Source organism: Amblyraja radiata, unplaced genomic scaffold (genome assembly GCF_010909765.2).
Source record: "Amblyraja radiata isolate CabotCenter1 unplaced genomic scaffold, sAmbRad1.1.pri S135, whole genome shotgun sequence".
Classification (NCBI taxonomy): Eukaryota; Metazoa; Chordata; class Chondrichthyes; order Rajiformes; family Rajidae; genus Amblyraja; species Amblyraja radiata.
The window spans coordinates 103,705-247,883 of record NW_022630121.1 but is presented as its reverse complement, the minus strand read 5'-3'; the positions used below and the strand labels follow the sequence as shown (position 1 = coordinate 247,883).

The following is a 144,179-nucleotide window of genomic DNA, read 5'->3' as shown; positions in this document are numbered from 1 at the left end:
ACGGCCTCCACGGCCTTCTGTGTCATATTTAGACATATATATTCCGATTTCCATTTGAACCTTTAAACGATTCTTTATCCCTTGTAATGAATGTTGGCATCAAACCCATATCACAGTGAGTTGAGTAATGAGTGTAGATATCTTGGGAGATGGTCTGTGTGGAGAATGTTGCTGCATCTAATCCCCAGTCAGTGTTGGTTTCATGTAATGATTCCAGTCAGTGCATCCCAACCGTCCAATCCCGGAGATAGACAAATTATGCTGGAGTAACTCAGCGGGTCAGGCTGCATCTCTGGAGAGAAGGAATGGATGAGGTTTCAGGTCGAGACCCTTCTTCAGGCTGAGAATCAGGGGAGATGGAAAGGAGAGGTTTAGATGGTGACATAGAGAGATATAGAAGAAAGGAAAGAAAGAAATGCAAAAAATAGAGACGGAGAGCAGGAGAAATCACAGAGAGAGGATGGTGCAGAACTCTCATGGGAGAGAGTCATAGAGTCATATGGTAATACAGCACGGAAACAGGCCTTTCACCCCAACTTCACCCCACACTGCCCAACATGTCCCAGCTATACTAGTCCCACCTGCCCACACTTCCCCCCCATATCCCTCCAAACCTGCTCTATCCATGTAACCATCTAACTGTGTAGGAAGGAACAGCAGATGCTGTTTTAAACCGAAGATAGACACAAAAAGCTTAACTCAGCGGGACAGGCAGCATCTCTGGAGAGAAGGAAAGGGTGACATTTCGGGTCGAGACCCTTCTTCAGACTGGTTAGCGATAAGGCAAACAAGAGATATAGACGGTGATGTGGAGAGACAAAGACTAATGAATGAAAGATATGCAAAACGTAACAATGATAAAGGAAACAGGCCACTGTTAGCTGTTTGTCGGGTGAAAACGAGAAGCTAGAGCGACTTGGGTGGGGGAGGGATAGAGAGAGAGGGAATGCCAGGGGCTACCTGAAGTGAGAGAAATCAGTATCATACCACTAGGCTGTAAGCTGCCCAAGCGAAATATGAGATGCATTTAGCCTCACTCTGACAATGGTGGAGACCTAGGACAGGAAGGTCTGTTTATGAATGGTAAGGAGAATTAAAGTGTTCAGCAACCGGGAGATCAGGTAGGTTCAGGCTGGCTGAGCGAAGGTGTTCCGCGAAACGATCGCCCAGTCTGCGTTTGGTCTCGCCGATGTATAAGAGATTGTATTTGTATTGTATTGTATTCAAATTTATTGTCATTGTCTCAGTTAGAGACAACGAAATGAATTTCCCTTACAGGCAGTATCATAAAAATAACAATAAAAATAAATAAATAATAATAAATTATAAAACATATTAAAAATAAAATAGAATTTAAAAAAAAGCACAAACAGTGAAAGTCCACGACACAACATAACGCAGTGGCACCAAGGTGAGGAAGGCACCATAGTCCAGCCAGCCTCCACTCCGTTCTTCCCAGATGTTCACTCGTGGTCGAGGCCTTCCTAGCACCCGCAGTCGCCGCCCCGGGTGGCCCGATGTTCAGGCCCTCACGCCGGGCTGGTGGAACGCCGACGCCGAACCCCGACGGTGAACATCCTCCTCCTCAGCGGCCCGGACCTCCTGATCAGCCGCCTCCCGCAGCCCGAGTCCGCAGCCCCCGAGCCCGCAGCCCCCGAGCCCGCAGCCCCCGAGTCCGCAGCCCCCGAGCCCGCAGCCCCCGAGCCCGCAGAGACCGCAGCCCCAGAGCCCGCAGCCCCCGAGCCCGCAGCCCCCGAGTCCGCAGCCCCCGAGCCCGCAGCCCCCGAGCCCGCAGAGCCCGCAGCCCCCGAGTCCGCAGCTCCCGAGCCCGCAGCTCCCGAGCCCGCAGCCCCCGTGTCCGCAGCTCCCGAGCCCGCAGCCCCCGTGTCCGCAGCTCCCGAGTCCGCAGCCCCCGAGCCCGCAGCCCCCGAGCCCGCAGCCCCCGTGTCCGCAGCCCCCGTGTCCGCAGCCCCCGAGCCCGCAGCTCCCGTGTCCGCAGCCCCCGAGCCCGCAGCCCCCGTGTCCGCAGCTCCCGAGCCCGCAGCCCCCGAGCCCGCAGCTCCCGTGTCCGCAGCCCCCGAGCACGCAGCCCCCGAGCCCGCAGCCCCCGAGCCCGCAGCCCCCGTGTCCGCAGCCCCCGTGTCCGCAGCCCCCGAGCCCGCAGCTCCCGTGTCCGCAGCCCCCGAGTCCGCAGCTCCCGTGTCCGCAGCCCCCGAGTCCGCAGCTCCCGAGTCCGCAGCTCCCGAGCCCGCAGCCCCCGAGCCCGCAGCTCCCGTGTCCGCAGCTCCCGAGCCCGCAGCCCCCGAGCCCGCAGCTCCCGTGTCCGCAGCCCCCGTGTCCGCAGCTCCCGTGTCCGCAGCTCCCGAGCCCGCAGCCCCCGAGCCCGCAGCCCCCGTGTCCGCAGCCCCCGAGTCCGCAGCTCCCGTGTCCGCAGCCCCCGAGCCCGCAGCCCCCGAGCCCGCAGCTCCCGAGCACGCAGCCCCCGAGCCCGCAGCCGCCGAGCCGGGCAGAGTCGCAGGACCCCGCGCTGTCCATCAGCGCCGCCCGCGTTGGGAGCACCGCAAACCGCAGCTCCATGATGTCGGTGCCACAGGTCCAGCACTCCGGGCTCCGGGATCCTGGTGAGACCACACCTGGAGTATTGTGTGCAATTTTGGTCACTTAATTTGAGGAAGGATATTCTTGCTATTGAGGAAATGCAGCATAGGTTCACCAGGTTAATTCCCGGAATGGCCGGACTGACATATGATGAATAAAGTGATCGACTGGGCTTATATTCACAGTAACTTCGAAGGATGAGAGGGTATCTTTTGGAAACATATAAAATGCTTAAGGGATTGGTCAGGCTAGATGCAGGAAAAATGTTCCCGATGTTGGAGGAGTCCAGAACCAGGGGGTCACAGTTAAAGAACAAGGGGTAGGCCATTTAGGAATGAGATGAGGAAAAACTTTTTCACCCAGAGAGTTGTGAATCTGTGGCATTAACTGCCACGGAAGCAGTGGAGGCCAATTCACTGAATGTTTTCATGAGAGAGTTAGATATAGTTCTTAGGGCTAATGGAATCAAGGGATATGGAGAGAACGCAGGAACGGGGTACTGATTTTGGATGATCAGCCCTGATTACATTGAATGGCGGTGCCGGCATGAAGGGCCGAATGGTCTACTTCTGCAACTTTTTTCTATGTTTCTAAGTTTCTGTTCGGCTGCTGGTAACTAGTGGTGTTTCCAGGGGTCCAGTGTTGGGTCCGCTACTCTTCATGTTATATGCTAATGATCAGAATGATAGAATTGATGGGTTTGTGGCCAGGTTTCATGAAGATACCAAAATATGCAAAGGGACTTGTCGTGTTGAAGAAGCAGTGACTTCGCAGAAGGACTTGGACAGGTTGGGCAAAAAAGTGGTAAATGCAAGACAGCCAAGCAAAGTTTAGTGTATGGCCATGCACTTTGGTAGAAGAAATAAAGGCAATGACTATTTTCTAATTTTACTTCGGAGTCACGTGAGTGACTTCGTGAAGAACCCCGCCTACGGCGCATGCGTGTCATATCGCATACACGCATTGAACGTGTCGGACCTGGGGAGAACGTCCCCTTGAACGGGAGAGTTAACAAGCCGGTCGACGGCAGGTAAGTGATTCTGCATTTTCACCGTTTTTTAGGAATGGATAGAGGACGCAGAAAGGCTGTGAAGAAGCTGCAGGATGTCGGCGGTAAAGGTGCCGGGGACCCGCAGCAGCAGCCGACGGCACAGGCAGTTTGCGTTGAGCCAGCTGTGCCAGATTCAAACCCCGCGCCGGGAAAAACTAATTCTAGACCGGGCGGGAAGGCGAACCGCAAAACGAACCGCTGGGAAAGTGAGCCCGAAAAATCGCCGGTAAATACTTACTTCTATAGCAGTGATGATGACCAGCTGCAGGGCATAGAGCAGCCGGCAGCGATCGCATCTGCAGAGCTCGGAAAACAGTACGAGTGGCTGCAGCATGTGGGGCCGTCATCTATCTGTTTGGAGGAGTACCGGGACGGCGAAAAACGGCGTTTGCAGCGGCCGGGAGCAACCAGAGCCGGTAGGCATGGCGACGAGTTGCGATTTAAACCGCGTGCGACTAGTGCCCGAGGGCACGAAAGTCGGCAGGAGCGGTGGGCTAAAAAGAAACACCCGCGAGCGACTAGTGCGGGAGAGCACGAAAGTCGGCTGGAGCGGTTGTGGGAGGAACATCTCCATAGTGTCAGGCTCCAGAAATTGGATAAAAGCCGCACACATACAGGTGTAAGTCCCTCAGAGCATGGCCAGAAAAGGCTGCTGGACATATCATCCTCATCTGAAGAGGGTGTTCAAGGGCTGCCTGACTCGGACTCTGAACAAGAGTCAGAGCCACGTTCCCATATGGAGGATGAGGGAACACAGTTGCTGGACATGGTGCACACATATTTCCAGCAAGAAGAAACTGGAAAAGACCTAGAGGCCAGGATGGCGGCCAGCATTGATTATATGACGACCCATCACCTCAAAACTGATACCTTAGCTGAGGTATGGGCAAGACATTTACCTCCGAGAAATTGTGCGGCTCTGAATGTACCCAAGGTGAACCGAAGCATTTGGAGACACGTGGGGCAGGATATTCGGAGTCTGGATATAAAAATACAGAATGCTAGTAAAGGACTCTCGGCGGGTATAACAGCTTTGGCCCGTACGCTGGAAAATGTGGATATGTCCAATGACATGAAAGACGATTTAGCACTGTTTTGCAATGTTCAATTTGAACTGAACAACATCAGGAAAGGGGCTATTCAGCCAACGTTAGACCCAAAATTTGCAATCCTGTGCAAACAGAAAGCCATAAAACCTCAAAATTTGTTGTTTGGGGGTGACCTATCAAAACAGGTCAAAGATTTGGAGGAAGAGGCCAAAACGTTGGGCCTAATAAAAGCGACCAAAGGATATGTCGGAAAACGGTATCATCCTTATGGGACGACTAAAAAAGCAAGTACTAGTATGTATAGTACGAAAAATTGGAGAGAGGCCAGAGGAAACCAGCAACAGCGTCCTTTTTTTTTTAGGGGTTGGCCCGGGACGCCCACAATGGAAAATGCGGAAGCCTCCACTTCAACATTTACCCCACTTTCAACCTCAAGGCCCTCCGCAACCTCGGTTAAGACCAAGAAAGTAACACCACCGATAACCATGGAGGTAGGTGGGTCTGTGCCTCAAAAATTAATAAGGAGCACAGAACTTGGAGGGAGGTTGCAATTTCATTTGGAAGCATGGTGTAAGTTAACTGTGGATAGGTATATCCTTAGCAGTATTAAGGGATATCTTATAGAGTTTATACACATACAAGAACCTCCAGTACAACATACACCGGACAGAACTTATATGCTTACCAAATTAGACAGAGCTAAAGCAAAAATTGAAATACAAAGGTTGTTCACGAAAGGAGTAATGGAAAAAACCAAACATGAACAACAGGAATTTGTCTCAAATATATTCATTAGACATAAGAAAGATGGGGGTTGCCGGATAATTATTGATTTATCAACACTTAATAAGTTTGTACAATATGCTCATTTTAAAATGGATATCTTGATTGTGGGGAAAACTTATGAATTGGCTAGTAGAGCAGTGGTTGCCACAAGAAAATTGATGGAACAGCTGGGATTCATTATCCATCCAATTAAGTCAAGATTAACACCTGCAACTAATATTGATTACTTGGGGTTCACTATTAACACACTTGATATGTTAGTGACTTTACCTATAGGGAAAGCCACTGAGTTCCAAAAGGATTGCACAGAGCTTATTAATACCGTTAAACCATCCATTAGACGGGTAGCCAGGATTATTGGGAAAATTATAGCCACGTTTCCTGCCATTCAATTTGGACGATTGCATTACCAAAATTTACGGGGAGCTAACAATTAGAGCTATAAAAGAACTACAATGGTGGGAACAAAATGTTATATATAGCTCCAACCCAATAGTTATTCCAAACCCATCTGTGGTATTACAAACAGATGCCAGTGCACTGGGTTGGGGAGCAACGGATACCATCTCGAGCTCTGGAGGGAGATGGAATATACAGGAAACTAACCTACTTACCACAAAGGGTATAAATTACTTAGAAATGTTGAGTGCTTTTTATGGTTTAAAATCTTATTGCTCGGGAATGATTAACCAGCATGTTAGATTGCAGATAGACAATACCACGGTGGTGGCATATATAAATCATATGGGTGGAAATATATCAATATCCTGTGATGAATTGGCAAACCATATTTGGGAATGGTGTATCCAAAGGAATATTTGGTTATCGGCTACGTATCTACCAGGGATACTTAATTCAGTGGCAGACGCCAGGTCACGAAAATTTAATGAAAATACGGAATGGATGTTAGACAGAAAGATATTTGCTGATATCACAGCAAAGTACGGAAGGCCGGATATTGATCTTTTTGCATCCAGGTTAAATCATCAGTAACCTAGGTATATATCATGGGAACCAGATCCTGAGGCGGAAGCTACAGATGCATTCTCTTTGCACTGGGGGGAAATGGTTCATTTATGCATTTCCTCCTTTCTGCCTCATCAATCGGGTACTAAGGAAAATTCAGCTAGACTCGGCATCTGGGATTCTCATAGTACCTGATTGGCCTACCCAACCATGGTTCTCGGTGCTGCAGGATTTGGTGCTTACACCATATATTACTTTAAAACATAGTCCTCAGTTGCTGGTGCATCCGGTGACTGGGGACAGCCATCCTTGCCATAATTATCTAAATTTATTGGGTTGTAGACTCTGAAGGAACCATTTCGGCATATGGGTTTATCTGATAGAACTGTGGACATGATCACAGCAGCACAGAGAGTGCCTTGTCCAGTTATTTATGGGAAGGCACAGAAAGACAGGGTGTCGGCTCACATCCTCTAGTAATAAAACTGCTACGAGGCATCTTTAACACTAACCCACCAAGGGCTAGATATAGCCAAATCTGGGATGTAAGCGTAGTCCTAAAAAATGTTACGGAATTGGTCACCGGCTACGGCATTACCGCTAAACTATCTAACTATGAAAATGGTTATGCTTATGGCGCTGGTCACAGCGCAAAGGGTCCAGTCATTACAGAAGTTAAGATTGGATAACTTGACGGAGGCGACAGGAAGGCTGATTTTCATGATCCAGGGCCTTATTAAGCACAATAGACCAGGATCAGCGGGTCAGGTGATAGAGTTCATAGCCTATCCACAGGATGAACGTCTCTGTGTAGTAAAACACATCATGTTATATATGGACAGAATGAAGGCTATCAGAGGCAATGAAAAGGCTCTTTTAATTAGCCATAAGAAGCCATACCATAAAGTCTCGACTCAGACCATTTCACGGTGGCTGAGATATTGCTTAGTTCAGGCAGGAGTGGACACTAATGTATTCAAATCTCACTCCACCAGGGCTGCATCTACATCAGCAGCTAATCGCCTGGAGGTACCGATGGACAATATCCTCAGAACTGCAGGATGGTCATCAGAGAAAACGTTTCGCACATATTACAACAAACCAGTTAGGAAAGAAGAAACGTTTTCGGGGAAAAATTTTGAGTTCTATTTAATTTACACCTGAAGCTTATAAGGTTTATAAATTGATTTAATCAATATTATTTACAATTTTTGCTTAAAAATGTTGGTATCATTGTGTTTTTTTTTAAAATACCAGTAACAATTTCTCCCAAACTACCAAGGCAGTTGTGAAAATTGGACTCGTTCCACGGCATGAGGTCACAGAGCTTTGAAGTCTTCACGAAGTCACTCACGTGACTCCGAAGTAAAATAGTAAGATTAAACGAGAACTTACCAGTTTGAAGTTTGATCTTTATTTTATGAGGAGGAACGTTGAGGGACTACGTGCCCTCCGCTCCCACCCTTATATGGTCATATCTTAAACTGGTATCTCTTTAATAATCTTACTATCTTAGGTCATTATTTTCTATCTGTGACCTCACACCGCTGCTTTGAAGAATGACACGCATGCGCCGTAGGCGGGGTTCTTCACGTAGTCCCTCAACGTTCCTCCTCATAAAATAAAGATCAAACTTCAAACTGGTAAGTTCTCGTTTAATCTTACTAATATAGACTATTTCAAGAGGGCTAGAATACAAAACCAGGGATGTCATGCTGAGGTTCTATAAGGAGCTGGTCAGGCCAGTCAGGAGTATTGTGAGCAGTTTTCGACTCCATGTGTCCAATATGTTAGGATGTGCTGGTTCTGGAGAGGGTCCAGAGGAGGTTTACAAGAATAATCCCAGGAATGAGTGGGTTAACATATATTGAGCACTGGGCCCGTACTCGCTGGATGAGGGGTGACCTCATTGAAACTTACCGAATAGTGAAAGGCTAGGGTAGAGTTGATGTGGACAGGATGTTTTCACATAGGAGAGTCCGGCACCAGAGGTCATATTCTCAGTGCTAAAGGATGTTCCTTTAGGAAGGAGATGCAGTGGAATTTATTCAATCAGTGAGTGATGAATCTGTGGAATTCTTTGCCACAGAAGGCTGGAGGGCACCACGTCAATGGATATTTTTAAGGCAGAGATGGATAGCTTCTTGATTAGTATTGGGTGTCAAGGGTTATGGGGAAATGACATGAGAATGGGGGTTAGAAGGGTGAGATAGATCAGCCATGAGTGATTGGTGGAGTTGATCTGATGGGCCGAAAGGCCTAATTCTCCTGCTATCATCTATGACCTTATGATCTAATCGGAGGTTCAAATGGATTTGAAAGTAATGATACAAGATTCCCAAAAGGTTCATTTGCAGTTTGAGTCGATAGTAAGGAACGCAATAAAATGTCAGCATTCATGACGTAAGGCGGCAGAATTGCTTCCTTATAGCGCTTACAGCCAGACACCCAGGATCAATCCCAACTACGGGTGCTGTCTGTACAGAGTTTGTACATTCTCCCAGTGACCATGCGAATTTTCTCTGAGACCTTCGGTTTCCTCCCACATTCCAAAGGAACACAGGTTTGTAAGTTAATTAGCTTGGTATAAATGTAAACATATTGACCCTAGTGTGTGTAGAATAGTGTTAATGTGTGGGATCACTGGATGGTGCAGACTCGATGCACCAAAGGGTCTCTTTCTGTACTGTGTCTTTAAACTAAAACTAAACTAAACAAAAAGGAATAGAATATAAAAGCAAGGATGTAAATACGAACTCTTTATAAGGTGCTGGTCAGGCCACAATTTGAATATTGTGAGCAGATTTGAGACCCGTTATCTGAGGAAGGATGTGCTAGCTTTGGAGAAGGTCCAAATGTTTACGAGAATGATCCCTGGGGGGACTGGGTTAATGTATGAGCAGCTTTTGATGGCTCTGGGTCTGTACTCACAGGAGTTTAGGATGAATGGGGGTAGAGGGGGGCACTCATTGAAACCTTCCTAATAATGATAGGCCTGGATAGTGGCTGTGGAGAGGATGTTTCCAGTAATGGGAGAGTCTGGGACCAGAGGGCACAGCCAGAGAATAAAATATCTTAACAAAAGAATAGAGATGAGGAGGAATTTCTTCAGCCAGGGGATGTTGAATTTTAGGGCGGGGGGTGGTGGGGTGTGAGTGTGGGTGGGGTGTGTGTGGGGTGTGTGTGTCGGCAGGAGGGCTTGTGGGGGGGAGGGATGTATGGGCGAGGGGGGTTGTATTGGGGCAGAGGTGTGTGGATGGGGGGCCGGTGGTAGGGGGAGGGAGCTCGGAGAATAGATGGGGGAAGAGCCATGGGGAGAAGGGGGGTATCATGGGGGATGGGGGAGGAGCCAGCGAGGGGAACCTGAGGGGTAGTGGCTGGAATTGTCGGTGCAATAGGCGCTCACTGTGGGCGCTGCTCGCTGGTCATTCTCATCCGCCGGGATCAGAGTCTCCGCTTTCCGTTTGGTGACATCGGTGACATTTCCAGCTCAGGCCAGGGCTGGGCTAGGTCTGCGACTCTGGGCTGAGCTGGTCTGGGCTGGGTCTGCGACTCAGGGCTGGGTTGCGCTGGGTCTCCGACTCTAGGCTGGGACTCCCACGCTGGGTTGGGCTGGGCAGGGTCTCCGAAACTGGGCTGGGTCAGGTCTCTGACGCTGGACTGCTTGGGGCTTGGCTGCTTGGGGCTTGGCTGCTTGAGGCTGGGCTGCTTGGAGCTGGGTTGCTTGGGGCTGGGCTGCTTGGAGCTGGGTTGCTTGGGGCTGGGCTGCTTGGGGCTGGGCTGCTTGGAGCTGGGTTGCTTGGGGCTGGGCTGCTTGGAGCTTGGCTGCTTGGAGCTGGGTTGCTTGGGGCTGGGCTGCTTGAGGCTGGGCTGCTTGAGGCGGGGCTGCTTAGGGCTGGGCTGCTTGGAGCTGGGCTGCTTGGAGCTGGGCTGCTTGGAGCTGGACTGCTTGGGGCTGTGCTGCTTGCAACTGGGCTGCTTGGGGCTGGGTTGCTTGGGGCTGGGTTGCTTGGGGCTGGGCTGCTTGGGGCTGGGCTGCTTGGGGCTGAGCTGCTTGGAGCTGGGTTGCTTGGAGCTGGGCTGCTTGGGGCTGGGCTGCTTGAGGCTGGGCTGCTTGGAGCTGGATTGCTTGGGGCTGGGCTGCTTGAGGCTGGGCTGCTTGCGGCTGGGCTGCTTGGGGCTGGGCTGCTTGAGGCTGGGCTGCTTGGGGCTGGGTTGCTTGGGCCTGGGTTGCTTGGGGCTGGGCTGCTTGGGGCTGGGCTGCTTGGGGCTGGGCTGCTTGGGGCTGGGCTGCTTGAGGCTGGATTGCTTGAGGCTGGGCTGCTTGGGGCTGCGCTGCTTCGGGTCGCTTCGGGTTCCTCCGAAAATTGTGTCCAGTTGGAAACCTCCACAGACCATCCTCAGCTCCAGTAAAGAAGCGATGGCGCAGGAAAGGGTGGATCGCCCCTGGGAGTTACAGGGGAAGAGACTAATCTACGTGGCGCTGACTGGCAGAAGAAATCGATCTGCGCACTCGTGGTTTTTAAGATTTTTAAACCTCGTTAACTTTTATGACATTCTACGGATCAGAACGAAACTTGGTATGCTCACAGCACAGGAGAACGGTGAGTGAACTGGTGAAAAATCATAGAGGTAGACAGACAGACAGACAGACAGACAGACAGACAGACAGACAGACAGACAGACAGACAGACAGACAGACAGACAGACAGACAGACAGACAGACAGGCAGACAGACAGACAGACAGACAGACAGATAGATGAATATTAAGGGTTTGGACACACTGGAGGCATGAAACATGTTCCCGATGTTGGGGGAGTCCAGACCCAGGGGCCATAGTTTGAGAACAAGGGGTTGGCCATTTAGAACGGAAATGAGGAAAAACATTTTCATACAGAGAGTTGTGAACCTGTGGAATTCTCTGCCTCAGAAGGCAGTGGAGGCCAATTCTCTGGATGCTTTCAAGAGACAGTTAGATGGAGCTCTTAAAGATGGCAGAGTCAGGGGATATGGGTAGAAGGCAGGAATGGGGTACGGATAGTGGATGATCAGCCATGATCACAGTGAATGGCGGTGCTGGCTCTAAGGGCTGAATGGCCTCCTCCTGCACCTGTTGTCGATTGACTATTGACTATTGCAACATTCTGTGAACAGCATGTTTACTCTGGAACTGTAATCAACATGAAACTAAAGACACAGAACGGTGTTCCTCAAGATCTGGTTGTGTTTTAGTCCCACGATCCTGGTGTTTGGACACAAGGCAGCTAGAGGGGAGGGCCGATCGGGGTGGGAGGGGGATCTCCCTCTTGGTTTGCTCCTGGGGCTGGCCAAGATGCCCATTCGCGGGTGTCCCCGCCTCCCATCCCCCCCCAATTCTGGAGTATGGTGTACAATTTTGGTCGCCTAATTATAGGAAGGATGTCAACAAAATAGAGAGAGTACAGAGGAGATTTACTAGAATGTTGCCTGGGTTTCAGCAACTAAGTTACAGAGATAGGTTGAACAAGTTAGGGCTTTATTCTTTGGAGCGCAGAAGGTTAAGGGGGGACTTGATAGAGGTCTTTAAAATTAAGAGAGGGATAGACAGAGTTGACGTGGACAAGCTTTTCCCACTGAGGGTAGGGAAGATTCAAACAAGGGGACATGACTTGAGAAATAAGGGACAGAAGTTTAGGGGTAACATGAAGGGGAACTTCTTTACTCAGAGAGTGGTGGCTGTGTGGAATGAGCTTCCAGTGAAGGTGGTGGAGGCAGGTTCGTTATTATCATTTAAAAATAAATTGGATAGTTATATGGACGGGAAAGGAATGGAGGGTTATGGTCTGAGCGCAGGTAGATGGGACTGGGGAGAATACGTGTTTGGCACGGACTAGAAGGGTCGAGATGGCCTGTTCCCGTGCTGTAATTGTTATATGGTTATATGGTTATATGGGCAGTGGTCACAACTTTTTGTAGTCTTTTTCAGAGGAACAACTCCAGGACTGTTTGGAGTCTGTAGACTGGGCAATGTTCAAGGACTCGGCAATGGACTTGAACGAATACGCCACAGTCGTTACAGACTTTTTAAAGAAATGTGTGGAGGACTGCATCCCTACAAAAACCTTCCGAGTGTTTCCTAATCAGAAATCTTGGATGAACTTTGAGATCCGCACTCTTCTGAGGTCCAGACACCGGGCATTCATGTCCGATGATACAGTGGCCTACATGAAGTCCAGATACGACCTTGGTAAGGCCATCAAAAAGGCCAAAAGGGACCTGCTCCAAACTGGATGATGAGACAGATGTTCGGCAGCTGTGGCGGGGCCTGGATGCAATCACCTCCTACAAGGCGAAACCAGGAAGCAGCTCGAATGTCGGTGAAACATCACTCCCTGACGAGCTCAATGCGTTTTACGCACGCTTTGATAGGGAGAATACTGATGTGCCTTCCCGAGCCCCCATTCGCTATGATGGCATTTCAGTCTCAGTCACAGAGGCCGACATCAGGTAATCCTTCAGAGGGGTGAACCCCCGAAAAGCACCTGGTCCTGATGGTAACCCGGTCGTGTTCTAAAAACCTGTGCAGACCAACTGGCTGGAGTCTTTACGGACATTTTCAACCTCTCACTTCTGAGGTCTGAGGTCCCCACCTGCTTTAAAAGGGCATCAATTATTCCAGTGCCCAAGAAGAGTAAGGTGATGTGCCTCAATGACTATCGACCAGTGGCACTAACGCCGGTGGTGATGAAGTGCTTTGAGAGGTTGATCATGGAGAAAATCAACTCCTACCTCGACAAAAACCTGGACCCACTGCAATTCGCTTACCACCACAACAGATCAACGGTGGATGCGACCTCGCTGGCCCTCCACTCCACACTGGACCACTTGGACAATAAAAGCTCATATGTCAGCCTGTTATTCATCGATTACAGCTCGGCATTTAACACAATCATCCCCTCCAAGCTGGTTACCAAACTCGTAGAACTGGGTCTCTGCGCATCCCTCTACAATTGGATCCTCGACTTCCCCATTCACAGAACACAGTCTGTTCGTATTGGTGGAAATGTGTCAGCCTCGATAACAATCAGCACGGGAGCACCTCAAGGCTGCGTGCTCAGCCCCTTGCTGTACTCACTCTATACTCATGACTGCATAGCCAGTCACAGTGCGAACTCCATATTCAAGTTCGCTGACAACACCACTGTTGTGGGACGTATCACTGATGGGGATGAGTCGGAGTATAGAAGAGAGATCGAGCAACTGTCCACATGGCGCCAGCGCAATAACCTGGCCCTCAACACCAGCAAAACCAAGGAACTGATTGTGGACTTTGGAAGGAGTAGGATGGGGACCCACAGCCCCGTTTATATCAACAGGTCGATGGTTGAAAGGGCCAAGAGCTTCAAATTCCTGGGTGTACACATCTCTGAAGATCTTTCCTGGTCCGAGAACACTAATGCAATTATCAAGAAAGCTCATCAGCGCCTCTACTTCCTGAGAAGATTACGGAGAGTCGGTTTGTCAAGGAAGGCTCTCTCTAACTTCTACAGGTGCACAGTAGAGAGCATGCTGACCGGTTGCATCGTGGCTTGGTTCGGCAACTTGAGCGCCCTGGAGAGGAAAAGATTGCAAAAAGTAGTAAACACTGCCCAGTCCATCATCGGCTCTGACCTTCCTTCCATCGAGGGGATTTATCGCAGTCGCTGCCTCAAAAAGGCTGGCAGTATCATCAAAGACCCACACCATCCTGGCCACACCATCCTGGCCACACACCTATCTCCCTGCTACCTTCAGGTAGAAGGTACAAGAGCCTGAAGACTGCAACAACCAGGTTCAGGAATAGCTACTTCCCCACAGCCATTAGGCTATTAAACCTGGCTCGGACAAAACTCTGATTATTTATAACCCATTATCTGTTATTTGCACTTCATCAGTTTTTTTATTCATGTGTGTATATATTAATATTATGGTATATGGACACACTGATCTGTTTTGTAGTAAATGCCTACTATGTTCTGTGTGCTGAAGCAAAGCAGTATTCCAGTACATGATCAGATGAATGAAGTGGAAATGGTGTTTGCAATTTTATTGTTCCATGTGGTATTCACCAACATAGAAAGGAATGAGAAATACGTGCACTTCCTGTGCCAACCAGGTCACTGGTGGACACCACTCGACAACCGTTACACAAAATGATTTCGTGTATTCTGATGCCATTTTTGGAAACTTGTCATAAATGTGCTATCTTTTCTACATTTGTACATCAGTGCGTTGGTTTACGTCTCGGAGTGGAGCATCTTGCCCTGCTCTATAATCTTTGCTGTGGACACTCGGCTGGTGGAGCTGCCCCCTCTCCTCACTCCCCCCGCTCTCTCTGAAGGAACGGAGACCCTCCCCGGGAACAGAGCCCCGCTCTTTGATGGACATTCGGTCCCAGACTCCGCCTCCACCCCCAGCCCCGGGCTCTCCGTGGGATTCCCCTCATGTGTCACACGTCAAGCAGCCGTGGGATTCCCCACACGTCACGCGTCGGATAGTCCGCGGGATTCCCCACACGTCACGCCGTCTGGTGGTCCTGAACTCCGCCCAACGTCATGCCGTCAGATAGGACCCTCCCCCCCCATACGTCACGCCGTCAGGTAGACTTTCCCCGCCCCCACCACGTCACGCCGTCAGGTAGACTTTCCCCGCCCCCACCAGGTCACGCCGTCAGGTACACTCCCCGCCCCCACTACGTCACGCCGTCAGGTACACTCCCCGCCCCCACTACGTCACGCCGTCAGGTACACTCCCCGCCCCCCACTACGTCACGCCGTCAGGTAGACTTTCCCCGCCCCCACTACGTCACGCCGTCAGGTAGACTTTCCCCGCCCCCCACTACGTCACGCCGTCAGGTACACTCCCCGCCCCCACTACGTCACGCCGTCAGGTAGACTTTCCCCGCCCCCCACACGTCACGCCGTCAGGTACACTCCCCGCCTCCAACAACGTCACGCCGTCAGGTAGACTTTCCCCGCCCCCCACCACGTCACGCCGTCAGGTAGACACTCCGCCCCCCACTACGTCACGCCGTCAGGTAGACTTTCCCCGCCCCCCATACGTCACGCCGTCAGGTCCACTCCCCGCCCCCCACTACGTCACGCCGTCAGGTAGACTTTCCCCGCCCCCCACTACGTCACGCCGTCAGGTACACTCCCCGCCCCCCACTACGTCACGCCGTCAGGTCCACTCCCCGCCCCCACTACGTCACGCCGTCAGGCAGCGCGAGCTCTGTCCAGGAGGGTGACGGTTTAACGGTCGCCGATGGAGCGGGGAGAGAGAGAGAGACAATAGAGGCGGGTCCGGAGTGAGTGGATGGATCCGGGATCCGGGATCCGGGGCCTGGGATGCGATGGAGATGGAGATGGAGATGGAGATGGAGATGGAGATGGAGATGAGCGGGTGGATGTGAGGTGAGGGGGGTCTGGGGCAGGGGGTCTGGGGGGAGGGGAGGGAGGGGAGGGAGGGAGGGAGGGGGGTCTGGGGCTGGAGAGGAGGGGGGGGAGGGGAGGGGAGGGAGGAGGGAGGGGAGGGGGGTCTGGGGCTGGAGGGGAGGGAGGGAGGAGGGTCTGGGGCTGGAGGGGAGGCTGGGGCTGGAGGGGAGGGTCTGGGCTGGAGGGGAGGGGAGGGGAGGGAGGGGAGGGGAGGGGGGTCTGGGGCTGGAGGGGAGGGGAGGGGGGTCTGGGGCTGGAGGGGAGGGAGGGGGGTCTGGGGCTGGAGGGGAGGGAGGGGGGGGGTCTGGGAGGGGAGGGGGGTCTGGGGCTGGAGGGGAGGGGGAGGGGAGGGGAGGGAGGGGGGTCTGGGGCTGGAGGGGAGGGAGGGAGGGGGGTCTGGGGCTGGAGGGGAGGGGGGTCTGGGGCTGGAGGGGAGGGGGGTCTGGGGCTGGAGGGGAGGGAGGGGGGTCTGGGGCTGGAGGGGAGGGGGTCTGGGGCTGGAGGGGAGGGGGGTCTGGGGCTGGAGGGGAGGGGGGTCTGGGGCTGGAGGGGAGGGGGGGGAGGGGGCTGGAGGGGAGGGGGGTCTGGGGCTGGAGGGGAGGGGGGTCTGGGGCTGGAGGGGAGGGAGGGGGGTCTGGGGCTGGAGGGGAGGGAGGGGGGTCTGGGGCTGGAGGGGAGGGAGGGGGGTCTGGGGCTGGAGGGGGGGGGTCTGGGGCTGGAGGGGAGGGAGGGGGTCTGGGGCTGGAGGGGAGGGAGGGGGGTCTGGGGCTGGAGGGGAGGGAGGGGGGTCTGGGGCAGGGCAGCAGGGAGGGGGCAGAGGAGAGAGCAAGGAAGGGTTATGGGTGTCAAGGGAGGGGGCAGGCGGATGGGCACAGGATTGTGGGGATCACTCCACTGGTCACAGGCCTCCAATGAGGAAAACTGTGCTCCAAAACTACCCATTGACTCCTTCCTCCCTCCAAGCCAATCTTGAATCCAATTGAGTAGCTTGCCTTGGATTCCATGTGATCTAACCTTCCACACTATCCTACCATGGTCAATGGTCATCTGAAGTCCATAGAAACTGCCCTGCTCACTGACTATCTCTAATCAGACCTACAGTCATACTGCATGGAAAGTTTGAAGAAAGGCCTCGATCCAAAACGTTGCCTATTTCCTTCGCTCCATAGATGCTGCCTCAACCGCTGAGTTTCTCCAGCATATTTGTCTACTTCTGTTCTGCCCAACTAGCCTGTACAGACCAGATTTCCTATCTACGCTAGTTCCACCTGCCTGTATGTAGCCCATATCCCTGTAATCCTTTCCTATCCAAGTACCTGTCCAAATGTCTTTTAAATGTTCAAAGATTCAAAGGTCTGTTTATTGTCACATGTACCAATTAAGGTACAGTGAAACTCATATTACCCTACAGCAACACAGCAAAAATGCAACAAGACACACAGCTACATAAAAATTAACATGAACATCCACCTCAGCGGATTTCCAACTTTCCTCACTGTAGTGGAAGGCAATAAAGTTTAATTTTCTTCCTCTTTATTGTCCCTCGGTGGGGGCAGTCGAACCATCCTCATTCTGGGCGATTGAAGCTTAAACTACCTCCTCACGCAGCTTGTTCTATTTACCTACCCCCTGTGTGAAAATGTTGCCCTCAGATTTCTATTAAATCTTTTCCCTCTTACATTAAACCTAAGCATTTTGCTCTTGATTTCCCTTCTCAGGGTAAAAGTTCACAAGTTACACGAGTAGAATTAGGCCATTTGGCCCATTGAGACCACTCCGCCATTCAATCATGGCTGATCTCTGCCTCCTAATTCCATTTTCCTGCCTTCTCCCCATAACCCTTGACACCTGTTCTAATCAAGAATTTGTCTCTCTCTGCCTTAAAAATATCCATTGACAGCCTCTACAACCCTCTGTGGCAATGAGTTCCACAGATTAACTACCCTCTGACTAAAGAAGTTCCTCCTCACCTCGATTCTAAACAAGTGCCTTTTAATTCTGTAACTATAAACTCTGGGCCTAAACTCTCCGAATAGTGGAAACATCCTTTCCACATCCACTCTATGCCTTTCAGGATTCTGTAAGTTTCAATGAGGTCCCCCTCAACTTTCTAAACTCCGGCGAATAGAGACCCAGTGCTGTCAAATGCTCAGACTATATAGACGATAATATATACAACTTCATGTGATCACCCCTTAGCTTCCTGAGCTCAAAGGAATAAAGCCCTAAGGTACACAAAAATGCTGGAGAAACTCAGCGGGTGCAGCAGCATCTATGGAGCGAAGGAAATAGGCGACGTTTCGGGCCGAAACCCTTCCCTAGCCTGCTCGGCTCCCCCAAGAGCTCAGGCCCTCATGTCCTGGCAATATCCTCATCGATCTTCTTTGCAATCTTTCCAGCTTAACGATATCCTTCCTCTAACAGGCTGGCCAAAACTGAACACAATACTTCAAATTTGGCCTCACCAACATCTTGTACAACTGTTAACATAACATTCCAACTTTTATACTCAAATCTTTGACTGATGAAGGCTAATGTACCTAAAGGCTTCTTGACCACAAGACCTACCTGTGAGGCCACTTTAAGGGAACTGTGCATCTGCACTGTCAAGATCCCTCTGCTCTACAACACTCCCCATGACCTTGTCGTTCACTGTGAAGATGCTACCCTGGTTTGATTTTTTAAAATGCAATGCCTTGCACTTATCTGCATTAAATTCCATTAACCATTCCTCAACTGAATTACCCAGCCGATCAAGATCCTATTGTAAATTTTGATAACCATCTTTGCTATCTCCAATAGCACCCACTTTAGTGTAATCTGCAAACTTGCAAATCATGCCTTGTACATTTTAATCCAAATCATTGATGTAAACCACTAACAGATATGGGCCTAGCACCGATTCCTGAGGCACACCACTGGTCACAAGCCTCCAGTCTGAAAAGCTACTTTCCACCATCATCCTCAGCTTTCTTCCATAAAGACAATTCTCTATATAGTGGGCTAGCACTCTCTTCCAGAGCAGCCAACTATGCACAACCTCACCACATTCCTTGCTGAAGACTATCTGGACAATGTCAATTAAATTTTTGGTTACTTCTTCAAATAACTCAATTAGATTTGTACTTCACATCTCCCATATACAAAACCATGCTGACTATTCCTAATCAGTCAAGAGTCAAGAATTAGAGGAGTTAGGTTCCTGTTAAACCTTTCCCCACTCACTTTAAATCTGAGAGGCAATTTTTTTTTAGGTTTTACACCAAAGGCTAGTGGTTATATGGAACAAGCTGCCAGAGGAGGTAGTTGAAGCAGGTACTATCGTAACATTTACTAAACATTTGGACAGGTACATGGATAAGGATAGGTTTAGAAGGATATGGGCCAAATCCAGGCATGTAGGATTAGTGTTGATGGGGCATGTTGGTCGGCGTGGGCAAGTTGGACTGCAAGGCCTGTTCCCACACTGTGTGACTCTTATGACTCTAATCAGCCCATGTCTTATCTCAGAATCTTCTCTAGTAATTTGCCTACCTCAGATGTTAGGCCTACTGGTCTATAGTTCCCAGGTTTTTCCTTGCAGCCCTTCTTAAATAGAGGCACAACATTAGGCACCCTCCACTCTTGCGGCACCTCACCCACGCCAAATTATGATTCATGTATCTCAGCCGGGGATCCTGCAATTCTTCTCGAGCTACCTACGGTATCCTGGGATATATCTGATCAGGTTCAGGAGGTTTATGTACTTTCAATTACCTTGGGACATCCAGCACCTCTTCCACCATATAACGGACTGTCCTAATTGAGGATCTTGCCCATCTCCTGCATCTCACAGAGATAAACATTTTGGTTTCTGGAGGACCCTATTCTCTCTCTATTTGCCCTCTTTATCTTAATGTACATAAAATCTCTCTGGAATTTCCTTAATATTATTTCCCTATTTTTTGCCGTCCTGATATTCCCAAAACTTCCCAGATGCCTGCAAATTCCATGCCTCCTTTTTCCAGACCCGAGGCTCAATTTCTCTGATCATGCAGGCTTCCTTACTCCCACCTGCCTTGCCCTTTGCTCGAATTGGATCATGCATGCTCTGAGCTCATGCCATCACATTTTTAAAAGCACCCCACTTTCCGGATGTTCCTTTGCCTGCAAACAAACTACTCCAATCAACTTGAGCAAGTTCCTATCTTATACCATCAAAGTTACACTAGTCCCAATTTAGAATTTTAACTTGTGGGCCCACCCTCTCTTTATCCACAACTATTTTAAAACTAATAGAACTGTGGTCACTGTTCCAAAAACACTCATCCACGGACATTTCAGGCACTTCCCTGTCCCAATTTCCAAAGAGAAGATCTGGCTTTGCTCTGTCACATTGTGGCCTCTAAATATTGCCTGAGGAAACTTTCCTGAACTCATTTGACAAATTCCATCCCATCTCAGTCCTTGACACTCTGGCAGTCCCAGTCTATATTGGGAAAGTTAAAATCCCCGATGATGGTAAACCCATTAGTCAGCTGTCTGCAATCTCCTCGCTCATTTGTTCTTGTAATTCCCGTTGACTATTTAAAGGCCTATAGTACACTCCCAACAAGCTGATCATCTGTTATTATATTTCTCCGCTCCACCCCTATAACCTCACTGCAAGAGCCATCAGAAATGTCATCTGATTACTGCTGTGACATTCTCCTTAATCAATCGAGCAACACCCCCTCCTCTTTTACCCCCACCTCTATCTTGTACCTCTCGCACCTGTACCTACCCTGGATCAGAAAGCCGCTAGTTCTGTACCTCTCTTAGCCATGTTTTTGTAATGTTTAAAATGTCCCAGTCGCATGTACCTATCCAAGTCTCACCCATCAGGCCGTCACGCACGAAATAGATTCTATTCAATATAACAGTCCTAATGTCGCTACCTGCTGTGCTCCTGCCTATCCCGCTAGGGAGCTTTCTTTATCACCTTCCACCCCTAGTTCCAGCCTCTCACCTGCCTCAGATGGAAGCAGAGTTTACATAGCAGTTTGTGTGGAAGGGCTTGTTAAAAACTTGTTTCTGTGTACCAAATTCAAATCTGCCATCAAGACATTTCCAACGGTAACACTCTGCAGATTAATTTGCCAACATTGAATGGTGGTGGTTCAAAGGGCTGAATGGCCTACTCCTGCACCTATTGTCTATTGTCTATTCCCACAATCCTGGTTGTAACATGAAACACACAGACTGAAAACAAAGTATTTTCATAGCAGGTACAGGTGACATTTTGTGAAAGGCCACAGATGCAAATTAAGCCACAGATGAAAACAGGACAAAGGGGGAGTTAGTGGAGTGGGGGAAGAGGGAGACAAAGAGAGTTTTCAAGGCAGTTTGAATTATTGGACTGTAGGAAGGAACTGCAGATGCTGATTTAAACCGAAGTTATACACAAAAAGCTGGAGTAACTATGCGGGACAGGCAGCATCTCTGGAGAGAAGGAATGGGTGACGTTTCGGGTCGAGGCCCTTCTTCAGACGGATCGAGACCCGAAACATCACCTATTCCTTCTCTACAGAGATGCTGCTGTCCCAGTGAGTTACTCCAACTTTTTCAAAGGTTATTGCTGATCCTGGTCATAAAATACATAACCTGGTTTTAAATGCCCTCCATGGCCTTGCTCCCTCCTATCACTATCCTCCACCATTACCTTCAGTGGTTGGCTCTCTCAGCCACTCTAATTCTGACCTGTTATCCACAAGTTTATCAGCTTCACAATTAATGACTTTGTCTTCAGCTGCCCAGACCCCATGTGCCGATAGCCCATTACTGATCTGGAGCACAGAGACCAATGTCTAGCACAGCGATTGTCCTGTGGAAGTTTACTATCCAATGCTCTATGTACATTGCATATCCACTGGAGCGGTTCTTGTGTGTGTACAAGTATTCAGAGGCAGGTTGGGGAACTAAATGTGGGGACTGCAATAGAAGCTCAGTGTACTGGGATTAGATGAAGAGGGGTGGGAGGAGCTGGTGTCATTTTTAAGCATGGACTTGGTATGGTTGATGGATTGGACTATTCTGTGGTCGAATATAATCATACATTAAAATTACATAAGATGAGTTGCATGTCTGTGGTGTTGTATGGATGTGTCCAGTGAATGTTCTTCAACATGCTCTGCCCATTAAAGATCCAGTAGGCAGAGACCTCTGTCCAATGATGCTTCTCAGTATTGTTGTGTTTGTTTTAGGAAGCTCACTGACTGAGAACGATGGACTCTTCATGTCTGAGGCAGAGAAAACGGCTGGTGAAAAGTCACAGGAACATTCAGCAACGGATGGAAGCAAGGCTGAGGTGAGAGAGATTGCTCAGACTGAGAGTCATAGTCATACAGTGTGGAAACAGGCCTTTCAGCGCAACTTGCCCACGCTGACCAACATTCCCCATCTACACATCCTATCTGCCTGCATTTAGCCCTTATCCCTCTAACCCTATCCTATCCATGTACTTGTAGTGATGGTAGCTGTATCAATTACCTCATCTGGCAAACTCGTTCCATATACCTTCCACCCTTTGTGTTTAAAGAAATGTTGCCCCTCTGGTTCCTATTCAATCTTCTCCCCTCACCTTCAACCTATAGCCTCTGGTTTTGACTCCCCTACTCTGGGTAAAGGACTGTGCATTTAACCATATATAACCATATAACAATTACAGCACGGAAACAGGCCATCTCGGCCCTTCTAGTCCGTGCCGAACATTTACTCTCACCTAGTCCCATCTACCTGCACTCAGACCATAACCCTACATTCCTTTCCCGTCCATATACCTATCCAATTCATTTTTAAATGATAAAATCTAACCTGCATCCACCACTTCCACTGGAAGCTCATTCCACACAGCTACCACTCTGTGAGTAAAGAAGTTCCCCCTCATGTTACCCCTAAACTTTTGTCCCATAATTCTCAAATCATGTCCTCTTGTTTGAAGCTTCCCTACTCTCAGTGGAAAAAGCTTATCCATGTCGCATCTCCTCAAAGTTAGCTTTTCTCCAATCAAAAATCTCAACCCTTGGTCCAGTTCTGACCTTCTCCATAATTATATTGAAACTAATGGCATTGTGATCTATGGACCCGAAGTGCCCCCCAACACATACCTCCGTCACCTGACCTGTCTCATTTCCCAACAGGAGGTCCAGCGCTGCCCCTTCTCTAGTAGGTACCTCTATGTATTACTGCAAAAAACTATCCTGCACGCATTTTACAAACTCCAAACCATCCAGCCCTTTTACAGAATGTGTTTCCCAGTCTATGTGTGGAAAATTGAAATCTCCCACAATCACTACCTTGTGCTTACTACTAATATCTGCTATCTCCTTACATATTTGCTCTTCCAATTCTCGCTCCCCATTAGGCGGTCTATAATACACTCCTATAAGTGTTGCTACACCTTTTTCAGTTCCATCCAAATAGCCTCCCTAGACGAGCCCTCTAATCTATCCTGCCAAAGCACTGCTGTAATATCTTCCCTGTCAAGCAATGCAACACCTCCACCTCTTGCCCCTCCAATTCTATCACACCTGAAGCAACGAAATCCTGGAATATTTAGTTTCAAATCACAGCCATCCTGCAACCATGTTTCACTAATCGCCACAACATATTACTTCCAGGTGTCAATCCAGGCTCTAAGCTCATCCACTTTTCTTACAATGCCCATAGCATTAAACTATACACATTTAAGAAACCCACCACCTCTTATTCTCTGTTTATTATCTTTTTCTTCTTTCCCCCCTGCATGTTGGGTCTGAATGCTTCCCTTCTCTGCCTCCTGCCTCACACACTGTCTACTAGCTTTCTCTATTTGAGTCCCTCCCGCCAACCGTTCTAGTTTAAAGTCTCCCCAGTAGCCTTTGCCTATCTCCCCGCCAGGATATTGGTTCCCCTCGGGTTCAAGTGCAACCCATCCTTTTTGTACAGGTCACACCTTCCCCAAAAGAGGTCCCAATGATCCAGAAACTTGAATCCCTGCCCACTACACCAGTCCCTCAGCCACCTCCACCTCCACCTCGCTCCATTCCTATTCTCACTGTCACGTGGCACAGGCAGTAATCCTGAGATTGTTACTTTTACGGTCCTTCTCCTTAACTCTCTTCCTAACTTGAATCCCTGCCCCTTGCCCCTCCAAACCGTGACCCACTTGTCTGCCTCCCGTGGTCTTGGAGTAACCATCTCTCTATAAACTCCTCTCTGTGACCTCCTCACTCTCACTCTTTATACTATTCCTATCATGATATTAAGATCACCCCTCATCTTCCTACACTCCAAGGAATAAAGTCCTGGCCTGCTCAACCAATGAGTGATTTTCCTGTGTCCTTTTCTGCTGTTTCACCCCTGCAATGTTTACCATTGAATTAGAATCTTCCATCAATGATTGTCAAGATCACTCAGTGTCTTTTCACAGGAACACAGTAAAACAGGAACAAAAGTAGATTGCCTGCCCTGTGTCAATGCAATCATATCTGATCTGCCTCAGGCTTCAGTTGATAGAGTCAAAGAGTCAGCACAGATATCGCCCATTCAGTTCATATAGAAACATAGAAACATAGAAAATAGGTGCAGGAGTAGGCCATTCGGCCCTTCGAGCCTGCACCGCCATTCAATATGATCATGGCTGATCATCCAACTCAGTATCCTGTATTTGCCTTCTCTCCATACCCCCTGATCCCTTTAACCATAAGGGCCACATCTAACTCCCTCTTAAATATAGCCAATGAACTGGCTTCAACTACCTTCTGTGGCAGAGAATTCCACAGATTCACCACTCTCTGTGTGAAAAATGTTTTTCTCATCTCGGTCCTAAAAGATTTCCCCCTTACCCTTAAACTGTGACCCCTTGTTCTGGACTTCCCCAACATCGGGAACAATCTTCCTGCATCTAGCCTGTCCAACCCCTTAAGAATTTTGTAAGTTTCTATAAGATCCCCCCTCAATCTTCTAAATTCTAGCGAGTACAAGTGCTTGGCAGCGCTGATCATTAAGAATACATTGATATCGCTCCCATATATCAACATATGATCTGTCACGTTCTAGGCCTTGGTGATTCAAGTGCTCATCAAGATTCTTCAGAAATGTTGTGATAGCCTCTGCTGTCACCATCCTGTCAGGCATTGCATTCCATATTCCAACCATCCTCTGGGTGATAAACCCTGTTAAAGACCTGCTCCTTAACTTATCCCTGTGCCCTCTGCTTATTATGGTTAGAAACAAGGAACTGCAGATGCTGGTTTACATAATAAAGACAAAATACTGGAGCAACTCAGCGGGTCAGGCAGCATCTGTGGAGTACATGGAGAGGTGACATTTTGTGTCGGGAACCTTCTTCAGATTGATTGTGGTGGGGAGAGCAGGGAGTGGAAGAAAGGTGGAAGAGAGGTGGGGCAGGACAAAGCCTGGCAAGTAATAGGTGAATACAGGTGAGGGGGAGGGGGAGGGGGGGTGGGTGGGGGGGGGGGGGGGGGTTGTTAGGCAGACGGTCAGACAAAGGCCAAAGATGAAAAGATAGAAGATGACAGACAAAAGGGTTAAATAGTTGCAAATTGTGAAGCTAGAAGAAGGAATGTAGGTGGAAGGAGAGGGGGAGGAAACAAATAGGTGCGAGTCCAGGAGGGGCACTTGGGGGTGAGAGGGGCGGTCATCGTTATCTAAAATTAGAACATTCAATGTTCATACCGTTGGGTACCAAAGCTATATGACGTGCTGTTCCTCCTGTTGCGTTTGGCCTCACTCTGGCAAGGTGGGGTAGAATGAGAAAGGGTGAAGAAGGGAGAGAAAGACAGATGGACAGAGATCAACTCAGAGAGCTCATACATCACAAGACCATTTAGAATCAAACATCAAGCTCCCTGTTACACAAACCCTATACTAACCCATCCTCTCCACATTTGCATCAGCAGTTCCTATTCATCTTCATGTGGCTTTTAAAAATGAGATAGAGAGATTTCAGGGCCAACATGTGTAGGAAGGAACTGCCGATGCTGGTTTATACTGATGATAGACACAAAAAGCTGGAGTAACTCAGCGGGACAGGCAGCATCTCTGGAGAGAAGGAATAGGTGACGTTTCGGGTCGAGACCCTTCTTCAGACTGGTTAAGGATAAGGCAAACAAGAGATATAGACGGTGATGTGGAGAGACAAAGACTAATGAATGAAAGATATGCAAAAACGTAACAATGATAGAGGAAACAGGTCATTGTTAGCTGTTTGTAGGGTGAAAACAAGAAGCTAGTGCAACTTGGGTGGGGGAGGGATAGAGAGAGAGAGAGAGAGAGAGAGGGAATGATAGAGAGAGGGAGAGAGAGGCAACCTGATGTGAGATAAATCAATATTCATACCACTACCAATTCCTGCCCAAGCAAAATATGAGATGCTGTTCCTCCAATTTGTGTTTAGCCTCACTCTGACAATGGAGAAGGCCTAGGACAGGAAGGTCTATTTAGGAATGGTAAGGAGAATTAAAGTGTCCAGCAACCGGGAGATCAGGTAGGTTCAGGCTGGCTGAGCGAAGGTGTTCCGTGAAACGATCGCCCAATCTGCGTTTGGTCTCATCGACGTATAAGAGACCACATCTTGAGCAACGGATACGGTAGATGAGGTTGGATGAAGTGCAAGTGAACCTCTGTCTAACCTGAAAGGATTGTCGGGGTCCCTAGATAGAGTGGAGGGAGGAGGCATAGGGACAGGTGTTGCGGTTGCAGGGGAAGGTACCTGGGGAGGAGGTGGTTTGGGTGAGAAGGGATGAGTTAACCAGGTAGTTGCGGTGGGAACCGTCTCTGCGGAAGACAGAAAGGGGTAGAGTAGGAAAAACGTGGCTAGTGGTGCGATCCCGTTGGAGGTGGTGGAAATTTTGGAGGTTTATGTGTTGTAAGCGATGGCTGATGGGATGGGAGGTAAGGACTAGGGGGACTCTGTTGTGAATAGAGGGAGGTGGAGCAAGGGCAGAGCCATGGGCTACTGAGAAGACATGAGTGAGGGCCGCATCTATGATGGGAGAGGGGATCCCCTGTTCCCTAAAGGATGCGGACATCTCGGATGTCCTAGAATGGAACACCTCATCTTGGGCCCAGACGCGGCATAGGTGGAGGAATTGGGAGTAGGGATAGAATGTTTGCAGGAAGCAGGGTGGGAAGAAGTGGAGTCGAGATAGTTGTGTGAGTCAGTAGGTTTATAATAGACGTCAGTCAATAGTCTATTTGCTGTGATGGAGACTGAGATCAAGAAAGGGGAGGGAGGTGTCCAAGTAAATTTGAGTGCAGGATGAAAATTGGTGGTGAAGTTGATGAAGTCCATGAGTTCTGCATGGGTCAGGGCCAACATGTTCCTGTGAGAGTAAAGGAGAAGGCTGCCAGGGTTAGGAACCCCGACACAAGGAAATACTGAGGCACCGGGAAAGGAAACATTAGACGCATCTGCCACCTATAGACAGCTGGGATCAAACAAATCCCCATGAGGTATACTCAGTCGTTAAGGTAAATGAGAATATTATGTTTCTCTAAGTGTTTTAAGAGCAAAAGGTTATCGAGGGATAGTCACTCTACACCTCCATCCCCCACCAGGATGGTCTCAAAGCCCTCCGGTTCTTCCTCGACCGGAGGAGCAACCTATACCCGTCCACTGATACCCTCGTACCCCGTAACACAGCTCTCTCTCCCCATCCCCCCGCTCGCAACAAGAGCAGAGTCCCCCTGGTCCCTACCTTTCATCCCACTAGCCGGCACGTACAACAAATAGTCATCCGTCAGTTTCGCCCCCTCCAATGTGACCCCACCACTCGCCACATCTTCCCATCTTCCCCCCTGTCTGCCTTCCGCAAAGACCGCTACCTCCGTAACTCCCTTGTCAATTCTTCCCTTCCCTCCCGCACCACCCTTCCCCGGGCACTTTCCCTTGCAACTGCAAGAGATGCTGCACTTGTCGCTTTACCTCCCCCCTCGACTCCATTCAAGGACACAAGTTCCAGGTGCGACAGAGGTTCACATGCATCTCCTCCAACCTCATCTATTGCATCCGTTGCTCTAGATGTCAGCTGATCTATATCGGTGAGACCAAACGTAGACTTGGCGATCGTTTCGCTGAACACCTCTGCTCGGTCCGCTTTAACCAACCTGACCTCCCGGTGGCTCAGCACTTCAACTCCCCCTCCCATTCCGTATCCGAACTCTCTGTCCTGGGCCTCCTCCACGGCCAGAGTGAGCAACACCGTAAATTGGAGGAACCTCATATTCCGCTTGGGGAGTCTGCATCCTGGGGGCATGAACATTGAATTCTCACAATTTTGTTAGCCCTTGCTGTCTCCTCCCTTTCCTACCTCTCCCTCAGCCCTCGGGCTCCTCCTCCTCCTTTTTCCTTTCTTCTCCCCGCCACCCCCCACCCCCGATCAGTCTGAAGAAGGGTTTCGGCCCGAAACGTTGCCTATTTCCTTTGCTCCATAGATGCTGCTGCACCCGCTGAGTTTCTCCAGATTTTTTGTGTACCTTCGAGGGATAGAATGTCCCCTTTAGGGAACTCTTTGTAAGAGGTGACTGAGAGGACGAGAACAGGGAAGTAAATGTTATATTCATGGACTTTGCCAAGACTTTTACTCAATAACGTGTGGTAGATCAGTCAGGAAGGTGAGCTGGTCTAGTGGATATGAAAAGGATGTGATCAGATTCACAGGGATAGTGGAGGGTTATTTTTCAGAGAGGAATCTCGTGAACGATGATGTGCTGCTGGGAATGATGTTCCCTGCTAATATATTACAAATTTGGGTGAGAACTTAGATGGCAAGAGCTTGTGGAAGTGACTAAAACTGTTGGTGAGGTGAAGAATGAAGACGATTATCGAAGGTTACAACAAGATCTAGATCAATTGTGAAAGTGGGCAAAGGGATGGCAGATGAAATTTAACTCAGACAAGTGGAATGTATTGTCTTATGGGAAGTTAAACTTCCGAAAAGGCAATACTCCTGTGCCCTGTCATTGCTTGTGTTACTTATACTTCTAGGCCCTTTCATTTACAGTGTTTACACTCCTGTAACCTGTCATTTACAGAGTTACTTACACTCCTGGAACCTGTCATTTACATAGTGCTGTAGGTAGAGAGACCTAGAATTACAGAGCATGGAAACAGGCCCTTCAGCCTAACTAAATTGCCCATGCCGATCAAGTTGCCCCACCTACACTAATCCCATCTGCCCATGTTTGGCCCATAGCCCTCTAAATGTTTCCTATCCATGTAACTGTCCCAAGTGTCTTGTTATTCCCCGTCCGGAATGCCTTTGATGAAAATAATCCTTGCTACAACTCATTTAATTCTCAGCTTCAATCCCATAACCAAGACAAAAAGCCCATTCTGTAAGTACATTGAATAAAGGTCACTCATGAGATCAGCAAAATACGTACATAAATGTTTAAATGTAGTTGAATAACAAGATGCAGTTTTATCAAGCGCATCATAAAATGCTTGAAAGAGCAAGGTTTTTTTATACAAGATGCACCATTATACTTGACTTCTTTGCTGTTGCCACAGAGGGCAGGCAATTGCCATTGAGAAGAATGATTGGCAGATAGAAACATAGAAACATAGAAAATAGGTACAGAAGGAGGCCATTCGAGCCATCACCGCCATTCATTGTGATCATGGCTGATCGTCCCCCATCAATAACCTGTGTCTGCCTTCTCCCCATATCTCTTGATTCCTCTAGCTCCTAGAGCTCTATCTAACTCTCTCTTAAATCCATCCAGTGATTTGGCCTCCACTGCCCTCTGTGGCAGGGAATTCCACAAATTCACAATACCTCCTGGGTGAAAAAGTTTTTCCTCGCCTCAGTCTTAAATGACCTCCCCTTTATTCAGAGACTGTGGCCCCTGGTTCTGGACTTGCATAACATTGGGTACATTTTTCCTGCTCCTAGCTTGTCCAGTCCTTTAATAATTTTATGTTTCTAAAAGATCTCCACTCATCTTTCCAAACTCCAGTGAATACAAGCCTAATCTTTTCAATCTTTCCTCATATGACAGTCCCGCCATCCCAGGGATCAATCTCGTGAACCTCGGCTGCACTGCCTCAATCACAAGGATGTCCTTCCTTAAATTAGGAGACCAAAACGTACACAATACTCCAGATGTGGTCTCACCAGAGTCCTATACAACTGCAGAAGAACCTCTCTACTCCTATACTGAAATCCTCTTGTTATGAAGACCAGCATTCCATTAGGTTTCTTCACTGCCTGCTGTACCTGCACGCCAACTTTCAGTGACCGGTGTACAAGGACACCCAGGTCTCTCTGTACCTCCCTCCCCCTTACCTAACCTAACACCATTGAGATAATAATCTGCCCCCTTGTTTTTGCCACCAAAGTGGATAACCTCACATTTATCTATATTATACTGCATCTACCATGCATCTGCCCACTCACTCAACCTGCCTACTTCACCCTGCAACCTCCTAACATCCTCTTCACAGTTCACTTGCTAGTGTTGCTCCTAATTCCCTCTTCCAAATCATTAATATATATGGTAAACAGTTGCGGCCCCAACACCGAGCCTTGCGGCACTCCGCTTGCCACTGCCTGCCATTCTGAAAAAGACCCGTTCACTCCTACTCATTGCTTCCTGTCTGCCAACCAATTTTCTATCCGTCAACACCCTACCCCCAATACCATGTGCTCTAAGTGGATAACCTCACATTTATCTATATTATACTGCATCTACCATCCATCTGCCCACTCACTCAATCTGCCTACATCACCCTGCAACCTCCTAACATCCTCCTCATCTTCCTAAAATAATGTCCTTTTTATTCTGAGGCTATGACCTCTAGTCCTAGACTCTCCCACTCATGTAAGCCTCCATTCCTCATCCACTCATCCCAAGCCTTTCACTATTCTGCACGTTTCAATGAGGTCCCCTTCATTCTTCTAAACTCCAGTGAATACAGGCCCAGTGCCGGCAAACACATACAGTTTTGGTCATCCAGCAACAGGGAAGATGTTGTTAAGATGGAAAGGGTGCAAAAAAGATATACAAAGATGTTGCCAGGCTTGAGGGCCTAAGCAGTAGGGAGAGTTATGTTACTTGTGTAGGAAGGAGCTGCAAATGCTGGTTTAACCAAGAGTAGACACAAAAAGCAGGAGTAATGGGCATGTCCCACTCAGGCCATTTTTTAGGCGACTACAGGTGAGTAGGCTGTCGCCACATGGTCGCCGGGGTGTCGCCTGTATGGTCCCCTCAGTCACCCAAAGAGTCGTACCTTTTTTCTGGTCGCTGCTTGATTTTGAAATGTTCAAAACTTTTCGGCGACTGTCGGCACCTGTGGACCTGACGCCAACGATTGTAGCCTGACGTAGGTGCTGTGGCCAGGATGCCGTAAGTTGTTGCACAGTGACGTAGGTTGTCGCCGGTACTGACTGAGGTGAATTCCATTGGTGACTACCTATGTCAACCTAAGTCAACCGGATAGGTACCGGCAACTGAATTGTCTTAAGTTGTCTTCAGTTGTCGCTGACAGGGTCGTACCTTGTAATAGCTTGTCGTGGGTGGATGTAGGTTGTCGTAGGTGTGGTTGTAGGTGGCAATCCTAATGGGTCGCCAGTTGTCAGTAGCTTGCCGTAGCTTGACATCGACTAGGTTGTAGTTTGTTGTAGACATTGTCGTGACAATGACATAGGGGGGTCCAGTCACCATTTTTTTGGTGACCTGCTATGACTATGACAGTCGCCGGCAGTCGCCGAAATAACCGCTAAGTGGGACAGACTTGTAACTCAGCGGGACAGGCAGCATCTCTGGAGGAATGTAATGGGTGACGTTTCAGGCTGAAGCCCTTCTCCAATCTGAAGAAAGGTCTCGACCCAAAGCATCACCCGTTCCTTCTCTCCAGAGATGCTGCCAGTCCGGCTGGGTTACTCCAACATTTTGTGTCTGTTATGTTACATTTGTTTGTGAGTACGTTTGTAGTAGGGTTGGTGAGTAAATTTAGTGATGACACTAAAATTGGAGGAGTTACAGACAGTGAAGAAGACTGCAAGAAGATACAGTAGGATATAGAACTGCTACAGGAATGGGCAGAGAAATGGTAGATGGAGTTTAACCCAAGTGTGAGATGTTACACTTTGGGAGGTTGAATGTAAGGGAACACTACACAACTAATGACAAGACCATTAACAGCATTGATGTGCAGAGGGATTATTAAGTCCAAATTCATAGCTCACTGAAGGTGGCAGCACAGGTAGATAGCGTGGTTAAGAAGAAATATGTTATGCCTGTCTTCATTGCTTGGGGTATTCAGTATGAGTCAGCAAGTCATGATGCAGGTCTATCAGATTTAGGTTAGGCCGTGTTTGAGGTATTGCGTGCAGTTCTGCTCGTCCCATTACAGGAGGGATATGGAGGCTTTGGAGAAGGTGCATAGGAGGTTTACCAAAATGCTGCCTGGATTAGAGGTTTTCAACAACAAGGAGAGTTTGGATAAACTTGGATTATTTTCTCTGGAGCATCGGAGGTTGAGTGGAGTATTGATAGAATTATATCAAATTATGAGAAACCTGTATGGTCAGAAACATTTGTTTCTCAGTAAATGTCCAATACTAGAGGGGCTGGAATACATTACCAGAGGTGGTGGTGGAGGCAGATATGATTGTGGTGTTTAAGAGGCTTTTGGATTGGGACATGGAAATACAAGGAATAGAGTGATATGGATCAAGCACAGGCAGATGAGATCAGTTTAACTCGGCATCATGTTCACCACAAACATTGTGGGTGAAGGGCCCTTTCCTGTGCTGTACTGTTCTATCCATGTTCAATGGTAGGTTGGCCTTACTAGGATTTTATTCCTTGGAGCACAGGATGATTAGGGGGATGTTATAGAGATTGTGCATAAGACCATGAACTGATTGGGCAGATGCATAGGATCTTTTACCCATAGTAGAGGAATCAGGGGAAGAACCAGGGGCCGAAGGTTTAAAGTAAGAGGGGAAAAAAGTAATAGGAACCTGAGGGGTAACTTTTTCACACAGTGGAACACAGAACGAGCTGCCAGAGGAAGTAGTTGAGGCAAGTACTCTAACAACATTTAAAAGATATTTGGATGTACATGGATTGCAAAGAGATATGGGTCAAACACAGGCAGGTGAAACAAATGTAGACGGGGCATTTTAGTCAGCATTTGCATGTTGGAGTGAAGTGCCCGTTTCTATGCTGTAGGTTCTGTGACTGACTTTAAACATTACTAAAGTCTTATTTAGAATACTGTGCCACTTTCATTTTGTCATAAGGCAGATTTAATAATAATTGAATAATAATTCCAAGAAGGCTGTTTGAAATACCATGCTTGGGCCACAGGAGAGTTGAGTCTTTTAGTCTGGAAAAATGCTGAGATCAGTGAGTGTAAGAAAGAACTGCAGATGCTGGCTTAAATCGAAGGTAGACCCAAAATGCTGCAGTAACTCAGCGAGTCAGGCAGCATATCTGGAGAGAAGGAATGGGCGATGTTTCGGGTCAAGACCCTTCTTCAGACTGGGATCAGTGAGATGTGATTGAGATCTTCAACTAAATGAAATGCTTTAATAAATTGTATTCACATTGTGGACTTCTGGAGTGAGATGTTTTGAGAAGAACCAGTAGTTATCAGCATTACATACATGAGATCAAAGCTCTCATTTCGTGTCAGCTGCTGTAAAAATTATAGAATTGCTGCAAGCAATTCAAGGGATGAAATCCCAACTGTAGCTAAATTGCGGTGTACAAAAGACTCATTGTTGTAGAATATGTAAGCATAACATCACTGTGCAGTATATTTGATCATGTGCATATCATTCTGTGCATGTACATCGTCTGAGAGGAATCTAAAATAGGTCAGAGCACCTTATAGTTTCCTGCTCTTTATTCAACATATTTTTTCACTACAGACTGGCAACCCACATATACTCTGACATGACATTGACCATGAGAATGGAATGAACAGATGTGAAGCTGGCCAATGTACTCAAGTCATTGACTACATGGAGTGATTGTGATATTCTGGTAGTCAGATACACAAATTCAATTCATTGCAGCAACTTCAAGATGTAGGCTTGATGCAACGGAACCCAAGCGCAGTATAACAAACAGTGCTTGTGGATTATTGAGTATAATTATATATTCTTAAATCTGTAATTGTGCAAAATGTCATATTTCCAAAACTGCTGATGTTACTTAAACCAGGTGGGATGGTGTGTAGTTGGAGGATGCAATGAGCCTTCAGAGTAATATTATTGGTGATAAGTTGGGTGAGTGAGTGGGCAAGAACATGGCCGATGGAATGTAAAGTGGAAATATGTGAACTTGCACAGAACAGAAAAGCAGAGTATTTGTTAATGTTATGTTGGCCCTTGTCACATGAGGATTTGAGTACAGGAGTAAACATGTCTCATGATATTAAATAGGTCCTTGGTCAAACTACTTGAATTGTTCTTTTATAGTTTGGGTTTCCTTACTTAAATAATATATATTGTCCTTGAGGGAATGTAGAAAAGTTGTTAAAGATTTATATCAGGGGCGGTGGGTTTATCAAATAAATAGAGATTGAGAAGATTGGCCCTGTGTCTCTAGAGTTTGGAAAAATAGGTGGCGATTTCATTGAATGTTACAACATTCTCACAGTGGTTGGCAAGGAAGATGTCTCTCCTGGTGGAGGAATCCAGAACCAATTTATCAGAGTTAAGCCATTGAAAACAGAAATAAGGCCATTTGAGAATGTTTGAAATTATCTGTGTTTTAAAAAGTTCAAGTTCATGTTCACATTTATTGTCACATGCACTAATTAAGGTATAGTGATATTTGAGTTAACATACAGCAATACAAGTAAAAAGAACACAATACACAATAGAATTGAACATAAACATCCACCACAGTGGAGTCAGCATTCTTCACTGTGGTGGAAGGCAATAGAGTTCAGTCATCTTCCTCCTTTATTCACCCGTGGTCGGGGCCTTGAACCCTCCGCAGTCGCTGCTACAGATGTTCAGGCCCTCTCGTCGAGATGATCGAAACTCCGACGTCAGAACGGATCGGAACACGTGGGGAGACTGCAGATGCTGGTTTATACCAAAAAGGAACTGCAGATGCTGGTTTATACTAAAGATAGACACAAAATGCTGGAGTAATTCAGCCAGTCAGGCAGCATCTCTGGAGAAAATGGATAGGTGACGTTTCGGGTCAGGACTTTTCTTCAGACTAATTGTAGTGAGGTGAGCGGGGGTGGAGGGTGGACCAGGACAAATCTGGGCTGGCAACAGATGACCTCAGACAGGGTGCTTCCCTGATAGGCCAATTGTTGGCTAGTGATATTGTGATTGCAAAAGGATTATATTGTTGCAAGCTGTGGAAATAGTTACTGGACTATTAATGGAGAAAGGGAGCAAGGGTGGGGGGGTTGGAGAAAGGGGAGGGGAGACGGGAGTGTATGTGGAAGTTACCTAAAATTAAAGAATTCAACATTGATACCACTGGGTTGTAAGCTACCCGAGCTGTTCTACACAGCTGGGGCCTCACTCTGGCAATAGCAGAATGGCAGGTGTGCTCAAAAGTCAAAATGACTCATTCACAATCCTACATTTTATATTCTTCTGTTTTGAAGATGGCACTGAAAAGTAATGCAGCTGCACTGGAAACATAGAGTCATAGAGACACAGCGGGGAAACGGGCTCTTCGGGCAACTTGCCCACACTGACCAAAGTGCATCATCTACACTAGTCCCACCTGCCTGAGTTTGGCCCATATTCCTCCAAATCTGGCCTATCCATGTATCTGTCCAAATGTATCTTAGACGTTGGGATAGTCCCCGCCTCAACTACCTCCTCAGGCAGCTCGTTCCATACACACACCACCTTTTGTGTGAAGAAGTTACCTCTCAGGTTCATATTTAATCTTTCCCCCCTCATTTGAAACCTATTTCCTCTGGTTCTCGATTCCCCTACTCTGGGCAAAAAACTACGTGATCTACTCCTCTTATGATTTTGTACATCACTATTAGATCACCCCACGTCCTCCTACGCTCTAAGGAATAGATTCCTATCCCGCCCTATCTCTCCCTATAGCTCAGACACTCTAGCCCTGGCAATGTCATTGTAAATCTTCTCTGCACCATTGAGCTTGAGAACAGCTTTCCTATAATATGGTGCCCAGAAATGAACACAATACTCTAAACATGACCTCACCAACCTCTGATACAACTGCAACATGACAACCCCCCTCCCAACTTCTATACTCAGAACCCTTTAGATCTTATACAGAATAGATGGGAGGCAGAAAACTGCAAGGGTCAAGCAACATCATTTGTGATTATATCGTTGTTTTGAAAGATCTTTGCCAACATAGAGTTTGTGCCTTCCGGAACTGAGTATTACAGCAGAGGTGCATGTGCTGCTTAGCAGACAGCCAACGTTGAAAGGAATTATATAATTTACATGTTTTAACCTATTAACTTGCAGGTTAAATTGCCATGTAAGTGACATGAAGGGGCTTCCAGAACTGATGAAGATGTTAACCATATAACCATATAACAATTACAGCACGGAAACAGGCCATCTCGGCCCTTCTAGTCCGTGCCGAACACGTATTCTCCCCTAGTCCCATCTACCTGCGCTCAGACCATAACCCTCCATTCCTTTCCCGTCCATATAACTATCCAATTTATTTTTAAATGATAAAATCGAACCTGCCTCCACCACTTTCACTGGAAGCTCATTCCACACAGCTACCACTCTCTGAGTAAAGAAGTGCCCCCTCATGTTACCCCTAAACTTCTGTCCCTTAATTCTCAAGTCATGTCCTCTTGTTTGAATCTTCCCTACTCTCAGTGGGAAAAGCTTATCCACGTCAACTCTGTCTATCAAACTGGTTCAACTGGTTCCTGATCTGTGCACAAAGCAGAGCTGCCAACTCTCACGCATTGAGCGTGAGACTCGCGCATTTCGCCCAATTCTCACGCTCTCACGCTGATCACAGAATTTCTCACACTCTGTCGTGAGAAATTCTGTGATCAACGAGAATTTCAAAACTAATATTAAGGGACAGAAGTTTAGGGGTAACATGAGGGGGAACTTCTATACTTAGAGAGTGGTAGCGGTGTGGAATGAGCTTCCAGTGGAAGTGGTGGCGGCAGGTTCATTGGTGTCATTTAAAAATAAATTGGATAGGCATATGGATGAGAAGGGAATGGAGGGTTATGGTGTGAGTGCAAGCAGATGGGACTAAGGGAAAAAAGTTGTTCGGCAGGGACTTGTAGGGCCGAGATGGCCTGTTTCCGTGCTGTAATTGTTATATGGTTATATGGTTATAATATCAACTGCATGGGCAGCGGGTGTTGGAGAGCCTGGGCGGAGGGAGGGATGGAAGCAGAAGCAGCGGCGGGGGCAGATGCGGACGGTGAGCCGGGGCTGGCGAGTGTTTACCGGGCTGGCGAGTGTTTGCCGGGCTGGCGAGTCGCTCGCTGCAGCTCCGGCCATGTTGCTGCCTCAGTGCAAGAGTTGCTGGGCGTTGGAAGCATTGAGCTGCAGCCGTGAGTGTCTCTGTGCCGAATTCGCCCTGGTAACCGGCATGGATCAGGCTGCGGCTCGGAGCATCCTGGAGGACAACCAGTGGCTGCTGGAAGTAGGTACCAAGCACTGTGTAGAAGCGGTGGAAGATAGTGGACTTCAAATAGGGATGGTTGGAGAAAGCATCCTGCTTGCCAGCTAGATTTTCCCTTACTGTAACTGCAAGAAAAATGTTCCCGATGTTGGGGAGTTCAGAACCAGGGGTCACAGTTTAAGAATAATAGACAATAGACGATAGACAATAGGTGCAGGAGTAGGCCATTCGGCCCTTCGAGCCAGCACCGCCATTCAATGTGATCATGGCTGATCATCCCCAATCAGTACACCGTTCCTGCCTTCTCCCCATATCCCGTGACTCCGCTATTTTTAAGAGCCCTATCTAGCTCTCTCTTGAAAGCATCCAGAGAACCTGCCTCCACCGCCCTCTGAGGCAGAGAATTCCACAGACTCACCACTCTCTGTGAGTGTTTCTTCGTCTCCGTTCTAAATCCTTATTCTTAAACTGTGGCCCCTGGTTCTGGACTCCCACAACATCAGGAACATGTTTCCTGCCTCTAGTGTGCCCAAACCCTTAACAATCTTATATGTTTCAATGAGGTATCCTCTCATCCTTCTAAACTCCAAAGTGTACAAGCCCAGCTCACCATTCTCTCAGCATATGACAGTCCAGCCATCACAGGATTTAACCTTGTAAACCCACGCTGCACTCCCTCAATAGCAAGAATGTCCTTCCACAAATTAGGGGACCATAACTGCACACATGACACCAGGGGTGGTCTCACTAGGGCTCTGTACAACTGCAGAAAGACCTCTTTGCTCCTATATTCGATTCCTCGTGTTATAAAGGACAACATGCCATTCGCTTTCTTCATTGCCTGCTGTACCTGCAAGCTTACTTTCATAGACTGATGTACAAGGACCCCCAGATCACGTTGTACTTCCCCATTTCCCAATTTGACACCATTTAGATAGTAATCTGCCTTCCTGTTTTTGCTACCAAAGTGGGCAACCTCACATTTATCTGCATTAAACTTAATCTGCCATGCATCTGCCCACTCCCCCAACCTGTCCAAGTCATAGAAACATAGAAAATAGGTGCAGGAGTAGGCCATTCGGCCCTTCGAGCCTGCACCGCCATTCAATAAGATTATGGCTGATCATCCAACTCAGTATCCTGTACCTGCCTTCTCTCCATACCCCCTGATCCCTTTAGCCACAAGGGCCACATCTAACTGCCTCTTAAATACAGCCAATGGACTGGCCTCAACTACCTGTGGCAGAGAATTCCAGAGATTCACCACTCTCTGTGTGAAAAATGTTTTCCTCATCTCGGTCCTAAAAGATTTCCCTCTTATCCTTAAACTGTGACCCCTTGTTCTGGACTTCCCCAACATCGGGAACAATCTTCCTGTATCTAGCCTGTCCAACCCCTTAAGAATTTTGTAAGTTTCTATAAGAACCCCCCTCAATCTTCTAAATTCCAGCGAGTACAAGCCGAGTCTATCCAGTCTTTCTTCATATGAAAGTGCTGACATCCCAGGAATCAGCCTGGTCGCCCTGCATTCTCATAGCATCCTCCTCACAGTTGACACTGCCATCCAGCTTTGTGTCATCTGCAAATTTGCTAATGTTACTTTGAATCCCTTCATCCAAATCATTGGTGTATATTGTAAATAGCTGCGGTCCCAGCACTGAGCCTTGCGGTACCCCACTAGTCACTGCCTGCCATTCTGAAAGGGACCCGTTAATCCCTACTCTTTGTTTCCTGTCTGCCAACCACTTCTCTATCCATGTCAGCACTCTACCCCCAATACCATGTGCCCTAATTTTGCCCACTAATCTATTATCTGGGATCTTATCAAATGCTTTCTGAAAGTCCAGGTACACTACGTCCACTGGCTTTCCCTTGTCAATTTTCCTAGTTACATCTTCAAAAAATTCCAGAAGATTAGTCAAGCATGATTTCCCCTTCGTAAATCCATGCTGACTCGGACCGATCCTGTTACTGCTATCCAAATGTTCGGCTATCTCATCTTTTATAATTGACTCTAGCATCTTCCCCACCACCGATGTCAGGCTAACTGATCTATAATTCCCCGTTTTCTCTCTCCCGTCTTTCTTAAAAAGTGGGATAACATTAGCTACCCTCCAATCCACAGGAACTGATCCTGAGTCTATAGAACATTGGAAAATTATCACCAATGCATCCACGATTTCTAGAGCCACTTCCTTAAGTACCCTGGGATGCAGACCATCAGGCCCTGGGGATTTATTAGCCTTCAGTCCCATCAGTCTATCCAACACCATTTCCTGCCTAATGTGGATTTCCTTCAGTTCCTCCATCACCCCAGATCCTCTGGCCACTACTGTAGCGAGAAGTTGTTTGTATCCTCCTTAGTGAAGACAGATCCAAAGTACCTGTTCAACTCATCTGCCATTTCCTTGTTCCCCATAATAAATTCACCTTTTTCGGTCTTCAAGGGTCCAACTCTGGTCTTAATTAATATTTTCCTCTTCACATACCTAAAGAAGCTTTTACTATCCTGCTTTATATTCTTGGCTAGCTTACCTTCGTACCTCATCTTTTCTCTCCGTATTGTCTTTTTAGTTATCTTCTGTTGTTCTTTAAATATGACCCAATCCTCTTGCTTCCCGCACATCTTTGCTACGTTGTACTTCTTCGCTTTAATTTTTATACTGTCCCTGACATCCCTTGTCAGCCATGGTCGTCCCTTTCACCCCTTGGAATCTTTCTTCCTCCTAGGAATGAACTGATCCTGCACCTTCTGTAATATTCCTAGAAACACCTGCCATTTTTGTTCCACTGCTCGTCCCTGCTCGTGTATCTTTCCAGTCAACTTTGGCCAGCTCCTCCCTCATGGCCCCATAGTCCCCTTTATTCAACTGCAACACTGATACCTCTGATCTACTCTTCTCCCTCTCCAATTGTAGATTAAAACTCATTCCGGAGGTTTTATTTTTCTGATGCCATTTAAACTTCACTTGGATTTCAATCACTTCAATGAAAAGCATTGGAACAAAAATTTGCCCTCGGTACATATTAACTGCATAAATAATGTATGCGTGTTGGTAGGTGCAATCAAAACAAAGATCTTTTTTATCATTGCTGTGTTTTGAATACCACATAAAATATGGAGTACTCTCAAGATCACATTAAATAGAATATTATTGCTTAAATATATAGTTATTGGACTTTCCCAATTGCTTAAATATATAGTTATTGGACTCTCCCAATTGCTTAAATATATAGTTATCGGAAAAGTCCCAACTGAGAGGAAGACAGAAAATTAGTGAAAATATTGGGGGTGAAAATGACTTCAGGACAATTTGTTAGGAAAATGAAGGAAATGGTAACAGAATACTTATACAGCTGAGTGAGTATAATTTTATGGATGAGAAATTGTGTTCAACCAATTGATTACTTCTTTGACAAAGTAACTAGCATGTTGGATAACAAGGAATCCAATGGATACAGCTAATTTTGTTATACAACATTTGGTCCGTGAAGTGCCCTATAAAAGATTACCGCATTAGATAAGCATCTGTGGACTTGAACGTAACAGGTTAAGTCCAGGGGGTCAGATATGGGGCTTTATGGGTGGGCCAGATATATTGTCAGTGCAGAGGGGCTAGGAGCAAGGTCAGGTATGCATCCAGAGTCAAGGTCTGGAATAGTACTACGTGAGCAGTCAAAGCTGGGACAATGGGAGTGATCAGCACTGGGAACCTAAGCAGGTAAGCAGCTATGATCAGGGTAGAATAGGGGGCCAGGTGTAAGGCTGGACTCGGGGTCAGGAATGAGAAAAGGTATGCAACTGGAGTCAGGGTCAGGAGTAGTACCAGGTGTGCAGTGAGACCCAGGTTGGTCAACATGGGCAACATGGGCCAAGTGCTTCTCTCATTCCTGACCCTGAGTTCAGCATTACACCTGGCCCCCTATTTTTGTCTACCTTCGATTTCTCCAGCATCTGCAGTTCTTTCTTAAAGATTAATGACGTAAAGGTGGACTGGAAGAACATGGACCATAAAACTACAGGAACGGGCACTTTGACCCACGATGTTTGTGCCAAACACGATGCCAAGTTAAACTGATATCATTTGCCTGTAGATGATCCATATCTCTCTATTCATGCACTTCCATGTGCCTATCTAAAATGCCACTATCGTATCTGCCTCAATCGCAACCTCTGGCAATGCGTTCCAGGCCTCCACCATACTGTGTAAAAACGTCCAATATAGTTTCACCCTCCCACCTTATAGCTACGCTCTCTAGTGTTGGACATTTCCACTCTGGGAAAAAGACTCTGACTATCTATCCAATCTATGCCTCTCATAATTGTATATACGTCTACACATGGTGGAAATATTTATGTTCATAAGTCACAGGAGCAGAATAAGGCCATTTGACCCATCGAGGCAACTCCGCCATTCAATCATGGTTGAACTATTGTTCCACACAACTCCATTCTCCTACCTTCTCCCTGTAACTTTTGACACCCTTACTCATAAAGAATCTTGATTGTATTGCAACAACTTCTGAGTGAGCTTCTTAAAAATATAAAGATACATTCAATTAAGCTTGAACAAGACATTACAATAAGTTCAACTTTGTAAAGGATAAATGGGAACAGGTTGCATTAGGTCAAAGACTCTGTTTCCCCAATTTACGTTCTTGTTACTCATGAACGGCAACCTTTTGTCGATGATTTTTGGGCCAATGTGCACAATTTGCACAACGTTGACCTTGAGAATACAGCTACATCTTGAATATCAAGCATCTAAACAGAATTCCAAGGCCGATATTCATCCTCCAGGCAGTGGTCAGTGATTTTCCTGAACAACAATTCAATGCACAGGAGACTCAGGATTTGCCTGAGTCTGGTTCAGGCCACTCTGGAAGCAAAGGTGGAGACATGGCATTGGAAACACCAAAGATCACTGCACATGCTGCAAAAGTTCAGCTTGCGTGATGAGGTACTTGTGTTGAAGTAACCATACAGGTTAGAAATGAGAAATATCAGAGAGATTGTGGTGTGATCTGGTGAGAAATTCTGTGATCAGCAAAAATGTCAAAACTCGGATAAACTGCATGGTCCGCGGGTGTTGGAGAGCCGGGGCTGAGGGAGGGATGGAAGCAGCGGGCGGATACAGATGCGGGGAGCCAGGGCTGGTGAGTTTGTGGGGCTGACGAGTATTTACGCGGCTAGCGAGTCGCTCGCTGCAGCTTCTCCGGACAGTGCGAGTGTCCCGGGCCGTCGTAGGCGTCGGAAGCGCCGCTGCCGCGAGAGTCTCTGTGCCGAAGGGACAGACTCTCAAAGGGAGGTGGAGAGAGAGAGAGAGGGGAAGGAGACAGGGAGACGGGGGGGAGAGAGAGGGGGGTGAGAGAGGGGAGAGACAGGGGGAGTGAATGGAGAGAGAGAAGAGGGAGGGAAAAAGAGGTAGGGGAGAGAGGGGGGAGAGTGAGGTGGGAGAGGGGTGAGAGTGAAGAAAGAGGGAAGAGAGAGAGGGGGTGGAGAGGGAGGGGAGGGTCAGAGAGAATGGGAGAGAGAGGGGTGGTAAAAGAGAGAGGGGGAAAAGGGAGAGAGGGGGAAAGAGAGAAACGGGGAAAGAGAGATGGGGGGCAAAGAGAAAGAGGAGATAGACAGAGGAGAAAGAGAGAGGGGAGAGAGCAAGGGGAAGTGAGGTGGGAGGGAGATATGGGGGAGAGAGGGAGAGAGAGAGGTGAGAGGAGAGACAGAGAGAGGGGAGAGTGTGTGGAGAGGGAGAGGGAGAGGGGGAGATAGAGAGGGAGGGAGAAAGAGAGGAGGAGAGGGGGAGATAGAAAGGGAGGGAGAGAGAGAGAGAGGGAAGCGACGTGGAGAGAGAGAGAGAGGGGGAGGGAGAGAAGAGGGGAGAGAGACAAGAAAGAGATGGGGGGCTAGAGAGGGGAGAGAGAGTTAGGGGAAAGGGGAGAGAGAGTTAGGGGAAAGAGAGGGGAGAGGGGACGAGAGAGCGGGGGAGAGTGAGGTGGGACGGAGAGAGGGGGAAGAGAGGAGAGAGAGGGGGGAGAGAGAAGAGAGAGGGAAGGGGAGAGAGTGAGAGGGGGAGACAGGGGAGAGAGAGAGGTGCGAGGAGAGGGAGAGAGAGAGAGAGGGGAAAGAGAGATGGAGGGGAGAGAGAGAGGGGGGTTGAGAGGAGAGAGAGTGCATCCTGGAGGACAACCAGTGGCTGCTGGAAGTAAGTACCAAGCACTGGGTAGAAACGGTGGAAGATAGTGGACTTCAAATGGGGGTGGTTGGTGAAAGCATCCTGCTTGCCTGCTAGATTTTCACTTACTGTAACTGCAGGAAAAATGTTCCCGATGTTGGGGGCGTTCAGAACCATGGGTCACAGTTTAAGAATAAAGGGGGGGCCAGTTAGGACTGAGATGAAGACAAACTTTCTTCACACAGAGAGTTGTGAATCTGTGGAATTCTCTGCCACAGAAGGCAGTGCAGGCCAATTCACTGGATGTTTTCAAGAGAGAGTTACGTTTAGTTCTTGGGGCTAACGACATCAAGGGATATGGGGAAAAAACAGGAAAGAGGTACTGATTTTAGATGAATAGCCATGATCATATTGAATGGCAGTGCTGGCTCGAAGGGCCGATGGCCTATTCCTGCACCTATTTTCCATGTTTCTATGCTTGAGTATATGGCAATAAAACTCGATCACTTGATTTTGAAGCATTCATGCATGGTGGAGGTATAATATAGTCATAGACTGATACAGTGTGAAAACAGGCCCTTCGGCGCAACTTGCCCACAACCACCAACATGTCCCAGCTATGCTACCTGCTTTTGGTCCATATCCCTCCAAGCCTGTCCTAACCATGTATCAGTCTAACTTTTTCTTAAATGTTGGGATGGTCCCTGCCTCAACTACCTCCTCTGGCAACTTGTTCCATACACCCATCACCCTTTGTGTGGATAAAGATACCCCTTAAAAAGTTACCTCTTAAATATACTTCATACAAAAAACATTGAAATCATACTTCTACAGTGCACTAAAACATGATTTTAATACATCAAATTTCAAAAAGTTCCTACCCTTGGAGGGGGGACCCCCTTCTTCCACACCCTCTCCCCACTTGGTTGCTCCACTCCCTCACCGGGTTCCCCCAAGGCCAGTGATCAGTGATCGCACAGCCTCCCCCCTTTCAAAAACGCTCCAATACAATTTAAAGCATATATATTGTATTCAAGTGTAAGTTAAAAGACTCGCTGCAGTATGCACCGTATTGCACAATTCCAATGGGAGGGGGACACCCTCCTCCCACTCCCCCCCCCCGGTCGCTATTCGCTAAGCTCCCTCGGGCATGGTCTCTCGCAATTTCTCACTCCCAACTCTCACCCAATGTTAGCAGCCCTGTATTGAGTCGTGTAGACTAAAGTACGAATTCGGAGCAGGACTAGATTACTTAGCTCTTTGAACTGTTCTACTATTTAATAACACCATGGCTGATCTGATGCTAGTTTAGTTTAGTTTAGTTCAGTTTAGTTTAGAGATACAGCACGGAAACAGGCCCTTCGGCCCACGGAGTTCAGGCTGACTAACGATTCCCAGATACTAACACAATCCTACACACACTAGGGACAATTTACAATTTTGCCGAAGCCAATTTGCCTACAAACCTGTACGACTTTGGAGTGTGAGAGGAAACAGGAGCTTCTGGAGAAAACCCTCGTAGGTCACAGGGAGAAGGTACAAACACCGTACATACAGCAGTCGTAGTCAGGATTGAACCCTGGTCTCTGGCTCTGTAAGGTAGTAACTCTACCCCTGCGCCACTGTGCCGCCTGATTCTAACTATACCTCTGTATTCCAGGCTTCTCATGACAACCTTTCAGCACCTTGCTAATCAGAATCTATCCACAATAAAAAATATTCAAAACCTATGTTTCCACCGTCTTTTGAGGAAGAGAATTTCAAAGATTCATGACCATTGAACGAAGAAAAAGTAGACCACTGGTTCCAGATTCTCCCACAAGGGAATATGGCCCTTCATATCCAACGGTAGCAGTGACCAAACTGATAGTGCTGCTGCCTTACAGCACCAGAGACCCGGGTTTGATCCTGACCTCGGGTGCCTTTGTGGAGTTTGCTCGTTCTCTCTGTGACCGCATGGGTTTCCTGAGGGTCTTGGTTTCCTTTCACATCCCAAGGATGAGCAGGTTTGTAGGTAAATTGGCTGTTGTAAATTGTCCCTGGTATGTAGGACATGGATGAGAAAGTAGGATAACAGAATCAAGGGATATGGGGAGAAAGGAGGAACGGGGTTCTGATTTTGGATGATCAGACATGATCATATTGAATGGCGGTGCTGGCTCAAAGGGCCCAATGGCCTACTCCTGCACATATTTTCTTTGTTTCTAACATAGAACTAGTTTTAATGGGTGATCGTTGGACTGGATGGACCAAAGGGCTAGTTTCCATGCTGTATCTCTGAACAAAACACAGTTTAATCGAGTCTCATCTTCTAAACTTCAGCAAATACAACCTTGCTTGTTCAACCTTTATCAAAAGACAACTTGTCTGTTCCCGGTGTTAGTTGAGTAATCTGCAGAAATGACTTCAATACATAGAGCAGTACAGCAAAAGAACAAGCCATTTGGCCCACAATGTCTATGCTGCACATAATGCCAAGACCATCACTTATCTACCTGCACATACTCTTCGCTGCATATCTACTATGCCTTTCTACTATTTCTCATCATTTCCAGAAGACAATTCCTTTTATATTCTTCCTGCCCCAAATGGGCAGGTTTATATATCTTCCATTTGTCAGGTCTTTGCCCACTCACAACCTGCAGACTCATAGTATTAGTCCTAGAGCACGAAAACAGCCCTTTGGTCCAACTAGTCCATGCTCACCAAGTTTCTCCTACCAACCCAGTTCCACTTGCCCATACCTGGTCCATATCCCTGTAATCTTTTCCTATCCTCCCTGTACAGTACCTATCAACATGTCTTTAAATGTTATAGTACCTACCTTAACAATTTCCCCAGGCAGCTCATTCCATATGCCCACTACTTTTGTGTGAAATATTTGCCAATCAGATTCCTATTAAATCAGTCCCCTTACACCTTAATGTTGGTTCCCCTGTCGTGGGAAATAAATCTGTACATTTATCCTTTCTATTCCCCTCATGGTGTTATACATCTCTATAAGATCGCCCCTCAGTTTCCTACACTCTGAAGAATAAAACTTCCTAGCCCACCAAACCCTCTCTAGAGCTCAGGCCCTCAAGTCCTGGCAATATCATCACAAATCTTCTCTGTAATCTTTCCAGCTTAATGGTGTCCTTCCTATAGTAGGATGAGAAAAATGTGAAGACAATACTACATGTGTAGACTACTATCATCTTGTACAACTATATCATAATGTCCCAACATTTACACTCAATTCCCTGAATGATAAAGGCTAGATTGACAAAAGCCTTTTTCACTAGAGGACACAGGGGTAATTGCTTTATTCCTTACACTTGCCTTAAAGGGCCGGTCCCACCAGCATGCGACTGCATGCGGCGAGCGCGACCTAACGTGGTCGCTTGAACCGTACGACCACTTCGATCGCCGGAGCCGTATGGAGTTGTGCGGGGTTCTGAAAAACTGACACAGTCCAAACATTCGGCACGGCAACGGCCTGTCGGCCCGCAGCCACATTGAGACCGGGCGTACACAGCGTCTCAACGTCGTACGCAGCATCTTGATGGCGTACGCCTAGCGCGTGGTGTTGCGCGATAACTTCACCGCCCGGCGTGCCGTTGCGTGATCAGTCGGCCCGCCTCCTGCCCAGCTGATTGGTGACTATGATGTCAGGACCAGCCCCACACAACTCCAGATGGCTCCGCGGTTGGAAGTGGGACCGGCCCCGCGAGGCCGTACGCCTGAAGCCACCACGTTTGGTCGCGCTAGACGCATGCAATCGCATGCTGGTGGGACAGGCCCTTTACACTACAGGAGGATTTCACGGCAGTAGTCCACAATGACATCACTGATGGTTCATCTAGTTAGGCAATGTGGGTGGAACTGAGAAATATAAAAGGATGATCACCTTGTTGGGCATATGCTACAGACCCCCAAACAGTGAACTGGAATTAGAACAGCAAATATGCCATGAGATTGCAGGCAGCTGCAGGATTAACAAGGTTGTCGTAGTAGGGCATTTAAACTTTCCCAATATTGACTGGGCAAAACAGCGCAAAACGTTTAGACGGGGTGGAATTTGTCAAATGTGTTCGGGAAAGTTACCTCAGGCAATATGTAGAGGGCCCCACACGGGAGTGGGCAATGCTTGATCTAGTCATTGGAAAATGGAAGGGGCAAGAGGATGAAGTGTTTGTGAATGAGTCTTCAGCCAACCACTGTTTAATTGGGTTTAAGAGAGTAATGGATAAAGACAGGGCAAGCTCGCGAGTTAAAATTCTAAATTGTAGCGTGGCATGGTATGAGACAGGAACTCACTCGGTTTATTGGAATATAGTTGTTTGGAGGAAAAGCGTAGGGTGCTTTTAAACGTGTGCTGACAAGAGTCCAGAATCTGCATGTTCCTGTTGGATAGAAGGGCAAGGCAAGTGGGTGCAAGGAAACTTTGGACAACGAGAGAAATTGAGGCTCAGGTCAAGAATAAGAAGGACGCATGGGACAGGTATAGGCAGCTGGGATCAAGTGCATCCATGGAGGAGATTTGGGAACTGAGGAGCACGCTAAAGAGGGAAATCATGAGGACAAAGGGACAAAACAGGAGCAGGAGATAGACCTGGCAGATACTATTAATGATAATTCAAAGATATTTGGTACATTAAAGGAACAAGGGTAACCAGAGACAGAAAAGTAGACAAATCTCCTGGTTCTGACCAGATATATCCAAGGACACTGTGGGAAGCCAGGGAAGAAATTCCAGGTGACCTGGCTGAGATTTATGAGTCAGCGTTACCTGTGACATGCGGTGAGGTCAGTGGCTGGGGAGGCACTGGCTTCTTCCTCATCTTAACTTAGTTGTGTGTGTGTGTTAGTTGTCTGTGTGTGATGTGTGTGTGTTAGTTGTCTGTGCGTGATGTGTCTGGGAGGAAAGGAGAGAAGGGAGGCAGGAGAGAAGGGAGGGAGGGAAGTAGAGAAAGAAGGGAGGGGGGAAGGAGAGAAAGAGGTAGACTAGGAGCGACGGGAAAAGAGAGTGTAAGGTGGGAGGGAAGGAGAGGAGGGAGGGAGGGAAGAAGGGGAAGGAGGGAAGGGAAGAAGAGAACGGAGGGAGAGAAGGGAGGGAGAGGGCCGGCGACGGGAGTGGATGCCGGGGTCCCGAGCCGAGAGTAGATTACTCCAGCGTGGGGCCCAATTGGGAGCTCTCAGCGGCCCAGAGCCTCCGAATTGGCCGCTACAAATCAACGAATCAACCTACCAGTCAGCGTCACCCGCGGTGGAACCCAGTGCTGCGCCGCAGCTGCTGAAGCTAGCTAACGTGGAGGGAGAGCGAGGCAGCATCAATTACATGAGCCTACGTAATTGACACTCGCTCTCCCTCCACTGGGCTCAAGACATGCCCCCTCAGTGAGGCAGACGTGATAGCTGCCTCCCCTGGTGCTTTTTCATTGCAGTTTTATGAAGAGACCAGCAAGCCTAAATTTAATATATTTATATGTGAAATAATTTACCTGGACTATGGAAGGTGAGGACATGTAATGAAGGGGTTTACACACATTACATTGGTGACATACAGAGAGATAGTAACAGGCACACACTTATTGCCCGTGCTCCATACAGTTTCTGAGGGGTTGGGCAATCAGAGGGGAGGCTCAGCTCGTTGCTGCCTCACCTCTCATCTCTCCCTGTATTTGCAGCGGAGCTACGCACATTTGGAGATTTTGACTATAAAAAATGATTAGATTCATATCGAAATGACATTTATAACAGATCAGTGGAAAAATCTGTTTTATTATTATTTTCCTTTACTTTTCTTAACAGCTATTTTCATTGGGAGTATGACAGGTGAGGCTCTGCCTCCCCTGACCGCACGTCCCTGAGCGTTACATTCAGGTGAGGTGCCGGAAGACTGGATGATGGCAAATGTTATGCATCAATTTTGAGGGCTGCAAGTAAAATTCTGGGAACTACAGGCCATTGAGTCTATCACCTGTGGTCAGAAAGCTACTCGAGAGTATTCTGAGGCATAAGATATACATGTAGTTAGATGGACAAGGGGTGGTTAAGGATGGTCAGCATGGTTTTGTAGGTGGGTGATTGTATCTCATGATTCTGATTGACATTTTGACAATATTACCGAAAAGGTTGATGAGGGCAGAGCTGGAGACATTGGCTGTATGGATTTCATCAAGGTATATGATAAGGTTCCTCAGGGTAGGCTGCTCTGGCGGATTAGATGGGTGGCGACATACGATGGAAGCCTCGCCAACAATCTGTCTCGTCCTTTTGCTTCTTTTGTTGTTTTTAGTCTGTTAAATGTATGTTTTAGTGTATCTTTAGTTTTGTATTATGTGGGAGAGAGGGAGGGGGCGGGGCAACTTATTTTTAATCTCATTCCTCGATGGAGATGCAACTTTTTCTGTATCGTATCTCTGTCTGCGAGGTACCATAACATCGCGGGGTTGGCGGCCTCTTCCTGGGTGTAGATTGACTTTGGAAGCTCCAACCGCAGGAGCCTGCTGAATTAACATCGTGGAGCTCGCGGTCCCTTTGTCAGGGACCGACTTCGGGAGCTCCAACCGCAGGAGATTCAACTGCCCCGATCACGAGAGCTCCGATCGCCCCTACGCGGGAGCTTCGATCGCTGGCTGCAGATGGTTCGACTGCACCGTCCGCAGGAGAAAAGGTAGAAAGAAGATAATACATTATTGCCTTCCATCACAGTTCACTGTGGTGGATGTTTATGTTAATTTTTATGTAGTTGTGTGTCTTACTGTTTTTTTGGTATGACTGTAGCAAATCAAATTCCTTGTATGTTTTTACATACTTGGCTAATAAATTAATTACAATAACAATTACAATTACAATTAGATCGTATGGGATGCAAGTTGAGATAGCCACTTAGTGCTAGAGTAACTCAGCGGGTCAGCAGCATTCCCGGATAACATGGATAGATGATGTTTCATGTCGAGACCTTTCTTCAGACTGATTGAGGTTGTGGAGAAGAGAGGGGGGAAGGGTGAGAGGTAGGACAAGAGAGTGCAGGTAATAGATTGACACAGCAGTTGGGTGGAACAAAGGCCAAAGATATGAAGGGAAGGTGTGAGACAAGTTTGAAGAATTGTGGTAATACAAAAGAACTGCAGATGCTGGTTTATACCCAAGATAGACACAAGATGCTGGAGTAACTCTGTGGGTCAGGCATCTCTGGGCTAGGACCTGAAGCTTAACGTCACCAATACTTTTTGGGGTGGTAGGCCATGTGAGAGATTAGCTAAAATTGGAGACTTCAGACTTCATATTGTTGGATTGTAAGCTACCCAAGCAGAATATGAGATGCTGTTCTTCCAGTTTGCATGTGGCCAAATTGAATTCTCCAATTTTAGGTAAACTCTGGGTGTCAGATAGGAAAGAAGAGGAATGAAATGTAAAGCCAAATGGAGGGATATGGATGGGAATAGGGGAACGAGGGAATAAAAGGAAATATGGAACAGGATGGAAGAGGACGTAGTTGGAGGGTGTGGAAGGAACAGTGACTGGGGTTGTGGGAGATGGTGGGAAAGATGGGTGCAGGTGAGGGGCATGGGAAACTGCAGGGGGTTGGGGTAGAATATTGAATATTCATACCATTGGGTTGTGAGCTATTCAATCAGAATTAGAGGTGGCCGTTCTTTCAGTTTTCATGTGACCTCAGTCTGACAATGGAGGAGGCCAAGGACAGAAATGTCAGTGTGGGAATGGGAAGGGAAGTTCAAGTGGTTGGTAACTGGGAGATCCAACAGGCCTTGGCAGACAGGGTGCAAGTGGTTGACAAAACGGTCACCTAGTCTACGCTTGATCTCGTTGATGTAAAGGAGGCCAAATTAGGAGCACCAATGGACAAGATAGCAGGAGGTGTGTGTGAAGCTTTGTCTAAGCTGGAAGGGCTGATGGGTACCATGGATTCCAAGCCTAGGTTGCTAATCCATGATTCCTCAACCTTCTCCTTAACAGTTATGATGCATTGGAATGACTTGCTCAATCATTTCAGAGACTTGAAGAGTCAATCACATTGGTGGGTCTGCAACCATGTAGAGGCTAGATCTAGTAAGCATGAATGGTTTCCTCCCTTTCTTTCAAGTTCAGGCAGTTGATTAATTGATCCCAACTACGGGTACTGTTCTTTACGGAGTTTGTACGTTCTCCCCGCGACGGCGTGGGTTTTCTCCGAGACCTTTGATTTCCTCCCACACACCAAAGACATACAGGTTTCTAGTTTAATTGGCTGGGTATCAATGTAAACATTGTCCCTAGTGTGTGTAGGATAGTGTTAATGTGCGGGGATCGCTGGTGGGTGCGGGCTCGGTGGGCCAAAGGGCTTGTTTCCGTACTGTGTCTCCAAACTAAACTAACCTAAATCTGGAAAAAACCTATGTGGTCACAGGGAGAACGTGCAAACTCTGCACAGACAGCACCCGGACCCAGGTTTCTGGCGCTGTGAGGCAGCAGCTCTACTGCTGTGCCACCGTGTCACCCTAAAAATGTTGTACCATTATTTAAGAAGAGCAGCAAGGCAGGACAGGTACCTACAGGCTGGCAAGTCTGGCATCAGTGGTGGATAGATGGTTGGAAGGGATTCTTATGGACAAGTATTGGGATAGATACAGACTGATTAGAGATAGTCAGCATGGCTGGGCCATTTTACTTTGGAGCACAAGTGGCTGAGTGGTGACAATATTGAAAGCAACAAGGTCATGAAGGGCACAGATAAAGTCAATGCTCATTGCAGGGCTCGAAATTAGCGGTTGCCCGGGTGCCAATGACCACCCAAAGTGCCGCTGGACAACCTAAAAACCGATTCATTTTGGCACTGCAGATACTGGTTTATACCGAAGATAGACACAAAAAATTGGAGTAACTCATGCGGTCAGGCAGCATCTGGAGAAAAGGAACGTGAAGTTTCGTGTCGGCGGCGGCTGTGTGGAGCAAAGATACTAGGTGCGGGGTGACGAAGGGTCAGAGCGAATGACGGGCACCGCACAGCAGCGGCCACGAGAGTGGCTCCACCTCCTCCTCCTCCCGCACCCCGCCCGCCATGATAGCGGCCTCTGCTTGCAAATACGCTAAAGGCGATAACCGCTTTCCAAACAAACCCTCTTGCACGCCAAGGCCGGGAGGGAGGGAGAGGGATGCCTCCTTCCGCCATCTGAAGCAGCTGCACCGCTCAGCCCCGCATCAAGGACGACAGATGGCACAATGGGCTAAGTGTTCGGCTGGCAACCGGTAGGTAGCCGGTTCGAATCCCGCTTGGAGTGCATACTGTCGTTGTGTCCTTGGGCAAGACACTTCACCCACCTTTGCCTGTGTGTGAATGTGTGTGAGTGATTGGTGGTGGTCGGAGGGGCCGTAGGCGCAGAATGGCAGCCACGCTTCCGTCAGTCTGCCCCAGGGCAGCTGTGGCTACAGAAGTAGCTTACCACCACCGAGTGTGACTGAGGAGTGAATGAATAATGCGATGTAAAGCGCCTTGAGTATTAGAAAGGCGCTATATAAATCCCATCCATCATTATTATCTTGCCGTTGGCTGGCGGAGGCGGTGGCGAGGCGATTCCTTTGACGGCGGCATTTGGCGGTGGACAGGGACGACCAAGGCAGCGGGCCGATGTTGTCCGAGGAGTGCTGAACTTCCTTCCTCCCCACCTCGCCCCTCCCCTCTCGCTCTCTCTCTCTCTCTCTCTCTTGTACGCCCCCCTTATCCTGAGATCCCTCCTCTCCATCCCGCACTGATCCCCATTCCCGCCTCTATTCAGTCCTCACTGACATCCCCTGTGCTCTCCTCCCCATCAATCCCCCCCCTCCCCCCCCAATCAATTCATCCTGCGCTGATCACCCTATCCACCTCGCATTGATTCTCCTGCCACTCCCCATCCATCCTACACTGGTCCCCCAATACATCCAGTGCTCACCCCCTTCCCATTCATCCTGCACTTCTCCTCCATTCATGTTGTACTGATCCCCTCATTCATTCTGTACTGATCCCCTCATTCATCCTATACTGATCCCCTCATTCATCCTGTACTGATGCTCCCATTCATCCTGTACTGATGCCCCCATTCGTCCTATACTGATCCCCTCATTCATCCTGTACTGATGCCCCCATTCATCCTGTACTGATCCCCTCATTCATCCTATACTGATCCCCTCATTCATCCTATACTGATCCCCTCATTCATCCTGTACTGATGCTCCCATTCATCCTATACTGATCCCCTCATTCATCCTGTACTGATGCCCCCATTCATCCTGTACTGATGCCCTCATTCATCCTGTACTGATGCCCCCATTCATCCTATACTGATGTCACAATTCATCCTGTACTAAACCCCTCGTTCATCCTATACTGATCCCCTCATTCATCCTGTACTGATCCCCATTCATCTTTTACTGATCCCCCATTCATCTTTTACTGATCCCCTCATTCATCCTGTACTAAACCCCTCGTTCATCCTATACTGATCCCCTCATTCATCCTGTACTGATCCCCATTCATCTTTTACTGATCCCCCATTCATCTTTTACTGATCCCCTCATTCATCCTGTAGTGATCACCCATTCATCCTGCACAGACCCTCCGATCTACACTGTACTGACCCCCCCATTCATCCTGTACTGATCTCCCCCATTCATCCTGCTCTGATCCCACCCCCCCATCCATCCTGTACTGATCCCCACATTCAAGAAGAATAGGGGGAACAGTCTGAAGAAGGGTCTCGACCTGAAACGTTGCCTATTTCCTTCGCTCCATAGATGCTGCCTCACCCGCTGAGTTTCTCCAGCACTTTTGTCTACCCCCATTCATCCTGTACTGACCCACCCATTCTGTACTGAACCCCCATTCATCGTGTACTGATCCCCCCCCATTCAACACCACTGACATCCCCCATGCTACCCCCTCACAATTTTACATACTACTCCAACCAACATGTACTAATTCACCTGCCTCAATCCATCCATTCCGCACCGATTTCATTATCAACCCCCCCCCCCACCCCAGGCCATCTATCCACCCCGCACTGATTCACACACACACACACCCCCTCTCTGATCCTATTGTGCTGGAAATGTCTTCAGAGCGAACATTGACTATGTTTGATAACGGAATGCAATCAAATGTGTTTTAATTCCCAATGTTATTATTTGTTTTAGTCCATAAAGATGGATTAATTAAATTGTGAACACGTGAAACATTAAAACCACAGTTGGTCAGGAGATATTTCAGTTGAAATTTTAATGTTAATTCTGAAGTGGGAATGATGGAAACAGCATTTATCAATATTTTTTTTTAAATCTGATGTGTCTAAACTGGGTTTCTTCAATGCTGTTAACAACACGTACATCTAATCTGAATGTCCGGTAAGGTGACGTTTTGACACCTTTAAACATATTACCAAAAGAACATTTGCTGCAGTTATGTCCTTTGGCCATCTCTTGTCAGTTCGTGTAATGTTTAACCTGTCAGATGGGTATAGTCGGTTTTAACAGCAATTATCATTGCCTTTAGAAATTTCCTTGCAACCTGTATATTTTATTATGGATAAATTATGTGGGAAGCAAGAGTGTTTCTGTACCAATAGCAATAACGATCCATGCTATGGCCATGTTACGGTAATTTTCTGTCCTTCACAGAGAACATGCTTGCATCAATCTGTAGTGTGCATGGTAAAGCATATATGTTACCATGGTCCAGGATTTATTGACACAGGTTGATCATACGCTGAATAATCCAACCACATTTTTGTTTAGAAGTGGAAAGAAATAATAAAAATTGCATTAATTGCAATATGTAAAAAGAGTTGAGATACTGTATTATAATTTTGCTGCATGTCTTTGTGGTATATATCATGTCTTGATTGGTGAATATGTTTAGTTTGTGACTTTATTTGAATCAGAAATAAAATGTGGATGCTTCATTGAGCATAATTCCGACTGGTAACTACGCACTTCGTCCGAGCACATTATCGCATGCGTCATGCAAACCGTCTTAAATAACCACCTAAACTGTCATTTGGCAACTTAAAAAGCTACCTAGGTTGCCCGGTTGGTAACAGGGAAAAAAAGTAAAGTGAGAGCCCTGTCATTGTCTTTATCACCTTGGTGGAGGATTCTCAAACAAGAGGGCACAGGCTGAATGCGAGAGGGGAGAGATTTAAGAGGGCCCTCAGGAGCAAAATTTCCAGTCAGGTGGTGGTTGTATCTGGAGTCAGCTGCCAAAGGAAGTTAGAGAAGTGGGTGCAGTTATGACTTTGAAAAGACATTTGGACAGATATATGGTTTGGAAGGGTTTAGAGGGCTATCGGTCAAATGCAGGCTAATGGGACGAGGCTAGTTTGTCCATCCCAAATTGGTCAGGATGAACAAGGAGAGCCAAAGGGCCCATGCTGTAAAGCTTTGTGCCTCTATGACTGTGCAAAGTATATACGATTCGCTGAAAGTAAGCTGAACTCACTTTTGTTCTTCTGAGGGTGATGGAAGTTTGCCCAGAATTGGATTGAAGACATGATTTAGTGCTTGTCTGAAAATAGTGTGGACTGGACAATGGTGTCATCTATCCCTCATTATCAGAATGGAGTGCTTTCTTAAGGTCTCAGATCTTGTGACAGAAGCTGGTGAAGAGGGCGAAGCATGTGGTAATCATTCTTGTGATCAGTTTAGCTAGAGGGAGAGGGCCACTGACATAACCTGCTCACTCCAAATATCTCATTTCATGCGCAGGCTTCAGTCCAGCTTGAAGAGAGAAGAGGCTTCACCATCAGGAGCAACGGAAGGCTTGCTGTATTAGTCCGTGTAATGTAGACAAAGAACCAGAGAAAGAAAAAAATTTGGCTAAAGTTTGAAAGTGCAGACACTGAGGAAGTTCAGTTGGAAATGATCAGAATGCTATCAAGCTGCTTGTCAGTCGTGAGCTGTGTGTGTACATTCCTGGCTGTGTCAGTGTACAGCTCCAACCATAATGGGACAGACAGCTCAGTCAAACGGCAGCATCGGATTCAGCATGGACCCTGCAGCTACATGTTTCTCCTTCCCGAGATCGAGAACTGCCAACCATCCCCTGACCACCACATCTCCAATTCACCGCAGCGGGATTCACCCGTTAAATCCAACTGCTCCTCAAAACGGCTGCAGCAGCTGGAAGGCATCCTGGACAACAATAAACAGTGGCTGCAGAAGGTAGGAATCTCCAGCAGTATTGTGACCCTTGTGTCCCTTGTTAATCAGGCTTGTCCTGTCACCAGGCTCATTCACAGAAACTGTGACAATGTAAATATTTTATACTCTGATGTTGAGTCATTTTCAAGATATTGTGTGTCTATGTCGGCAGATACATTTTATGTAGATGGAACAGAGCCACAAATGAATGCAATGAAACACTGCTGCAGGGATTGAACAAATCTTGTGACACAAACATAAAACAAAATCCATTCACTTAACAAAGTTGCAGTGCACAGATTTGGTGCAAAATATCGTCAAAGTTGCTGCTTGCCCCGTTACAAAAATGCTCAAGAAAATGTGTGTATAAGAGGGCAAAAATAATCTTGAGCTTGCATAGAATAAAGCTTGACTGTTCAAAGCCTGCCCTCCGGTTTGCCAAACTCTGCTGGTTCTGAAGTCGATTCAGTGTAAGAACTTTCCTAATTAATTATTCTGTTTCAAAAAGAATTTTCAATAAGAAAATAAATGATGACTGGGGTAGTATGTCAAAAGTTATGTAAATGATGCTGGAGAAATGTCTATGAACCTAGGATATATAAATGCCTAACTAAATTGTATCTGTGTTTCCCTTCAGTAATACAATCCTATTGTTCATGTTATGCATATTTTTAATTCCGTTTGGACAAGCTGCATGTGTGTGGCTGTGATCATTAATGCACCTGTGATTCTTGACGTGGGATATTGTTTAAACAAGGGGATTCACAATTACAACCTTAGAATCACACAGCTTTCACGACATAATTATCAAAGGAAATGGGGCTGGTTGTGTAAAATCAGCTCATTGTTCAGTTGGAATAAAATTATATTCTCAAGTTCGAGTAAAATATGATGCCAGTTGCAGGATAGAAGTGCATCCCAAACATCCACAATGACATTTCACACTTGCTTTTCACTGATCAGCTTTGAGGGACTGGAAGCAAGTTAATTTTCACTCAAATGAATGACTGGTTTCTTGACACTAGTCAATTAGTACAACAGGGCTATTCCTTCTGGAAACTTAACACCTACAGGTCTTCATACAATAGTTTATATCTAATAGCTAGTAAATGAATGATGTTGGTTGTGCTTCGTTTCATCATAGTTGTGAGAGATACAATAAAAATCCCTTCAGATCAAAGTGTCCCCATATTATTAATTCATTTGAAGATGCTGTAGGTCACCTTGAAAGTAGCTTTTGTTAGCTTACCAACTAACTTCTGTTCGCTCAAAGATATTATTGTCCTTGTGATTCATATAAGAATAAAAAAGTCCAGAATGATTTGTTTCACTGAAAAAAATCAAATCCTATTAAATGTCTTTTCTTTGTTCATCATCTAACTGCATCTATAAAAAGTGAGAAAAACAAGTGGCATCAATAGGTACTAAAGTGGCTTTTTAACGGAGCGACTTGACGCAAGAGTGAACCAGAGTTTAACATCGTGGGAACCTCGTGCGATAACAGTACGGCATTCGTGGACCACCGTGGACCACCGTGGCGCTAACGGCAGGTAACCGTGTATCTTGGTCACTCGGGAGAAAATTCAAGAAAGTTTGAATTTCTCCAAGAGTGACTTGTACACTTGTGGTTGAGCATTGCAACAATGTATGAACAAGTGGCCAGTGCGATATCCGTGCGATATCCGTAATAACTCTTGCGGGTACCGTGGGAACTCCTGCGAACGGTGAGTAACTGAGCAGTTTGATTGTCAGTGCTTGTTTTACCTCATTGTTAAATAAATATATTTTTTACTATCAGATTGATGTCTGCAATTCTTCATTAACACATCACTACAAGATGAATGTTTCTAATGTTATAATCCCTCTCATGCTGAAACACAAAATAGTTGAAGGGAGGTGAAATAATCACATTTTCATTCTTTTTCATTTTTGAGTGTTCAGGTACCTCACTTGCTGAGCTATTTTACTCCAGCAGTTTGTGTCTCTTTTTGTCTAAAGCAGTTTCTAAGACTAGGAACTCCGCGGGCCAGGCAGCATCTACGGAGGGAAATGGACAGGCGACCCTTTCTTCAGGCTGCCTTATCTCTCTCCCCCCCCACCCCCTCCCCCCTACTCCCACCCACACACACAAATGCTGGAGAAACTCAGCGGGTGCAGCAGCATCTATGGAACGAAGGAAATAGGCAACGTTGCCTACTACCCTCTGTGTAAAGAAGCTGCTCCTCAGCTTTCTATTAAATCTTGCCCTCTCACCTTAAACCCGTGTTCTCTACTTTTTGATGCCCCGACCCTGAGTAAAAGTCTGTGCATTTCCCCTCGGTTATACACCTCCATTAGATCACCCTTCAGCCTCCTGCACTCCAAGTAACATAATCCTCGCCTGCCCAACCTCAGCGGGAGAAACTCAGCGGGTGCAGCAGCATCTATGGAACGAAGGAAATAGGCAACGTTGCCTACTTCCTTCGCTCCATAGATGCTGCTGCACCCGCTGAGTTTCTCCAGCATTATTGTGTACCTTCGATTTTCCAGCATCTGCAGTTCCTTCTTAAACACAAATGCACCGAGTTCCTCCAGCATTTCGTGTTTTGTTCAGTATTCCAGCATCCTCTGTCTCCCGCGTCTCCAATAAAACAAAACTACTGTCAAAAGGGTGAAGAATAGGGGCAGAGATAGATACATTCCTGATTAGTGCGGCTGTCAGGAGGTTATGGGGAGAAGGCAAGAGAATGTGGTTTAGAGGGAGAGATGGATCTGCCGCGATTGAATGGCGGAGTGGACTTAATGGACCGAATGGCCTAATTTTGCTCCTATAACTAACAAAGATAGTAATTGTTAGGGAAATGTAGTTATTAAAGACGAGGGGGAGCAGAAATGGGCAGTCTGGGATGGCTCGCGAGATACTTGCATAGAGGCACAAAAGTTAAAGAAAGGGCAGATAAACAGAGAGGGGGGGACTTCCCTCAGTGCCCATCTGTTACCATTAATTGGACAGTTCGGTCTGTGAAACGCAACACGCCAACCCCGGCGTGTCCTTTGAACCCAACTTCAGTCCTTTGAAGATAGACACCAGTTGCTTGGAGCAACTCAGCTGGACAGGCAGCAACTCTGGAGAGAAGGAACTGGTGGCGTTTCGGGTCGAGAGCCTTCTTCAGACTGAGGTCAATCCCCTGCATGGATAACAGGAGTCCCAGCCAACACGACGATCGCCCGCTGCAGTCTCGGAGCTTCCACTGCGAAAACGGTGCCTACATTTGAGCACTTATGTAACTGAACCATCCTAACACCAACCACAGACCATTCCTGAACTACTACCTACCTCATTCGAGACCCTCGGACTATCTTAGATCGTATACTCACTGGCGTTATCGAGTTACAGTGTGGAAACCGGCCCTTCGGCTCAACTTGCCCATACCGGCCAAAATGTCCCATCGAAACTAGTCCCATCTGCCTGCGTCTGGTCCATATTCCTCCCAACCTGTCTTATCCATGTACCTGTCTAAATGTTTCTTAAATGTATGGATAGACCCAGCCTCAACTACCTCCTCTGGCAGCTTGTTCCATACACCCACCACCCATTGTGCGAAAATGTTACCCCTCACTCAGATTCCTATTAGATCTTCCCCCCTCACCTTGAACCTATGCCCTCTGGTCCTCGAATCTCCTCTGTGGGCAAAGGGCATATATTACCCTGGACTCTGTCTATTTCCCTGCCTGTTCGTCTCATGGTTTTGTACACCTCTCAGCCTCTGTCCCCAGTGTGGAGTTAAGGGCTTGTTTATGGGCGCCCTGGGCTGAGAACTCTGGAGGATGGGTTTTAGACTTTATCGGGAATCGAGATAGACCCCGTAATGCAGGAGCAAAGAATCGCAGACGCTAATCTGCATTGGAAAGACACAATATGCGGGAGTAACTCAGCGCTGAAGAAGAGTCCCGACCCGAAACATCATCTATCCATGTTGGCTAGCGATGCTGGCTGACCCGCTGAGTTGCTCCAGCGCTTTGTGTCTTTCCACTAGACCTGTAATAAGTCTCGGCTGGGTGTTTACTGGGATCTCTGGTGTTTAATAGACGTCCTGATGTTGTTTTTGATCGGGTTTACTACTGACAGTATTTAATCAGATCCATATTAAATCATTTCCCCTTCACCTTAAACCTATGTAATCTGGTCTTCGGTTCGCCTACTCTGGGCAAGAGATTGTGCATCTACCCGATCGATTCCTCGCCTGATTTTAAACATTATCTTGCACACAGCGTTGTTCCCTTCACCTTGTATACACCATTTATGGCTCGATTGTTACTATTTATTGTCTGTCTACTGACTGGTTAAACGTTTGAAAGTTTCACCTCTCAGTAGATAATAAAATAAGACAACCATCACGGTCAATGTGAGACAAAGTCTTTATTCCTATTTGACAAAATAAAAAGACGACTTCTTGCACATATTGAGAGAAGGTGCATCCCACCAAACAACATTTGTCTAAAAAAAACAGATTATTCTTCAGTTCATTAAAGAGCTCGGGTGAAATTCTGACAAAGTTTGTGAATGCACTTTTATCCTCTTCGCACAGCACATTAAGCAGCTGATCATATTGTCCAAATTGAGGTCTCCGTTGAAAGATGGGCTTCACCCAGTGAGACTTCCTCTTAATTCTCTTTTTAATTAATCTCACCCTTCTGCCTTCACGCAAGCGTTCTCGATGCACATAGTTAGTATAGGCATGTCTCCAAATGAGCCAATTCAACCAAGGGAGGAATATAGTGTGTGAAAAAACCCAATATAGTGTGTGAAAACAAAGTAACATCATTTGTGCCACGTGATTAACAACACTACAGTTCACGATGTTCATTCAAGATTAACGGGAAAGCTCGGGAGACGGACAAGTCACTCGCACAAATAACAGAAATGCCGAGTACCGTGGGAACTCTTTATCTACCCCCCGTTATATCGTGCGAAACTCGTGCTGGACCACGACCACTTCACTCTGGTGACATCTTGCGTCAACTCGCCCCGTGAAAAAGCCCCTTAACTCTATTTGGGGAAATGCACATGAATGTGAGGCATGAATTCTAACAAAATACTTTTCGGGTGGCACGGTGGTGCAGCGGTAGAGTTGTTGCCTTCCAGCGCCAGGGTTCGATCCTGACTACGGGTGCTTATCTGTATAGAGTTTGTATATTCTCCCCATAACCTGCGTGGGTTTTCTCCGGTTGCTCTGGTTTCCTCCACACTTGAAGATGTACAGATGTACAGGATTATAGGTTAATTGGCTTCAGTAAAATTGTAAATAGTCGCTATTGTGTGTAAGATAGTGCTGGTGGGCAGTGATAGCTGGTCAGCATGGACTCATAGAGCCTGTTAACACGCTGAATCTCTGAACTGAACTGATCAAGTTTTCCAACAATCAGTAATTCACTATTACTGCCCTGCAATCCAGGGTAAACCTATGGAATATTAACAGTTATGATGTTGAACAGTTATGAATTTACAGTGAGAGTGTGGGGCAATTCTAGTGAAACAATGTGAGAGCTTGATCAATAACTCTAAAAAAAACTTCCACATATGAAAAATAAAACCAAATGAAACAACATTTTATTGCAACAAGTTCACAGCAGAACTGCCACTGATTGTAAAGGAAAATACAAGTTAATGTTCTGAGCGGTAATCTTCATCTAAACTCTGATAAAATCTGATGGGAAATCTAGCTTTAAGTATTAACAAGCTTTTTCTCATCAGACATCCCCTGCTCAGCAATGTTCCTCTGCTTTTCCTGTTTTTATTCTGAATGAAAGCCAAATAGCAGCCTTGCAGAAAGTTGAGACTTTGAAGCCTGAACATTAAATATCAGGTGATTTATAAGTTGGAATATGATCAACGGAGTGCCAAATGATTGACATGTTAATATGCTATCATGATAATAGTTGTCACTAGTTGTCACGTTGGATCCCAGTCACACGGGAGGCGTGGTCCCCCAACGCAACCAATTCCCCAATGCAATATTCCACCACTCACCCGTTCCACCAAAGCGAACCGCTCCATCAACGCAATATTCCACCACTCGCCCATAGCCCGTAACTGCGCAGGTGCGGCTCATATCCCCTCATCCCTGAGCACTCCCTTCCCCTCCACTTCATGTGTGAGAGGGGAGGGGAGGGAAGAGGGGTGTGTGGCAGGGGGAGGAGGGAGCGGAGGAGGGGTGTGTGTGGACGGGGAGGTGTAGTGGGGGGGAAGAGGGTAGTGTGGGGGAGAGGGATGGGGCGGGGGTGTGTGGCGGGGAGGTGTGTGGGTTCGGGGTGAGGTGTGTACGTGGGCGGGAGGGGGGAGGAGGGATGCGGGGGGGGTGGGGTTGTGAGGGGCAGTGTGTGTGTGTGGGGGGGAGTGTGTGTGTGGGAGGGGTGTGTGTGTGGGAGTGGGGTGTGTGCGGGATTGGGGGTTGTGTGTGGGCGGGGAGGGGTGGCGGGGGTTGTGGAGGGAGCGGTGAGCGGGCGGAGGGGTTGTTGGGGGGGGGGGTGTGGGGGAGGGGGTGTTGTGGGGCATTAGACAATAAACAATAGGCAATAGGTTCAGGAATAGGCCATTCAGCCCCTCAAGCCAGCACCGCCATTCAATATGATCATGGCTGATCATCCCCAATCAGTACCCCATTCCTGCCTTCTCCCCATATCCCCTGACTCCGCTATCTTTAAGAGCCCTATCTAGCTCTTTCTTGAAAGTATCCAGAGAAGCATCCTCCACCACCCTCTGAGGCAGAGAATTCCAGACTCACAACTCTCTGTGAGAAAAAGTGTTTCCTCGTCTCCGTTCTAAATGGTTTACCCCTTATTCTTAAACAGTGGCCCCTGGTTCTGGACTCCCCCAACATCGGGAATATGTTTCCTGCCTCTAGCTCTTAATAATCTTATATGTTTCAATAAGATCCCCTCTCATCCTTCTAAACGCCAGAGTGTACAAGCCCAGCCGCCCCATTGTCTTAGCATATGACAGTCCTGCCATCCCGGGAATTAACCTTGTAAACCCATGCTGCACATCCTCAATAGCAAGAATGTCCTTCCTCAAAATAGGGCACCAAAACTGCAGACAATACTCCAGGTGTGGTCTCACTAGGGCCCTGTACAACTGCAGAAGGACCTCTTTGCTCCTGTACTCAACTCCTCTTGTTATAAAGGCCAACATGCCATTCGCTTTCTGCACTGCGTGCTGTACCTGCATGCTTACTTTCATTGACTGATGAACAAGGACCCCCAGATCCCGTTGTACTTCCGCTTTTCCCAACTTGACACAATTTAGATAGTAAAAGCAAACTCACCGAATGACCGCTCTGCCGAAATGTCACCTACCCGAAAGGCAGCGTCGCCTACACGCCAACGAACCGAATGCCGCTCAACAGAAAAGTCAAATAATGGACATTACGTTGCCGGGGGGCGGGACATGGGGTGGAGGGGTGGTGTGGGGGGAGGGGTGGTGTGAGGGGGTTGGTGTGGGGTGGAGGGGGTGGTGTGGGGGGAAGGGTGGTGTGAGGGGGTTGGTGGGGGGGGGAGGGGGAGGAATGGGTGAGTGGTAAAGGGGGTGTGAGTGTGTAGGGGAGGGGGGTGAGGAGGAATGGAGGGGGAGGGGGGAATGGGGGAGGGGGGAAGGGGCGTGTGTGAGGAGGAGGAGGGGGGGAAGGGGAGGAATGGAGGGGGAGGGGGGAATGGGGGAGGGGGGAAGGGGCGTGTGTGAGGAGGAGGAGGGGGGGAAGGGGAGGTTAGAGAGGGGGAGGGGGTAATGGGGGAGGGGGTAATGGGGGAGGGGGGAAAGGGGGAGGGGGAAATGGGGAAAGGGAAGGAGGGGTGCGGAAGGGGAGGGGGTGTGGGAGGGGGAAGGTGAAAGGTACAACACAGACTGGAAGTGGTCAATATGAGAGTTTTAGTAATAGTACTAGATACAAGATAGATAAATATGCTTGCATTTCAGCAGAGCGGGTGTTTTGATAGTCTCATAAGTGCAGGAGATGCCCTCATTAATAAATTAAATGTTTGATGGATACAATAGAACTGCAATCAATGATTTTTGATAGTTCATAATATTTAGTTTAAAAGGATTAAGTTGATCATTTCAGTTCAGTTCTGTGTGCTGTAAGGAAAACATTTACTTTGGATGTTCATCGCTGTTCACTGTTGTGATGATTATTTCAGTTCAAATGTCCTCCTTTTTGTAAAATTGATCACATGTTATAAATCAAGGCCAGAAATATGTATTTGGCATTTAATGTGGTCAATAAATACTCTATTTGAGAAAAACCACACATTGGTCTATTTTAGATATAGGTTAGTCTATATATGGTATACAGGTCCTCGTCAAATTTAGACAATCCTTTTTGAAAGGCTGTTATATCTTCTCCATGTGAGAAAATATAATAGAACATTTGATAAATGTGCAAGAAACTTCAAATTCCACTGAAATACATAGTTCTGTATAAATGTTGAACTTTTGATGGGCATTTAGGTGGTGTATGCCATGTCCATTAAGGACAAGAGATGGATGAAGCCCTAGCCCTTGTGATATTTTCTGGAGGAACTCAGCGGGTTGAGCACCAAAGGGAGAGCATAATGGACAGTAGGCATTTCTGGTCAGGCTTGTGATATCCGGAGATTGTTCACTAAGATCCCTTCTGAACATTCCTGCCCTTAATATAAACCATATATTCACTTTGTGTCCACAAATCTATCATTCAGTATTAGTACGTTTAATGACAGAACAGCAGCCACCTGGGATGGAAAATTCCAAATTTTCCTCCCCTTCAGTGAAATGTTCTCTCCTAAATAGCTGATACCACATCCTGAAACTGTGGGCTGAATTTTTGAATGTCTAGCCAGTGGAAACAATCTCTTAGCAGCTCCTTTTGATGAATACATTGAAAGTTTTACTTTCTTTGAATACCTCACTTCAGTCATAATTTGTCCCACCTTATCATGCAATCTGTCCTGCTTTCTGGTTTACTGTTGATAACTACAAATGGTCAAGTATTAATTAAAAGTAGGTAAATACAGTTGGAGCCTCAGCTATTATCTATGTGAGTGACAAATCTTGGGCAGCTGAACAGCCTTCTCCTCTTAATATATTCAATACAATACAATTAGTACGTTCTCCCCATGATCGCATGGGTTTTTCCCAGGTGCTCTGGTTTCCTCCCACACTCCAAAGACATACAGGTTTGTAGGTTAATTGACAATAGACAATATGTGCAGGACTAGGCCATTTGGCCCTTCGAGCCAGCACCGCCATTCAATGGGATCATGGCTGATCATCCACAATCAGTACCACGTTCCTGCCTTTTCCCCATATCCCCTGACTCCGTTATCTTTAAGAGCCCTATCTAGCTCTCTCTTGAAAGTATCCAGAGAACCGGCCTCCACCGCCCCCTGAGGCAGAGAATTCCACAGACTTACAACTCCCTGTGAGAAAAAGTGTTTCCTCATCTCTGTTCTAAATGGCTTAACCCTTATTCTTAAACTGTGGCCCCTGATTCTGGACTCCTCCAACATCGGGAACATGTTTCCCGCCTCTAGCGTGTCCAAACCCTTAACAATCGTATACGTTTCAATAAGATCTCCTCTCATCCTTCTAAACTCCAGTGTTCAAGCCCAGCGGCTCCATTCTCTCTTGACTTCAGTAAAATTGCAAATTGTCCCTAGTGTGTAGGATAGTGATAGTGTATAGGGATCGCTAATCGGCACGGACTTGGTGGGCCGAAGGGCCTGTTTCCGCACTGTATCTCTGAACTAAAAACTGATCTAACCCATTGTGAACCTAATTCACTGTGGGTTTGCTAACTAGTTGCTGACTTTAAAAGAAAGAAGATGCACAGTTAATGAGAAACTCATAAACTGGGATGATGTTTGAAATGATGGGAGTGCACGTTACCCTTCAGTCTTTAGTATTGATGCCCAGGGGATAACAAAGGTTCAAAGCTCATCTCTCTATTATGCTGAGGTCAATGTTTGTCTTCATTGTTGGGTTGCTAAGTACACAGTTTCAGGTTAGCAATTTGGCCAACAATTGCCGTGTTATTTCCCTTCTGAGTGGCTTTTGGTTTGTATCAATGAGTTTCAGAGATGACTAGAAAACATTCCTTTGAAAGTCAATGAGGATCGTCCCAGCCATTCACTACCTATTATTGTGTAACCTTGTTTGCAACTGGCTCTCTGGAAATATTCTCAGAGTGTTCCCTTGGGTGTAACTCATGCAAGCTCCAGCTGGACAAACAATGATGGAGGGAGAGCAAGACTTCCCAGGCTGATAGTTCTGGTCGTATATGGAGAGGTTGAGCAGGCTGGGACTCTATTCCTTGCAGCACGAGAGGGTGAGAGGTGATCTTATGGAGGTGTATAAAATCATGAGTGAAATAGATTGGGTAGATGCACAGAGTCTCTTGCCCAGAGTAGGGAAATCGAGAACCAGAGGACATACATTAAAGGTGAATGGGGACAAATTTAATTGGAATCTTTGGGGTAAATTTTTCACACAGTGTGGTGAGTGTATGGAATTAGCTGCCAGATGAGATAATTCTGGCAATGCTTGAGAAATATTTGGCAGGTACATGGACAGGACAGCTTTAGACCAAGTGCCAAGTGGGACTCGTTGGGTCCCGTCCCCTAGACGCGTGGGTGCGGGGGGGGGGCGACCTGCGGCGTCACACACACAGTAACCCCCCCCCACACACACTAACCACCCCCCCCACACACACACATTAAACACCCCCCTTGATATTATATTATTATTAATTGGCTCCTTTTACCCCATCCCCGTTCTATCCACTGACGCACAGCGCCCAACTCGCAGGCGCATCCAGAGGGGGAGGAGGGAAGAGAGAGAGAGGGCAGAGAGAGAGGGGGCAGAGAGAGAGGGGCAGAGGCAGAGAGTGAGGGATAGAGAGAGAGAGGCGCAGAGACAGAGAGAGGAGGAGGGGGGGAGAGTGGGGGGGAGGGGGTGAGAGGTGGGGGGAGAGCAAGGGGAGAGAGAAGGAGTGGGGGGAGAGAGGGGGTGAGACAAGGGGGTGGAGAGGAGGGGGTGGAGAGGAGGAGGGGGGAGAGAGGATGGGTGGAGGGTGTGAGGGGGGAGGGGGAGAGGAGGGGGGGAGAGGAGGGGGGGAGCGAGGTGCGGAAGAGGGGAGGAGGATGGGTGGAGAGGAGGATGAGCGTGAGGGGGAGAGGAGGAGGGTGGGCAAGAGGGGGAGGGGGGAGAGGAGGAGAGGGGAGAGTAGGAGGCGGAAGAAGGAGGGCGAGGGGGAGGAGGAGGGGGAGGAGAGGAGGGCGGGAGAGGAGGAGGGGAGAGAGGAGTAGGAGGGGGAGAGGAAGAGGAGGGGGAGATGAAGAGTAGGGGGGAGGAGGAGGGGGGAGATGGGGAACAGAGGAGGAGGAAGAGGAGGGGGGAGAGGAGGAGGAAGGGGAGAGGAGGAGAGAGGGAGAGGAGGAGAGAGGGAGTGGAGGAGGGGGGTGAGGAGGAGGGGGGAGAGGAGGAGGAGGGGGAGAGGAGGAGAGAGGGAGAGGAGGAGGGGGGAAGAGGAGGAGGGAGGAGAGGAGGAGGTGGGAGAGGAGGAGGTGGGGGAGAGGAGGAGGGAGGAGAGGAGGAGGTGGGAGAGGAGGAGGCGGGGGAGAGGAGGAGAGAGGGAGAGGAGGAGGGGGGAGAGGAGGAGGTGGGAGAGGAAGAGGCGGGGGAGAGGGGGGAGGAGAGGAGGAGGGGGGAGAGGAGGAGGCGGGGGAGCGGAGGAGGTGGGAGAGGAGGAGGCGGGGGAGAGGAGGTGGTGGGAGAGGAGGAGGTGGGAGAGGAGGAGGCGGGGGAGAGGAGGAGGTGGGAGAGGAGGAGGAGGGGAGAGGGGGGAGGAGAAGAGGAGGTGGGAGAGGAGGAGGCCGGGGAGAAGAGGAGGTGGGAGAGGAGGAGGCGGGGGAGAGGAGGAGGTGGGAGAGGAGGAGAGAGGGAGAGGGGGAGGAGAGGAGGAGGTGGGAGAGGAGGAGGGGGGAGAGGAGGAGAGAGGGAGAGGGGGAGGAGTGGAGGAGGGAGGAGAGGAGGAGGTGGGAGAGGAGGAGGCGTGGGAGAGGAGGAGAGGAATAGGAGAACGGGGTGGGTGGCCCTGGGCTGGGCTGGGCTGTGGGCGGTCGTGGACTCGTGGGAGGCAGTGGGCGGTCATGGACCCGAGCACCATGAGCGGGGGGGGGGGGGGGCGGCACGGTCCCTGCGAGCGGACGGCACTCGCAGTGCGTCAACACAGCGTGCAGCCATTGTGATGTCATCACGTCATCAGCCAAAGCCAGCCGGTTTTATTTTCTAAGTTATTTCAGATTTTTGAAAGTTTTGATTGATAACTCGAGAAATAATGCATGAATTTTGCAGATGAGGCAATTTCGGAGCCGACGGGATAAATTTCTAGAGGAATATGTAAAAATGTTACCGTCAGGGCGTTGTTTTTTTGAGAAGATGTGATCACACACACACACACACACACACACACACACACACACACACACACACACACACACACACACACACACACACACACACACACACACACACACACACCACACACACACACACACACACAGACACACACACACACACACACACACACACACACACACACACACACACACACACACAGCCACACACACACACACACACACACACACACACCACACACACACACACACACACAGACACACACACACACACACACACAGACACACACACACACACACACACACACAGAGACACACACACACACACACACACACACACACACAGACACACACACACACACACACACACACAGCACACACACACACACACACACCCACACACCAACACCCACACACAAACACACAAACACACCACCCACCCAAAAACCCCACACACACACTCACACACACACACACACCCCACACAAAATACAACCACCACACACACACACATACACACACACACACACACACACACACACACCACACACAGACACACACACACACACACACACACACACAGCCACACACACACCCACACACACACACACAGCCCACCACAGCACACACACCACACAGCACACACACACACACACACACACACACCACACACACACACACACACACAGCACAAACACACACACACACACACACACACACACACACACACACACACACACACACACAGACACACACACACACACAGCACACACACACACACAGACACACACACACACAGCACACACACACACACACACACACACACACACACACACACACACACACAGCACACACACACACAGCACACACACACACAGCACACACACACACAGCCACACACACACACACACACACACACACACACACACACACACACACACACACACACACACACACTCAGAGTTTTAATAGTCACTAGACAAGTGGCACCCGTTGGGTCCCGTCCCCTGAGGGGGGGGGGCGGCCTGCGGCGTCACTCACACACTAACCACCTCCTCCCTATCCACTCACGCATAGCTCCCCAACTCACAGGCACGTCTAGAGAGGGAGAGGGAGGGAGTGTAGAGAGAGGGCAGAGAGAGAGGGGGCAGTGACAGTGGCAGACACAGAGATGCGGAGAGAAAGGGGCACACAGAGAGAGCGGGAGGGGAGAGGGGAGGAGGAGAGAGGGGGGGTGGGAAAGATAGCCTCAAAGCATCTGTCGAGCGAGGAACAGTGTTAATATTAATAATTAAGAACAATAAATTATTTATTTCTGACAAATCGGAACGGTTATACATGCGATGGTTCATATAGTCATAGTCACACAGCTTGGAAACAGGATCTTCAGCACAACTTGCCCACACCGACCACCATGTCCCATCTACGCTCCTCCCACCTGCCTGCATTTGGTCCATATTGGACCTCTCAACGTTTCCTATCTATGTACATGTTTCTTAAATGTTGCAATAGTCCCTTCATCAACTACTTCCTCTGGCAGCTCATTCCATACACCTACCACCCTTTGTGTGAAAAGTTACCCCTCAGGTTCCTATTAGATCTTTCCCCCTTCACCTTAAACCTATGCCCTTTGGTTCTCGATTCCTCTACTCTTGGCAAGAGACTCATTGTGTCTACCCAATCCATTCCTCTCCTGATTTTTTACACCTCTATAAGATCAATTTTTATCTGATCAGATATTTGATTCTGATTCATGTGATCAGATAAATGTCCAGAAGTTCAGAAGTCCTGTGCAAAGGTTTGTGAAGTCCTGAGCTATTGTAAGCCCTTGATGTAAATATTCTAACTGGGCTTTGAATTTGTGATGAAGCTCCAACTGCCTGTAATTGATCAACAGTTAAACAGCACTAGACAGGAATAGGCTCCTCGGCTCACAACGTCACTGATTATGATGTCAAATTAAACTAATCTCTCCTGCCTGCACGTGATCCACATCCCTCCATTCCCAGAATATCCATGTGACTGTCCAAAAGTCTCTTAAATGCCACTATCGTATCTGCCTCCACCACCACCCATGACACTATATTTCAGGTACCCACCACTCTCTGTGTTAGAAACTTGTCCCGCACATTTCCTTAAGCCATGCCCACAATTCTTTTAACATTTTCATCCGAGAAAATATGTTCTAACAGTCTACCCTCTGTGCTCTGTGTTCTGCGAGCGTGGTCTGTGCTCTGTGGTCTGGAGAGGATGTTTCCATTAGTGGAAGAGTCTGGAACTAGAATGTTCAGAATAAAATGATGTATCTTTAGGAAGCAGATGAGGAGGAATTTCTTTAGTCAGAGGGTGGTGAATCTGTGGAATTCATTGCCACAGAAGGCTGTGGAGGCCGTCAATGGATATTTTTAAGGAGATTGATATATTCTTGATTAGTGCGGGTGTCAGGGGTTATGGGGAGAAGGCAGGGGAATGGGGTTAGGAGGGAGAGATAGATCAGCCATGTTTGAGTGGTGGAGTAGACATGATGGGCCAAATGGCCTAATTCTGCTCCTATCACTTCTGAAGAAAGGACTTTGTTCTGATGGATAATTTGTGTTGCTTTTAGGTTCTGAACCAAACATTACGCCTTGAAATACAGCTGCTAGAGAACTCGCTGTCAATCAACAAACTGGAGAAACAGATCATGGTGCAGAACCTGGAAATTACTAATCTCCAAGAAAAGAACAGGTATGTTTAAATGCGGGTGGTGTTATTGAAACAGCTAAAGACTTGCACTGTCACGCAACTGTTGAAATATGCAACAAAAGACACAAGGACTTATTCTTGGAGCTTGTTTTCATTCTGTGACTTCAAATGCCACAGCAGTAAAAACTAAGGCATTCTGGCAGCATGACTGCCACCCAAAAGGTTGTTTAAAAATTGATTTCTCTCATCAAATTATTCAGAGCTAGAATACTTAAATGATCATGACTGAGATGTATAAATTGCATGGTGCAGGTATCGGGACACTCGGATTGAAGCCTGGTAATGAAGTTGAAGTATAGATCAGTCATAAGCTGAATGAAAGATTGTCCACAACAGCATTGCTTTCTAAAGCACAACATCCCTAGGCAGTTCCAATAGACATTGATATCATCTAGGACCAAGCAGAAGCCTTTGGATTGGGTCTTTGAAAATGTAAGCACTCATTCTCCTGTCCTATTAGCAAAATATTATTTTGGATAATCTTAAATAAAGGATAACAGTTTTTAAACTCATTTGAATCAAGAATAACATTTGGAGAACAAACCAAACAATGCCAGAAATACTGAGTTCAAATGTCCAGTTTCCCCGGTTTGTCCTTAATAAAATCATAGCTGTCACTCCAGACCTCCGTGACCAACCATATTACATTCAAAATCTCCCTGCTTCATCACAGTGATAGTGCAATGGTTAAGTTCTCAAATTAGTCACCCAGAAGCTGGACTAAACATTTGTAGGTGTATGTTGAAACCTCATCATGGCAGTTGGAGAATTTATATTCATAAAAGCAAAACCGATTTAAAAAAAGGTAAATTGCTATCAGTAATGATGGCCATGAAACTGATGACCATGATCAATCCAATAGTATTGTTCATCTGGTTAATATCTCCTTCAGATGAAGGAATCGCTGTTCTTACCTGTTCCGGCCTATCAGTGAATCTGTTCCTGCAACTATCTGAGTTTTTTAATCTTCCATTTGAAATGCCTGGGCAAATGTACACATTGCTGTACATTATACCAACCACAGTGGTTCAACACAGTGGTATCCACTTTCTAACGGCGATTACTACATGGGCAGTGACCCGTACAACAAAATGCATTCAAAGGTATTCCTCTGGAGATTATCTTTCTCCCATATACGCTATATACTAATTTAGTTTAGTTTAGTTTAGTGATACAGTGCGGAAACAGGCCCTCGTGCCCGCCGAGTCCACACCAACCAGCGATCCCCGTACACTAGAACTATCTGACATTCTAGGGACAATTTGCTATTTTTACCGAAGACAAATTACCAAAACCGGAGCACCCGGAGAAAACCCACGTAGTCTCAGGGAAAACGTACAAACTCCATACAGACAGCACCCATAGTCAGTTTTGAACCCAGGTCTCTGGCCCTGTAAGGCAGCAACTCTACCGTGCTGCCCCAATTTATTTTGTAACATAAATGCATTAAAAACCTTTTTTAAACCGCATGGTCCCACTATTGCTTATATCTTCATCCTGTGATACTAAACTTGATATGGAGCTACTTTCGTTGCAATGTCACCATGGCTTTTTCAGAAATTGATCACTTGTATATTACCTGACAATCTAAAACATCTGAAGTTGGGTCTAGACCCGAAATGTCACCTATTCATGTTCTCCAGAGATGTTGCCTGACCCGTTGAGTTACTCCAGCACTCTGTGAAATGTAACCTATTCATGTTCTCCAGAGATGCTGCCTGACCCGTTGAGTTACTCCAGCACTCTGTGAAATGTCACCTATTCATGTTCTCCAGAGATGTTGCCTGACCCGTTGAGTTACTCCAGCACTCTGTGAAATGTAACCTATTCATGTTCTCCAGAGATGCTGCCTGATCCGTTGAGTTACTCTAGCACTTTGTGTGGTTTTGAAAAAGAGTAACAGTTTTTTATGATAAGAATGCAATGTGATCAAAGAACAATTTCTGGTTGTTGAAGTCTTATAGACAATAGGTGCAGGAGTAGGCCATTCAGCCCTTCGAGCCAGCACCGCCATTCACTGATCATGGCTGATCATCCACAATCAGTACCCAGTTCCTGCCTTCTCTCCATATCGCTTGACTCTGCTATCTTTAAGAACTCGAAAACATCCAGAGAATTGGCCTCTACTGTTTTCTGAGGCAGAGATCTTCCACAGATTCACAACTCTCTGGGTGAAAAAGTGTTTCCTCATCTCCTTTTCAAATGGCTTACCACTTATTCTTAAACTGTGGCCCCTGGTTCTGTACTCCACCAACATCGGGAATATGTTTCCTGCATCTAGCGCGTCCAATCCCTTAATCATTTTATATGTTTTAATTAGATCCCCACTCATGCTTTTAATTTCCAGTGTACACAAGCCCAGTCGCTCCATTCTTTCAACATATGACATTCATAGAAACATAGAAACATAGAAAATAGGTGCAGGAGGAGGCCATTCGGCCCTTCGAGCCAGCACCGCCATTCATTGTGATCATGGCTGATCGTCACCTATCAATAACCCGTGCGTGCCTTCTCCCCATATCCCTTGACTCCACTAGCCCCAAGAGCTCTATCTAACTCTCTCTTAAATCCATCCAGTGACTTGGCCTCCACTGCCCTATGTGGCAGGGAATTCCATAAATTCACAACTCTGGGTGAAAAAGTTTTTTCTCACCTCAGTCTTAAATGACCTCCCCTTTATTCTAAGACAGTGGCCCCTGGTTCTGGACTCGCCCCACATAGGGAACATTTTTCATGCATCTAGCTTTTCCAGTCCTTTTATAATTTTATATGTTTCTATAAGATCCCCCTCATCCTTCTAAACTCCAGTGAATAAAAGCCTAGTCTTTTCAATCTTTCCTCATATGACAGTCCCGCCATCCCAGGGATCAATCTCGTGAACCTACGCTGCACTGCCTCAATCAAAAGGATGTCCTTCCTCAAATTAGGAGACCAAAACTGTGCACAATACTCCAGATGTGTTCTCACAAGAGCCATATATAACTGCAGAAGAACCTCTTTACTCCTATACAGAAATCCTCTTGTTATGAAGGCCAACATTCCATTAGCTTTCTTCACTGCCTGCTGTACCTGTAAGCCAACTTTCAGTGACCGGTGTACAAGGACGCCCAGGTCTCGCTGCATCTCCCCCTTACCTAACCTAACCCCATTGAGATAATAATCTGCCCCCTTGTTTTTGCCGCCAAAGTGGATAACCTCACATTTATCTATATTATACAGCATCTGCCACGCATCTGCCCACTCACTCAACCTGTCCAGGTCACCCTGTAACCTCCTAACATCCTCTTCACAGTTCACACCGCCACCCAGTTTTGTGTCATCTGCAAACTTGCTAGTGTTGCTCCTAATTCCCTCTTCCAAATCATTAATATATATGGTAAACAGTTGCGGCCCCAACACCGAGCTTTGCGGCACTCCATTCGCCACGGCTTGCCATTCTGACAAGAACCCGTTCACTCCTACTCTTTGCTTCCGGTCTGCCAACCAATTTTCTATCCATGTCAACACCCTACCCCCAATACCATGTGCTCTAATTTTAGTCACCAGTCTCCGTGCGGGACCTTAGCAAAGGCTTTCTGAAAGTCTAGATACACTACATCCACTGGCACCCCTTCATCCATTTTACTTGTCACATCCTCAAAAAATTCCAGTAGATTAGTCAAGCATGATTTCCCTTTCATAAATCCATGTTGACTTGGACTAATCCTTTTACTGCTATCCAAATGCCCCATTATTACCTCCTTAATAATTGACTCCAGCATCTTTCCCACCACCGAAGTCAGGCTAACTGGTCTGTAATTCCCCGTTTTCTCTCTCGCTCCTTTCTTGAAAAGTGGGATAACATTAGCTATCCTCCAATCCACAGGAACTGATCCTGAATCTATTGAACATTGGAAAATGATCACCAATGCGTCCACTATTTCTAGAGCCATCTCCCTGAGGACCCTGGGATGCAGACCATCAGGCCCAGGGGATTTATCATCCTTCAGTCCCATTAGCCTACCCAATACTATTTCTCGCCTAATGAAAATTTCTTTCAGTTCCTCTACCCCCTTAGATCCTCTGTCCTCCAGTACATCTGGGAGATTGTTTGTGTCTTCCTTAGTGAAGTCAGATCCGAAGTACCTATTCAACTCTTCTGCCATTTCCTTGTTGCCCATAATAATATCACCCGTGTCAGCCTTCAAGGGACCCACATTTACCTTTGCTACTCTTTATCCCTTAACATATCTAAAGAAGCTTTTACTGTCCTTCTTTATAGTCCAGCCATCCTGGGAATTAACCTCGTGACCCTACGTTGCACTCTCTCAATAGCAAGAATGTACTTCCTCAAATTTGGAGACCAAAACTGCACACAATACTCCAGGTGTGGTCTCACTAGGGCCATGTACAACTGCAGAAGTACCTCTTTGCTCCTATACTCAACTCCTCTTGTTATGAAGGCCATCATGCCATTAGCTTTCTTCACTGCCTGATGTACCTGCATGCTTACTTTCAGTGATTGATGAACAAAGACCCTCAAATCCCATTGTACTTCCCAGTTTCCTAACTTGACACCATTCAGGTACTAATCTGCCTTCCTGTTTTTGCCACCAACGTGGATAACCTTACAATTATCCACATTAAACTGCATCTGCCATGCATCTGCCCACTCACCCAATCTGTCCAAGTCACCCTGCATCCTCCTCACAGTTCACACTGCCGCCCAGCTTTGTGTCATCTGCAAATTTACTAATGTTACTTGTAATCCCTTCATCGAAATCATTAATGTATATTGTAAATAGCTGCGGTCCCAGCACCGAGCCTTGCGGTACCCCACTAATCACTGCCTGCCATTCTGAAAGGGATTCGTTAATCCCTACTCTTTGTTTCCTGTCTGCCAACCAATTTTCTATCCATGTCAGCACCCTAGCCCCAATCCCATGTGTTATAATTTTGCCCACTAATCTCCTATGTGGGACCTTATCAAACGGTTTCTGAAAGTTACAGGTACACTACATCCACTGGCTCTCCCTTTTACATTTTCCTAGTTACATACTCAAAAAATTCCAGAAGATTAGTCAAGCATGATTTCCCCTTCGTAAATCGATGCTGACTCCGACCGATCCTGTTACTGCTATCCAAATGTGCCTCTATTTCATCTATACATGACTAAAACTCTGATCATGTTATCTTCCGGTTTGGCGGTCTTTCTATTTGCGCAAAAATGATAGCACTGCGATTTTTCGCCAGTTCTCTCACCGTTCTCCTGCGCAGCGATTGCACCCAGTTTTGTTCCAATCGGTTGAATATTGCAAATGTTAGTGAGGTTTAAATTTTTTTTTTAAACGCACGTGCGCAGATCGATCTCTAATCCTGCCAGTCGGCTCCACGCGGATTAGTCACTTCCCCTGTCACTCCCCGGGACAGTCCGCATCTTCCTGCGCCGTCGCGTCTTTATCGGAGCTGAGGGTGGACAGCGGAGGTATCTAACCGGACTTTCGGAGGGACCCGAAGCAGCCCAGCCCCGCCCCGCCCCTAGCAGCAGCCCAGCCCCAAGCAGCAGCCCCGCCCCAAGCAGCTGCCCAGCCCCAAGTGGCAGCCCTGCCACAAGCAGCAGCTGCCCTGCCCAAATCAGCACCGCCCCAAGCAGCCCTGCCCCAAGTACCAGCCCCGACCCAAGCAGCTGCCCAGCCCCAAGTGGCAGCCCTGTCACAAGCAGCAGACCCGCCCCAAGCAGCAGCCCCGCCCCAAGTGGCAGCCCAGCGTTGGGGACTCATTGTTGCCAAACGGAAAGTGGAGACGCTCTTCCTGACAGAGGAGAACGACCAGCGACCAGCGCCCGCTGTGAGTCCCCATAACACCTCCAATTCCAGCTAATATCCCTCTGGTTCCCCTCGTTGGCTCCTCCCCCGTGATGCTCCCCTCCCCCATGGCTCTTCCCCCGTCTTTCCTCCGAGCTCACTGCCCCCTCCCCCACAAGCCCCCTCCCCCACAATCCCCCCGCGCTCACCATCACCCCCCACCCCCACAACCAAAACCGCCTCCCACAACCTCCCCACGCAACCCCTCCATCTCTACACCCCCCCGCCCGTACCACCCCCCCCCACACCCACAATCCCCTGACCTCACACACCCCCCCCCCCACCACCACAAACCCCCCACCCCCACAATCCCCCGACCCAAACCCACCCACACAACCCTCCCTGGCCCCCACAACCCACCCCCAATGCAATCCCCAAACCCCCACAACCCCCTCGCCCCCTCAACCCCACCCCGCCCCCACAATCGTCTGTCCCCACAATCGTCCGTCCCCACACACCCCCCCGCCCCACACACCCCCCCGCCCCACACACCCCCCCGCCCCACACACACCCCCGCCCCACACACCCCCCCGCCCCACACACACCCCCGCCCCACACACCTCCCCGCCTAACACACACCCCCGCCCCACACATCTCACCTGTTTCTGTCTTCAAGGGACCCACATTTGTCTTAACTATTTTTTTCCTCATCACATACATAAAGAAGCTTTCACTATCCTCCTTTATATTCTTGGCTAGCATACCTTCGTACCTTATCTTTTCCCCCCGTATAACTCCCCTTTTTGGTTATCTTCTGTTGCTCTTTAAATGTTGCCCAATCCTCTGGCTTCCCGCTCATCTTTGCTATACTATATTTCTCTTTTATTTTTATACTGTCCTTGACTTCCTTTACCAGCCATTATTGCCTCTTACCTCTTAGAATCTTTCTTCCTATTTGGAATAAATAATTTGATTTACCAGTCTCCCTTTAAACTATTTATTAGCTTCAAAGAAATCCCATCCCATGCTTGCTGGGGAAAGTGACACAAACATGGGATTTAACTTTGAACATTGTAGGAGGCCCAGAATTACTTAGATAAGTTATCAGTATGAAGGTAGACACAAAATGATGGAGTAACTCAGCGGGACAGGCAGCATGTCTGGTGAGTAGGAATGGCGACGTTTTGGGCCGAGACTCTTCTTCAGACTTCAGTGTGAAGAAGGGTCTCGACCCGAAACATCACCCATTCCTTCTCTCCAGAGATGCTGCCTGTCCTGCTGAGTTACTCCAGCATTTTGTGTCTACCTTCGATTTAAACCAGCATCTGCAGTTCTTACCTACACATTATCAGTATGAAGGTTTTTTTTAATTTCTCATTTCTCCATGTTGTTTTCTTGCATTCAGCGTTCTGGAGCAGAAAGTCCTGGAAATGGAAGGCAAACATGAATCTGAGCTGGAATCAATGAAGATGGAGAAGCTGGAGATGCTGGAGCTGCTGCTGAAGCAGAGCACCATTACTGGTGAGCTGGAGAAGCACCCGAGCACCGTCATGGGGAATAGTGATCACGCCACGTCAGACGACCGTATAACATTATTGTAATATTAGAGTTATCTGGGCCGCAAGAGTTGTTTGAAACAAACTGGTAAATGCACAGTGCTGCAGCGAGTTTGTTTCCATTCCATAAACATCAGTGGGCTGATGGGCATTCTTTGCATAGATTAAAGCATGAATAATATTCAGCCTCTTCCCCAGATGATTACCAAGGCTATTCATACACTGCAGATGCTGACACCGGCTCATATCTGATGTTGACTTGACAGGGCCATTGTCTCCTGGTGCTCCTAGCCATTCTGTAGTTGCACCCAGACTTTATAGATTTTAGAGATACTGCGCAGAGTCCACCAGGTACATGTCGACCAGCGATCCCCGCACACTAACATTATTCTACACACTAGGGACAACTTACAATTTTACCAAAGCCAATTAATCTGCAAACCTGTACATCTTTGGAGTGTGGGAGGAAACTGGAGCACCTGGAGAAAACCCATGTGGTCACAGGGAGAACGTACAAACTCCGTACAGATAGCACCCATAGTCAGGATCGAACCCGGCTCTCTGGTGCTGTAAGGCAGCAATTCTACCACTGCGCTATTGTGCTGCCCTAAGCTGAAGAAAAACAAAGTAAAATAATAGGGTGAACAGAAACAATTCATTCACCGGCTTGAACACAACAGGACTCTCCACTTGTGTTGTACATGGAGTTTGGAGTAAACTATTTTACAAATCATTTTGGCACGTCCAGCCCATGGCCAATGCATACCTGTCAATTATGGAGAGCTGATTAGACTCCTGAAGATCATGTCTGTTGCAAGCAGTCAAGCAAATCTTCAGGTATCCTAGCCGCTAGAGATATCATCACTGGATATAACCTTTACTGGAACATTGGCCAAGAATATGAATATGAAGTAATAATATTTTATTATTTAATTTTATTTAAAGGGCGGTACAGATGATTTAATTGTAAATTTATATTTTATTGCACAATGGATAAAGTCCAGCTATATGTGGGAAGGAACTTTAGATGCTTGTTTAAACTAAAGATAGACAAAAGCAGGAGTAAGGCAGCATCTGCGGGGAAAAGGAACGGGTGACTTTTTGGGTCGAGACCCTTAAAGAGTCAGGGGAAAGGGAAACAAGAGATATAGACAGTGATATATAGAACACATGAATGAAAGTTATGCAAAAAAGTGAAGATGATCAAGGAAAGGTGGAGCCTTTGTTGGCTGTGGGCAAGGTAACAAGGAGTTATACGGACAATGAAACTCAACAGGATGATAGTGGAACTATGTGACTAGGGTGGGGGAGGGATGGAGAGTGAGGGGATGCAAGGGATAGTTGATACTAAAGCAAGTGGGACCCATTAGGTCCCGTTCCCTCAATGCACGGTTGCGAGGGGAGGGGACGGGGAGGGGACGGCCTGTGGCGTCACACACACACTAACCAACATCTCACACACACAAACACACACACACACACACACACACACACACACACACACACACACACACACACACACACACACACACACACACACACACACACACACACACACACACACACACACACAAACCACCACCCACACACACTCATTAAACACCACAATTGATATATTAATATTATTCATTCACTCCTTTTACCCCATGCCCCACCCTATCCACTCACGCATAGCCCCCAACTCGCAGGGGCGGCTAGAGAGGTAGGGGGATAGAGAGAGAGGGACACAGAGGCACAGAAAGGGACACAGAGGCACAGAGAATGACACAGAAGGACACAGAGGCACAGAGAGGGACGCAGAGGCAGAGTGGGGGGAGACAGAGGCAACCCAGAGAGGGACACAGAGGCACGGAGAGGGACACAGAGGCACACAGAGAGATGGACACAGAGGCAGAGAGAGGGACACAGAGGCACACGGAGAGGGACACAGAGGCACACAGAGAGGGAGACAGAGGCAGAGAGAGGGACACAGAGGCACGGAGAGGGACACAGAGGCAGAGAGATGGACACAGAGGCACACGGAGAAGGACACAGAGGCACACAGAGAGGGAGACAGAGGCAGAGAGAGGGACACAGAGGCAGAGAGATGGACACAGAGGCAGAGAGATGGACACAGAGGCACACGGAGAGGGACACAGAGGCAGAGAGATGGACAGAGAGGCAGAGAGATGGACACAGAGGCACGGAGAGGGACACAGAGGCACGGAGAGGGACACAGAGGCACGGAGAGGGACACAGAGGCACACGGAGAGGGACACAGAGGCACACAGAGAGGGACACAGAGGCACACGGAGAGGGACACAGAGGCACACAGAGAGGGACACAGAGGCAGAGAGAGGGACACAGAGAGGGAGCTTGCTGCCTTTTGGAGCTGGGGTTTCCGGGTGTCCGCTGTCTTATGGATCTGGGGTTTCCGATTTGCGGCGTCTTTTGAACGGGCGGACGGTCAATCGTGGCTTCCATGAGGGAAAGATCACCCAGCTGCGTGACAGACGATTGGGCGGGGGAGATGGAGAGGTCGTCCCCCGTGACAGCCAGGTGGGATCAAGATCACCAGCGAGGAAAAGGCGTCACGATTCCCCGTGCCCCTGCGATCAATGGAGGAATCGCAGGCCTCCATAGACGGCCTCTCCCAGAGGGAGTAATGGCTGCCAGGACCACTTTCCCACCGTGCTGCCCTGTGCCCGCGCGACGATAACGCCTGCTGCCCTCGCCATGTTTTAGAACCCGAGCCGAAGCACGAGCATACTTCTTGTTTAGCGTTTGGGCTGTGGGCGGGGCAGGGCACTGCGGGAGCCGAGGCGTCAATGTACTTAGTGTTGAGCTGCTGGGCTGTCGGCAGGGCTGGGCGCTGCGCTGTGCTGTGGACGGCCGGGCGAGTGCTAGTCGACAGCACAGCGAGTCGGGAGGCGACAAAATGACTGTGAATCGAGGGGGGGGGGGCGTCATCAGCTCGCTTCAGCAGTTAGATTTGAAAAATATGTCAGATTGGTGAACAATTGTAGTAAAAAACTCAGGAAATAATGAATCAAATTTACAGATGAGGGGATTTTTGAAATCATGAGGCAAATCTCTACCGGAATATGTAAAGATTTCACCGTTATCGCATCGGGTTTTCGAGAAGATGTGACACACACACAAAATGACACACACACACATACCCACACACAGAGTTTTATATTATAGATGATTAGAGAAATCAGTATTCATACCGTTGGTTTGTGAGCTGCCCAAGTGAAATATGAGATGCTGTTCCTCCATTTAGAAAGTCACTCTGACAATGGATGAGGCCCAGGACAGAAAGGCCAGTGTTGAAATGGAAAAGAGAGTTAAAGTGTTTGGCAATTGGGAGATCACATAGGCCAGGGCACACTGAGCAAGCTATGCCGTTTTTGTCATGTCATATATACAGATGCAGGTGGATAGCAATATGGTTTTGATTCCTGAATAGATTCCCAGCCTAACAGGTGTTTTAAATCAATGTTTTCATCACTTAAAATTCGTTTTCCTGGGAAACTGGTGCTTCATAACTAACCAATAAACAACAGACAATAGACAATCGGTGCAGGAGTAGGCCATTCGGCCCTTCAAGCCAGCTCCGCCATTCAATGTGATCATGGCTGATCATCCACAATCAATACTCCATTCCTGCCTGCTCCCCGTATCCCCTGACTCTGCTATCTTTAAGAGCCCTATCTTGGTCTCTCTTGAAAACATCCAGAGATCTGGCCTTTGAGGCAGAGAATTCCACAGACTCACAACTCTCTGTGATTAAAGTGTTTCCTCATCTTCGTTCTAAATGGCTTACTCCTTATTCTTAAACTGTGGTCCCTGGTTCTAGACTCCCGCAACATTGGGAACATGTTTCCTGCCTCTAGCATGTCCAAACCCTTGATCTATATTACTAAAAGTCTGATCTTGGCCACTTCCTGTTGTTCTGTATATTGATTTTAGAAAAAAAGCTGCCACTTACGGCTGTGATTTTTGGCCATCTTACTCAGAGCCCCCCTCCGTTGTGCAGGATAAGAGGAGTTTTCCCATCGATGAAAAATAAAAGAGTTATTAGTGTTTATAAAATGTTGAGATTCTCTCTCCTGAAGGCCACGCCCCTTCTGGAGGGACTATAAAACCCGGAAGTGTTGAGTGCCTCAGTCAGTATCTGCAAGATGGGGGAGCGAGAGGGTCATGTCTCTCAATCTGAACTGTGAATAACACTGAACACATGTCTACTAAACTGTGAGTGTGGTTTTACTGACCTTGAGTCCCCTTAATGTGGTTTGAAAATGAAAATGTGGTTGGTTTGAAGTGAAGCTTTTAAGTGATTCTTAAAGGGTTGACGTTGGATATGCAATGGAAGGCATTTAAAGACTGCATGGATGAACTACAACAATTGTTCATCCCAGTTTGGCAAAATAATAAATCAGGGAAGGTAGTGCATCCGTGGATAACAAGGGAAATCAGGGATAGTATCAAAACAAAAGATGAAGCATACAAATTAGCCAGAAAAAGCAGCCTACCAGAGGACTGGGATAAATTCAGAGTCCAGCAGAGGAGGACAAAGGGCTTAATTAGGAAAGGGAAAATAGATTATGAAAGAAAACTGGCAGGGAACATAAAAACTGACTGCAAAAGTTTTTATAGATATGTGAAGAGAAAAAGATTAGTTAAAACAAATGTAGGTCCCTTGCAGTCAGAAACAGGCGAATTGATCATGGGGAAGAAGACCAACTGAATAACTACTTTGGTTCTGTTTGGTTCTGTCTTCACTGAGGAAGACATAAATAATCTGCCGGAAATAGCAGGGGGTCAAATGAGATGGAGGAACTGAGTGAAATCCAGGTTTGTCGGGAAGTGGTGTTAGGTGAATTGAACAGATTAAAGGCCGATATATCCCCAGGGCCAGATAGGCTGCATCCCAGAGTACTTAAGGAAGTAGCCCCAGAAAGAGTGGATGCATTAGTGATAATTTTTCAAAACTCTTTAGATTCTGGAGTAGTTCCTGAGGATTGGAGGGTAGCTAATGTAACCCCACTTTTTAAAAAGGGAGGGAGAGAGAAAACGCAGAATTACAGACCAGTTAGTCTAACATCGGTAGTGGGGAAAATGCTAGAGTCAGTTATTAAAGATGGGATAGCAGCATATTTGGAAAGTGGTGAAATCATTGGACAAAGTCAGCATGGATTTATGAAAGGTAAATTATGTCTGACGAATCTTATAGAATTTTTCGAGGATGTAACTAGTAGAGTGGATAAGGGAGAACCAGTGGATGTGTAATATCTGGACTTTCAGAAGGCTTTTGACAAGGTCCCACAAGAGATTAGTATGCAAACTTAAAGCACACGGTATTGGGGATTCGGTATTGATGTGGATAGAGAATTGGCTGGCAGACAGGAAGCAAAGAGTAGGAGTAAACGGGTCCTTTTCAGAATGGCAGGCAGTGAGTAGTGGGGTACCGCAAGGCTCAGTGCTGGGACCCCAGCTATTTACAATATATATTAATGATTTGGACGAGGGAATTGAATGCAACATCTCCAAGTTTGCGGATGACACGAAGCTGGGGGGCAGTGTTAGCTGTGAGGAGGATGCTAGGAGGCTGCAAGATGACTTGGATAGGTTGGGTGAGTGGGCAAATGCATGGCAGATGCAGTATAATGTGGATAAGAACAAGAAAGTAGACTATTTGGTGGCAAGAACAGGAAAGTAAACTATTATCTGAATGGTGGCCGATTAGGAAAAGGGGAGATGCAACGAGACCTGGGTGTCATGGTACACCAGTCATTGAAAGTAGGCATGCAGGTGCAGCAGGCAGTGAAGAAAGCAAATGCTATGTTAGCATTCATAGTAAAAGGATTTCTGTATAGGAGCAGGGAGGTTCTACTGCAGTTGTACAGGGCCTTGGTGAGACCACACCTGGAGTATTGTTTACAGTTTTGGTCTCCTAATCTGAGGAAAGACATTCTTGCCATAGAGGGTGTGCAGAGAAGGTTCACCAGACTGTTTACTGGGATGGCAGGACTTTCATATGAAGAAAGACTGGATAGACTCGGCTTGTACTTGCTAGAATTTTGCACTGTACAACTGTTGCTTGCAAGATGACAATAAAGGTTGATTGATTGATTGATTGATTGATTGATTGATTGAATTTAGAGGGGGATCTTACAGAAACGTACACAATTCTTAAGGCGTTGGACAGGCTAGATGCGGGAAGATTGTTCCAGATGTTGGGGAAGTCCAGAACAAGGGGTCTCACAGTTTAAGGATAAGGGGGAAGTCTTTTATGACTGAGATGAGAAAAACATTTTTCACACAGAGAGTGGTGAATCTGTGGAATTCTCTGCCAGAATGTAGTTGAGGCCAGTTAATTGGCTATATTTAAGAGGGAGTTAGATGTGGCCCTTGTGGCTAAAGGGATCAGGGGTTATGGAGGCACTGGCAGGTACAGGATACTGAGTTGGATGATCTGCCATGATCATATTGAATGGTGGTGCAGGCTCGAAGGGCCGAATTGCCTACTCCTGCACCTATTTACTATGTTTCTATGTTTCCATGTTTCCATGAAGCACTGCAAATGGCTGTTGGTGGTGGCTGGTTCGAAGTGAAGCACTGCAAATGGCTGTTGGTGGTGGAAACTTGACAACTTCCTGTTTGCACTCTATATTGATTTTAGATAAAACGCTACCACTTACGGCGGTGATTTTTGGCCATCTTACTCAGTCCACCTCCGCTGATCAGGGGCAGAGGATTTTTCACATGAATTAAAAATAATTGTGTTTAAAACATTTTGAGAATCTCTCCTGTCAATCGCGCCATGAAGACCATGCCCCTTCCGGTGGGAGGGGGGAGGGATTATAAAACTCGGAAGTGTGGGTGTGGCTCAGTCTCTGCAAGATGGGGGAGGGAGAGGTCACGACTGTCTGAGCTGTGAATCAACTGAACACACTGAATGTCTACTGAACTGTGAGTGTGATGTTTTGTGTGGTTTTATGGTGATGTTATGGTGGTTTCACCCTGCTTAAATGGTATGAAAATGCAATTGAATGTGGTGGCCTTGCACCCTGCATGAAATGGTATGAAACTGCATTTGAATTTGGTGGCCTTGCACCCTGCTTGAGGTGGTATGAAACTGCACTTGGATTTGGTGGCCTTGCACCCTGCTTGAAGTGGTATGAAACTGCACTTGAATTTGGTGGCCTTACACCCTGCTTGAAGTGGTCGGAAACTGTACTTGAATTCGGTGGCCTTGCACCCTGCTTCAAGTGGTAGGAAACTGCACCTGAATTTGGTGGCCTTGCACCTACTTGAAGTGGTATGAAACTGCACTTGAATTTGGTGGCCTTGCACACTGCTTGTAAGAGAATATCAAGGAATAGCCGTGAGTCAACTGGCAGCCCACCAGCCGTGACTAAGCTGCCAGCGCATCAGGCTTGAGTGACTGAGCTGCCACCCCAAGAATCCATTTGGCCCACAATGTCCATACTAGCCCTCTGGAAACCTGTCCCTTCAGCCCACAACACCCATACTAGCTCTCCAGAATAGTCTAGTAATCTTAGTCTAGTAATCTGGGACTTAGTCTAGTAATCTTATATGTTTCAATAAAATCCCTTCTCATCCTTCTAAATTCCAGAGTATACAAGCCCAGCCGCTCCATTCTCTCAGCATATGACAGTCCCGCCATCCCGGGAATTAACCTTGTGAACCTACGCTGCACTCCCTCAATAGCAAGAATGCCCTTCCTCAAATTTGGAGACCAAAACTGCACACAATACTCCAGTTGTGGTCTCACTAGGGCCCTGTAGAACTGCAGAAGGTCTTCTTTGCTCCTATACTCAACTCCTCTTGTTATGAAGGCCAACATGCCATTCGCATTCTGCTGTACCTGCATGCTTACTTTCATTGACCGATAAACAAGGTCCCCCAGATCCCGTTGTTCTACTCCTTCTTCTTGTAGGATTCCGGCAGTGTAGACGCTGCTAAGCGTATTACTGCCCTCCACAGGTCAAAGTTTGAACTAAATTCTTACATACAGTCCTGTAACTTGCAGGAATTGAAGAACAGCCCTGGATATCAGTTGATGTTTCTCACTGTGTCCAAACAGAGATAAAACAGAAAAAGCCTCAACTCCAAGTCCTGTCAGTCTAACAAACAATACTTTTCTTTCTACCCTGTACTTTTAACATTCTAGGAAAACATGCTTAACTGTCTCATTACTCCCACATTCACACAAGCCAGAAACATGTTTCCCTACAATGCACAAATAGTAATTTAACCCACAGTGTCCCAACCTCAATCTACACAGTTTAACTGAGTCCCTACGGGACAGAGATGTACAGAAACATATTTTCCTAACTTCAGATTGTATAGAAAAGTAGTGTCTACCCCTGACTTCCATTTCCCATCCTCTCTGCCATTCTTTTGTTAAGCCCGCTTTAATTATTTCTCTCAGTTCCACTCTCCCCAATGATACATGGATATCTATTTCTCTTCTTAAACTCTCCTTTGCTATGAGGTCCACCTGCTCATTCCCCCTCACCCCAGCATGCCCGGGAACCCAGCAAAAAGTGATGTTACACGCAAACCCAATTCTAGAAAACACACTCAAGATTTCATTTAGAATGTCAGGACGAGCTTTAGATTTCCCTACTCTTAAAGTTTCAAGAGCAGCTGCAGAATCAGAACAGATAATGACTTCTCTAAAACTGGCTTCCTCAATTCACCATAGAGCCCATTGAATTGCCATTAATTCAGTCGTGAGAACAGAGCTTCCATCAGAAATGCGCCGGCCAATCTTCAACCCAAGCTGCTCCACATACACTCCAAACCCAGCTCTCCCACTAACTGGATCTTTAGATCCATCTGTAAAAACAATCAATGTGCTCTCACTGATTGAATTAAGATATTCCACTATTCTTGGAGTCACCTCGCGCTTATCTTTTTCCTGAAGAAAAGCAAGCTCAATAAACAGTTCAGGAAGAACCCAATAGGGCACAGGTAGCCTTATTGTATGCTCTATAATACCCCCTTGTTCCAAACCCAGCTTCCTAGCCCACTGATTTATAATGACAAAAAATGTGTTATATTTGTTACCATCATCAACCTCTTGCAACAAACACCTTGCTGGGAAGGTATCATTACACCCACAAAGTTTAGCCCAGTAATGTAACCCTAGCTTAATGCGCCTTAACCATAAGGGCATTTCTCCCATTTCAACAATCAGGGCAGGGACTGGGGAAGTCCTGAAGGCTCCACAGCAAAGCCTCAAAGCCTTTGCCTGCAACACATCTAGCCTAGCCAGAACAGTTTTAGACGCAGACCCATACACAAAACACCCATAGTCAAGAGAAGATCTGATCATGGCCTGATAAATTAGCAGCATTGTCTCCCTGTTGGCCCCCCACTCACACCCAACCAGACTTCTCATAACATTCAGAACTTTTTCACACTTCAACACAATTTTACCTACATGCACAGCCCAAGTCATACGCTCTTCAAACCAAACACCCAAAAACTTAAAAACCTTTACCTTCTCCAATAGAGACCCATACATATACAGCCCTAACTTAGGTAACTTTCTTTTAAAACCAAATACCATATATTTAGTCTTAGAGGCAGAGATTTTAAAGCCCCATGTGTTCCCCCATTCCTCTACAGACACTAACACTCTTTGAATCTGTTTTAAAACAAACTCTACATTACGACCTCTTTTCCAGATGGCCCCGTCATCTGCAAACAAAGACAGACCAAATCCTCTCTATAATTTACAAAATATGTCGTTTATCATGATATTAAATAAAACTGGATTGATAACACTTCCCTGCGGGGTTCCATTCTCTATTTCTACAGTCTCTGAGCTGACACTACCAACCATTACTTGTATTGTTCTATTCAATAAAAAATCCTTAATCCAGTTGAACATTCGTCCCCTGACTCCCAAGTCAAAAATTTTAATCATTAATCCCTCCTTCCACAAAGAATCATATGCCTTCTCAATATCACTACTGTTTCCTTGCTTCTAAATGCCCTTTTAATATCCTGATCCAAAACTGATACAGACTCCATTGTAGACCTTCCATTCCTAAAGCCATTCTGTACATCAACAAATAGTCCTCTGGTTTCTAAAAAATAAACTAGTCTGTTGGTTACCATCCTCTCCATAATTTTACAGAGCACTGCTGTGAGCGCTATAGGGCGATATGAACTAGGGTCAGATGCCTCTTTGCCTGGTTTTAAAATAAGGACCACGACTGCATGTTTCCATTCCTTTGGTAAATAACCCTCTGCCCACACAGTATTAAACAAAGCTAAGATTTCATCAAGTACAGTATCATCCAGATGTTTAAATAACTCATACGACAACCTATCTCTCCCCGGGGTGGTATTTGCCCCAGACATAATTGCATCCTTCAACTCTTTTATGGTAAAAAACAGATTAAAGGTATTATCATTTACTAAACTCCTCTCCAGCTTCCACTGATTAACTGCCATCAGCTCAGTTCTCTTTCTACACCTCTCCACTCACATGCTCTCTGATCTATGCACTGCTTGAAAACTGTCAACACACATGTCTGCTTTTTCCTTATTGGAGACTGCTACCACCTCACCCTTCTGCAACACTGGTAACAGACTTCTTTTATATACTCCTGACATTCTACGCACAGCTGATCACAAATGCCTTTCTAGAGTTTCCGGGCCTAGCGTACCACAAAACTTCCTCCAACTATTCCTCTTTGCATCCTTTACAACTCGTCTTGCTACTGCCCTTAGCCGCTTGTACTCCATTGCATTGACCAAAATTGGATACTTTCTTAATTTTCGATAGGCTATATTCCTATTCCTTACAGCTTCATCACATTCTTTATTGCACCAAGGAACAGACATACGGGACCTAGGTTCCTGCTTCACAGGAATAGTACAACAAGCTGCCTCATGAATCATGAGACTAATGGAAGTATTCCAACTATCTACAGAACCCTCACTATTAACCTCTCCAACTAAACTTTGAGCCTTCTCTTGGAATTTATCCCATTTGGCCTGAGAAAAGTTATATCTAGGGACTTTCTTTACCACTTCTCTCCTCAAATCCCTACCAAACCTACATAAAATTGGATAATGATCACTGCCCAATGTATATCTAGCCATTACATCCCATTCACCAATTCTTGCTAAATTTGATGAAGCAATTGATAAATCTATGTGGCTGCAGGTGTTTCTCACAATATTATACCTAAACGGCCTTCCATCATTTAACAATACCAACTCATACTTGTCTAGAAATTCTTCAACAATAACACCATTTTTATCCCTGTGATCACTACCCCATAAAGGATTATGCGCATTAAAGTCTCCAATCCATATAACAGGACACCTTACCTTCTCCATTATCTCATCAACATCTGACAATATCAAGGGTTGACAGGGGTTATAATAATTTATCACAGTGATAGAATTCTGGCTGCTCCAAACCTCCACAGCCAAAACCTCAAGATTAGAATTAATGTCAACTTTCCTATACTGCAACCCAGTCTTAACAAAAGTTGCACAACCCCCACCTGATCCATCAGACCTATCTAATCGCACACATTCATAACCTGGGATTACAAAATCTAGACAGGGCTTTAACCATGTCTCTTGGATACATATTAATTCTGGTGCTTCTTTAAATTCATCAACAAATCTCTTTAACTCTTGACTATTTCCAATCAGACTCCGGGCGTTCCATTGAAGTATATAAAACATTATGGTGTTAATGAGGATCACCATCATCCACCTCACTGACATACTCCATACTGCTAGCTCTCGACAACTGTGACCTCTCCATACACTGACTCTCCGTCATGTATTGATGCAACTTTTCTGGCAACTGCTTTACACTGAGGAACCTTTCAGCTGCCCCCACCACTAACCTGATGATATCTGACCGGTTAGCTGCTTTCTTAGCTCCTACCAGCACATCAGAAACAAAAGACAGAAATGACTCCTTATTAAAAATCAACATGTCAGATGGAAAAGCCGACGGCAAGTTTGGCACAGTGATCTGGCTTCCTAGCACCACTCTAGTCCCAGCGCTCACATCTCCGCGTTCTCTAGCCATCCTTTGAGCTGCCTCTGCATATGACACATTGTTCTGATCCTTCACTTCCTGCACTCGCTTCGCCTGAACAAAGCGCTCACAACCATGAAACCCTGCTGCATGATCCCCATCACAGTTAGGGCACTTAGGAGCCTCTGAAAAAGCTACTTTTCTTAACAACTAAACAGGTTCGCTTCTTAATAAACAGACACCACACAAACTGTTTGGTAGACCAGTTCAAAACTTTACTTAACATCGGCCGATGGAAGGGAGCGAGAATTCCAGCTAAGTGACCGATACAGACACTCGACTGTCCTCGGTCCACTTCTCTGAACAACAGAATTACATTGCATTAAATAGTTTTTTTTGTCCCCTTAGCACATTCCACAGACATTAGTCATGGTCAGAGGTACAGCAAAAGGTTTCCACAGAATGCATCACATCAAAGGCATTTTGTTTACATGGTACAAGATATACTAAAAGCATTGGCCATTTGGTTTAGGTCATTTTATCTTCAAAGAGATCACCCTAGCTCTTTCGCTGCTTCCTCTGTCACTTGGTCCCTCATAAACATAGGACACTTGGTTTACGGCCTCTTATCTTTCTACTTCCCTGGTTCCTCTCTCGAGTCACTTGGTCCCTCATAAACATTGGCCATTTGGTTTACGACATCTTATCTCAAAGAGATCTCTCTAGCTTCTCCTCTCTGCTTGTCATTTGGGAGACAATGTTATAGGATTTATTATCTCACACACCGCAACCTGAGGCAAGCCTAATTTGAGACTAAATATAAGCTGTAAGCTAGCCCAGAAGCCAATTTAATATCTTCTTATATTTTTAACTAAAATTCGGCTTCATCACCTCTGCCTTGCAATTTTGTATTGCAAGAATCTCCACCGCACTTTGCGCACTTTCTTTTACCCCGACAAGACCCAGCAACATGTCCAAACCTCTGACAGTTATAGCAGCACAACGGTGGTTTAATGTACTCCCTCACTTGATACGCCATACTCCCAAGAAACACTCTCTGTGGCAGTACTCCATCTTTGAACGTAAGCAGGACCGGCGGGTCCCTGACTCCATTCCTACTCTTAAATCTCACAACATCAATTACCTGGGCCCCCTTAACGTCTTCTAAGATCTCCTTCTCAGACAAGCCATCATACATCCCATACACCACTCCCTTTATTCCCTGCTGTCTTCCTCTAGGGACCAAACTCTCCACCTTGACCACCAATTTCCCCACACCCCTAGCATCATTAAACTGTTTTCTGTCTTTGTAACAAACTCTTAACATCCCATTATACAGAATCTTGGCCTGAAAGTCCCTGCCTATCTGGCTCTCCAAAGCGGTGGTAATTTTTAATGGATTCACTGCTCTAAATCCTGCATCTCCTTGATTTGTTCCTTTAACTTTAAACAGCACGACGAATTCTTCAATAATTCTAGTTCTCCTAACTTTACTTCCTTCGTCTCCTGACATTTCGGGTCTTTCGCTCGATGCCTCTCTCTTAGAGCCCCCCTTTACCTTACCTACAATCTGCCACCCATCACCCTCAGCCCCACCACTCCCTGAAGCCATGGGCCTCTAGAATTCCGCCACGCTCTCGAGAGCCCCTCCGCTTCGTGCCCCTTGCGATATTCTTCCTCCTCCCTCTGACTTCCCCCCTCCCTTTGATTCGCCTCCCTTTCCCTCTCCCTCACTCACACTTTCTCTCCTCATAAAAAGTTTTCCACTGCACCTCGGTGCACATGATACTAATACACCTAAATTATTTCTCTTTCCCTCTCAGTCTCTCTCTTTCTCCCTCAGTCTCTCTCTTTCTCCCTCAGTCTCTCTCTCTTTCTCTCTCAGTCTCTCTCTTTCTCTCTCACCGTCTCTCCCTCTCTCTCTCTCCCCCTCCGTGTCCGTCTCCGTCTCTGTCCGCCTGTCTCTCTCACACAGTGTCTCCCTCCTTCCTACTCCCACACCCGACTGTCACTTGAAAGCTGCCCCCAGGTTAAATAAATATGAAGCCCACTTTTCACAGCCTCCCTCCCGGCAACCTCCAAGATCTACTCCGCCTTCCGGCCTTCCAGCCTCAGATCCCATTGTTCTTCCCGTTTTACCAACTTGACACCATTTAAATAATAATCTTCCTTCCTATTTTTGCTACCAAAGTGGATAACCTCACATTTATCCACATTAAACTGCATCTGCCATGCATCTGCCCACTCACCCAACCTGCCCAAGTCACCCTGCATTCTCATAGCATCCTCCTCACAGTTCACTCTGCCACCCAGCTGTGTTATCCGCAAATTTGCTAATGTTCCTTGTAATCCCTTCATTTAAATAATTAATATATAGTAGATAGCTGTGGTCCCAGCACCGAGCCTTGCGGTACCTCACTAGTCACTGCCTGCCATTCTGAAAGGGACCCATTAATCCTTACTCTTTGTTTCCTGTCTGCCAACCAATTTTCTATCCATGTCAGCACTCAACCACCAATACAATTTAGTGCCCTAATTTTGCCCACTAATCTCCTATGTGGGACCTTATCAAATGCTTTCTGAAAGTCCAGGTACACTACATCCACTGGCTCTCCCTTGTCCATTTTCCTAGTTACATCCTCAAAAAATTCCAGAAGATTAGTCAAGCATGATTTCCCCTTTGTAAATCCATGCTGACTCGGACCGATCCTGTTACTGCTATCCAAATGTGCCGCTATTTCATCTTTTATGATTGACTCCAGCATCTTCCCCACCATCGATGTCCGGCTAACTGGTCTATAATTCCATTTTGTCTCTCCTGCCTTTGTTAAAAAGTGGGATAACATTAGCTACCCTCCAATCCACAGGAACTGATCCTGAATATGTAGATCATTGGAAATTAATCACCAATGCATCCACGATTTCTTGAGCCACTTTTTGAAGTACCCTGGGATGCAGACTATCAGGCCCTGGGGATTTATCAGCCTTCAGTCGCATCAGTCTACCCAACACCATTTCCTGCCTAATGTGAATTTCCTTCAGTTCCTCCGTCACCCCAGATCCTCTGGCTAGTACATCAGGAAGATTGTTTGTGTCCTCCTTAGTTAAAATGGATCCAAAGTACCTGTTCAACTCGTCTGCCATTTCCTTGTTTCCCGTAATAAATTCACACTTTTCAGTCTTCAATGGTCTAACTTTGGTCTTAACTAATTTTTTCCTCTTCACATACCTAAAGAAGCTTTTACTATCCTCCTTTATATTCTTGGCTAGCTTCCCTTCGTACCTCATCTTTTCTCCCTGTATTTTATTTTTAGTTATCTTCTGTTGCTCTTTAAATATTACCCAATCCTCTGACTTCCCGCTCATCTTTGCTATGTTGTACTTCTCTTATATTTTTATACTGTCCCTGACTTCCCTTGTCAGCCACAGTCGCCCTTTTAGAATCTTTCTTCCTCTTTGGAATGAACTGATCCTGCACCTTCTGTATTATTGCCAGAAATACCTGCCATTGTTGTTCCTCTGCCATCCCTGCTTGGGTATCTTTCCAGTCAACTTTGGCCAGCTCCTCCCTCATGGCCCCATAGTCCCCTTTGTTCAATTGTAACACCGACACCCCCGATTTACCCTTCTCCTCTCAAATTGTAGATTAAAAGTTATTATATTATGGTCACTAGCTCCTAATGGCTCCTTAACCTCAAGTTCCCTTATCAAATCCTGTCATTACACAACACTAAATCCAGAATTGCCTTCTCCCTGGTAGGCTCCAGTACAAGCTGCTCAAAGAATCTATCATTGAGGCACTCCACAAACTCTATTTTTTGGGGTCCAGTACCAACCTGATTTTCCCAGTCTACCTGCATGTTGAAATCTCCCATACCAACCGTAGCATTATCTTTACAACATGCCAATTTTAACTCTTGATTCAACTTGCACCCTATATCCAGGCAACTGTTTTGGGGGCCTGTAGATGTCCCGTTAGGGTCTTTTTACCCTTACAATTCCTTAGTTCTATCCATACTGACTCCACATCTCTTGTGTCAATGTCACCCCTTGCAAGGGACTGGATTTCATTCCTCACCAACAGAGCAACCCCACCCCCTCTGCCCACCTGTCTTTCTTTTCGATAGGAGGTATACTCTTGAATATTCAGTTCCCAGCCCTGGCCCTCTTGCAGCCATGTCTCTGTAATTCCCACAACATCATACTTGCCAATTTCTAACTGAGCCTCCACCTTGTCCACTTTATTTCTTATACTTTGCGCTTTCATATACAACACTTTGACTTGGCATTCACCTCCCCTCTCACTATGGTCACTATTGGCCCTGACCTTACTCTCTCATCCCTTCTCAAACTTTCCTTCCCATTAATTCGGGAGTCTTTTGTAACTTTTCCTGTACTCGCTTCCCCTTTAACTCCATCTATACTCCCAATTTGTCAACCCCTCGCCCCCACAATTGAGTTTAAATCCACACATAGAAACATAGAAAATAGGTGCAGGAGTAGGCCATTCGGCCCTTCGAGCCTGCACCACCATTCAATATGATCATGGCTGATCATCCAACTCAGTATCCTGTACCTGCCTTCTCTCCATACCCCCTGATCCCTTCAGCCACAAGGGCCACATCTAACTCCCTCTTAAATATAGCCAATGAACTGTGGCCTCAACTACCTTCTGTGGCAGAGAATTCCAGAGATTCACCACTCTCTGTGTGAAAAATGTTTTCCTCATCTCGGTCGTAAAAGATTTCCCCCTTATCCTTAAACTGTGACCCCTTATTCTGGACTTCCCCAACATCGGGAACAATCTTCCTGCATCTAGCCTGTCCAACCCCTTAAGAATTTTGTACGTTTCTATAAGATCCCCCCTCAATCTTCTAAATTCTAGCGAGTACAAGCCGAGTCTATCCAGTCTTTCTTCATATGAAAGTCCTGACATCCCAGGAATCAGTCTGGTTAACCTTCTCTGTACTCCGTCTATGGCACATGTAGCACTAACAAACCTGCCTGCCAGAATGTCGGGCCCCCTGCAGTTAAGGTGTAACCTGTCCCTTTTGTACAGATCACCCCTACCCCAGAAGAGACCCCAATGGTCTATAAAGCTGAATCCTTGCTCCCTGCACCAGCCCCCCAGCCACACATTCAGATCCCCATCTCCCTGTTCCTGCCCTCACTAGCACGAGGTACTGGAGGCAATCCAGAGATAGTCACCCTAGGAGTCCTGCTTTTCAGTCTTCTTCCTAACCCTCTCAACTCACGTTGCAGAACTTCCTTCCTCTTCTGCCCGATGTCGTTTGTGATTACGTGCACAACTACTGCTGGCCATTCACCCTCCCTCTCGAGGATGTTCTGAATTCAGTTTGTGATATCTTGAACCCTGGCACCAGGCAGGCAACAGACCATCCTCGAGTCTCACCTGCCGCCACAGAATCTCCAGTCCGCACCCCGGCCAATGGTGTCACCCACCACTATAGCTCTGCCCGACATCGGTCTCGCCAGTCGTGTCTCATCCCTAGGATTGGAGCCATCAACCTGTCCGCCGCTTGGACTGGAAGAGTCGTCTCCCCCGACAGCTCCAAAGAGGGCGTACCTGTTTTCATTAGGCATAGCCACCTGGGTCTCCTGCCCTCCACGGTTACTCCCCTTTCTCACAGTCACCCGCGATGATCCATCCAGGCTTTTGCCTGGTCCAGTTACTCATCATTGGTGATTTGCTAGCAACTACTTTCCTGAAGGTCCTTCCTTGTGTCGTGACTGACTAACACAGTTCTGTCAATTTATTAAACGCATGCTCTCTGCACAGTGGTGACAGTCCATTATGCAGTGTGAAGGACTATCAAGTTTCAAATAACCAGTCTTTCTAAACGTGCCTGGCCCTTGAGCCCCGGGCTGACCCTCACTGGGTTCACGGAAGAAGAGTAAAAAAAATGTCACTAGGTGAAGGTGAAGAGGAAATATTTAATAGGAATCTGAGGGGCAACTTTTTTACACAAAGGGTGGTGGGTGAATGGAATGATCTGCCAGAGGACGTAGTTGAGGGAGCGACTATCCCAATGTTGAAGAAACAGTTAGACAAGTACATGGATAGGACAGGTTTGGAGGTATATGGGCTAAACGCAGGCAAATGGGACTAGTGTAGCCGGGAAGAGTTGGCCGGTGTGGGCAAGTTGGGCCAAAGGGCTTGTTTCCACCCTGCATCACTCTATGACTCTAAAAATATTCCACCCAATCAAGCAAAATGATTGACATCGCAGAGGCCTGTGACTGAAGAAGGAAGTCGACCCGAAACATCACCTATTCATTCTCTCCAGAGATGCTGCCTGACCCGCTGAGTTACTCCAGCATTTTGTGTCTATCTTCAGCTGCTGACAACAGTGTCATTGCAACATTATATCGTGGGAAATGACAAAGTGGGTTGACAATTACAAATCTTTATCTAATCTAATTTAATCTAATCAAATATTAGATTAATATTAAATTATGAAATCTAACTTAATCTATATAGCGAATAAAGAAGAGCTGTGTTTGTAAATGTTGTAGTTTTGGAGCAGTGGTAGAGTTGCTGCCTTACAGCACCAGAGACCAGGGTTCAATCCTAACTACGGGTGCTGTCTGTACGGAGTTTGCACGTTCTCCCTGTGACCGCATTGGTTTACTCCGGAAACTTCATTTTCCTCTCACACTCCGAAGACGTGCAGGCTTGTAGGTGAATTGGCTTCTGTAAATTGTCCCTCGTTTAGGGACAATAGTCCCCAGTTCCAAATTTAACAATACTTTGCTGGTTGTTTATTTTGGAGAAATCTGCAACATACAGAAAGATTCCGTGCATTACATGGAAACTGGCTTTTTTCCGTCAACTTGTGAGAAGGGTCAGCAAAGCCTGAGATAGAGATAAGCACATTGAAAGCAGTTTGTATATCTTAAAGGTAATATTCATATTAATGCAGTGCTTGAATTATCAATCCAAAAAGCACTGAATGTGGTAATTCCAACCCATATAGGGGATTTCATGAACAGTAATACAAAGAATATAAATTTGGTGAATATGGTTTTAAACAGTCTGCCCCCTCTCCTGCCTCTCAATGTGATCGGCAGTGCAAAATTAAACATAGTGTCAGCTGCAGACTGCTGAGATCAGCCTTGAGACACGTTGCTGGTGATGTCCCCCTGGGTTCTGGGGCAGGGCTTAGTATTGACGCCCTGCATCATATATTTGCAAAAACTCTTGCCGATCACTTGCGAGGATCACCAGCGCCAGCCAAGGGGACACAAGACACAATTACCTTGTCAAACATATTTTAGTTCAGTTTAGTTTAGAGATACAGAGTGGAAACAGGCCCTTCTACCCAACGAGTTTGCGCCAATCAGCGATCCCCGCACACCAACACTATCCTATGCACTCTTGGAACAATTTCATAATTATACGAAGCCTATTTGCCGACAAACCAGCACGTCTTTGGAATGTGGGAGGAAACTGGAGATCCTGGAGAAAATCCACACAGGTCGTGGGGAGAACGTGTAATCTCCGTACAGACAGCACCCGTAGTCAGGATCGAACCTGGGTCTCCGGCGCAGGAAGGTAGCAACTCTGCCGCTGCGCCACCGTGCCGCACAAATTTGTATTTGTTGCTGGTTATTTGGATAAGTAAGATCTAATTTCATATGTTCAGTTGCTACCCAGTAGGGATGTGAGACTATTTTCACTGATTCAGTTATGAAATTATTATCCTGTTGTTTCACATGAAAAAATACGGGAATTGGCACAATGGGCCAGTCAATGCTTGCATCTATCGAGTCTGTAATACATTTCTTTATTACCCGATTGTAGAGAGGTAAAATTACCACTGTAAATAGGCCCCATTAGCTCACCCTGGTCAATACAATTGGGGCAGTCCCACAGCGGTATAGTTGATTCCACACATCGCCAGAGATCCAAGTTCAATCCTGACTATGGGGGCGGTCTGTGCAGAATTTATACATTCTTCCTGTGACCGTGTGGGTTTTCTATGGATGCTGTGGTTTCCTCCCTCACTCCAAAGACCTGGAGGTTTATACGTTAATTGGCTTTGGTAAAGATTGTAAAATTGGTCCTAATGTGCAGAATAGTGCTAAGGTACAGGGTGATGGGTGATGAGCGCTGACTCAGTGGGCTGAAGGGCCTGTTCCCGCACTGTATCTCTAAAGTCTACAGTGTAATTGGAGAAAGTGATTCCTTTAACCTTAAGATACAATAAATAACGTTAACATTATGCCAGTGATGATATTGTGTCAACCATCACATATAAGCCTCATTTTGAGCAATGTGCTTACAGTAATAGATTTACTTTTCTTGCTGTTTGCAATAAATGTTTTCCTTGTTCATTACGTAGAAATTCATCAAATTCAAAAAGAAGAACCAGTAGTTTTTAAAGATTGTGCTGAAGTGTTCAAATCAGGAATATCCAGAAGTGGCATCCACACACTCCATATCCCAAATGTCACGGAATCGATGGAGGTAAGAGGAAAGCCCACGGCATTTACTTTTAATTTCACAATGGCTTTTCTTCAGCTCTTCACTTCTGCTCAGGAAACCCCCCCCACTTTATGGGCCACAGATCAAGGTGTATGTGTGAAGTAATTTAGTCTAGTCTAGTCTAGATTAGTTTACTTTTGTTTTGTTTAGTCTAGTTGTTAGTTTATTTTAATTAAGTTTAGACTATAGTGTGGCGGCTCCCAAGGGTCGTGCCACCTTAGTGTCGAACCCCTCGGCACAGGAGTGGTTCAGTCCGGAGGCGGCCCTTAGCCGGAGGCTTTAAAGGCTGGGGTTTGGGTGCCATCTTTCTCTCGTTTGGTCTTCCCTACAACCGGGAGGATCAGAATAAAAAGTGTCTCTCTCTAAACACGACTCCGTGCTTTATTCCAAGACACACGCTACATTGGTGACCCCGACGCTCCATTGGCGTCATGATGGAGAACAGAGAAAGCCCTACCTCCTCACAGGCCGGCCTGGCCCTGTCTCTGGACGCGGTCTCCGTTAAACTGCCCAAGTTCTGGACCACCCGGCCGCTCATCTGGTTCCAGCAGGCGGAGGCCCAGTTCAACCTGCGGGGCATCACGGTCGATGCCACCCGTTTCTACTACCTGGTGGGAGCCCTCGACCAGGATGCGGCTGAAGAGGTCACGGACTTCCTCGCAGACCCCCCGGACAATAATAAATACCTCGGCCTGAAAGAGCTCCTGCTCCAGATTTACGGACTGAGTAGGATGGAGCGGGCAGGTAGGCTCCTGCATATGGCGGGCCTAGGCGACCGGCGGCCATCTTCCCTCCTAAAGGAGATGGTGGCTCTACTAGACGGGCACAGGCCGTGCCTGATGTTCGAGTATACATACTTGCATCTGCTGCCGGCCTACATTCGTCTGCAGCTCACCGACGTCTCGTTTGCCGACCTTCGGGCCCTCGGGAGGCGCGCCGACGCCCTGTGGATGGCGCGCCCTGATGACGTCAGCGCGCTGGGCGTCAGCAGAGACGGGGTCGCGCTGAGGTCGACGCGCCCTGATGACGTCAACGCGCTCGCCGTCAGCAGGTACGCCGATGATGTCACCCCAGCAGCTCCCGAATTCCCCCGGTGGGGCGGGGGAGCTGTGGAAGGAGTGACAGCTCCAGCCCGACGGCCCGTACGATCGCCCCCAGCGGCAGTGAGGGGTACTGCACCTGCAGCCCAGCGCCAGCAAGCGGCAGGCACCACCAGCAGGAGCAGGCAAGCTCCAAGTGACTCCAACAGGAGACGTTGGTGCTACTACCATCAACGCTGGGGTGCTGCAGCACAACAATGCCACCAGCCATGCACATTCCCGGGAAACGCCTGGGCCGGCTGCCAATAGTCCCCGCGGCGGCCGGCCAAATTCATCGCCTTTTTGCCTGGGATCGGCGCTCCGGGACCCGCTTCCTCGTGGATACAGGAGCGGAGCTCAGCGTCCTGCCCCCTTCGCTGGCCGACATTCGTTCCGGTAAGCAGGGGCCCGTCCTCACCGCGGCGAACGGCAGCCCCATCCGCACATATGGACTGCGGATGGTTCCCATCGTGCTCGGCTCCTGCCATTTCTCATGGAGCTTCACCATTGCCGACATCTCCCAACCATTGCTCGGGGCCGATTTCCTCCGGGCGCATTCCCTCATGGTGGACGTCGGACGTCAGCGTTTGATCAACGCCACTACGATGGAGCCGATCACGTTGCGTGTGGATCAACCGGTGGGACGGCCACTAGCGTCCGTGGACTCCCGATTTGCACGTATCTTGGCTGCGTTCCCTGACATTCTCACTCCGCAGTTTCAATCAGCAACCCCCAGCCACGGAGTGTTGCATTATATCCCGACTACCGGCCCACCACTCCATGCACGAGCACGGCGACTGCCACCAGATAAACTGCGTCTGGCACGGCGGGAATTCCGCACGATGGAGGCCTTGGGGAACGTCCGCCCTTCAAGCAGCCCTTGGGCGTCCCCACTCCACATGGTCCCCAAGTCAAGCGGGGGCTGGCGACCATGTGGGGATTACCGACGGTTGAACGCGGCAACAACAGCGGATCGATACCCCGTACCCCACATCCAGGACTTCACGGCCCATTTGGCTGGGGCCACGATTTTTTCCAAAGTGGATTTGGTACGGGGTTATAATCAGATCCCAGTTCACCCGGATGACGTGCCGAAGACGGCGATCATCACGCCATTCGGGCTTTACGAGTTTACTCGGATGCCGTTCGGCCTCAAAAACGCAGCACAGGCCTTTCAGCGCCTCATGGACGGGGTTTGTCGCGGCCTCGATTTCGTGTTCGTGTACCTGGACGACATCCTGGTGGCCAGCCGCTCGCAACAGGAACACTGTACTCACCTTCGGCAGCTCTGTCAGCGGCTCAGCGAGCATGGTTTGGCCATCAACCTGGACAAGTGCCGTTTTGGGGTGAATGAAATTGACTTCCTCGGCCACCGCGTGACTGCGCAAGGCGCGGTTCCCCTGCCTGACAGGGTCGACGCCATCCGCCGGTTTCCCCGCCCACGCACGGTGCGTGGCCTGCAGGAATTTGTCGGCATGGTGGCGTTTTATCATCGTTTCGTGCCATCCGCGGCCCACATCATGCGGCCCCTGTATCAACTTCTGGCGGGTGGGCAGCACAAGAGCGTTGAGTGGACCCACGAGGCGGAGGCAGCTTTTGACGGCGCGAAGGAGGCCCTTGCTCGGGCCGTACTGCTGGTACACCCGCGGGGAGATGCCCTGACTGCTCTCACGGTGGACGCCTCGGAGTCGGCGGTTGGTGCTGTGCTGGAGCAGCTGACGGGCGGAGGTTGGCGGCCCCTGGCCTTCTTCAGTCGGCACCTCAACCGTGCGCAGACCAAGTACAGCGCGTTCGATCGTGAGCTCCTGGCTCTGTACCTGGCTGTGCGCCATTTTCGTTACTTCCTGGAGGGCCGCCCGTTCACCGCCTACACCGACCATAAGCCGCTCACTTTCGCCCTGCAGAAAGTTTCCGATCCCTGGTCCGCACGACAGCAGCGGCAATTGGCCTATATATCGGAGTACACGACATCTATCTGCTACATCAAGGGGAAAGACAACCGGGTGGCCGACGCATTGTCCCGGCCCGCTATCAACGCCGTGTTCGAGGTGGCGCCCGGAATGGACTATTCTGCTCTGGCGGCGGCACAGCTCACGGACGATGAGGTGCCCGCCTACCGGACTGCCATCTCCGGCCTCCGCCTTGAGGATGTCCCTCTCGGTCCTGGGGGAGTGACAATCCTGTGCGATGTGTCGTCCGGTCAGCCGCGCCCCATCGTCCCTGCCACCTGGCGCCGGAGGGTGTTCGAGGTGATCCACGGACTGGCTCACCCATCAATCCGGGCGACAACGGCACTAGTGGCCGCTCGTTTCATGTGGCACGGTCTGCGCAAGCAGGTTGGCCATTGGGCTCGCACCTGCATTCCGTGCCAGACGGCAAAAATCCAGCGCCATGTCCGTGCGCCGCTCCAGGAGTTTGGTCTACCTCACCGGCGGTTCGACCATCTCCACATAGACATTGTAGGGCCTCTCCCGCCGTCCCGGGGCATCACCCACCTGCTTACAATGGTGGACCGCTTCACGCGGTGGCCGGAGGCCATTCCGTTGACCGATACTTCAACGGCTACGTGTGCTCGTGCGTTGTCCGCGCACTGGATTGCTCGCTTCGGGGTGCCGGCGCACATCTCCTCAGACCGGGGGCCACAGTTCACCTCCGAGCTGTGGTCAGCCATGGCTCACTTGCTGGGGGTGCGGCTACACCACACCACGGCTTACCACCCGCAAGCTAACGGTCTGGTGGAGAGATTCCACCGGCAGCTGAAGGCAGCACTGAAGGCACGACTCTCCGGCCCGGACTGGATGGACGAGTTGCCGTGGGTCATGCTGGGCATCCGGACTGCTCCCAAAGAGGACTTGGGCTCATCATCGGCGGAGCTCGTTTACGGGTCGCCACTCACGGTGCCCGGGGAGTTCGTGCCGTCGGCGCCGGGGCAGCAGGGAACGCCCTCATCCACCCTACAGCGCCTTCGCGAGCAAGTTGGCAGGCTCGCACCCGTCCCGACGTCCCGCCATGGGACATTTCGCCCACACGTGCCATCAGCCCTTAGGGACTGCCCGTACGTCTTCCTGCGCCGTGATGCCCACCGGACTCCACTCCAGAGGCCGTACGAGGGTCCGTTCCGAGTGCTGGAACACGGGCAGTCGACTTTTGTCCTGGACATGGGGGGCCGGCCGGAGGCAGTGTCGATCGACCGGTTGAAGCCGGCACACCTGGACATTGACCAGCCGGTGCTGGTTGCCCAACCTCGGCCCCGAGGGCGCCCCCCTTCACGGCTCCCTCCGCCTGTCACTCCACCTGTCCTCCCGCCGGTCCCTCGTCCTGTCCCTCCACCTATGCCTCCGCAAGCCCCACGAGCGGCTAACTTCCGCACACGGGCCGGCCGGGTCGTTCGCCCGCCGGTGCGTTTCGTGCCTCTGGTTCTGGGGGGGGGGTCCTGTGGCGGCTCCCAAGGGTCGTGCCACCTTAGTGTCGAACCCCTCGGCACAGGAGTGGTTCAGTCCGGAGGCGGCCCTTAGCCGGAGGCTTTAAAGGCTGGGGTTTGGGTGCCATCTTTCTCTCGTTTGGTCTTCCCTACAACCGGGAGGATCAGAATAAAAAGTGTCTCTCTCTAAACACGACTCCGTGCTTTATTCCAAGACACACGCTACAATAGCTTAGTTTAGTTTATGTTAAGTCTAGCTTAGTTTAGTTCAATTTAGTTTAATTTTGTTTAGACTAGTTTAGTTTAGTTTAATCTAGTTTAATTTCATTTAGTTTAGTTTAGTTTTGAGATACAGTGTGGAAACAGGCCCTTCAGATTCTGAATAAGGAATCCCTTGTTTAAGTGGAAGATGAAAAAACCCCATCTCTGTCAAAGGTTTGTGAAGCTTGGGAATTCTGTACACCAGCGAGCTGTGAAGGTGAAGTTGTGAATGAGTAGTTGTGGGGCTAAGATAGACAGAAAGTTTGTCCGTGGGAAACCTGTGGATTGTGAGGGAAACGTTATGAAATCAAGATTAGATTTAGTCTTTTATTTCTCGTGTGTTTATAAAATAATAATCTTCAATCTGAGAGAAATCCTAGCAAGCTTCCTAATGAATACATTGTAAATCACTTCCCTCTCATCTGTATCCACCCTTCACTTGTCTAGCTACAGTGCATTCAGAAAGTATTCAGACCCTTCACTTTTTCCACATTTTGTTACGTTACAGCCTTATTTTAAAATGGATTAAATTCTTTTTTTTTATCATCAATCTACACACAATGCCCCATAATAAAAAAGCGAAGACAGGTGTTTAGAAATTTTTGCAAAGTAATTAAAAATAAATAACTGAAAAATCACATTTACATAAGTATTCAGACCCTTTGCTATGACACTCATTGAACTTTGGTATATCCTGTTTCCATTGAATATCCTTGAGATGTTTCCACAACTTGATTGGAGTCCACCAGCGGTAAATTAAATTGATTGTACATGATTTGGAAAGGCACACACCTGTCTATATAAAGTCCCACAGTTGACAGTGCATGTCAGAGCAAAAACCAAGCCATGAAGAAGGAATTGTCTTTAGACCTCCGAGACAGGATTGTGTCGAGACGCAGATCTGGGGATGGGTATAAAACAATTTTTGCAGCATTGCAGGTCCCGAAGAACACAGTGGCCTCCGTTATTCTTAAATGGAAGAACCTTGGAACCACCAGGACTCTTCATAGAGCTGGCCGCCCGGCCAAACTAAGCAATCGGGGGAGAAGGGCCTTGCTCAGGTAGGTGAGCAAGAACCCGATGGTCACTCTGACAGAGCTCCAGAGTTCCTCTGTGGAGATGGGAGAAACTTCCAGAAGGACAACTATATCTGCAGCACTCCAATAATCAGACTGGTAGAGTGGCCAGACGGAAGCCACTCCTCAGTAAAATGCTCATGACAGCCCGCTTGGAGTTTTCCAAAAGGCACCTAAAGGACTCTCAGACCATGAGAAACAAGATTCTCTGATCTGATGAAACTGAGATTGAACTCTTTGGCCTGAATGCCAAGTGTCACGTCTGGAGGAAGCCAGGCACCGCCAGGCCAATACCAAGTGAAGCATGGTGGTGCCACATCATGCTGTGGGGATGCTTTTCAGCGGCAGGAACTGGTAGACTAGTCAGGATCGATGGAGAGATGAACGGAGCTAAGTACAGGGAGATCCTTGATGAAAACCTGTTCCAGAGCATTCAGAACCTCAGACTGGCGCGAGGTTCACCTTCCAACAGGACAACGACCTTAAGCACACAGCCAAGACAACGGAGGAGTGGCTTCGTGACAAGTCCGTGAATGTCCTTGACTGGCCCAGCCAGATCCCAGACTTGATCGACGCTCCCCATCCAACCTGACAGAGCTTGAGAGGATCTGCAGAGAAGAATGGGAGATATTACCCAAATACAGGTGTGCCAAGCTTGTAACGTCATACCCACGAAGACTTGAGGTTGTAATCGCTGCCAAAGGTGCCTCAACAAAGTAATGAGTAAAGGGTCTGAATACTTATGTAAATGTGATATTTCAGTTATTTATTTTTAATTACTTTTCAAAAATTCCTAAACACCTGTTTTCGCTTTTTTATTATCGGGAATTCTGTGTAGATTGATGATAAAAAAAATGAATGTAATCAATTTTAGAAAAAGGCTGAAACGTAACAAAATGTGGAAAAAGTGAAGGGGTCTGAATACTTTCTGAATGCACTGTATGTCGTGCCCCCAACTCTCTTCCAGATTTCTCCACAACTACAATCAGTCTGAAGCAAGGTCCCACCCAAAGCGTTGCCTTTCATCCTCACCAGAGATGTTGCCTGACACTCTAAGTTACTCCAGCACATTGTGTCTTTTTCTCTGATCATCCAGATTGAGACCTTTCAGCATGATCTACTCCTTTTATTATTGAGTGCTAATAACCAAGGTCATGGGTCAGAAAGTAGTTAGTAGGTGCTGAAGCCATTAGTGTTGTCACCATGAGAGAGAAACATGAGAGAGAAATGAAAGCCATGCGAGGGTGAGTCAGAAGTTGCAATGCTCATTCCAGCTTCCTGATGGGCTGGATTTCCACAGGTGGGTGTTCCACGCCGATATATTAAAGCATGCACATGAAGTTTTTATTTTGTATGAATGATTGGCATTTGTGTTTCAAGGCACTTTGATGTCACAGTCCATCAAAGAGTCAAGAGAGTGAAGTGTTTTATTGTCACATGTCCAAGATAGAACAATAAATGTTTAATTGTGTTAACACAACAGAATAATAAAGAAAAAAAACTTGCAAAAAGACAAAACAAGTGCCCCCAAATCTATATAGTTTGGATCCTAATTGGAGGTTGTAGTATTTAATAGCCTGAAGGCTATAGGGAAGATGCTGAGGTAGTTGAGGCAGAGACTATCCAAATGTTTAAGAAACAGTTAGACAGGTACATGGATAGGACAGATTTGGAGGCATATGGGCCAAACGCAAGCAGGTAGCTGGGACATGTTGGCCGGTGTGGGCAAGTTTGACCGAAGTGCCAGTTTCCACACTATCACTCGATGATTATGACTCTGACTCCTATATCTTCTTCCCGATGGCTGGGGTGAAATGAGTGTGTGGCCAGGGTGGTGTGGGCCTCTGATGATGGGAGCTGCCTTCATGCCTTTAAGCCCCTTGGATGGTGAGGAGGACAGAACTATAATGCCCCTGTCCCACTTAGGAAACCTGAACGGAAACCTCTGGAGACTTTGCGCCTCACCCAAGGTTTCCGTGCGGTTCCCGGAGGTTTTTGTCAGTCTCCCTACCTGCTTCCACTATCTGCAACCTCCGGCAACCACCTGCAACCTCCGGGAACCGCACTGAAACCTTGGGTGGGGCGCAAAGTCTCCAGAGGTTTCCGTTCAGGTTTCCTAAGTGGGACAGGGGCATTAGGAGTCAACTCCAAGGAAACAAAGTTTATCCATGAGAAGAGCTTTGTAAATATTGCAGATGTAATAAAGGCAGACCATCACTGGACCAATCATTGATCATAGAACAACAGACAGCCAGGTTTCGTTGCTATGGGTTATTTGTACTCGGCCCAGCTGGAAACGGGCTGTTCATGTTAGCTCCTACCTCCCGGGGTCTCCAAAGTTAAACAACAATGGACCATGAACAAACTCAGCGTTGTGGATAGTTATAAAGATTGTCAAATTATTTTACTCTCTTGATTTGTTGCTTGTAGGCTTTCTCAGCACTTCCACACATATTCCTTGAAGTATGTTTTACCCAGGTGCTTTACTTTCAAGACAAACAAAATGACTCGGGTTGCATCCGAGTGCAAACAGTTAGACAGGTACATGGATAGGACAGATTTGGAGGCATATGGACCAAACGCAAGCAGGTAGCTGGGACATGTTGGCCGGTGTGGGCAAGTTTGGCCGAAGGGCCAGTTTCCACACTGTATCACTCGATGATTATGACTCTGACTCCTATATCTTCTTCCCGATGGCTGGGGTGAAATGAGTGTGTGGCCAGGGTGGTGTGGGCCTCTGATGATGCTTTGTTGATGAATACATGCACACACACGCACACACACGTGCACACAGACAAACGTGCCCACACATGCACGCACACAGATACACATACTGTACCAGCACAGCCTTACAATGCTTAACCTTGGCTCTCTCTGGCCAAGTCCTAAACACTATCTGTTACACTTGTGACCAGATGGCCTCACCAGGCTCCCCAAGTCCAGGATAGTCTGTGTTCCATGAAGGTTGATGTGTTGGCTGAGGTGGTGCCAGTGCCCACTTCATTTCCTTGGCTGGAGCCCTCAGTGTAGGACTTCACTAACTGTGGTCCATCCTATCCTCGACAGTGGCTGTCAAGATTCCAATGCTGACCACCAAGGTGGGATTATCACTGCTTGTGATGGCCTTTAGTTACACACTAACTGTGGCTTGTCCTGCTGAACAAAGGGGTGGTGGCGTGGTGGGGGAGTCACTGAGAACAGGGGGACCCTGCTGAGGGAGGGGAAGGGGAAGCGCTGAGAACAAAGGGGGCCTGGACCTAGTGGGGGGAGATTGCTGCCACGTGTAGCAGTAGGCAGTGGATAGGAAGGTTGACAGAACTTTGCACCTTTTCGGCGCCAAAACGTGGCAGCACTTGTTTATTGCCTCGGTGAGATCTGTACCATGATTTTACCGGGTAGTATGCAGTGAAAGCATTTCGCTTTATAGTCTCATTAGGTACATGCGACTGTAAAGTATCATTGAATTATTCAATCATTGGATGGCAGGGTGGGTGTGTGATTGCTTTGAACACAATCCTCCAGATGCGGTAGACGGTACCCGGACGTGGCGCCGACAGACAAGAAGTCAAAGCCAAAGAACAGGATGGAAACGAGGCCGAAACGCCAATAAACCAAAAGAGTCCGAAGATGAAACGCCTACTAACCGAAAGGATGGGACGCCTAAATGCAAACTAACCGAAAGGGCGGGACGCCTAAATCCCAAGGAACCGAAAAGCTGTGTCGCCTAAATGCAAACTGACGGAATGGCCGCTCTGTCAAAACGCCATCTACTCGAAAGGACCGACTGCCGCTCAACAGAAACGTGCAATAACGGACTTGACGTTGCCGGGCGGCGGGACTTGTCAGCGATTGCTCCAGACCCCCCGCGTCCATCACATCACTGTGAAGGCATGAACATTGTCCTACACCTCCGCTGCACCCGACCCGCAGACCACGGAGGGTGGCCGTGGGAGAGTGGGGGCTGTCCTGAGGGATGCGCATCTTCGGCCGCTTTCAACTTGGTGCTTGGGTTCAGATTGCCCAGTCACCTATGGCTTGTGTGGGAAAATGAACCCCACGCTCCCGTCTCCCCCTTCTATCTCCCCTCTTTTCTCTCTCCCCCTCTCTCTCCCCTCTTCTCTCTACCCCCTCTCTCTCCCTTCTCTCTCTCCCTTCTCTCTCTACTCTTCTCTCCTCCTCTCTCTCTACTCTTTACTCTTCTCTCTCTTCCCCTCGTCTCTTCCCTCTCTCTCTCCCCCTCTCTTTCCCCCTCTCTCTCTCTCCCTTCTCTCTCTCCCTTCTCTCCGCTCTTCTCTGTCTACTCTTCTCTCTCTTCTCTTTCTCCTCTTCTCACCCCCCCATCCCTTCTCTCTCTCCCCCTTCTCTCTCTCCTCCATCTCCACCCGCGGGAGCGTCCCACAGTCACTGAGGGAGGGAGGGGGGGGGGATATCACCCTGGTGTGGAGGTTGGGGTCGTCCGATGGCGCTGCATCGCGGTCAGTCACTGTGGGACGCTCCCGCGGGTGGAGACGGAGAAGGGGGAGAGAAGGGGGAGAGAAGGGGGAGAGAAGGGGGAGAGAAGGGGAGAGAAAGAAGGGAGAGAGAGAGAGAGAGGGGGAGGGAGAGGGGGAGAGAGAGAAGGGGGAAATCTTTTAGGACCGAGATGAGAAAAACATTTTTATAATATAACACCACATAACAATTACAGCACGGAAACAGGCCATCTCGGCCCTACAAGTCCATGCCGAACATTTATTTTCCCCTAGTCCCATCTACCTGCACTCAGACCATAACCCTCCATTCCTTTCCCATCCATATACCTATCCAATTTATTTTTGAATGATAAAATCGAACCTGCCTCCACCACTTACACTGGAAGCTCATTCCACACAGCTACCACTCTCTGAGTAAAGAAGAGTGGTAGCTGTCACACAGAGAGTGGTGAATCTCTGAAATTCTCTGCCACAGAAGGTAGTTGAGGCCAGTTCATTGGCTATATTTAAGAGGGAGTTAGATGTGGCCCTTGTGGCTAAAGGGATCAGGGGGTATGGAGAGAAGGCAGGTACAGTATACAGAGTTGCATGATCAGCCATGATCATATTGAATGGCGGTGCAGGCTCGAAGGGCCGAATGGCCTACTCCTGCACCTATTTTCTATGTTTCTATGTTTCCTGTCCCAGTTCTGGAATGTCCCGAGAAGGACCAGTTCTATCGTGTTCCCCTCTAATACCCAATTTACATGCCGCCATTCTTAGGGGGGACAGCAAAACGATCATTTTATTTATTTTCCTTCTAGTGAAGAACATTCTCATTATTCCAATTAACTCATTTCCTTCTTCACTATTTCCATATTTGTTAACAATCATTTCCATATAGTTTATTCCTATTACAGATTTTAGTCCACCCAGCGGCCAAAGTTCGCTTCTCAAGACTGCATTTAATTCCCCAGATAATCCTCTTAGTCTTTCTGTTTCATGTGGAAGCTTCTTGTAAATCATTCTTATCGAGCTTCCTGATTGGTTTGATCGGTCCTTCTCTGCGACATTCCCCATTCTCTGAACTATGGTCACAATACAAAATACAAAATAAAAGTTCCAGACACTAACACCTATTCAATGGGGTCTCTCCCACACAATGGCCAATGGTCTCTCCGATTCTCACTTACTCTCACAATCGCTCCCTTTCAACTGTTACTCAATCACTCCCTTAATCGCTTCTATTCAACTATTCAAACCACTCGCTCGTATTCAATCTCTCTCCCAACTCTCTTATCAGTTAAATCGCAATCACTTCTTTCAACTCTAAACTTTCAAACAAAGGATCTCTGGTGTCTCAATCCAAGTCTAACTCTCAATCCCTGACTCTTTCACACAGCAATTTCTCTCTCACTCAATCCACTTTAATTTCACACAGACAGACAAATCCGAACCACGCTAATAAAACTATAATCGGAAACAAAAATATTCCCCCGATTACCAATAACCCAAGACACCCCAATATCAACTATAAGCATCCAATTAATCACACTCTAATAAATCTTCCTCGTGGCGCAATCAGTCAGCGGGATGACTCCTCCCCTGACACAGCGATCGAAAGAATGCAACCCCTGATCGAACCACCACGACTCAGATTCTCACAATAGTACGCTCTAAACAATCACAAATATTTAACTCAACCACACTCCCACCTAGCATCTAAATCCATAAACACTCGCACGAGCAACAATACAAATAACGGTCCGCGAACTTAACACAATCTAATTCTTAATTTTCTAAATCTTAATACACTCTAAGTTTATTACGTACACAGAATATTTACACAATTCGGATCCGATAACAATACAAAAAGCAAGATTGTTACAATTTACAATATGATTTAAAGCACTAGCGCACAGTTCACAAACACTCGATCTCGACGCCGCGTCACGCTGTTATCACGCTGTTATCTCCCCCTGATACCGAAGATTTTCCCCTTCCTAGGTTACTCTTTGCTGAGGGATGCTACTCCTTAAATGGCGACTTTTCCTCCCGAATGTTACCATCCCTCTGCTAAGACTGGACTTCTATAGGGGGAGCTCTATCCCTCCTCACTAAGTTCTACAGAATCAGGTGTACCCTTCGCTATTCGGATTATTTTTCATCAAGTAAACAGTTTCCCGTCTCTCAGGTACTCTTCGCTATCAGGTACGAGGCAACAATCGACCAGAGGGTTACTATTCACTGTTGATATGCCGCTATTCGGAATCGATCACGGACATGCATCAACTCCGAAGTTCTATCAACAGTAATTTAAATTCCACCTTACGGGCAGAACTTCAATGTGAAATTCTGTATTTGGAAATTTGACTCTACAAATATAAACTCGAACTCCTAATTTTACTTCGGAGTCACGTGAGTGACTACGTGAAGAACCCGCTCAATGCGCAGGCGCGGCATTACGCCAGCAGTGCAACAGCGGCAGCGGGAGTTAGGCGCTCCCGCTACAGAATGAAACGGACCGTCAGGTGAGTACCCTGAGGTCGGGTTTCTTTTACAGGGGAGCCCCTTTTTCTGCTTGTGTTTTACAGGCAGAGAAAAAAGGCTCTGGAACAAAACTGTCCCCCGTTCGAGGAGGAACGTTTTCCGTCGGGGGGAAGGGGGGCAGCAACAGGCGGTAGGAGCGACCCGGTGTTCCGCAATTCCCCGACACCGTGCCGAGCCCAGCCCGATAGCGGGCTGGATGTATAGCCACCCGAAGAGGCATCCGGCAGGTGTTCCCAATTTGGGACGGGACGTCTCTCCACCCGCACGGGGGGAGAGAGAGCCGCCTGAGCCGCTGGAGCGGCTCTCGGTGCAGGTGCCTGCGAGACGCGCTGCTAGAGGGGCGCTCTCGCTACTACAAGGCACAAAAGCTCCAGAAGAAGGCGGTAGGAACATTTACCAGGCGCACCGCTATCCCCACACCGCGCCGAGGCCAGTCCCGCTAGTGCCTGAGCTGCGGGCTGGATGTTCAGCCATCCGAAGAGGCATCCGGCCGGTGGCTTCCGACTTGTCGGAGGGGACGTCTCTCCACCCGCATGGGAGAGAGACAGCCGCCTGAGCCGCTGGAGCGGCTCCTGGAGCAGGAACTCCTGCGAGACACGCTACGTGAGGGGCAGTCTCGCTGGAGGGTTCAGGCATACCCTCCACAGTGCCTAGGCACTGCCCATCGCTTCCTCCTTAGTGTGGTTAGCTTTGGGGTGACCAGTGGCTGGGCTGGTCATGAAGAGGGGTCACTGGCTGAACAATATCGGGAGTATGCTTAAGGTACAGGATCAGGAAGAGCTGCTGGGTGTGGCCGCTATGTGGCTCCACCACTAGCGAGATGGCTTTTCAGTCTCAACTGATGGCCAGCTTACTACCTGTCTTTTCCAAAAAACCTCTCCAAGACAGGTAGCCATGAGGCGTTGGTTTTATCACGCCTCCCCTAAATTGCATTTACTCAAAGTGCCCGCCATTATTGGGGGATACATTGAGCAGCGCATTTAACCTAAATATTTTTAAAATGCATTTGGTACCCTGACGTCGGCTATCATTTCCACCTGCTCATTAAAGAAGGGCAGGGTAGTATGGCAAAACACCTGACCCTACTGTTCAACGGTATACCTCATAACTTCTCAAATGAACTCACAAACCTGCCCTCAATCTATGAAATTAACAGGACTATGAGAACGCCGACCTCACAAGCACAGATTCTGCTACCTGGCACTTACCAAACCAGTCCTAAACAACTGGACGAAGTGTTCAAACTATTCGGCACAAGAGGGCAGTGTCTGGAATGAGCACCACACTAAACCAGACAGCAGTACCTCTACGTGTCCACCAGGTGCGTCTACCTCATGGTACTGGTGAAAGCTCGGGGCCTGCATGCCAAACCCGTAGCATTTTAGGCCACGGCCCAGAGCAGGCCCCAGGGAAAATGCGCCACCCCCCAACAAACATCGTCCCTACAAGAACAAGGAACCAGAAACCGAAGAAAACAACAATGAAGACAGATAAGTATGGTTCCTACCATCACATAAAGGTTAAGGGTTGTACTAACAAGGGGTGGGTGAATCACGCCTGGTTAGGAAGCTATCACTCTTGGTAGTCATATACCAAAAAATAAATACAAGGGGAATAGAATTAATATCTTGCCACCAATTCAGCAAGCACCCCAAGGGGTCTACCCTCCCACGATGGTGAATGTCGCACCATCGTTGATAAACCACTTGAGTATTTCACCAGGTATACCCATTCATGGGATTTGTAACTACTACCATGGATCCTAGGATATTTTATGGTAGACATCGACCTTGAAGATGCACACTATTCAGTACCTTCTCATATAAGTTTCGGATATACCGCAATTACCTGGATGGAGTAACCATGATGAGCGTTGCGGCATTTAAGTCAAAGTTATCCAGAATCAACTAGCCCTGACACTTAGAAACGTTCCGTCATGGCATGTCTATATATTAACGACAAACTATCCTTGGATACAGCTTTAGCTGCATCGCTTCTCGTCCTTTTGGCTAAGATCAAGTGTAGTATCTGTTCTTATCAGTTTAATAATCTGATACGTCCCTTATCTAGGGACCATATATTAAATTGAATTTTGGAACAGGGAGATGGAATAGGGGCTTGCTCCGTCCACTCTACGCATCGACCCAGTATTGCAGTGCCTCTGGGAACGGTGCACAAAATATATATCCAGATATTTACGTTGACCATCCACAACTTTGTTATCTGGTATTCATTAAGACTATCAGTCATGGTACATTAACCACCAATCAACTACGTGGCAAAGTAATTGGGATATAGCAGCATTACCAGCTACTGAACTTTGTACCTTTCCTATGAGCTGAGATACTAGTGTTCAAAACTATCTCCATACCTGTAATATGGGGGCAAATTGATTAATCTGTAGTGTTATCATGGAATTTATCGGCAGGAAGGATTATGGTTGTACACTTCCACCTGTTTTGAGTAACATCTTATGTGTCCTGATGTGTTACTGAGCTTGTAATACTTAATGCCAATATGAATTGACTTAAACATGTTATATATTAACTTACTTAATTCTAGTGAAGCATTTGCTCAGTAATCCACCAAATTTGCATGTTCGTTTATAAGATAACAACATCACAGTGGTGGCATATACCAAATCACTTGGGCGGAGAACATCGATATTAGGTGACAATTTATTAACAATTGGAAACCGTATGTCGTCAAACATGTTTGACCATCAGTAACTCACCTATCAGGTGAGCTAAATACTGTAAACATACATTTAAACCAAAAATATTTGCTGAAATTACTAAGCAATAGGGACACCAGATATCGATTCCTTATATCCAATTAAATCACCACGTACTAACTTACGTCACATGAAACCAATCTCAAGGCAGCGGCAATGGAGACATTCCCGCGTATTGAGGGGTGGGGGGAACCTAATCTCTATGTTTTCCTTTCCTTCTACCTCTTCAATAGGTACTACGGCTTCATCAGTCTGGTACTACGCAAATTACAGTGGACCAAGTCCACAAGCATGGTTCCCAGTGATCCTCGACATGGTCATTAAAAGAATTGCAGAATTGGGAAGACCATTGCTGTGCTTGGATCAGCAGCACTATCAACCTGATGACAGCATTCCGTCGCATATCCTAGGGAACATACCTGAGGAGCATCAAGAAATGGTACACTGTTTTCCAAAACAGGAATGACACATTCAACTATAACAAAAAACTGTACTGGAGCTCCTGGCAGGTCTTCACCACAATGAAGGACATGTTCTGTTAGCCTACTCAACTTGGGTACCGCTCACTGGTGATCAGATACAGGAGAGGTATATCAATCCATTCCCCAGAAATAGGTACACCCAAATTGGGATGTCAGTAAAATCCTGACATACCTTAGGGGATGATCACCAGCCAGGTCACTCACCCTGGAACAGCCTACCCTGAAGATGGACATGCTGGTGGCCTTACATCAACACAAAGAGCCAGCTCTCACATCTACTGCGATGGGACAACATGGTTATAACACCAGATAGTGTCACATGCCCATTCAAGGGTTGGCCAAACAGAACAGACCAGGAACATCAGGTCCAGTCATGAAATTCCGGGCATACCCACCTGAACCACGTTTTATGTGTCATGACCCACTTAGAGATCGACACAATAAGGAATACCGAGGGAGAGGAAAAAGCCTTATGGGTCAGCCACAGGAAACCTCATGGTCGGGTGACGAGCTAAACTATCTCTAGTGGCTCAAGCAGGTACTGGGAGTTGCTGGAGTAAATACTAACGTGTATAAAATCTTATTCCACCAGGACAGCTTCCACGTCAGTAACTAAGAGGATGGACGAGCCTATGGACCACATCCTGGCTACTGCAGGGTGGTCTAGGGAGTATACGTTCCAAACTTTTATAACAAACCACTGACAGAACCTGTATCGTTTGCAGAAAAAGAATCTGCAAAAAATATATAATTTAAGCCCGGGGGAGCAATTGGTCTTGTTGTTGTTAATAACACCATTATTGTTTTTACAAACAGATTCATGGTTGATTACGATAACATACTTCCTCCCTCGAATGACTTCGGCAGCGAGTGAAGTATGAACTGTTACACGGTTTGAAATCACAGAGCTTTGAAATCTTCACGTAGTCACTCACGTGACTCCGAGGTAAAATAGTAAGATTAAACGAGAACTTACCAGTTTGAAGTTTGATCTGTATTTTATGAGGAGTTACGATGAGGGATTACGTGCCCTCCGCTCCCACCCTCATTATATGGATCAAACTAATAAATTGATGTCTCCTTATCTTTACTGTGTTTACTTCAAATAACTGTGTCTATCTGTGATTCCACACCGCTGCTTGGAAGTATGCCGCGCCTGCGCACTGAGCGGGTTCTTCACGTAATCCGTCATCGTAACTCCTCATAAAATACAGATCAAACTTCAAACTGGTAAGTTCTCGTTTAATCTTACTATTTTAGTGTGTATCCCTCCTCATATGCGGGCACTCGAATCAAACTAAAATTGGCCAATTAAATTCTCGAATGGACTAGAGTATTCCGGCCGATCTATACTCTGACCACCGAGCCCAGTACCTTTACGAGATTTCTCGTCCATCACTCCAGGGAGGGACTCAGACACATTCACGCAGATACTCCTCTCTGCTGGGCACTTGGGGTTCAGCGCCTAGCCGCTTCGCGCTGGCAGTTATCGATGCCGATTTTTAGAGCGCACCGTTCCAATTCCCGCTCCCAGCAAAGATCCGATCGATGCGTAGATCAGACCTGAATTTCAATACCCCACCAATTGGATACCAAATCAAACCTTGGGCCACTCCTCGTCCAATGAAGTGCATCAGGCTCTCATTAAAGCAGCTGCAGCCTGCCAACCACGACCAAGTAGGGGGTAGAGTGTTGACGTGGATAGAAAATTGGTTGACATACAGGAAGCAAAGAGTAGGAGTGAACGGGTCCTTTTCAGAATGGCAAGCAGTGGCGAGTGGAGTGCCGCAAGGCTCGGTGTTGGGGCAGCAACTGTTTACCATATATATTAATGATTTGGAAGAGGGAATTAGGAGCAACACTAGCAAGTTTGTGGATGACATAAAGCTGGGTGGTAGGGTGAACTGTGAAGAGGATGTTAGGAGGATGATCAGCCATGATCACAATGAATGGCGGTGCTGGCTCGAAGGGCCAATGGCCTCCTGAACCTATTTTCTATGTTTCTATGTAAAGGAGTGCTAACCACCCCCTCCCCCCGTGCTTGCTAGACTCTATTCTAATGATCCCTATTAGACCCTTTCCCAAGCCCTCGAATGATCGATCTGCTCCGACTAACGAAGTGCCAAAAAACAATGCGAAAACCGCACAGTGGGCCCAATTTCTGCACTCGCCATCGAAACAGCTCAACACCCTTGATAGCAAACTTGTGTTCGGGGGTCTGTTGAGATCCCGGACGAGCCCCCAATGTTAATTGCTCGTTCTAAGCTTCCCCCCAGTTTCAGTCAAAAACCACTGATTCAAGCACTTGATCAACTAATCTCTATTTTGACAAAACACAATTACAGTTCCCACCACTGTAGCTAACCACCGTGGGTTCAATACACAATATTATACAATATTTTATTACATGTCATTTGAACCTCAGTGAGACTCAAACGAAACTCCGTTTCCACAGCCACACAAACAAAGACAATTCCTACAAGACATACAAACAATTCAATTCACACAAACATCCATCACAGTGAATCTCCTCCTCACTGTGATGGAAGGCAAAGTATTTTCTCTCCCCTGTACCATTTCTCTCCCGATGTCGAAGCCCCAGGCGGGCGATGGTAAGTCCCACGGCCATTTAAGGCCGCGCCGGGCGATGTACGGCCCCGCTCCAGGCCTAAAAGTCACAAAGTTGGAGCCCCCGGCGGGCGCTGGAATATCCCGCGGCCATTAAAGCCGCGCCGGGCGGTGTACGGCCCCGCTCCAGGTCGTTCCAACCCCGCTACACGGGCTGGAGAAGTTGTGTTGCGGGAGCTCCGAAAGTGTGGTCTCCCACCCGGACCCGCGGGCTCCCGATGCCCCAGTCCACCGGTCTGCAGCTGGAGCCTCCGAGCTCCTGAGTCGGGCCGCAGCAGCGAGCCACCACCGCTCCTCATGCTACGAGGCCGGCCAGCCCCACGATGGTAAGTCCGCAGCTCCACTCCGCAGGCTCCGCGACAGGAGCCCCCAGGTCGTTCCGGTTGGAGGCCGCTCCACGGTGCTAGGCCCCAACGACAACGGAGACCCGACAGAGAAAAGGTCAGGTCTCCCGTGCAGGGAAGAGATTTTAAAAAGTTTCCCCCTCCCCCCCCCCCGCCCCCCATATATACACAGTTAAAAACAGTATTAAAAAACATGAGCAACTACATTTAACTAGACAAAAAATAAAAATAAAAGACAGACAGGCTGTAGGGGCCACTGCAACGTGAGTCGCGCTGCCGACCCTGGTATCTGCCTGTTCAAGCCCTCTATGCCTCACTCAAACAGAGACACTCCAGAAGGTCACGCAGTCCTAAGTGCTCTCCCAGCAGATCGACGCGGGACCTCGTGGCTGCAGACTTTTATAGTTCCCCGGACCTTGAGGGGCCGATCCACATGGGGGTGGTCTCTTTACAATCCAATTACAGATATCGATTAACCCCATACATAACAGACATTTCCCTAACCCAATAATACAGTAGCTAATACATTGTATTCCAACAGGGCATCTCGTGGGAAGCAAACATAGCAACATTTACCCTGGTTTGCAAGAAAACCAGACAAGGCTCAATACATCATCCAATCAACATTTGGCAAAGTGAAACTGTGACATTATTTACAATTATTTTACAAGATGTATGACTGGCTTGCAGTCAATCCATTCTATGCATTTTGCACCTAATTGAAACGGTCTGCAGATGTTCTTATTCTTTTCCTGCAGCTTGGATCTAGGGTCTAGACAAACTGGCTCCACTCTGAAGCTTGTCCCAGTTCCACTGAGAGCACTTCCAAATTGACCAAATCTCCCAGCAGTCCTGAAGCTTTTACCCCATTTTAGAGTCTTAGCCTCTCCAATCTGGCCAGGATTAACATACCAAACTTGCTTATTGGCTGCAACTTCCTTTATTTAATGGATACTGGTAGCATCGGTGGTGACATCAGGTATTTGGGGGTTGGGGGTTAGGCAGAACCAACTGTTGAACCTTACCAAGATATCGTGGGCCTAACTCAACGAAACACCAATGAAGAGAGGTGCCCACTTGATAACCCCAATTATATACTTGCATCTACAGGATTGATTTTTTTTAAAGAGAATTAATATGTAGGTAGCTGGGGGTTTTTTTGCATATGGAGTCATTTATTGTAAGTTGGTGTATTTAGTTAGATAATACTTTGGTTTTGGGCTCCTCGCAGACAGCACCCGTAGTCAGGATTGAACCCGGGTATCTGGTGTTGTGAGGCGGCAACTCTACCCCTGCACCACCATGCTACCCGCCAATGTGAAACCTCTAGCTCTAACTTTATGTGCCATTACATTTTGGGGCTATCATTTTGGGGCTATTCACCAGACTGATTCGTGGGATGTCAGGCCTTTCATATGAAGAAAGACTGGATAGACTCGGTTTGTACTCGCTAGAATTTAGAAGATTGAGGGGGGATCTTATAGAAACTTACAAAATTCTTAAGGGGTTGGACAGGCTAGATGCAGGAAGATTGTTCCCCATGTTGGGGAAGTCCAGAACAAGGGGTCACAGTTTAAGGATAAGGGGGAAATCTTTTAGGACCGAGATGAGGAAAACTTATTTCACACAGAGAGTGGTGAATCTCTGGAATTCTCTGCCGCAGAAGGTAGTTGAGGCCAGTTCATTGGCTATATTTAAGAGGGAGTTAGATGTGGCCCTTGTGGCTAAAGGGATCAGGGGGTATGGAGAGAAGGCAGATACAGGATACTGAGTTGGATGATCAGCCATGATCATATTGAATGGCGGTGCAGGCTCGAAGGGCCGAATGGCCTACTCCTGCACCTATTTTCTATGTTTCTATGTCTATGTTTCTATGTAAGGGTTTAGTTTAGTTTAATTTAATTTAGAGATACAGCATGAAAACAGGCCTTTTAACCCACTGAGTCCACACTGATCAGCAATGCCAGTACACGAACACTATCCTACACCCACTAGGGACAACTTACAATATTACCAAAACCAATTAACCCAAAAACCTGCACATCATTGGCGTGTGAGAGGAAACCAGAGATCCTGGAGAAAACCCACGCAGGTCACGGGGAGAACGTACAGACAGCACCTGTAGTCAGGTCTCTGGCACGGACTATAATGCACAATTCTACCGCTGCGCCACCCTGCCACAGGGTGATTTTATCATTTCAATCCTTCTGTCATTCAATATATTTTTCTTTAAGAATTTCATGTGCCTGAAATGTGAATAAAACTGAGATGAAACACTGTCTATTCCTGTTGAAATTGAGTTATTGTTCCTGACCAATAACCCCCTTGTTATATTTCATTTTACGAGGTTTAGATGAGTTGAAACCAAGGGATTTTATCAAAAATGTATTGACGTTGCCCAATTAACGTTTTTAAGGTCTTGTCAGACTGATGGTAGTGCGTTGCAAAGCTGTTGATGAAAGAATGCATTCTGAACCGCGACTGTCCTTCTTCCTGTCCGCAGGTGTTCTGTGACATGGAGACCAGTGGAGGTGGGTGGACAGTGTTCCAACATCGGGAAGATGGGAATGTGGAATTCCACCAGGACTGGAAGGAATACAAATCAGTAAGAAATATTTTACTTTGTTTAAAAATAATAATTATGACCCCGAATGTAATAATAACAGTTTACCACAAAGTGCGTTTGTGATTCATTTATATTGGAAAACAACCTGTCAAACAACTTGGGGCAGCATGGTGGTGCAGTGATAGAGTTGCTGCCTCACAGTGCCAGAAACCCGGGTTCGGTCCTGACTACGGGTGCTGTCTGAACAGAGTTTGTACGTTCTCCCCGTGACCTGCTTAGATTTTCTCCGGGATCTCCAGTTTCCTTCCACACTCCAACGACATACAGTTTTGTAGGTTAATTGGCTTGGTATAATTGTAAATTGTCCCTAGTGTGTAGGATAGTGTTAATGTGCAGAGATCGCTGGTCGTCATGAACTCGGTGGGCTGAAGGGCCTGTTTCCGAGCTGTATCTCTAAACTGAACAAAACTAAGTAAAGGTAGACAGTCAGAACCTATTTCACAGGGTCAAATGTCAAGAGGACATAGCTTTAAGGTGAGAGAGGAAAGGTTTAATGGAACTATTCGGGGCAAGATTTTTATAAAGAGAGAGGTGGGTGCCAGGAGTACATTGCCTGGATGTTGGTGGAAGTAGAGTCATCGAGACGCACTGCATGGAAACAGGCCGTTCGACCTAACTTGCCCATGCTGACTAAGATGCCCCATCTACTCTAGTCCCACCTGCCTGTGTTTAGCCCATATCACTCTGAACCTTTCCTATCCATGTAGATATGATAAAAAGCATTTCAGAGGCTATTTGAAAGGATCATAAACATACATAAAATGTGTAGATATGACTACAGATTTGTAGGTTAATCTGCTTGGTAAATGTAAAAATTATCCCCAGTGTGTGCGGATAGTGTTAGTATGCGGGAATCGCTGGTCGGCGCGGAACTGGTGGGCTGAAGGGCCTGTTTCCGTGCTGTATCTCTAAATTGAACTGAACTAAATGGTTCACATGTTGGCAGAAGAGATCAGTTCAAATTGGCATCATGTTCGGCACAGACAAAAATACTTTTCCTGCGCTGTAATGTTTTATGTTCTTATGGTTTATGTCAGTCAGGAGTTTATTATCATGTGCACAAATACAGTGAGGTATCTATGTAATAAACATCTTGCTTTCAGCAGCATCACAGGCGCAAAAAACATTTAAAGTTACACATAAATTCTGCGAGACAGTGAAAAGAAAATACTATTCAACAAAGCAAGCCTTCACTACAAAAGCATAAATAGCAAAGAGGAGTTGCACTGGTTTCCATTAGTGGGGGAGTCCAGAACCAGAGGGAACAGCATGGGAATAAAAAGACATACCTTTAGAAAGCAGATGAGGGGTTATTTATTTAATCAGAGTTTGATGAATCAGTGGATTCATTGCCACAGAGAGCTGGAAAGGCCTTCATTGGGTGTTTTCAAGGTGAAGATTGACAGATTCTTGATTAGTACAGGTGTCAGGGGTTATGGCGAGAAGGCAGGAGATTGGGGTTGAGTGGGAAAGATAGATGAGCCATGATTGAATAGTGATGTAATCTGTTCCCAGGATGAGACATTCCACACCAGGGCATCGGAAATGTCCTCGTTCTTCAGGGAACGGGGATTCCCCTCCGCCACCATAGATGAGGCTCACACCAGGGTCTCATCCATACCCCGTAACACTGCTCTCTCTCCCCATCCCCGCACTCGCAACAAGGGCAGAGTCCCTCTGGTCCTCACCTTTCACCCCACTAGCTGCCAAATACAACACATAATCCTCCGCCATTTCCGCCACCTCCAACGTGACCCCACCACTCGCCACATCTTCCCATCTCCCCCCCATGTCTGCCTTCCGCAAAGACCGCTCCCTCCGCAACTCCCTCGTCAATTCTTCCCTTCCCTCCCCGGGCACTTTCCGTTGCAACCGCAAGAAATGCAACACCTGTCCCTTCACCTCCCCCCTCGACTCCATTCAAGGACCCAAGCAGTCGTTCCAGGTGCGACAAAGGTTCACCTGTATCTCCTCCAACCTCATCTACTGCATCCGCTGCTCTAGATGTCAGCTGATTTACATCGGGGAGACCAAGCGTAGGTTGGGCGATCGTTTCGCCGAACACCTCCGCTCAGTCCGCAATAACCTACCTGAACTCCCGGTGGCTCAGCACTTCAACTCCCCCTCCCATTCCCAATCCGACCTCTCTGTCCTGGGTCTCCTCCATTGCCAGAGTGAGCAACAGCGGAAATTGGAGGAACAGCACCTCATATTCCGTCTGGGGACCTTGCGTCCGTATGGCATTAACATTGAATTCTCCCAATTTTGCTAGCCCTCGCTGTCTCCTCCCCTTCCTTAACCCTCTAGCTGTCTCCTCCCACCCTCCCATCCGCCCGCCCTCGGGCTCCTCCCCCTCCTCCCCTTTTCCTTCTTTCTCCCACCCCCCATCAGTCTGAAGAAGGGTTTCGGCCCGAAACGTCGCCTATTTCCTTCGCTCCATAGATGCTGCTGCACCCGCTGAGTTTCCCCAGCAATTTTGTGTACCTAGTGATGTAGCCTCGATGGGCGGAATGGCCTACTTCTGCTCCTATGACTTATGAATTTGTGAAGAGGTGGGCAGTAGTGTTCCTGCATCTGAAGTGAAACAAAAAAGTATTTTGTGAAGCATGAAAAGTTGAAAAGTATTCGAAGCAAAGAGAACATCAATACAGAAATAGGCAGTAGCAGAAGCAAGTGAGCTTTGAGGTTATTTATAAAAGGAGGAAGGGTAAAGGAGGAAGTTGTGTTGTGTTTTAAACATTAATCTCAACCAGGTCACAGATCGTGCCACAAACTTAAGGTAACCCAAAGTGTTTGTTAAACTTGCATGGATATTTAATTAACTCACCAATGATGTTGTTGTTGGTGATTCTTTTGATAGTGGTATTCACTGAATATTTTTAGGGTTCAGGAAATCAAACACTAAAATAAACATTTAACAAATACAAATCCAGGAATAACATTCTTGTGCAGTATTCAAATATTCAATAATTGCTGTGGTGAAGTTTGGCAAGCAGTTCCGGGTGTTAATTTGGCTCCCTGGTGGTTGCCGTGCATGAGTTGCACTAAAGGACGTGACCATAAAATCAAGACTCGCATTTCAGGCTGTATTCCTGAGGTGTAATATTTCTGAATAATGGTTGAACTAATGCCCCTGTCCCACTTAGGAAACCTGAACGGAAACCTCTGGAGACTTTGCGCCCCACCCAAGGTTTCCGTGCGGTTCCCGGAGGTTTTTGTCAGTCTCCCTAATGGTCGAAAGTGGTTTCCGCTTCTTCTATGTTCCGGCGATTATTTCAATAAAATCAAAACCGACCGCAACTAAAAATAGGTTGCCGTTTTAAAAATCGGTAATTTTTTTGTCGAAGCCGGTTGCAATGCTAGTTGAAGGTGGTTGCCGGAGGTTGCAGGTAAGACCTTCCACCTTCCAGAGCGAGTCAGAGAACAGACGGAAGGTGAGAGAACTCCAGAGGGAAATTTTATTTACTTTACTATTCTGCTACTTTTAGTATATGCTCTAAACTTTGAAATCTTTATGACTAGACTCATTGTATTCCACATGATGCTATAGTCACACAGTGTGAGAAAGACCCTTTGCTCCACTGAATCTGTGTGGCCATCAATAATCCATTGAATCTCACCAACACGTCACCTCACATTTCCTTCATTTCACTGCAGATTCTCGTACTTACAACCACAATAGGGAACATTTACAATGACCAATTAATCTAATAACCCACATGTGCTCAGGGAGTAGGACGAGCTGTGAGGCACTGGCTCTGCTAGTTGGACTTCTCTGTTTTACTAAGTGAAACATATTTAATGAATATCTCCAAATAAGAGTTTCAACAAAAAGAATCAGATGAGCATGAGAGCAGTTTTCTTCTGTCAATGATGACCAAGACTTGAATTGCTTTGGTTATGCATTACATGAATGCCAATTACAGAGTTTCTAAATAAAATAATTTTGAACACTTTGCTATGGCTCTTTGCGGACAAGACAAACCTGGAATCATTTAACAGTAAAGTTGATTACCTGACTTACTGAGTGCTTCCAGAATCTGCAATACTAGCTCAGTTTTCCAGCCTTGTAGCATTTTTATTTATGTGAAGGTGGTCTGTCTCACATTCATAGAGTTACCCCTCAGATTCCTATAACATTTCCCCCCCCCTTCACTTTAAACCCATGGCCTCTGGTTCTCGATTACCCTACTCTGGGCAAGAGACTCTGTGCGTCCACCCATTCAATTCACCCCTTGATTTTGTATACCTCTATAAGATCACCTCTTATCCTCCTGTGCTCCAAGGAATAGAGTCCGAGCCCTCTAAACCTCTCCCTATAGCCCAGACCATCTAGTCCTGGCAACATCCTCGTAAATCTTCTCTGCACCCTTTCCAACTGGATAATATCTTACCTATAACATGGTGCCTGAACAGAACTGAACACAAATGTGGCCTCACCAACATATTATATGACTACAACATGACTTCCCAACTTCTATACTCCTAGTGATAAACCCATCGAGGTGGTATATTTATTGGGCTCTACATGCTGTATATTTTAACATAATTTTTTGCCCTGTATAAGAAATGAACAGTTTTGTTCAATTATTATTTGTGCTCAGCAGAGCTTTTATTTTAGTTGGAGGAAATCTTTGGCCGATGGTATCAGAGAGTCACGAGTCAAGAGAAATTTATTGTCATGTCCCAAAACGGAACAATGGCATTTTTGCTTGCAGCAGCACAGCATAGCACTCTGTAGACACCATTATAAACAACAAAAAGTTTAATTCTTAATAATAAAACTAGTCTGAGTGAGACCCATTGGGTCCCATTGTCACACGGGATGCCTGGTCCCCCAACGCAATATTCCACCACTCACCCATAGCCCCCAAATGTGCAGGTGTGGCTGACGGGTTCCCGTTGTGATGCCCCTGATACCCCCTCTTCCCCTCACTAACCCTCACTCTGCCCCTTGCCCTGCCCCCCCGACGCACTCAATCCATCCCCCCCTCCCCCCCATCCACTCTTAGCGGCTCTCCGGTGGCGCAGCCATTCCCATTGTGACGTAGAACATGCAGGCATTACTGCGCAGGCACAGCTGACGGGCAAGGCAAGTGGAAAAGGGATTTATTAAAGCTTAAAATGTGAATAACTCTTAAAATATAACAACAATTTAAACGTTAAAGATGAGATTTATTCAGTTCAGTTCTTTCTTGTTGCGCCTCTTGTTGCGCTCTGCTGCTCACTGCGTCTCGATGTCTCTTTGCTGTTGATGAAATAAAAGATACACAATTTTACTATAGAGGCATTATTGAGTTGATAAACTTTAACGAAGAAAATCTGAGAATTTACCTCAGAAGTCATCGTTCAACCAAGCACATGTTTAATGACAACATTCTTGGTTGATGTCCCATCTTCAGGAAAACCTTGACATTTTCCTTCACCTTTCCTCGGCTAAGAGCCACATATAGTTGTCCATGCTGAAATACGGGTTTCTCGAGGAATATCAACACTTTCTCCATGGTTTGCCCTTGCACTTTATGGATCGTCATAGCAAAACTTGACTGAATGGGGAATTGGCTCGGCTGAAGGGGAATGTCTTGAATGTCTGTCAAATTGAGCATTACCCTAGGAATGAGAACAATGTAATTTTTGAAGGCTCCCATGTTGATTCTTGCAATGGTCAGATTATTGTGTAGCTCTTCCACAATCATCCTCATTCCATTGCATACCTTTGGAGGTTCTGTTGGGAAGTGAGTAGCATTAGTTCCCTCAGTGACAGCATTGAAAGAAAAGTACTACTAATGACTCCAGGGAAGCGCCTGATACATGGAGATTTGATGCTTCTCATCGTATCATTGTGCACAACCAAGATACAATTGTCGGAGAATAATTCTGCAGGATTGTCAAATGTGGGATAGATGAAATCAATACAATCCTTCTATGATTTTGCTGGTAGAATCATGTCTTCTGGCATTTCAATTTCATCATCTTCATTCTTTAAAATCTCGTCTTCTCCAGCTTTCAACAAAAATTGAGAATAGTCGCCTTCTCCCTCTGTCAATCACATATTTGTGTGCAATTAAAACTTGGTGAAAAGTGTCCACAAATAGGATTTCTTGATGCAGGAATTTTCAACATCAGCATAATTTCCCCTTTTCACTACAGGAAGGAGTTGTCAAAAATCATCACAACAAATGGTAAGAATGCCGCCAAAAGGCTTAGTGTTGGTGCATACGTCTTGAAGAGTTATGTCCACCGCTTCAAAGCTCTCCCTCCTAATCATTGGGCAAACAATGAATTTCACTTGCCTCATCAAACGTGCCGTGTTAGAGTTCTACTCAATGTTACAGAGTGTATCCTCGGTCACTTGGATGGGTATATTGAATTGTGAATGTGCAGTTCTTCCACCAGGCATTAATGTAGCTGCTATCACAGAGGATGCTACAGCAATAGCCACATCACCTTGACCTCTAACTTTGGAGAGGATCAAATTGGTGATAAATGTTTTTCCCGTTTCTCCTGGTGAAACAATGTAAAACATTGATTGAAGCCTCCTTTTCAAGCAGTTGCACACCTGGTCATACAGTGCTCTGTGCTCAGCATTCAACAGAGGCTCATTCTCCTCAACAAATTGCTGTTGTTCAGTTCTATTGTATTGCAATTCCTGCAGCAATTCTGGATTGCCATCATTTAGGTGCATCCTTCCATTTCTTGGTCGTGGCAAATGGAAGCATTCCATTGTTTTGTTATAAATCTCAAGCTTGGCTTGAATATACAACCGAGCCTCATTAAACATAATATTAGGATCACTGGGTTGGCACTCACTGTTCTCCGTTCTGTGTACTGGAGGTGGGGGCTTTCGTGGCAGGGGGGTGAGCATCCTGCAGCCGGGGGAGGGGGATGGCTTGTGGCAGGGGCTGTCGTGGCTGTGGGGGGGGGGGGGGGAGTGAGCATCCTGCAGCCGGGGGAGGGGTATATTGAGGGGTATATATCTAGCCTGTCCAATCCTTTAAGAATTTAAGAAATTCTCTAAACTAAACTGAACTAAACGGAACTTAACTGAAGTGAACTAAACTAAACATAGAACAATACAGCACAGGTACAGATGCCTTGGCCCATAATACCTGGGCTGAACATGACACCAAGTTTCAACGGGGAATCTGTAAAGTCTAAACTGTACTCACCTCCCCATTGTTACCCCTGCGCCCACCAAGGTAGAAACTCATTTTCTCCGTGGACGGGCCAGGCTTGTCCTCCAATCTCACCCCCGACTGCCTCCCATCTCCGCTGGCCGCGTTTAGTGCCAGGATCTTGCCTCCTCTCCCCCTTCTCCCCCCACACTTGGCCAGGGGGGTCATGAGGGTGGAGCGGAACCTGTTGTCCATCCAACAGTAGATGAAGGGGTTCCAACAGGTGCTGCTCACGGCCACCCAGTGGAAGGGAAAGTAGAGGGTGTTGTTGAATTGGCCGCGTTGCCGGTGAGCAGGACGGTGTAGACGTTGAGGGGGAACCAACTGAGGGCAAAGGCCATGATGATGAAGATCATCTTGATGGTCCTCGTCTTCCTGCAGCGTTGAGTGGCGGCCTCGGCTTCTGTGACGGCACCAATGGTTTCCCTCACCAATAGCTTCTTGCTCACCGCGGAGGAGGCTACGGTGATCACCACCAACGGCAGGACGTAGAACAGCGTGAAGGTTGACTTGTCCATGCACCCCCTGAAGACTTCTGAAGGCCTTGGAAAAGCGGGGACACAATGACTCCTGATGATCTTGTCTCTGGAAGGAAGGGACAAGCGGAGAAAGCGGGTTAGAGGTTTCATGAGTTGAGGGTGTGCAGAACGGTGAGGTGGTGAATCTGTGGAATTCTTTGCCACAGAAGACTGTGGAAACCAATGGATATTTCTAAGACTGAGATAGTTATATTCTTGATTAGTACGGGTGTCAGGGGTTATGGGGAGAAGGCAGAAGAAAGGGTTTTAGAGGTAAAGATAGATCAGACATGATTGAATGGCAGAGTAGACTTGATGAATTCAAATTCCCACAACTACATTTGTGGGATTCGAACTGACTTTATTGTGTGCAGTTCTGGCCCCCTTTTTGTAGAGGTGGCGCAGCGGTAGAGTTGATGCCTCACAGCGACAGAGACCCGGGGTCGATGCTGACTATGGGTGCTGTTTGTGCAGAGTTTGTACGATCTTCCCGTGACCACATGGATTTTCTCCGGGTGCTGTGATTTCCACCCACATTCCAAAGGCGGTAGAGGGGAGGAGGGTGTGTCTGTAGCCTGTCTCCTTTATCATTGTTACTTTTTTGCATATCTTTCATTCATTTAGAAACATAGAAACATAGAAACATAGAAAATAGGTGCAGGAGTAGGCCATTCGGCCCTTCGAACGTGCACCGCCATTCAATATGATCATGGCTGATCATCCAACTCAGTATCCTGTACCTGCCTTCTCTCCATTCCCGCTGATCCCTTTAGCCACAAGGGCCACATCTAACTCCCTCTTAAATATAGCCAATGAACTGACCTCAACTACCTTCTGTGGCAGAGAATTCCAGAGATTCACCACTCTCTGTGTGAAAAATGTTTCTCTCATCTCGGTCCTAAAAGATTTCCCCCTTATCATTAAACTGTAACCCCTTGTTCTGGACTTCCCCAACATCGGGAACAATCTTCCTGCATCTAGCCTGTCCAACCCCTTAAGAGTTTTATAAGTTTCTATAAGATACCCCCTCAATATTCTAAATTCTAGCGAGTACAAACCGAGTCTATCCAGTCTTTCTTCCTATGAAAGTCCTGACATCCAGGAATCAGTCTGATGAACCTTCTCTGTACTCCTTCTATGGCAAGAATGTCCTGCCTCAGATTAGGAGACCAAAACTGTACGCAATCCTCCAGGTGTGGTCTCACCAAGACCCTGTACAACTGCAGTAGAACCTCCCTGCACCGATACTCAATTTATTCTATATCTCCCTATATCACCATCTTTATCTCCCGTTTCCCTTTCCACTGGCTCCCACCAAGTCCACGCTGTCCAGTGATCACCCCGTACACCTAGCAATGTCAAGTTCAAGTTCAAGTGAGTTTATTGTCATGTGTCCCTGATAGGACAATGAAATTCTTGCTTTGCTTCAGCACACAGAACATAGTAGGCATTTACTACAAAACAGATCAATGTGTCCATATACTATAATATAAATATATACACACATGAATAAATAAAATCATAAAGTGCCAAATAACAGATAATTGGTTATTATTTATTAAAGTTTTGTCCGAGCCAGGTTCAATACCCAGATGACTGTGGGGAAGTAGCTATTCCTGAACCTGGTTGTTGCAGTCTTCAGGGTCTTGTACCTTCTACCTGAAGGTAGCAGGGAGATGAGTGTGTGGCCAGGATGACGTGGGTCTTTGATGATACTGCCAACCTTTTTGAGGCAGAGACTGTGATAAATCCCCTCGATGGAAGGAAGGTCAGAGCCAATGATGGACTGGGCAGTGTTTACTACTTTTTGTAGTCTTTTCCTTTCCAGGGCTCTCAAGTTGCCGAACCAAGCCACGATGCAACCGGTCAGCATGCTCTCTACTGTGAACCTGTTGAAGTTAGAGGGAGTCCTCCTTGACAAACCCGTAGTCTTCTCAGGAAGTAGAGGCTCTGATGAGCTTTCTTGATAATTGCATTAATGTTCTCGGACCAGGAAAGATCTTCAGAGATGTGCTCGCCCAGGAATTTGAAGCTCTTGACACTTTCAACCATCGACCCATTGATATAAACGGGGCTGTGGGTCCCCATCCTACTCTTTCCAAGGTCCACAATCAGTTCCTTGGTTTTGCTGGTGTTGAGGGCGAGGTTATTGTGCTGGCAGCATATGGACAGTTGCTCGATCTCTCTTCTATACTCCGAATCATCCCCATCAGTGATACGTCCCACAACAGTGGTGTCCTCAGCGAACATGATGATGGAGTTCGCACTGAGACCGGCTACGCAGTCATTTGTATAGAGTGAGTACAGCAGGGGGCTTAGCGCGCAGCCTTGAGGTGCTCCCGTGGTGATTGTTATCGAGGCTGACACATTTCCACCAATACGAACAAACTGTGGTCTGTGAATGAGGAAGTCGAGGATCCAATTGCAGAGGGATGCGCAGAGACCCAGTTCTGCGAGTTTGGCCATACACACCAAGGACAAGTTACAATTACTGAAGCCAATTAACCTACAAACGTACACGTCTTTGGGATGCTGGAGGGAACCAGAGAACCTGGAGAAAGCCCATGCAGTCACAGAGAGTACGTACTCTCTCTGGGGTAGAAACAAAATGCTGGAGTAACTCAGCAGGTGAGGCAGTTTCCATGGAGAGAAGGAATTGGTGACGCTTCAGTCTGAAGAATGGTCTCAATCCGAAGCGTTGCAAATTCCTTCTCCCCATAGATGCTGCCTCACCCGCTGAGTTCTGCAGCATTTTGTGTCTATCCTCGATTTTCCCAGCATCTGCAGTTCTTTCCTAAATATACAAACTCTGTACAGACAGCACCATAGCCAACATCACACCCAGGCCTCAGGCGCTGCAAGGCAGCATTTCGGCAAAAGGATGGTAGGTGTATAGATTGAGCTGATTGAGGAAGTAGTTGAGATAGGTACTATCACGATGGTAATGAAAGATTAGGACAGGTACATGGATAGGATAGGTGTAGAGTGATAAGGGCCAAACGCAGGCAGGTGGGTCTAGTTTAGATGGGACATGTTGGTCGGTGTGGGCAAGTTGGGCCAAAGGGCCTATTTCCACGCTGGATGACTGTAATTTGAGTTTAGCTTGATTTATAATTCATAATTATACCGTAACAAATTAACCTACTAACCGGGAGAAAACCCACGCAGGTCACGGGGAGAACATACAAACTCTGTACAGTCAGCACCTGTAGTGAGGATCAAACCCGAGTCTCTGGCGCTGTAAGGTAGCAACTCTACCGTTGTGCCACTGTGCCCCTGCTAGTTCTTGAAAATAGGATTAATATGGATGGTTAGCATGAACCTGTTGGGCTGAATGGCCTGTATACACGCTATATGACTCCGTGACCTATGTTTTGGGCCCAGAAGCTAGAGTGCTGTAGACATCAACCCACTACTCCACAAGGCTGGGATGAGTGATAGGGGCAGTGGGATGGGGAAGGGAGGTATTTCAGTAACATTTACCTGTACACGTAGTGAAACAACGTCTGGTAAATAGCGTGAGGCAGAGAAACAAGACGCCAGTGCCCAGATGTTAACGATAGATAAAATACCTTTGGAGAGAGACATGCGAGGCTTTAAAGGATTTAGAATCGCCTGCAAGTAAACAACAAGAATTGGTAATGAAAATACAAAATATAATGCAGACTTAATTTTAGAGATACAGCGTGGAAACAGGCTCTTTGGCCCTCTGAGTCTGCACCAATCAGCAATCCCCGCACATTAACACTATCCTACACACACTAGGGACAATTTTATATTCATAGAAAGCCAATTAACACAAACCTGTACGTCTTTGGAGTGTGAGAGGAAACCGAATATCTCGGTGAAAACAAGGATTGTAATATAGTTGTTTAGCAGTTGATTAGCATAATTGTTGATCTTGCATTATGGTGGTGTTTTGTTTTATTGTATTGTAAATACAATTTTAATATTTGAATAAATATTTTTGATTAAAAAAAAAAAAAAAATAAAAAAATAAAAAAAAGCTTGTTATGCATTGGTCCCTCTATGCAGGGATTCTCCCCCTCTACATTATGGACCTGGGGAAGAGGGTATTGCACCGAGGTGTTCCCTGCAACCTGTTTCTCTCGTGGTACAAAGACTCGCTGGCCGCCTGCTATTTTTTGCGGGCTGGAAGAGTTTGTGTACCACGTGTACATGGAGTGTGTGAGGCAGCAGCCACTGTTTCAATACCTAAAGGGGTTGCTCCTTGCCTTCTGGCTGCATGTTGCACCCATCATCCTCATCTTTGGACACCCTGTGCGTAGGGGAGAGGGTAGGGCTGAAGATGTCCTGGTTGGGTTGCTCCTGGTCCTGGCCAAGCTGGCCATCCACGAGTCAAGGCGCCAGGCGGTGGAAGGCTTTACAAATGCGCTGCTATTACATCTTTAAGAATCGACTCAAGCATCTTCCCCACTACCGATGTAAGGCTAACTGTTCTATAATTCCCCGCTTTCTCTCTCCCTCCATGAGTACTCTGGGATGCAAACCATCAGGCCCAGGGGTTTTATCTGACTTCAATCCCAACAGTTTACCTAACACCATTTCCTGACTAACGTGGATTCCCTTCAGTTCTTCCCTCCCACTACATCCTCGGTCCCCTAGTATTTCTGGGAGATTGTTTGTGTCTTCCTTAGTGAAGACAAAACCAAAGTACTTACCAAACCAAACCAAACCCAAAGTACTGGTCTAACATTTCTTTGTTCCCCATTATAAATTCACCTTTTTCTGACTGTAAATGATCGACATTTGTCTACACTAATCTTTTCCTCTTCACTTATCTAATCTGCACCAACCAGCGATGCCTGCACATTAACATTACCCTACACACACATGAGAGCCATTGTTACATTTATACCAAGCTAATTAACCTACAAACCTGTGCATCTTTGAAATGTGGGAAGAAACTGGAGCACCCGGAGCAAACCCATTCGGACACGGAGAGAATGTACAATTTATGCTTGAACCTGGGTCTCTGGCGTGGTCTCTACCCGCTGCCCAGCAGTGCCGCCCAGGATCTCCCCGTTCTGTTATTTCTGATATATGTTTATAATCTACTGATCAATTTTTTTAATACATTTGGGTATTTGTTTGTGGGTGTGGATATTGAGGGAAAAACAGGCAATTACAGTGTCATTTCTGGATTCAAAACAGGTTCAGGACAATCTCCTTCTCTCAAGGATATTAGTGAGCAGGTGGATAGTTACGTTCAGTAGAAACAAAGAACTGCAAGTGCTGCTTTATACCAAATATAGATACAAAATGCTAGAGTCAATCAGCGGGTCAGGCAGCCTGTCTGGAGAAAAGGGATGGGTGATGTTTCGGGTTGGAAACCATCTTCACTCAATCTGAAAAGAATTACGTTCAGTCTGATCATTACTATTCAGTCTGGCATTTTTTTTAGGTAAATGACAATTTATTTAATTACTTGAATTGAACTTCTCCATCTGCTAGGTTGAGATTTAAACTCATGTCGTTGATTTAATCCTCTGGAACACTAGTTTCCAGTCCAGTAACTTATCTGGAAGAAGACAATATGAGTGTGTGAGTGTGTGAGTGTGTGAGTGAGTGAGTGTGTGAGTGCGAGTGTGTGAGTGTGTGAGTGAGTGAGTGTGTGAGTGTGCGAGTGTGCGAGTGTGTGAGTGAGTGAGTGTGCGAGTGTGTGAGTGTGCGAGTAAGTGTGCGAGTGTGCGAGTGAGTGAGTGTGCGAGTGAGGGAGTGAGTGAGTGAGTGTGTGTGTGAGTGTGTGAGTGAGTGTGTGAGTGTGCGAGTGAGTGAGTGTGTGAGTGTGTGAGTGAGTGTGTGTGTGAGTGAGTGAGTGTGCGAGTGAGTGAGTGAGTGTGTGAGTGAGTGAGTGTGTGAGTGAGGGAGTGAGTGAGTGAGTGAGTGAGTGTGTGAGTGTGTGTGTGAGTGAGTGTGTGAGTGTGCGAGTGAGTGAGTGTGTGAGTGTGTGAGTGAGTGTGTGTGTGAGTGTGTGAGAGAGTGATTGTGCGAGTGAGTGAGTGAGTGTGTGAGTGAGTGTGTGAGTGAGTGAGTGAGTGAGTGAGTGAGTGAGTGAGTGAGTGAGTGAGTGAGTGAGTGAGTGAGTGAGTGAGTGAGTGAGTGAGTGAGTGAGTGAGTGAGTGTGTGAGTCAGTGAGCAGGCCCTTACGAAGCTTCCCAAAAAGGGGGGTGGCATGACAGGATTTAAAAAAATGTATACTGCAATAATGTGTGCGCTGCGCACATCACGAACGCGAAGCGTGAAGTCCCTCGATGCCAGGCCCTCAAGCGGGCCCTGGAAGCTCTGGGGTTTTAGATGCTCTCTGATGCATTCTGATCCTTATTTTGGAGCATTTTTGCCCCAAATTTATGACCAAGATTTCAGTAATTAACAGGAATCTGAGAGGTAGCCTTTTCACACAAAGGGTGCTGGGTGTATGGAACGAGCTGCCAGAGGAAGCAGTTAAGGCTGGGACTATCCTAATGTTTAAGAGACATTTGGACACGTTTAGATGGATATAGGCCAAACGCCTGTGAGTGGGACTAGTTTAGATGGGACATGTTGGGCGGTGTGGGCAAGTTGGGCTGAAGGGCCTGTTTCCACACTGCATCATTCTATGACTAAAAAGTGAAGAAGAAAAATGCATGTAGATAAGTAGAGCAAATTTGAAAGAGGAGTGAAATGTAAAGGCAGAGAGAGGTTTATGGGTGGAAAGGAACATAGGAAAGGAGGGGGCAGAGTCGCCTTGGGCATATGGGTGAAGGGAAAATAGACACAAAGTGCTGGAGTAACTCAGTGGGTCAGGCAGCATCTGCGGAGAATATGAATAGGTGACGTTTCACAGAATGTTGGAATAACTCAGCGGGTCAGGCAGCATCTCTGGAGAACATGGATAGATGACATGTCACAGAGAGCTGGAGTAACTCAGTGAGTCAGGCAGCATCTCTGGAAAAATGGTATAGATTTTATTTCGGATCAAGACCGTTTTTCAGTAATATTCCTGATGTGCCATGCATAGACATTCTTGAATGTTACCCAAACCATCGCTACTTTGTTACAGTGCTTGCCCTCTCCTATAACGTCTCTGCTGCCTTGGGTGATGCAGGACCGGACACAAGCTTTGGGACACGGTGTGAAGCTGTTGCCGTCTGTCCCAGCCTGGTAAAAACCTGGATGGAGTGGATGTGGAGAGGATGTTTCCACTAGTGGGAGAGTCTAGGAACAGTGGCCACAGCCTCAGAATTAAAAGACATTCCTTTAGGAAGGAGATGAGCAGGAATTTCTTAAGTCAGAGGGTGGTGAACTGTGGAATTCATTGCCACAGATAGTTGTGGAGGTCAAGTTAATGGACATTTTTCAGGAGGAGATTGATAGATTCTTGATTGATACGGGTGTCAGAGGTAATGGGGAGAAGGCAGGAGAATGGGTTTGAGAGGGAAAGATAGGGTCATAGAGTGATACAGTGTGGAAACAGGCCCTTCGGCCCAGCATGTCCCATCTGCACTAGTCCCACCTGCCCACGTTTGATCCATATCCCTCCGAACCAGCCTATCCATGTACCTGTCTAACTGTTTCTTAAATGTTGCGATAGTCCCCGCCTCAACTACCTCCTCTGGCAGCTTGTTCCATACACCTACCACCCTTTGTGTAAAAAACATACTCCACAGATTCCTATTAAATCGTTTGCCCTTCACCTTAAACTTATGTCCTCTGCTCCACGATTCACTTACTCTGGGCAAAAGACTCAACCATATATATTCAAATCATGATTTTATACACCTCTATTAGATCATCCCTCATTCTCCTGTGCTCCATGAAATAGAGTCCCTGCCTACTCAACCTCTCCCTATAACGCTGGCCCTCTAGTCCTGGCAACATCCTCGTAAATCTTCACTGTACCCTTTCCAGTTTGATGACATCTTTCCTATAACATGGTGCCCAGAACTAAATACAATACTCTGAATGCGGCCTCACCAACTTCTTATGCAACTGCAACATGACCTCCCAACCTCTATACTCAGCCTGGCCCGCTGAGTTACTCCAGCACTCTGTGAAACGTCACAGAACAGGGCAAGTTTAGCAAGTTTGCTGATGATACAGAAGTGAGTGCTTTTGCATATAGTGAAGATGGTTGTGAAAGATTGCAGCAGGATCTGGATCAATTAGCCAGGTGGGCAGAGGAATGGTTGATGGTTGCATGGTTCCTTGAAGGTTGTGTCGCAGGTATATCAGGTGGTCAAAATGTATTTTGGCACTGGCCTTCATCAGTCAGAGTATTGAGTATAGAAGTTGGGAGGTCATGTTGCAGTTGTATAAGACGTTGGTGAGACCGCATTTAGAATATTGTGTTCAGTTCTGGGCACCATGTTATAGGAAAGATGTCAAACTGAAAAGAGTACAAAGATCCCCATCCTGGATGTCCAATCAGGGTTGTGTTGTCCGCAAACTTGAGAAGCTTGACAGAGGTGTCTGTGGATATGCAGTCATTGGTGTGGCGAGAGTAGAGGAGAGGGGAGAGTACGCATCTTGCGGTGCTCCTATGCTGGACGTTTGCGGGTCTGAGATATGCTTTCCTGTCTCACATGCTGCTTCCTGTCTGTCAGAAAGCTGGTGATCCACCGACAGAGGGGTTTAGGCACAGTCAACTCAGAAGGTTTGGAGCGTAGCAGCTGTGGCACAATGGTGTTGAATGCAGAGCTAAAATCAACAAAACAAAATCCTCGCATAGGCCCCCGGCAGTCTAGGTGCTGGAGGATGAAGTGCAGGCTGCGTCATCCACAGATCTATTGACCCAATATGCAAACTGCAGGGGGTCCAGCAGAGGGATTGTGATATTTTTCAGCTTGGCCAGCACAAGCCTTTTAACGGTCTTCATGACAACAGAGGTCAGTGCGACAAGCCTGTAGTCAATTAAGACCAGTAATCCTTACCTTTTTGGGTACAGGGACAATAGTGGTGACTTTGAAGCAGGCATCTCTGCAGGTACTGGTTAAAAATGAGTAATTGGGTGTGATATGTTGGTTGGGGTGGGAAAGGGTCCACTCTTTTCATACTGGACTCTTGCCTTAAGTAGGTGTGAAGTGATGAATGGGAAGGAGAGGGTGCAGTGTCCATTCTTTGCAGACTGGGGTCTGGCTGTGTTTGTTGGGGAGGGGGTACCAGGGTTACGTTTCTGATTTTCAAACCTGCAGTAAAACTCATTCAGGTTGTTCGTCAGCTGACGATTGTTCAAAGAGCGGGGGGCTTTCCTCTTATAGCTGGTGATTTCTTGCATGCGCTTCCAAACTGAAGAAGAGTCACTAGCTGAGAACTTACTCTTCAACTTCTCAGAGTACCTTTCCTTGGCAGCTCTGATTCCTCTTCTCAGCTCTTTATCGATTAGGCTATCTTTTAGCTCTTTAACGATTAGGCTATTGGCTTGACGCATATTTGCCCCCCCCCCCGATCTCGAAATGGAAATGTTACATCTGTATATAATGATTCCATTAAAATGTACATTTATGTCACATACAATGGAATTTATATGTTTCAGTATTGTTATCAAGGAAAAGAAAGCGGTTCGAATTGTTTGACATCATTTGATATTGTTTAAAATTATTCAGCAGTGGTGGCGTGGGCCCAGTGTGGTGGCGTGGGCTCAGTGTGGTGGCATGGGCCCAGTTGGGTTGGCGTGGGCCAGTGGGTGTGGCGTGGGGGGAAGATGGCTTGGCCCCCAGGCTGGCCGTTGGTGAGGCTTCGATGCCGCGGATGGATGCGCTGGACCGGGCGGGCAGACACCGCACTCCGCCCCCCCCCCCCCCCACCCCCCCCGGGCTCGTTCGAGCCGAGGATAAAAAACAGACTTCCCCTCCTGCAACGCAATATTCCACTACTTACCTGGAGTAGATGACACGAGGCATCGAGCTCTATGTGTGGGGTACAAATCACAGTCTGATCCTGCCCGGGCCCACTACACACGCGTGGAGTGACTGCGTCATTTTGCGTTGCTTCCCCAACTGCGCGGGCGCGGATGGTCGCATTTTTTTCTCCAAAATCATGCAGCAGCCGGCACCAGAATTTCGGGAGCTTTTCCGATAAAGTGGAAAATGATATTTTTTCCCATTTTTTTTTTTCCCCCCGAATTTTTTATTTATTTTTTTCCTAAGGATTTTTTCTTATTCTGTGGGGGAAAAGGGGGGTGCGGTCGCACTCAATGCACCCCCCCCCTTCGGATGGCCATGCCCTATACTTCCTCCCTCGACTCTTCCCAGGGACCCTGGCAGTCCTTTCAGGTTACACAGAGATTCGCTTGCACCTCATCCACCCTCATCTACTGTATCCGTTGCTCAAGATGTGATCTCTTATATATCGGCGAGACCAAACGCAGACTGTGCGATCGTTTCACGGAACACCTTCGCTCAGCCAGCCTGAACCTACCTGATCTCCCGGTTGCTGAACACTTTAATTCTCCTTACCATTCCTAAACAGACCTTCCTGTCCTAGGTCTCCTCCATTGTCAGAGTGAGGCTAAATGCATCTCATATTTCGCTTGGGCAGCTTACATATATGATACTGATTTCTCTCACTTCAGGTAGCCCCTGGCATTCCCTCTCTCTCTATCCCTCCCCCACCCAAGTCGCTCTAGCTTCTCGTTTTCACCCGACAAACAGCTAACAATGGCCTGTTTCCTTTATCATTGTTACGTTTTGCATATCTTTCATTCATTAGTCTTTGTCTCTCCACATCACCGTCTATATCTCTTGTTTGCCTTATCGCTAACCAGTCTGAAGAAGGGTCTCGACCCGAAATGTCACCCATTCCTTCTCTCCAGAGATGCTGCCTCTCCCGCTGAGTTAAGCTTTTTGTGTCTATCTTCGGTTTAAAACAGCATCTGCTGTTCCTTCCTACACAGTTAGATGGTTACATGGATAGAGCAGGTTTGGAGGGATATGGGGGGGGGGGGAAGTGTGGGCAGGTGGGACTAGTATAGTTGGGACATGTTGGGCAGTGTGGGCATGTTGGGGTGAAGGGCCTGTTTCCATGCTGTATCACCCTATAACTCTATGACTGTCTCCCATGAGAGTTCTGCACCATCCTCTCTCTCTGTGATTTCTCCTGCTCTCCGTCTCTATTTTTTGCATTTCTTTCTTTCCTTTCTTCTATATCTCTCTATGTCACCGTCTATACCTCTCCTTTCCATCTCCCCTGATTCTCAGCCTAAAGAAGGGTCTTGACCTGAAACCTCATCCATTCCTTCTCTCCAGAGATGCAGCCTGACCCGCTGAGTTACTCCAGCATAATTTGTCTATCTCCGGGATTGGACGGTTGGGATGCACTGACTGGAATCATTAAATGAAACCAACACTGACTGGGGATTAGATGCAGCAACATTCTCCACACAGACCATCTCCCAAGATATCTACACTCATTCCTCAACTCACTGTGATATGGGTTTGATGCCAACATTCATTACCAGGGATAAAGAATCGTTTAAAGGTTCAAATGGAAATCGGAATATATATGTCTAAATATGACACAGAAGGCTGTGGAGCCCGTCAATTGATATTGTTTAAGGCAGGGAAAGATAGATTCTTGATTAGTACGGTTGTCAGGGGTTATGGGGAGAAGGCGGGAGGGGGGGTAAAACAATCAGATTAATGTGGCGGAGAGCTTAGTATAGTTTGATTTAGTTTAGATATACATCATGGAAACAGGCCCTTCAGCCCACATATACATCATGGAAACAGGCTCTTCAGCCCACATATACATCATGGAAACAGGCCCTTCAGCCCACATATACATCATGGAAACTGGCCCTTCAGCCCACATATACATCATGGAAACAGGCCCTTCAGCCCACATATACATCATGGAAACAGGCCCTTCAGCCCACATATACATCATGGAAACAGGCCCTTCAGCCCACATATACATCATGGAAACAGGCCCTTCAGCCCACATATACATCATGGAAACAGGCCCTTCAGCCCACATATACATCATGGAAACAGGCCCTTCAGCCCACATATACATCATGGAAACAGGCCCTTCAGCCCACATATACATCATGGAAACAGGCCCTTCAGCCCACATATACATCATGGAAACAGGCCCTTCAGCCCACATATACATCATGGAAACAGGCCCTTCAGCCCACATATACATCATGGAAACCGGCCCTTCAGCCCACATATACATCATGGAAACAGGCCCTTCAGCCCACATATACATCATGGAAACAGGCCCTTCAGCCCACATATACATCATGGAAACAGGCCCTTCAGCCCACCATTGAAGTGAAAGGTTTCAACTGTTTGAAATTTGAGCATAAGTGTATGACATCCCAGTGCCATCTCCCTGCTTTCAAACTGTCCCCTCGATAGCTGCCACACGTTCAACAAGCAAGGCTGGCTATGATTTCATGAAGTCCCTCCGCAGATTTGAAGGACTCAAGTACTTACACTTGGTGGACGCAAAAAGCTGGACTAACTAATCCAGAACAAGTGGTCACAGTTTATAGATAAGGGGGAAGTCTTTTAGGAACGAGATAGAAAAACAATTTTCACACAGAGAGTGGTGAATCTGTGGAATTCTCTGCCAGAAGGTAGTTGAGGGCAGTTCATTGGCTATATTTAAGAGGGAGTTAAATGTGGCTAAAGGGATCAGGGGATATGGAGAGAAGGCAGGTACAGGACACTGAGTTGGATGATCAGCCATGATCATATTGAATGGAGGTGCAGGCTCGAAGGGCCGAATGGCCTACTCCTGCACCTATTTTCTATGTTTCTATGTTTCTACGGCAGCATCTCTGGAGAGAAGGAACGGGTGAGGTGTCGGGTCAAGACACTTTTTCAGACTGAGAGTCAGGGAAAAGGGAAACGAGATATATATAGACGGTGATGTAGAGAGAGATATAGTGTAGGAAGGAACTGCAGATGCTGGTTTAAACTGAAGATAGACACAAACAGCTGGAGTAACTCAGCGGGACAAGGCAGCGCCTCTGGAGAGAAGGAGTGGGTGATGTTTCGGGTCGAGACCCTTCTTTAGATTTATACACTTGACACACTGTTACACTTATACACATAAAAAAACACTTGCTCCTTGATGTGACCATTTAAACGGACCACTCGTGCCCACTGATGCTGGTTTAGTTTAGTTTAGTTACAGCGTGGAAACAGGCTCTTCGGCCCACCGAGTCTGCACGGACCAGCGATCGCCGCACACTAACATTGTCCGACACACACTAGGGACAATTTAAAAAACAACATTTATACCAAGCCAATTAACCTATAAACTGCACATCTTTGGAGTGAGTGAGGAAACTGAAGATCTCGGAGAAAACCCACGCAGGTCACGGGGAGAACGTACAAACTCCGCACAGACAGCACCCAGGATCAAACACGGGTCTCTGATGCTGTGAGGCAGCATTCCTAGTAATCCCATGTTCTCCACGCGGGCGTTATCATATAGAATGCCCAGTGAAATGGCCTGCATTCCCTTCTGAGGCAGAGAATTCCACAAATTCACAACTCTCTGGATGAAAAAGTGTTTCCTCATCTCAGTTCTAAATGGCCTACCCCTTATTCTTAAACTGTGGCCCCTGGTTTTGAACTCCCCCAACATCGGGAACATATTTCCTGCATTTAGCGTGTCCAAACCCTTAATAATTTTATGTTTCTGTAAGACACCCTCTCATCCTTCTAAATTCAAGTGAATACAAGCTCAGTTGCTCCATTCTTTCATCATATGACAGTCCCGTCATCCCAGGAATTAAGCTTGCAAACCTATGCTGCACTCCCTGAATTGCAAGAATGTCCTTCCTCAAATTAGGAGACCAAAACTGCACACAATACTCAAGGTGTGGTCTCACCAGAGTGCAGAAGGACATCTTTGCTCCTATATTCAAATCCTCTCGTTATGAAGGCCAACATGCCATTAGCTTTCTTCACTGCCTGCTGTACCTGTATGCTTACTTTCAGTGTCATGCACAGACACCCAAGTGTTGTTGCACCTCCCCTTTTCCTAATCTGACACCATTCAGATAATAATCTGTCTTCTTGTTCTTGCCACCAAAGTGGATAAACTCACATTTATCCACATTATGCTGCATCTGCCATGCATCTGCCCACTCACCCAACCTGTCCAAGTCATCCTGCATCCTCATAGCATCCTCTTCACTGTTCACGCTGCCACCCATCTTTGTGTCATCTGCAAATTTGCTAATGTTACTTTTAATTCCTTCATCTAAATCAATAATTTATATTGTAAATATCTGCGTTCCCAGCACCAAGCCTTGCGACACCTCACGAGCAAAGATCCTATAGCGGAGCAAGATAGACCACTCCTGCAAAATCCAATGGACTGATGTGTAGTACACAACGCAGCCCACTAGTCACTGCCTGCCATTCTGAAAGGGACCCGTTAATCCCTACTCTTTGTTTCCTGTCTGCCAACCGATTTTCTGACCATGTCAATACCCTAACCCCAATACCATGTGCTCTAATTTTGCAAACTAATCTCCTGTGTGGGATCATATCAAAAGCTTTCTGATAGTCCAGGTACACTACATCCACAGGATTTATTTATTTATTTTATTTATTTAATTCTTATTTCGAACAGAATAAAAGAATAAAAAGCAAGTGTGAAACAGCATACAAAAAACAAAACAAGAATATTTATCAAGTGTCATAAACAATATCTATAAATAAATGAAATCGTATGTGTCCGAAAAGGAGCAGGAAGAAGCCAACGCTTATTAATTCCCACCCCTTATTCAACTGCTTATAATGATCTTATACAAATTTAGCAGCTATATGTACACCATATGTACACCAGCAGCTGTATGTACACCAAATTATTTACATTTATACACTAATCAAATATTTACAAAGCCATACAAGAAAGAGAGAAAAAAAGAAAAAAGAAAAGAAAAACCCTCATATACTAT

The 144,179-nt window shown here is 47.2% G+C and overlaps 1 protein-coding gene and 1 non-coding gene across 2 annotated transcripts; both read left to right on the top strand.

Moving 5' to 3' along the window:
* Positions 1–56,573: 56,573 nt before the first annotated feature.
* Positions 56,574–128,236, top strand: LOC116969247 (angiopoietin-2-like). The gene is made up of 6 exons (XM_033016137.1): positions 56,574–56,867; positions 71,881–72,002; positions 79,209–79,387; positions 99,763–99,887; positions 121,435–121,536; positions 128,213–128,236. The coding sequence occupies exons 1-6, from the start codon at positions 56,574–56,576 to the stop codon at positions 128,234–128,236; spliced, it is 846 nt and encodes a 281-aa protein (XP_032872028.1).
* On the top strand, positions 114,733–114,924 carry LOC116969257. Its single transcript, XR_004410698.1, has one exon. It is a non-coding gene; the product is annotated as a U2 spliceosomal RNA (small nuclear RNA).
* Positions 128,237–144,179: the final 15,943 nt, after the last annotated feature.

Excerpts from the sequence above, each read along its gene's own strand:
- LOC116969247 (XM_033016137.1), top strand. The coding sequence starts at position 56,574 with ATGCTATCAAGCTGCTTGTCAGTCGTGAGCTGTGTGTGTACATTCCTG. Across the intron at positions 79,388-99,762 it reads TCACGCCACGTCAGACGACC|AAATTCATCAAATTCAAAAA; the intron begins GTATAACATTAT and ends TTCATTACGTAG. Across the intron at positions 99,888-121,434 it reads ATGTCACGGAATCGATGGAG|GTGTTCTGTGACATGGAGAC; the intron begins GTAAGAGGAAAG and ends TCCTGTCCGCAG.